Source organism: Suncus etruscus, chromosome 17 (assembly GCF_024139225.1).
Source record: "Suncus etruscus isolate mSunEtr1 chromosome 17, mSunEtr1.pri.cur, whole genome shotgun sequence".
In the NCBI taxonomy this organism is placed as follows: Eukaryota; Metazoa; Chordata; class Mammalia; order Eulipotyphla; family Soricidae; genus Suncus; species Suncus etruscus.
Window position 1 is genome coordinate 30,110,185 of NC_064864.1, and position 120,300 is coordinate 30,230,484.

The 120,300-nt window shown below is 43.6% G+C and overlaps 2 protein-coding genes and 3 non-coding genes across 5 annotated transcripts; 2 read left to right on the plus strand and 3 right to left on the minus strand.

The window, feature by feature from the left end:
• The first annotated feature begins 20,584 nt into the window (after positions 1 to 20,584).
• On the plus strand, positions 20,585 to 23,786 carry FAM25A (family with sequence similarity 25 member A). The gene is made up of 3 exons (XM_049790390.1): positions 20,585 to 20,657; positions 21,851 to 21,913; positions 23,650 to 23,786. The coding sequence occupies exons 1-3, from the start codon at positions 20,585 to 20,587 to the stop codon at positions 23,784 to 23,786; spliced, it is 273 nt and encodes a 90-aa protein (XP_049646347.1).
• A 4,596-nt stretch (positions 23,787 to 28,382) lies between these two features.
• Positions 28,383 to 73,432, minus strand: GLUD1 (glutamate dehydrogenase 1). Its single transcript, XM_049790391.1, has 13 exons — positions 72,997 to 73,432; positions 53,561 to 53,641; positions 52,634 to 52,689; positions 52,313 to 52,376; positions 48,485 to 48,579; positions 41,187 to 41,366; positions 39,932 to 40,069; positions 39,507 to 39,644; positions 38,749 to 38,829; positions 37,813 to 37,936; positions 34,769 to 34,860; positions 30,719 to 30,781; positions 28,383 to 29,738 (listed from the first exon to the last, which is right to left on the minus strand). Exons 1-13 carry the CDS (start codon positions 73,430 to 73,432, stop codon positions 29,619 to 29,621), a joined length of 1,668 nt encoding a protein of 555 aa, XP_049646348.1. The 3' UTR covers positions 28,383 to 29,618.
• On the minus strand, positions 59,909 to 60,012 carry LOC125995406 (U6 spliceosomal RNA). Its single transcript, XR_007490941.1, has one exon. It is a non-coding gene; the product is annotated as a U6 spliceosomal RNA (small nuclear RNA).
• LOC125995324 (U6 spliceosomal RNA) lies at positions 60,658 to 60,764 on the plus strand. The gene has a single exon (XR_007490867.1). It is a non-coding gene; the product is annotated as a U6 spliceosomal RNA (small nuclear RNA).
• Positions 73,433 to 83,760: 10,328 nt separating the features above from the next.
• On the minus strand, positions 83,761 to 83,867 carry LOC125995262 (U6 spliceosomal RNA). The gene has a single exon (XR_007490812.1). It is a non-coding gene; the product is annotated as a U6 spliceosomal RNA (small nuclear RNA).
• Positions 83,868 to 120,300: the final 36,433 nt, after the last annotated feature.

Genomic DNA, 120,300 nt, shown 5'->3' on the forward strand with positions numbered 1-120,300 from the left:
CTAGTTCCTGCCTTAAGCTCCAGAGACAGGGGAACCCCGGGTTCAGGAGTGAGACCCCCCAGGCTGCTGATCCCTGCCAGGATGTGCTGGGGTGGAGCGGGCGGAGCCTGGAGCCAGGCCGGTCACACCCCAGAGCCGGGCTGGACTGCTGGACCCGCCCCATGGCCCCCCTCGCACCCCCTCGCGCTGGGCGGGTCAGCCCTGGGGAGCCTTAAAAAACCAGGGACTGGCCCGGAGAATCTGTGAGCAGATTCGCACCACGCAGAGGCTCCCCTTGACGACTTGGTGGAACTCCGCAGATATGGCCAACACGGATTTGGGGAACCTGAAGAAGCAAGTGGAAGGGGCGGCCCAGGAAGCTGGTGAGGACAGATGGAGACCTGGGCGCCTTTGGGGGCCATCTGTGCGGGGGGTCCTGGAGTCCAGGACTTAGGGTACGGGGGCGGTGGTGTTGCCCAGCTTGGAAGGACCCTCCAGTAACATGCAGAAATTCCACAGGATGCATTCGCAGGCCAGAGGAACCTGGGATTGTTGTCTTGAGTGCAGGAGGGAAATGGATCTCCCTGGAGTCTCGGAGCCTTCTGGGCATTGGTCCAGTGAAGAGGCCTAGCTGGGGGGCGCGTCCCAACAGACCCCCAGTCTTGGGGTTTTTGCTAAACTCCAGAGGCAAATCCACTTCTGCCCCGCAGGGCCCTGCATAATACTGGTTGGGACTGGGACAGCCTAGCAGGGTGCAGCACCCTCTCACTGTAAATGCTTTCAGCCCTCCTTACGACAACATTTTCACCTTCATTTTGGGTCCTAGACCTTCCCTCACTATCAGGGCTCAGCCTGGCCTCTCTTCCTCCCCTCCAGTTCCCTCCCCCTAGAACTCCAATGGCACATGGGGCCCAGAGCGATAGCACAACAGGTGGGTGGGGCCTTTGTTTTGCGGGCAGCAGACCAGGGTTCGATTCCCAACACCCCATAATGTTCCTTAAGCCTGCCAGGAGCGATTTCTGAGCGCAGAGTAGGAGTAAGCCCCGAGTGCCACCGGTTGTGGTCCCGAAACAGAACAAACAAAAAACTCCTATTGCACTACATTGAGTGTGATGGGAGGATGGGTAAAGATCCCCGCTGGTCCACTCAGGGACTCTGCCTTCATCTGCAACTCCACCAAACCAGCCCCTCAATTCCCAAGGCTCAGGGAGGTGACAACAAGAAAGTTTGTGTGTTTCCTTTTTTTTTGATTTTTGAGTCACACCCGGCAGCACTCAGGGGTTACTCCTGGCTCTATGCTCAGAAATCGCTCCTGACAGGCTTGGGGGACCATATGGGATGCCGGGATTTGAACCACCATCCTTCTGCATGCAAGGCAAATGCCTTACCTCCACGCTATCTCTCTGGCCCAAAGTTTGTGTGTTTCTTTCTGCTCTCATTCACCCCATCTCTAAGATGGGTGCAGACTCTCTAGCTCTGCCAGACCAGGGCTCCAGGGGCTTGAGAGCAATAGCCATCACCCTCAGCCTCAGGATTTGGGGATGCTGGCCCTTTCCTGTTGGGCAGCGAAGATAAATCGGATCTCTGGAGGCCAGACACCTGCCTCCCCTGGAAACCTGTGCCTATAGTACATCTCCTGAGCAGATGGCCCCACCCACCTCCAGGGCTTCTCCATTTCCCTACTAGTTTCCTAGAAACCCAAACTGCATGCCACAGGGGCACTAGTACTGCTGTGTATGCCAGGTTGGGGGCAGAGAGTCTGTCAGAGGTCCTGCCCAGAGACCATAGCCTCTGTGCATGGAAGGTGGGAAGTAAGGCATCTGGGCCAAGTTCTAGAGAAATTCTGTTTTGGGATCACACCTAGTCTTACTTAAAAGCTTGTTTCTAGGAGCCAGGATGATAGCACAGTGGTAAGGCGTTTGCCTTGCATGTGGCCAACACAGGACAGACCCCAGTTCGAATCCTAGCATCCCATATGGTTCCCCCGAGCCTGCCAGGAGTGGCTTCTGAGTGCAGAGTCAGGAGTAACTTCTGAGCACCGCAATGAGTGACCCCCCCAAAAAAAACAAAAACAAAAACAAAAAGTGCTTGTTTCTAGCTCTGTGCTTGGGGTCACTCCTGGTAGACTCAGGGGATCATATGGGGTGCCAGGGATGAAACTAGGTCAGCATTGAGTAAAGCAAGTGCCCTTCCCTGTTATCATCTTTCTGCTACCAGTCCCCCTCACCCCCCTCCCTGCTTTTCAAAGTAAAATACTGTTTATTGTTCCATGATTGCTCAGGGGGTATTCCTGGTTTGGTATTCAGGGGTCACTCGGGGACCATGTGGTGTGGTGCTGGGATTGAATCTGCTCCAGCCCACTGAGCTTTCTAGGCTGGACAGGAAAGAGGGGGGACATGAATTCTAAGGAGGATGTGGGTTCTCCAGGGGTGAAAGAAGGTGAGAGTTCCAGAAAGGGAGAGAATGACTCACTGGGGCTGGGATGTGGGTAACTGTGGGATGGAGGATGCCCTCTGGGGGAACTTTTAATAATATCTTTAAGCACCATGGTTACAAACATGTTTGTAGTTGGGTTTCAGTCATAAAAAGTACACCTCCCCTTCTTCAAGTGGTCAGGGTTCCATGGAGTGCATGCTTTGCAGAAGGAGCCCTGGGGTTGAGTCATGGCACTCTCTGATGCCCCAAGCAGTCACAGGACCAATCAACAGAGCAACAGGCAGAAGAAAGTCCTGAACACAACCAGGTGTGGTTCTAAACCACAACAAATAAAGGGAATGAAGTTCTTTAGTTTTGTTTTTTTTTTTGGTGGAGGAAGGGGAGACTGGACCACACCTAGTGAGGCTTAGGGGCTACTCCTGGCTCTGCACTCAGAAATCACTCCTGGTGGACTCAGGGAACCATATGAAATATCAACGATAAAACCAATGTGGGCCACATAGGTAAGGCAAGGGCCTTACCTTCCTTCCTTCCTTCCTATCTCCCTTCCTTCCTTCCTGTCTTCTTCCCTCCCTCCCTCCTTCCTCCCTTCTTTCTTTCCTTCCTCCCTTCCTTCTTTCTTTCCTTCCTTCCTCCTTTCCTTCCTTCCTCCTTTCCTTCTTTCTTTCCTTCCTTCCTATTTCCCTCCCTCCTTATTTCTTCCTTCATTCTTTTTTTTTTCTTCTTCCCTCTCTCCCTCCCTCCCTTCTCTCTTTTTTCTTTCTCTTTTGCAACTTTCCACCTTTCTTTCTTTTTTCTTTTTCTCTTCTTTTCTTTCTTTCCCGCTCTGAGAAAAGAGCAAAAAAATACAGGAAAAAAAGAAAGAAAAAAAAAAAAAGAGAGAATTAGATCGTTTCTTCCCCGGTGCAGAAACAGCAGCCAGAGCCCAGCTGCCAGCTCCTGGCCCTGCCCTGTCCTCCTTCCTCCCTCCCTCCCTCCCAGGGATGTTTTCTCAGCAATCCTGGAGATGGGGCGGGAATTGCAAAGAGGAGGGAGGGGCCTGGTTATAAATAAACAAGAACACCCCAGAGGCATGGACCGGCTCTTGCTCTCACTGACTGACAGGATAACCTTGGATTTAGGGACCTCATCAGAATCGCTTCAGTCCCTTAGGCCTCCTAGGTGGGGGGGGGGGGGGTTAGCAGGTGGGCAGCAGATAGTGGGGGCCCCCAGCTGACCTAAGGTTCCTTTCTCTTCTAGTAAATGCCGCAGGAGCTGCGGGCAGGAGCAGCACTTCAGCAGGTGGTGGATCAGGGCCACAGAAGCGGGGCAGAAAGCTGGTGGGACTGGGGTGGGTGGTGGTGGGTGGGTGGATGGAGGGTGGCCTGCACCAATACACTCCCCAACCACCCAGTTTTGGCCCAGCTCACCCCTCTTCCTTCTCAGCTCTCTGCTGAGAGCTGGAGAGCCCCCCACTCCCAGGCGAGGCCAACTAGTGGTTCCCACTCTGCTCTGGCAGCTTTGGCCTCCTCCAGGCCCTGCCTACCATGTGTCCTTCTTCCATCCTCAGCCATGGACCCAGGTGGCCAAAACCACCCAGGAAACCATCGACAAGACAGCTAAACCAGGCCTACTGAGAGTTTCTCGGGCTTTGGAAAAAAACTTGGCCTTATGAAATGACAGAAGAGAGACCGGGGTGGGGTGGAGGGTGACATCCCTGCGGCCAAGGCCACTTGGGGGTGCAAGTATTCCCCAGGGCAAGGCCGCCTCATTAAAGCACTTATCTAACCTAGCCTTGTCCATTTCTTGCCTCTTTCTTCTTTTTTTTTTTGGGGGGGGGGGGGCAACACCCAGTGACACTCAGGGGTTACTCCTGACCCCCGTGCTCAGAAACCACTCTGGCTTGGGGGACCATATGGGATGCCAGGGAATGGAACCTAGATTCGGCGCGTGGCAAGGCAAATGCCCTACCGCTTGTACCACATGCTCCTGGCCCCCACTCTTGTTTTTCTTTCGACACTGAACCTCGTGCAGTGCTGCCCCCAATTTCATCCCTGGCCCTTTGAGGGTTCCTGGCCTTCCAAATTTAGGCATTCAAGGGGTTCAAAAATCCTCCCAGCTGTGCATCTAGCTGGCTTGATCACCCCCCAGACTAGATATGTGCCCTTTGCCCTTTCTAAACAGGAGTCAACTCCAACCCTGCATTGCAAAAAAAACCCGCTCCCCCATCACAAGACCCCTTTCTAGCGGGGTGCTCCCTCGATCCCCCAAAATCTCAAAGCACTGAGCTGAGGACAGATATGGGATGGACGCGAGGGTGTGAGCATCCAGCCCAGCACCATCTTGGGAGCTCAGCCTGGAGCTTGGGGCACCCTAAAGCAAGGGGTGGGGTGGGGGGGGCTGGAAGCCTGGACTCCGCTTTCCCACCCACCCCAGCCCCGGGGTGTTTTGTGTTGCCTGGCCGCACCCAGCGTGAGTCACCCAGCCGGCAGTGGACCAGTGCGCGGGCGTGGCCTCCGAGAAGCCACGCCCGCGACCACGCCCATGGGCGGGGCTAGAGATCGTCACGTGTCCGGCTTGCCGTCTGCTAGGGGTTGCGTGCAAGTGTCACCTCGCCCTGTGCCGCCACCTGCTGGCCCTGGATTCTATCAGTCAAGGCTCCCGGAAATTTTCCCCACTCCCTTACCCCAGCGGCTGCACGTGTCCGACCACGTTTTCCCCGGCCCTACCCCGGGTGACTCACAGTGGCCGCGGGACAAAGCCCCGCCCTGGCGCCGGGGCGCTGGCTGCTCCCGCCGCTCCCCCCTAGGCCCTCCTCGACTCCCCACCTCCAGGCCTTGGTCCCTGTTATTTATTGATTCCCTCAGCTCAACCCGTCCGGATTTTATTCTCCAGGGGGACTTGGAGATAAAAGTACAGGGGAAAAGGCCTTTAAACTCTTGATGTTTTTGTTTTTGGGGGGGGCCACACCCAGTGACTCTCAAGGGGTTACTCCCGGCCTCTGCGCTCAGAAATTGCCTCCTGGCTTGGGGGACCCTATGGGATGCCAGGGATCGAACCCAGGTCTGTCCTAGGATATGCGTGCAAGGCAGACGCCCTACCGCTTGCACCACCGCTCCGGCCCCCCTTCCTTGACCCTCTTGATGTTTTGATCCCAAAGGAAGGTTTTGACAAAGAGAAATCTGGACCAAGTGGCCGGCCCAGCATCCCATGTTTTCTCCTGAGTATCCCCAGTAGTAACCCTGAGCACTTCATCGCACTCACCTCTCCCCCCCCAAAAAAAAGATTTTGTTCTCCTATGGAGGAGTATATACAAAGATCAAAGATGCCACGCTATACCTATTACCCAGTGTTTGTTCCCAGATCTGGAGAGGAAAAAAGGAGATATTTGCAGATTCAAGGGTCTACCGAGCAGGGGTTAAGTGGGACTCCCTCCCAGCCCAGGTCTTCAAACTCAGAGCTCTCCAAACCAGGCCTTAGGTTCTCTCACTCTCAGCCCAAGACTAAACTCAAGTGTTGTTTCCTTGTTGCTGACTGTCCCCCAAACAAGTCCTCTCCCAGTCTGTTACATGGACATGGACTGAGGCTGCTGTTTCTGTTGTTGTTTTTGGTTTTGAGGCCACACCCGAGTTTGGTTTTTTTTGTGTGTGTGTGTCACACCCTTCGGCACTTCGGTTACTCCTGGCTTTGCTCTCAGGAATCCCTCCTGGAAGGCTCAGGGGACCATATGGGATGCCCAGGATTGAACCCAGATCTGTCGGGGTCAGCAGCATGCAAGGCAAACACCCTACCTGCTGTGCTAACTTTCTGCCCGGAAGTTGCTGTTTTTTGATCCCAAAGGGAATGCTGGCCAAGAGAAATCTGGATCATCTGGGTGAATTTCCCATCTCTTCAGAGTCCATGACCCCCCAGGAGCAAATAATAGGGTTGGGGGAGACCGCTAGAGGCTACACGCTGAGTCTGGTGAGTGGAGAAAAACAAATCAAAACATATTTGTTTTTCAGATTTACATCTATCCTTTCTGCAAGAGGCATGTAGTGACATTCCTCTTGGCCCAGTAACCCTCATCTCATTCTTAAGATTGCGTGAGAGTGAATATATAACTATGGCCAGCTCTGGCCAAGGGTGGGAGAGGTCAGTTTTGAGAGGAAGGGCTTTCCTTGAAAGGGAAGATGTTTCATCTTTAGAAGAAGAAACAAAAAGACAAAGTAGTCTCTTCCACTGGAAAATGTTTAAATAACGGGTTATTCCAGGTGATGCCCAGGAAGCTATACAAGGCCTATGATCACTGTCAGGGCTGCCCATTGGCTAGGCATAAACTCCAACTCAACGTTTGAGGGGTCAGAGAGATAGCATGGAGGTAAGGCGTTTGCCTTGCATACAGAAGTTGGTGGTTCGAATCCCGGCATTCCATTATGGTCCCCCCGAGCCTGCCAGGAGCGATTTCTGAGCATAGAGCCAGGAGTGACCCCTGAGCGCTGCCGGGTGTGACTCCCCCGAAAAAAACAAAAAAACAAAAACAAAGACCAAAAAAAAAAAAAAAAAAAAAAAACCACAACTCAACGTTTGAACTATCCCCTAGCTTCCCGAGTCCTTTCTTCACTTATTTCCCCTGCAGATGTTGCAAAAACCAGGAGTGCCACACATACTTACTTGTGGTGTTTGTACATATTTCTGTTGGTTTTGTTTTGTTTTTAGGCCAGACCTGACTGTGCTCAGGGCTTTCTTCTGGTTCTACACTCAGGGATCACTTCGAGAGGGCTCGAGGGACCATATGGGATGCCAGCAAGTGCCTTACCCACTGTACTGTCACTCTAGCCCCTATTTGCACATATATATATATATATATTTTTTTTTTTTGGTTTTTTTTTTGGGGGGGGGGCACACCCGGCGGTGCTCAGGGGTTACTCCTGGCTGTCTGCTCAGAAATAGCTCCTGGCAGGCACGGGGGACCATATGGGACACCGGGATTCGAACCAACCACCTTTGGTCCTGGATCGGGGGCTTGCAAGGCAAACGCCGCTGTGCTATCTCTCCGGGCCCTGCACATATTTTTTGTTTGTGATGTTCACAAGGGGTTTCGCATCAGATTTCAGTGCTCAAACACCTGGCCATATTCATGAGTTGTGGGACTCACATATGCTCTATGCAGGGGCCCTCAAACTTTTTAAACAGGGGGCCAGTTCACTGTCCCTCAGACCATTGGAAGGTCTGATTATAGTAAAAACAAAAACTTATAAACGAATTCTTCTGCACACTGCATATATCTTATTTTGCAATGAAGAAACAAAACAGATACAAATACAATCTGTGGCCCTCGGGCCATAGTTTGAGGACCACTGCATGGGGATGGTTATGTAGCTGGATGTGGTACTTGCACATTTTTATGGTTGTGGTGTTGTCCAACGGTCATGCCCTCAGTTGCAGTGCTTACATACGCCTGTCCGTAGTGCAGATAAAAATTTCTTGTGGGGGGGCCGGAGAGATAGCATGGAGGTAAGGCGTTTGTCTTATGTGCAGAAGGTCGGTGGTTCGAATCCCAGCATCCCGTATGGTCCCCCCGAGCCTGCCAGGAGTGATTTCTGAGCATAGAGCCAGGAGTAACCCCTGAGCGCTGCTGGGTGTGACCCAAAACCCCCCCGCCCGACAAAAAAAAAAAAAAAAGAAAGAAAGAACATTTCTTGAGGGGGCCCGAGCAAGTAGCACAGCGGTAGGGTGTTTGCCTTGCACATGGCCAGTCCAGGATGGACCTGGTTCAATCCCCTGTGTCCCATATGGTCCCCAAAGCCAGGAGCGAGTTCTGAGTGCATAGCCAGAAGTAATCCCTGAGCGCTGTTGGGGGTGGCCCAAACATCACCCCCCCCAAAAAAAAGAGAGAAATTTCTTATTAAGCTAGAAATCACATACAGCATAGCTGCCAGGACCACACTTGGATGGAGATGGCTGCCACTAGGGATTGGACTCAGTCTCACATTTGTAAGACTAGAACTTAAACCAATGAACAATCTCCCAGGCCCAGAACCTGGGTCTTTGATAGTTTTTTTGGGGACCCAAAATTAATCATTTGTCATGTTACAGAGCTAGGTAATAGGATGCCATTTTCTCATTATTTGAGACACTGAATTAGTTTTTATCTTGCAAACAGAAGGTTAAATTCTCCCTAATGTAACCTGGATGCCAGGATCCTGCACCTGTCAGGTTATTTTGTTTGTTTTGTTTTGATGCTCAGGGATTACTCCTGGCTATGTGCCCAGGAATTATGCCTGGTGGGCTCAGAGGACCAAATGGGTTGCCAGAGGTGGAACCTAGTTTATCTTTGTGCAAGGCAAATGCCCTTCTCATGGTTCCAGTCTCACCAGTTTTACTCACCTCCCAGCCTCCAAGCACAACAACCTTTCCCTTTTTCTTTGTTTTGCTTTGTTTTGTTTTTTGAGTCACACCGGGCAGCGCTCAGGGGTTACTCCTGGCTCTATGCTCAGAAATCACCCCTGGCAGGCACAGGAGACCATATGGGATGCCGGGATTTGAACCATGTCCTTCTGTGTGAAAGGCAAACACCTTACCTCCATGCTGTCTCTCCAGCCCCAACCTTCCCCTTTTTGTGTGCTACAGTGACTTTGGCTTTTTCTTATTTTTCTTTTTCTTTATTTATTTATTTATTTATTTATTTATTTATTTATTTATTTTGGTTTTGGAGCCACACCCAGTGGCACTCAAGGGTTATTCCTGGCAGGCTGGGGGACCATATGAGATGCCAAGGATCGAACCCAGGTCCATCCAGGGTCAGCAGAGTGCAAGGCAAATGCCCTACCACTGTGCTATCACTCTGGCCCTCTCATTTTCCTTAACACCTTAACACTTGCCTATCTCAGGTCTTGTTCTTGCATCTTTCTCTTGAGACCATCCTATGGTGGCTTTTACTATTTAATCCTTCAGGCCTCAGCTTACCCCCAAACACACAAATATGCATGTATGCGTGCATGTACAGTCACAGAAACACACACAAACATACACACAGAATGGATCCAGATTCCAGATGCTAATGCATTCTTTCACTGCCCTACACATCGTTTCCACAGTTTTAACAGATGAATCACTTTCCTGTATGCTTTGCTTTTCTGTGATGTTGATCATGGAACTGCAGCCAAATTCCTTGTACTGTTTTGTCTTGTTCACACCCAGTGCCTAGGGATGTGGTGCTCAGATATCTGCTCAGTTAAAGCACAAATCACTCTTTTCTGATTAAATAAAAATAGACATTCACTATAGTATAATCTCTATTGGACTGGAGAACTCCCCAGTGGTGCTGGGAGCCACCATGACTACATCAGCAGTGCAAGGGAGTGCAGGCAGAGAAAGGGGTCAAATCTGAAGCCCTGTGCCTTGAGCTATCTATCTATCTCCGAAGCCCCAGGTGCATTCTTTTCAAAGCAGAAGTGCAAATACTCCTTTCCTTCAACACAAAACGCTGCTAGCCTGCTCTTAGAAATAGGTTTTTCTGGGTGGGGTGGGGAGAAGGGAGATTTGGGACATTGGTGGTGGGAATGTTGCGCCGGTGAAGGGGGGTGTTCTTTACATGAATAAAACCCAACTACAATCATATTTGTAATCATGGTGTTTAAATAAAGATATTAATAAAAAGAAATAGGTTTATCTTTCTTATTTTCTTCCTTCCTTCCTTCCTTCCTTCCTTCCTTCCTTCCTTCCTTCCTTCCTTCCTTCCTTCCTTCCTTCCTTCCTTCTCTTTCTCCCTTCCTTCCTTTTCTTTCTTTCTTTCTCTCCCTTCCTTCCTTTCTCTCCCTTCCTTCCTTTCTCTCCCTTCCTTCCTTCCTTCCTTCCTTCCTTCCTTCCTTCCTTCCTTCCTTCCTTCCTTCCTTCCTTCCTTCCTTCCTTCCTTCTTTCTTTCTTTTCCTTTCCTTTCCTTTCTTTCTTTCTTTCTTTCTTTCTCTTTCTTCCTTTCTTTCTTTCTTTCTTTCTTTCTTTCTTTCTTTCTTTCTTTCTTTCTTCTTTCCTTTCTTTTCTTGGTTTTTGGGTCACACCCTCTTGACAGGCCCCAAGGGACCATATGGGATGCAGGGGATCAAACCCAGGTCATCCATGAACAAGGCAAAAGCCCTACTGACTTTGGTATCTCTCCCCTCCTGAAAATTATTTTTTGGTTTTTGGGTCACACCAGCAATGCTCAGGGGTTACTCCTGGCTCTGTGTTCAGAAATCGCTCCTGGAAGGCTCAGGGAATCATATGGGATGCCAGGATTTGAACCACCATCCTTCTGCATGCAAGGCAAATGCCTTACCTCCATGCTATCTCTCCAGCCCCTCTATCAACAACTTTTTTTTTTTTTTTTTGGTTTTGGGCCACAGTCTTCCTCTAGGGCCAGCAGCTCTGTCAACCCCACAGACATGGGGGCTTCTTCTTTTTTTTGGGGGGGGGTGGGTCACTCCTGGCTCTGCTCTCAGAAATCACCCCTGGCAGATTCAGGGGACCATATGGGATGCCGGGATTCAAACCACCGTCCTTCCACATGCAAGACAAATGCCCTACCTCCATGCTATCTCTCGGTCCCAGCTATTAACAACTTTTTTTTTTTTTTTTTTTTTTGGTTTTTGGGCCACACCCTGCGGTGCTCAGGGGTCACTCCTGGCTGTCTGCTCAGAAATAGCTCCTGGCAGGCACGGGGGACCATATGGGACACCGGGATTCGAACCAACCACCTTTGGTCCTGGATCTGCTGCTTGCAAGGCAAACGCCGCTGTGCTATCTCTCCGGGCCCTATTAACAACTTTTTAACTCTGCATCTTACTGTGATTCAAGAGAGACAGAGAGACACACACACAGATAGACACACTGACAGAGACAGACAGAGATGCAGAGAGAGACACACACATACAGAGACAGAGAGAGTGAGAGAGAGAGACAGACAGACAGACAAATAGACACAGAGAGAGACAGACACAGACACACATGGGGTCAATTGGCTCACAGCCTTGTGAACTGAGAATGTGGTCCTTCACCTACATTTATTGTTTAGAAAAACAGGGAGTAACTTAGGGAGACTAAGGGAGAGGAAGGGCAAACATGCACAGACATTTGTTTATCTATACTAGTCTGTCTAGGCTAGGCTTTTACTTTCCCCCTTTTATTTAAACACCCTGATTACAAATTGCCCATGATTGAGTTTCAGTCTTAAAATATACACCACCCTTCAGCCATGACATTTCCCATTACCAATATCTCCCACCCTTCCCCTGCCTGCCTTCTCTCTCTCTCTGTCTCTGTCTCTTCCTTTTTTTTTTTTTTTTTTTCCTCTTTTTAGACACTGTGGTTTGCACTATCGTTAATGAAGCCAGGAGTAACCCTTGGGCTTTGTCGGGTGTGACCACCCCCACCCAAAAAGAAGAATTTTTTTGTTTTGTTTTTTTTTTGGCCATGCCCGTTTGATGCTCAGGGGTTACTCCTGGCTAAGCGCTCAGAAATTGCCCCTGGCTTGGGGGGACCATATGGGACGCCAGGGGATCAAGCTGCGGTCTTTCCTTGGCTAGTGCTTGCAAGGCAAACACCTTACCTCTAGCGCCACCTCACCGGCCCCCCCCAAAAAAGAATTTAATCTTAGTTCAATACCCAGTTCAGAGCCCAGAGAGATAGCATGGAGGTAGGGCGTTTGCCTTGTATGCAGAAGGACGGTGGTTCAAATCCTGGTATCCCATATAGTCCCCCAAGCCTGCCAGGAGCGATTTCTGAGCGTTGAGCCAGGAGTAACCCCTGAGCACTGCCAGGTGTGGCTCAAAAACAAAAACAAAAAACCAAATACCCAGTTCAGAGTGATCAGTTCCAACAATCATTGTCATAGTGGTTCCTTATTTACTAAGATTTTACTTCTTAAAGGATTCTGGGGTGGCTAATACAGGAGTCTCTGGGATGTCTTCTCCGGGAGACGTAACAGAGATAGGAGTGAATAGAGGACCAGTGCATTGTGATCTCTTTTTTTTTTTTTTTTGTGGTTTTTGGGTCACACCCGGCAGTGCTCAGGGGTTATTTCTGGCTCCAGGCTCAGAAATTGCTCCTGGCAGGTACAGGGGACCATATGGGGCGCCGGGATTCGAACCGATGACCTCCTGCATGAAAGGCAAACGCCTTACCTCCATGCTATCTCTCCGGCCCCCCTTTTTTTTTTTTTTTTGTGTGTGTGTGTGGTTTTTGTGTCACACCCGGCAGTGCTCAGGGGTTATTCCTGGCTCAAGGCTCAGAAATTGCTCCTGGCTGGCACGGGGGACCATATGGGACGCTGGGATTTGAACTGATGACCTCCTGCATGAAAGGCAAATGCCTTACCTCCATGCTATCACTCGGGCCCCACATTGTGATCTCTTGAGCTTCACCAGAGTCCCCTGAGAATTGCTGTGAACCCCTGGCATAGCGGAGACCAAGGAGCTCTGCATCCTCAGACCCTCATTGAACCTCCAACCAGGTTCCTACCTGGCTAGTGGAGAAGTGCCAGCAGGGCCTCCTGAGTACTACTTGGGAATCCTTCACTAACTGCCTGCCCCCACTCCCTAAATTGTCTCAGTCATTAGAACAGGGAAAGACTGAGGCACTGTTATACATAGAACTGCAGGAGATTAAGGAAAAATAGTAACTAAATGGGACCCCTAGAGTAGAGCTGCCTGGGAGCAAGAGACTTTGAGCCTGACTCCTGGTACTGCCATTCTCATTCACATTACAGTCACTTGGGGTGGGGGAGCAGTACCAGGACTAAAGACTTAACACCCCCCCCCCCACACACACACCAAGTCCAATCATCACAATAGCATCAAATGAAAGGAGTGGAAAACCAAAACTAAACTAAGTCACCTTAGGAGCCGGAGCGGTGGCGCAAGCAGTAAGGTGTCTGCCTTGTCCACACTAGCTTAGGACGGACCACAGTTTGATTCCCTGGCGTCCCATATGGTCCCCCAAGCCGGAGTAATTTCTGAACACATAGTCAGGAATAACCCCTGAGCGTCACCGTGTGTGGCCCAAAAACCAAAACCCAAAATAAATAAATAAATAAATAAATAAATAAATAAATAAATAAACTAAGTCACCTTGTAGTCTTAGAATTCTGAAACAGAAAAAGGACATTAGCAGGAAAATTGGTAAAACCAAACCAAACCAAGATCTTTAGATAGTATGTTAAGTTTTTGTTCTGTTTTCCATCAGTGCCTGACAATGCTCAGGAGTCACTTTTAGTGATATTTGGGGACCATAGCACCATTGGGACCATTGCCCTTTAAATCTCTCACCATCTTTTTCATGTGTGGTACTGGGAACTGAACCCAGGGCCTCACACATATGCTTTACCACTGAGACACATACCCAGCCCTTGTTCATTTTTCCAGTATGAATAATTTTACTGTGGGATTAGGGATGGCTTAGTGATAGAGTGCTCAAATATTAGACATGAGAAGAAGTCATAGATATTTGGCACCACCCTCCATGCCTGGTGCCATACCAGTGCAATGCCATTTGGGATTTCTGTAATCACAAATGGTAATTACAAGTGTGGTAATCCAGGTAGCCTCAACATATCACATCAAAGTGCGACATCTCCAGTTATTGAAAGAATTAAAAAGAGAAGGGGAGGGGAAAAATAAAAATGATCTCAAGGGGCTGGAGAGATAGCATGGAGGTAAGGCATTTGTCTTTCATGCAGAAGGATGGTGGTTCAAGTCCCCGCTTCCCATATGGTCCCCCAAGTCTGCCAGGGGCGATTTCTGAGCATAGAGTCAGAAGGAACCCCTGAGTGATGTCGGGTGTGACCCAAAAACCAAACCAAAAAAAAATCCCAAAAATAATTTCAGGACTAAGATTGTTCAAAGGGCTAGAGTGTTTACCCTGCATATGGCGGCCCTAAGTTCAATTCTTGGGACCATATGGTCTTCCAAATTTAAATGCATTTAAATTCTTTCAATTAAGTACTCTTTTTTTTTTTTTTTGGGCCATACCTTGCGGTGCTCAGGGGTTACTCCTGGCTGTCTGCTCAGAAATAGCTCCTGGCAGGCACGGGGGACCATATGGGACACCAGGATTCGAACCAACCACCTTTGGTCCTGGATCAGCTGCTTGCAAGGCAAACGCTGCTGTGCTATCTCTCAGGGGCTCGCTCTTCCTTCCTTTCTTCCTTCCTCCTTCCTTCCTTCTTCCTTCCTTCCTTCCTTCCTTCCTTCCTTCCTTCCTTCCTTCCTTCCTTCCTTCCTTCCTTCCTTCCTTCCTTCCTTCCTTCCTTCCTTCCTTCCTTCCTTCCTACCTTCCTTCCTTCCTTCCTTCCTTCCTTCCTTCCTTCCTTCCTTCCTTCCTTCCTTCCTTCCTTCCTTTCTTTCTTGCATCAAACCTGGGTCCATCCTGGTTAGGCCGCATGTAAGGCAAATGCCCTATAGCTGTGCTATCTCTCTGTCTCCCCACCCCCCCTTTTCTTTTTCTACTTTCTACTGTGCTCCTTGTTGTCCTACAGAACTTTCTTTCTTTCTTTCTTTCTTTTTTTCTTTCTTTCTTTCTTTCTTTCTTTCTTTCTTTCTTTCTTTCTTTCTTTCTTTCTTTCTTTCTTTCTTTCTTTCTTTCTTTATTTCTTTCTTTCTTTCTTTCTTTCTTTCTTTCTTTCTTTCTTTCTCTCTCTCTCTCTCTCTCTCTCTTTCTTTCTTTCTTTCTTTCTTTCTTTCTTTCTTTCTTTCTTTCTTTCTTTCTTTCTTTCTTTCTTTCTTTCTTCTTTCTCTCTCTCTTTCCTTCCTTCCTTCCTTCCTTCCTTCCTTCTTTCTTTCTTTCTTTCTTTCTTTCTTTCTTTCTTTCTTTCTTTCTTTCTTTCTTTCTTTCTTTCTTTCTTTCTTTATTTCTTTCCTTCTTTCTTTCCTTCCTTCCTTCCTTCCTTCCTTCCTTCCTTCCTTCCTTCTTTCCTTCTTTCTTTCTTTCTTTCTTTCTTTCTTTCTTTCTTTCTTTCTTTCTTTCTTTCTTTCTTTCTTTCTTTCTTTCTTTCTTTCTTTCTTTCTTTCTTTCTTTCTTTCTTTCTTTCTTTCTTTCTTTCCCTCTCTCTTTTCTTTTCTTCCTTCTTTCTCTTCTTTTTCTTTCTTTTATTTCATCCTTTTCCTTATTCTCTCTTTTCTTTCTCTCTTCTTTCCTTTCCTTTCCTTTTTTCCCTATTTTTTCTTTCTTCCATTCCTTTTCTCTCTTCACTCTTCCTTCATTATTTCTTTGATTTTTGGATCTTTCCTGGTGGTGCACAGGGACCGTGCATTGATATTGATCAAACCCAGGCCTTCCACATGGGAAGGATCATATGGTACCTAATAGATTCTCCACTTTTTTCTTTTATTTATGTCCTAGAGTCTTCTTGTTGAACTAAATAAATATTGCTGAGACCCCCTCTCCTCTGCGCTCCCCACTCTTAGCTCTTCTGTATGTCCTTGTCTTCCCATATTGTTCCTAGTGGTCTTGCTTGTTTCTACTGGATTTACATGATTTCCCTAGCTCCTAATTTTTCTAATGTTAGACTTTAAAAACTTTTTTTTTTTTTTTGCAGTGCTATGGATCAAATCCATAGCCTCACTCATGTAAAGCAAATGTTCTATTGTTTTGTTTTGTTTTGTTTTGTTTTTTTGGGTCACTCCCGGCAGTGCTCAAGGGTTTTTCCTGGCTCCGTGCTCTGAAATTGCTCCTGGCAGGCTCGGGGACCATATGGGATCGAACCCATGTCTGTCCCAGGTTGGCTGCATGCAAGGCAAATGCCCTACTGCTGTGCTATCACTCCGGCCCCTCTTTTGTCGTTCTTGTCCCAAGAGCCTTTCCTATACCCACAGCCTTTGAGGGATCTGTATATATTCGCCATATGACTCTAGGTCCAGGAAGATCATAACTCCCACCTATGTTGTACCCTCGGCATCCATGAGTTCCCCAATTTTGCCTCACCTCTGTAAACAGTGTGGCAGGTAACCTTTGAATGAACTTCTGCTCTTCTCGACCATAGATGACACCCAGGGATTGCAAGTGTTGACTTGCAAATCAAGTCTCCAAGCATCTGGCCTTGGTTCTCCTTTGGCTGGGAGGAGTTGATGTGTGCAGGATGTCCATAGATTCTACATACTGTGAGCTCCAACCCAGGAAGTGGAAATTGGAGAAAGCACAGAAGGGACAATCATTAAATTCTTGTCATTCATGACATTTGCAGCTCAAATAATATAAGAAATTGCCATGCTTCAGACATGCTCATCAGTAAGGACATCAACGTTTTTTCACAAGTGCTAATTGGTAAGCTAGCAAATTGCTATTTGGAACATGTACTCTCCTTGACTAATGGATGGTCCTTGGGAAAATTCTACTGGGAAAATTAACTGGTTCCTGTCAAGTCTTGATTCTCTCTATCCAAAGGCTGCATGTACTTGGTTGTGTGGGTCAGAACAGCAGATGGGGGCTGGAGAGATAGCACAGTGGTAGGGTGTTTGCCTTGTACGCAGCCAATCCAGGACAGATGGTGGTTCAAATCCTGGCATCCCATATGGTCCCTTGAGCCTGCCAGGGGCGATTTCTGAGTGCAGAGCCAAGAGTAAGTCCTGAGTGATGCCAGGTGTGACCCAAAACAAAAACAAACAAACAAACAGATGGGGTACCTGTATTAGTGTTGCCATATCAGATTGTGACCAAAATGAACCAGGATGCTTCAAGACAGATCTGTTTTCATACTCAACCTAAGACATTTTGGGCTGTTCCAGATTCTTTGATTGGAAGAGAATGTAGCCCTCAGGGGTCCATGAGCTGGGCTGAGAACATAGGAAGCTGGTCAAAACTGGAGCTAGAGGGTCAAGTGGGACTGGACTTGGACCAAAGCACAAAGGTCTGGGCCCACAGCTAGCCTTTGGCAACTTGGCTTCCTTGGGCCTCTTGCCTTCTCCCTTTAGGGCATTAGGAATCTGCACCTGGACCTGGCACTAAAATGGCCTCACGAAGACTGTATCCTCATTTCGGGAAGTATGTAGGGTCTCATGGGCAGAGGTAGATGGTGAGGGCAACACTATCCTGACTGGAAGGTAGAGTGTAGCCAAAGGCTGTAGTGATCATACTAGAGTAGTCATACCATGTCATCTAGTCACACCTAGACTCATCATGACTAGGGCTTGGGCAGTTTCTGAGGATACTGTGACAAGAGCCCCAAGAAGTGGTTAGTGGGGTTTTGAAGCTACCTGGTAGGTCACAGACACAGATCTCACAAAATCACCCCCCCCCCTGTATATACACAATCTCAGATACCAGGAAAGGGGCTCTGATAGGCCAGAGAATGTTCCTGTTCCTGTGGATCCTCAACCTAACTTCCATCCACTGAATTACAGAAGTGACCTTCCTACTTGTAGAGTTTCCTATCACTCTGAGCAGAGAACACTCTGGGATTAGACGGGACTGCCAGAGTAGAGTCAATAGGCTGGAATGCAGGCTTGGCATATAGGGGACCCAGGTTATATCCCTGGCACTGTATAGAAATGTCTGGCCCCCTGACCACTGCCAAGAGTTGCCCCTGAGTAAAGAGTAGTTACTGACCACAGCCAGGTGTGACTCCAATAAAAACAAAAGCAGAAGGAAGGGCAGAGTCACCTTAACTTGCTTCAGCTCAAGGACTTCCCTCTTTCATAGCTCATTTGAGTATAAGGGTGGGAGGATAAATATATGTAAATCCTACAAGAGTATTATCTATATTTTTGGGGAGGGCCATACCTGGTGGTGCTCAGGAATTACTTCTGGTTCAGAGCTCAAGGACAATTCCTGTGAGGCTCAGAAGACTATACATGGAGCCGGGAAGGTGGCGCTAGAGATAAGGTGTCTGCCTTGCAAGTGCTAGTGTAGGACGGACTGCGGTTCAATCCCCCAGCGTCCCATATGGTCCCCCCAAGCCAGGGGCGATTTCTGAGCGCATAGCCAGGAGTAACCCCGGAGCATCTAACGGGTGTGGCCCAAAAACAAAAGAAACCAAAAAAAAAAAAAAAAAAAAGAAGGCTATACATGGTGTCCAGGTCAAACCCATGTATTAAGGCAAGTGGCTTACACACTATATTGTTGCTCTGGCCAACATATTTGTCTAATTTTGGGGAGGCCACACCCAGTGATGCTCAGGGGTTACTCCTGGTTATGCACTCAGAAATTGCTCCTGGCTTGGGGGACCATATGGGACGCCGGGGGATCGAACCACTGTCCTAGATTAGCGTGTGCAAGGCAAATGACCTACCTACTGCTTCTGCCACTGCTCTGGCCCCTTATATAGAAAATAATTTTTTTGGGGCTGGAGAGATAGCATGGAGGTAAGGCATTTGCCTTTCATGCAGGAGGTCATCGGTTCGAATCCCAGCGTCCCATATGGTCCCCCGTGCCAGCCAGGAGCAATTTCTGAGCGTGGAGCCAGGAATACCCCTGAGCACTGCCGGGTGTGACCCAAAAACCACAAAAAAAAAAAAAAAAGAAAATAATTTTTTTTTTAAAGAGAGTTCTTCTAGATTGGGGAGATTACCAAAAGAATCAAGCACATGTTTTGTCTGAGAGAGATCAGAATTCAGTCCTAGGCACTGCACATTTCTTTGAGTACCACCAGAAGTGATCCCCCAAGTCATAGAGCTTGGAGAAGCCTCTAAGTATCTCTGACGTGGCCTGCCCTTCCTCTCCCCAAAAGAGGAGTACTGTGAGTTAAGGCTCAATCCAGGCCTACCAAGGGAAATGACCTATGGGGTTGTGACCTTTTGATGCAGACTTCCTGTTCATTCCAGATGGGGTGGTTAAGCCAGGGCCACCCACAAAAGCTCAGAACTGGGGGAGGGCCACTAACTCCTGGGGCCAGGCTACGAGAGCCTGTGGTGAGTAAATAGTAATTAGGCCTTGCCACACCATGCCAGCAGTTCTGAGGCATGAGGGTGCACAGGAGGAAGTATTGACGATGCCCAGTCTTTCCTCCCTTATTCCTGGCCAGTGCTGATACCAACCCTGTAGATCTTGGGTGGACTTAAGAACTCTCAACTCTCTCCCCTTCTGGCTGGTCAGGGATCCTTGCCAAGAGCATTTTTCTAGGCTATTGGCGCTCAGGGTGGGACACAGTAGTTCTTTTTGCATGCCAGTATGACCCAGCTGACAATCAATGACACAGCCAGGGTGGTATGACTGGCCCCATTTCAAAGAGAAGGAAACAGAGGTTAGCCTAGTGATTAAGGGAAGCAGCATATGATGTGATGGAGCATGGGGCATGGCTCCATTCTGAGTAATTGAGGAGGCAGCTGATCCCGAGCCTACCTTGGTAGAGTTGCTTCCTAGGAATTCTTACTGGGACAAGAAATATTCTCCCATCTCAAGTGCAAACACTGCTGACCCCACAGGACCTCCCTGAGAAGTCCTGGGTCCCAAGTGTATACAGCTCAGATTCCCTCATGTGCGGCTCCTGTATAGGGCCACTCAGCATGCCTGTGAGTGAGTGATGGTCAGCCTGAGATGACTGGGCCACAGCTCATCTGCTCATGCCTGATTTCCTCCTGCTTGGGCAAGGCCCGATCCAGACCCTCACATATGGAGGTTGCCGAGTCCCACAATTGAGGCTAGACCTTGGAAATGGGGATGGCAGAAGCCACCACTCCACTTGCATCCCTGGCCTAAGGAGTAGCCCAAGTCCACAGAATCCCCAAACTTCTAACAAGACTACCCTGGAAATACTGGACATAAGACTGCAAGTGTGAGGCTGGTCTGGTGCCCCGCAGTGTCCATGCTGTGGGAGTTAGAACCCCCATGTCGAGGTAGGGCGTTTGCCTTGCATGCAGGACAGTGGTTCGAATCCCGGCATCCCATATGGTCCCCCATGTCTGCCAGGGGTGATTTCTGAGCGCAGAGCCATGAGTAACCCTTGAGCACTGCCGGGTGTGCCCCCCCCAAAAAAAGTCCCCATGTCTGTGGGGTTGACAGAGCTGCCGGCCCTAGAGAGACTGTAGCCTGGAACTGTCAGCCAGCCCATTCTTTGTTCCTGCCCTTCATGGGTTCCCAGGAGAAGAAATATAGGGGTATCAGTGCCACAGCCACATGTTGGTACCGCCCCACCCAGATTGTCATTCGTCTACACCTGTGCTGACTCACAGCCTGGCTGAAGGTGGCTATATAATCGCTCTGGTCCAGGCCTCAGCATCCTGCTTGACTGCCACCTATTGCCACCATGCTCGGAGGTCTGGGGAAGCTTGCTGCCGAAGGCCTGGCCCACCGCACCGAGAAGGCCACTGAGGAGGCTGGTGAGGATCCCATACGTCTCCACCTGGGAAGCTCCCCCAGGGCTTGGGGGACAGGGCAGATTTGATGGGTCTGTCTGAAGCTTGTCTGAGGAGGCTGGGCCATGTGCTGGGGTCAGGGGAGCCTGGTTTGAAGGTCTCACTTCTGACAGAATGGGGGTGGTATGTGGAGGCTGAGTGCCAACTGGGGGTACAGTAAGATTAATTTGCTACTCGGCTAACTCTGCCTCTCTGTGCCATCTGCTCTGCCACTCAGGATAAGTCTGGGCTGTTCTGGGGTCTGTGGCTGAGGGTGGCACCAGGGCCAGGAGTGGATGCTGGCAATTCTGAATCCTTGCTGGCAATCCAGGGAGCCTCTTCTGAATCTTCTAGATCAGAGAAGGAAGATAGATTTTCATAACTTTTATTTTGATTTTTTTAGAATGTTGAGTTTTATAACTTGAAAGTTTTAGAGGTGTACTCATTCAGAAAGTGCCAGGTCTTGCTTTCATTCAAAGTCGCTCCCAATATATGCACAAAGGATACTTTCCATTTGTTCAGAGTCCCCACAAACCCTTTTTCATCTGCAAGCTCAGCTGCATGCAGTTTGGACGTTTTGTGAGAAACGGCTGGTGCCCTTGCCTTCCTCTTTCATTCTAAGCGGCTTCAAACACATTAGTGATTAATTCACTGTACAGCTGGGGTTGACAACCCCATCTCTTTTGCTCTTTCATTGACCCTTTGGGTTTTCATGATTCTCCTTCGATGATTAGAGGGGAATAGAGCAGGGTGGATTTATAAATTAGTTCTTCCAACTCCCACATCTGCCAGTCTTCACCCACTCTCCCCCCCCAATAACAAAAAATCTCAGTGGGCAAAGAATTACCACTTGGAGGAATTTCTTTGGGAGATTTGGAAGCTTCAGGATTTAGTATGCTGCTACAGCTTCCACTGGCCCAAGGCAAGGCAGCAGAGCACTTGGGAAACAAGCCTAGCCTTGGATCTGGGAGTCCAGGTGGTGGGGCCCACTGGCTTTCAAGGGTGCATGCAAGGCCCTGCAATGTTATCTGATCTCCAACTGCCAGACCTTCAAGCTAGTCCTGGTAGGGGTATGTGTGTAGCTGTCCCAGAGCCCCGCCTGGTATCCCTACAACTGTCCCTATATGGAGAAAAGTGGGCTTGTGTTGTACTCACTCTGGACCATCTTTCCTTCACAGTTCACGCAGTGGAGGGAGTGGTGAAGGAGGTGATGGGACATGCCAAAGAAGCCGGTGAGAAAGGTATGACGGAGATCGGGACTGGGCTAGAGGGATGGTGTACAACCTGTTCTTTGCATGAAGTGTCAAAGAACTTGACCCGGATGTAGCTTCCTTTCAGCTGCTAGGGATTATCTAGGCTCCTGGAAGTCCATGCCAGGATTTATCTAGATATTCCTCTCTGTAGAATGTGAAGAGGATGATGTAAATAAAAAAAAAAGTGTGGTAGCAAGTTGGAACAAACGTTTAAGACAAAAGTATACATTTATAAGCATATGTATGCACATACAAGTTAAAATACAGTATGGCATACTTTCACTACAAAAAAGCTTATTACTTATAGCAAAATAGATTTCAGATATATCAATGACTTAAATAATAGAGAACTTAAAATGAATGGGCCTGATAGTACAGGAATTAAGGCACATGCATTTCATAAGGCCAATCTTGGTTCAGTTCCCAGCATCACATGGCCACCTGTGACCATTCATCAGTAGATGCAGCCCTGGAGGCCCCCAAGCACTGCTGAAGTGACCCAGATAATTGCTGGCACCACAGGTCTGGAGCAGTGCCAAACTTGGGCTCTCAGCTGCATATGAGAGCTGGCTGAGAACTGACAGGAGAGACCTCAGGCCTCCTAAACACCATTTATGTTATGGAGTGGGGCCATGCTTTGTTTTTATTTGAGCCTCACCTGGTAGTGTGTGTGTGTGTAATGAAGATGCAATGTGAGGGAACAATCTGGGACTTCTGCACGTAAAACATGTGTTCAGCCCTTTGAGCCATTTCCCCTGTCTCTAAAATTATTAGTATTGGGGAAAAAAATACATCCGAGACTTTGATGTAGTCTTAGAATAGGAAGAGTTTTCTTTTTCTTTTTTTGGCCATGCCTAATGATGTTGAGGGCTGCTTCCCATTTATTGCTTCTGTCAGTGTTGGGGTTAATGAACCAGGGGCTCCAGCGTGCAAAGCATGTATTCAATAACCCTATCAGATTCTCTCTCTCTGGCCTTCGGATAATCATTTTAAACTACAACAGAAAATATAACGGACCGGAGAGAGAGCATAGTGGTAGGGCATTTGCCTTGAACATAGGTGATCCAGGACAGATGACGGTTCAAATCCCGGCATCCCAGATAGTCCCTCGTGCCAGTCAGGAGCGATTTCTGGCACAGAGCCAGGAGTAACTCCTGAGCGCCACTGGGTGTAGCCCAAAAACAAAAAAACAAAACAAAAAAAAGAAAACGTAACAGGTATCTATGTATGCTTGATAGTATAATACTTCAAACTTTCATATTAGAAGCAAATCTATAAGTTAAGCCAAAAGAAAAACTACTGAGGAGACATTTGCAAAAGAAATAACCCAATATAAAAATGATCAAAAACTTAATAACAGGCATATCACAGAACTCATGAGCTCAGCCTCATTCAAAACTGAGGGATACAAATGAAAGTGTGGGATGTGGAATAAAGTCAAATTTAAATATATTCCTGGGGCACTAGTGGTAAGGCGTCTCTGCTTTGCCCAAGCTAGTCTAGGACAGACCAAGGTTCCATTCCCCTGGTCCCCGAAGCCAGGAGCCATTTCTGAGCACATAGTCAGAAGTAAACCCTGAGCGTCACCAGGTGTGTCCCAAAAAAAAAACCCAATATATATTCCTTCAGGGTCCAATTAGGGCTGCTCCAGGCATCCCAGAGGCCACACTGGGTAGAATGACAAAATGCTTTGCTCACCAGTGTGCTTCCTTTCTTCCTGATAGCCATTGCTGAAGCCCTCAAGAAGGCCAACGAGAAAGGGGATGAGGTGATGAAGAATGTCACTGACAAAGTCACCCACACCGTCTCAAATGCTGTCTACCATGCAGCAGAAAGCCTGGGAAATCTGGGGGGACAGTGAGCACTTATGCCCTATGGATTCTTCTTGAATCTCAATAAAAACATGTGACTTGTGCACCCCTTACCCTGGAATTATTCCTGTTTAGAATCAAAATACTCCCCATTTTGAGTGTCCCCTTGCCAGTCTAGGGCCAGCAGGTTTGCATCCTAGAAAGAGGGAGTAGTCAAGATCTATATAGAAAATATAAATTGGGGCTGGAGTGATAGCACAGCAGTGGAGCATTTGCCTTGCACCCGTTCAACTCTTGTTTGATTCCCGGCATCCCATACGATTCCTCCAGTCTGCTAGGAGCGACTTCTGATTGCAGAGCCAGGAGTGACCACTGAGGGCTGCTGGATGTGCCCCCCATTCCAAGGGAAAGGATTAAACTGATTGAGAGCTGTGCTGTATTGGTTCAGCCTGTTAGGGCTGCATTGTCTGCGGGATCCTTATGAGAAGTTTTTTTTTGTTTTTGGGCCACACCCAGCGGTGCTCAGGGGTTACTCCTAGCAGGAACGGGGGACCATATAGGACACTGGGATTCGAACCAACCACCTTAGGTCCTGGATCAGGTGCTTGCAAGGCAAACGCCACTGTGCTATCTCTCCGGGCCCGAGAAGTTTTTCTGTAGTTGGTCACACAATTGTAAAGTAGGAATTACCTCGTATTGACTGGGAAGCTCTTCTCATATCTGCACTTTGCAGGCTTCCATAAGGCTTAATCAGTGAGTGGTGGTGTGCAAGAAAGTCACAAATCAGGACCACAAAGGTAAAAGATACGGGGAAATAGGACCAGAGCAATAATAGTATAGCATGTAGGATATTGCCTTGCATGCAGCCAACCTGGGGTTTGATCCCTGACACTGAGCCAAATATGGTCACCCAGAGCACTGCCAGGAGTAATTCCTGAGTGCAGAGCCAGGAGTAACCTCTCAGTATTGTGGGGTGTGGCCCCAAAACAAAATTAACAAAAATAAAAGGGGAAATAAGCATCTGATTTTTTTATTTTGAAATTTCTTTGGTTTCTTCGGCCACACCCAGCTGTTTTCAGGGCCAGACTACACTCATGAACCACTCACTAACCCCTCATTAAAAAAAAAAAATTAAAAAAGGAAATACCACTTTTAGACGGAGCTTCCACTTTCTAGCAATTCACCAGAGTGACCAAACAAGTCAGAGGCCTCACTACGTTCCTGGTCTTCCGGAAATTCTAGACATTATCTCTAAGGGTCACACATGTGAAACCTGTAGGAAAAGTGATATTGCAAACCTGGAGTGGGTGTTGTTCAAAAGTAATAGCCTGCATAGAAACACATTAAAATAGTTGATTACATTACCTAAGTTCATTGTAAATAGGGAAAAGGCAACATTTTTGTCCTAAGAACCCCCATTTTCCCCACACTTGCTTAGAATTACTACTGGCAGTAATTCGGGAACCAGCCATATGGAATGCTGGGGGGGAATCTAACCCGAGTTGCTCATATGCAAGGCAAACGCCCTGTCTGCTGTGCTACTGCTCTGGCCCAAGAACTCATTTTTGTAATGACCTACTGAGCACCCTACAAATGGCTTCCTGGAACAGCTTCCTGGAAAGAATGAAGGAAAATAGTCTAATAAAGCACATAAGCTTTATGGAAGGTTGTTGCTCCACGTAGAGCTTTCTGTGGGTGAGAGCCTGAGCTGTTGGCGCCTGTGTTCTAGGAATTCAAGGCTTGTGAAACAAATGTGACTACGTTGGACTGTAAAGATGTTTCTCTTTGATTGCAAGTGTGTGGGGTCACAATCTCTAGAAACATAGTTAAAAAAGCAAATGATTTGTGGGGCCGGAGGGATAGCATGGAGGTAAGGCAGTTGCCTTTCATGCAGAAGGTCGGTGGTTCAAATCCTGGCATCCCATATGGTCCCCTGAGCCTGCCAGGAGCGATTTCTGAGTGTAGAGCCAGGAGTAGCCACTGAGCGCTGCTGGGTGTGACCCCAAAACCAAAACCAAAACCAAAACAGAAAAAAACCAAAAAAGTAAATGATTTGTAAAGCTAAGGAAGAGATACAAAACCCTGGCTTTGGAACATCTATTACTGACTGGATCTAGACTTTTTTTGTGTTTGTGGGCCACAGATGGTGGTGCTTAGGGGCTAGTCCTGGAGGACTTGGGGGACAATAGGGATGCTAGGGATCCAAGCTGACTTGGCCACGTGCAAGGCACTATTGCTCTGGCCTCTGATATTCTTCTAGCAATTGGTCATTATGTTGCCCTTTGGAAGAATGTGATTTGTGGACAGTTCTTGTTGGACAGGATCTAGACTCACTCAGGTTGTAGAACTTGACTGGCAAGTTGCCTGTGAACTAGTCACACAAAGTAGGGCCACAGGGTATGATGAATTAGATTAAAAGAACATTTCCCATGTTCTCTTTATTCTGCTATGCACTGTTGAGAGTAATATCATCTCTCATTTTTATGTTTACTCTATGTGTTGAACGATAAAGGACACTGACTCCAAACTAAAAAGCTATAGTGAAAATGATTTGGGGCCGAAGAGATAGCATGGAGGTAAGGTGTTTGCCTTTCATGCAGGTCATCGGTTCGAATACCGGCGTCCCATATGGTCCCCCGTGCCTGCCAAGAGCAATGCATCCCATATAGTTCCTTAAGCTAGGAGTGATTTCTGAGTACATAGCCAGGAGTAACACCTGAGCGTTCCCTTCCCACCCCTCAAAAAGAAATAAAACTCCTTTATAAAAACTGGCAAAAATAGAATGACCATCTTTTCAGAACTCTGGTAATTAACCAAAATACAGCAGTTCAGGAAACACTAACGTAAAAAAGTCATGACAAAATCTTGTTAAAAAAAAACAAGTTTTAGGGCTGGAGATCCTGAGCATCCCATATGGTCCCATGAGCTCTGCCAGGAGTGATTCCTGAGCTCAGAGCCAGGAGTAGCCCCTAAATATTACAATAAATTGTAATAAGTAAATCATAAAAATAACAAACCAAATATTCTGAAAATAGTTTTTCTATCACTCACATCCTACATACTTCAGTGCTTCCTTCACATCACTATGCTCAGAATGAATTCACTTTGTCCATGATGTCACTTTTCCTACTGTCTGTCAATGCTTTAGAATGATGTTGAATAATTGGGATAAAACAGACACAAAGCCCAGGTAAATGTTATATTTCTGAATGACAGGTCAATGGTAGAATCAGATTCACCATCTAGATCTGTAGCTTATGGCTAGTTTTCTATCTTGCAAAGAGCTAAGAGTAAGGCCTGAGTAGTAGCAAATGTGGCTCCAAACCCCAAGAAACAAATAAAAACCCCAAATTCAATGAAACCACCATCATTTAAAAAAAAAAAATGGGCTGGAGAGATAGCATGGAGGTAAGGCATGCCTTGCAAGCAGGATGGTGGCTCGAATCCCAGCATCCCACATGGTCCCCCCCCCCCCCAACTCCCTGGGCTTGCCAGGAGTGATTTCTGAGCGTAGAGCCAGGAGTAACCCCTGAGCGCTGCTGGGTGTGACCCAAAACCCAAACCAAAAAAAAAAAAAAAAAAGAATCACTAAAAAATTTAGGAATGGAAAGTTCTTTAAGAATAGCCATTGATGGGTCGGGCGGTGGCGCTAAAGGTAAGGTGCCTGCCTTGCCTGCGCTAGCCTTGGACGGACCACGGTTCGATCCCCTGGTGTCCCATATGGTCCCCCAAGCCAGGAGCAACTTCTGAGCACATAGCCAGGAGTAACCCCTGAGCGTTACCGGGTGTGGCCCAAAAACCAAAAACAAAACAAAACAAAACAAAACAAAACAAAAAAAAAAAAAAAAAAGAATAGCCATTGATGGGCCCGGAGAGATAGCACAGCGGTGTTTGCCTTGCAAGCATCCGATCCAGGACCAAAGGTGGTTGGTTCGAATCCCGGTGTCCCGTATGGTCCCCCGTGCCTGCCAGGAGCTATTTCTTTCTTTCCTTTTTTTTTTTTTGTGGTTTTTGGGTCACACCCGGCAGTGCTCAGGGGTTATTCCTGGCTCCATGCTCAGAAATCGCTCCTGGCAGGCACGGGAGACCATATGGGACGCCGGGATTCGAACTGATGACCTCCTGCATGAAAGGCAAATGCCTTACCTCCATGCTATCTCTCCGGCCCCCCAGGAGCTATTTCTGAGCAGACAGCCAGGAGTAACCCCTGAGCACCGCCAGGTGTGGCCCAAAAAAAACAAAAAAAAACAAAAACAAAAACAAAAGAATAGCCATTGATAATATGTAACAAAATGAAATGTCAAAGAATTCAAGAATAACTCTGGGCAGCTCATATGCGCATATATATATATATATATATATATAAACAAGTATATTTATTTGTTTGTTTTGCTTGTTTTGTTTTTGGGCCACACCTGGTGACGCTCAGAAATCGCTCCTGGCTTGGGATGCTGGGGGATCGAACTGTGGTCCATCCTAGGTCAGCACATGCAAGGCAAAAGCCCTACCGCTTGCGCAACCGCTCCGGTCCCTCACAATATATTTTTAATAAATATTATGTAGATGGCTGTAAACTGGGGACCCGTAGTTTTATCATCAACAAAAGAGCTACTATCCAACATAAAAACACAGCAAAGCAACATAAGTTTTGGAAAAGGTAGACTTTTAATAACTGCTTTCGTCACCAGGTTATCATGCAGTTACAAAGTAGTTAAAAATTTCTGAAAGGTTATTATTGTTAAAAAAAAAAAAGCTCATTCTTCCATAAATAATAATCTAGTATTTCATTGGGACATTACTATCCAGAAGACTCAAAAAACTCCCAAATGAAACAAACACTTAAAGACGGTTTTTAGCCCACTATTGATGACGTGGTGTGCAGAGTGACAGACTTTAAATGAAAGAAAACACAAAGTCAGGCAAGTGGAGCCCTTGGCAATGCTCAGAGCCACCAGTCAGACTCGGGGAGACGACATGTTTGTTTGTTTGTTTTTCCCCTGGAACACTCTACTTGAATTATTGTTCAATTAGTCAACACAATAGATCTCCAAAACAGAAAAGAAATTAACATGATAAGAAATTTACTGCATTCTTTGGACTATATGTCATAATTACTTAATAAATTCGAACAGTCTTAATAAAAATAATGTCTGTTATTTGCTTGTATGAAGATAATTCTCCACTGGGCTTTTTGTGAAGCTATAAATGATACTGTTTTGTATGTTATAAAAATACTAGCTTTTTCCATTATGTTTATAGGCTTTCACTGCTTAGTCAAAGTTAGGCTTGTTAAGTGATTAAAGGCCATTTTAGTACAGCAGCGTGTATTTATTTATTTTATTCTAAAAGAATAAAATGCATAAAAAGAAATAGCTTTTATTTTTATTTGCAACTTATAAAACTGAGTTATTATGCTGATGAGAAATATCAATAAACTTACTTGAGGACCATGCTACCTTCTAAAAATGCCATATCTGATTTTTACGCATGTTAAAGTCACAATACATCTCAGACTTGTCCAGAGATAAAGTAGCTAGCAACTGACTACTCTTAGACACGTGCTTTCCTGGGCCATAGCTCTAGGTTGGGTAAAAGCCACGGAGCAAGGCAGCACAGTTGGGTGAATGACTTTTTATTTAAAGGCAAATACCCAAAAGACTCTCCGGAATAGATGATTTCTACTTTCACACTCATCATCTTATACATGATCTGACTACCCTTAATTTCTTTGTTCTTAAGGGGTTGATATGGATTGGCTGAGAATGGTGTCCATTATTTAATAAGTCATGAGAGAAAGAGATTTTTGTGGTTACATGTAAACTCGTGATAGGTCTGCAGATGAAGACGTGAAAAAGAAAGTGAAGAAGTCAGCCAGTATCCATCTATGTGAAGGTCACACCAGCTTCATTATAGACCTTGAAGACTTTTTCAATGGCATTGACATACGCAGCTGTTCTGAGATCCAATCCCAAGTTATACTTCATGGCTGTACGCATGATTTGCTAAGAGAGAGAAGACAATGCAATGAATATTACCTTGATTCAAGCATCCACGAATCCTTTAGACCAGGGATCTCAAACTCATGGCCCGAGGGCCCCAAATGGCCCTCCGTACAACATTTTGTGGCCCTGTTCTAGAGGAATCTTTTTTGTTTTGTTTTAGTTGTTTGGGTCACACCCCCCAATGTTCAAGGCTTACTACTGACTTTGCACTCAAGGATCACCCCGACTGCCTCCTGCGGCCCACAGGAAAATTGATTTTGAGACCCCTGCTTTAGACTATATGTAAGGGCCTGGTACAAGTTATCCTGTCACCATTTCTGTGAAGAACTTGGCCATCAAGATAAAACTACTCAGGCAGTGAAACAATCTCTAGTTAGAAAGAAATAACTCTAGAATTATTTTACTATCTCAGTGACATTAAGAATTGCTCCACAGAATTTTATTGTGAACTATCTCTTTGCCTTTTAGAGCAAAGGTCACTGATTTGGAGCAAGTGCATTGATACACTGCAATTATTTATTTAAATCGGGCATTTGGGTTGCACCTGGCTTACTCAGGGCTTACTCTTGGTTCTTGTTAGGGGTCATTCCTGGTGGGGTTTTGGGGACCATGTGGGTCCTGCGAACTGAACCCATGTTAGCCGTGTGCAAGGCCAACCCTACTTCTGTGTTATCTTTCTGGCCTCCATGCTTTATAAATTTTTAAAAGAGCAAAATTACTGTATAGTAACATAATGAAAATGATGTACCATTCAAGTGCATACTGCTAAAGGATAAATTTATGACATGCTACTGTCATTAAGAAAACAACAGATATCTGACTATCTTAAAATACTGCTCATCACTTGAGACTAAAGGCAGGAGTTTTGCTATATACAATAAAGAACATATACAGTCTGGTATCTCCTGTCAACACATATAGACTGGCAGCTGAAAAATACATAACCATACAACTAGCAGAAACAGCAACTGTTCACGTACCCTTGCAGAACGCTCCATCGTGTATGCTAAGCCTGAGTGCACGATGTCCTTCTCAGATGCACCCTATAAAAGAACATTTAGAACATTTAAGTTTAACAACAAAGACACACACTTTATATCAGTAAGAAGACACAGAATCCTTAAATCAATATGCAGCCAAATAATTGCTTACAGTTACCAATACTTAATTTCTACATAGTATCCTGGTACTTATTAGACCACATTCATACAATCAACACATGAAAGTATGGCTCAAGGAGGATAAGGCAAGCAGCAACTTTCCCCCATCTGAGAGGCAGATACACCATAACACTGTTCTTTATGTTGGAGTGCAGTAACCACCTATGGCAGTTAATATAGGATCGTGCCTCTCTATCAGCAGCTCTTTAATTATTCCTTTAATTATGCTGATTAAAAAAACAATCAAAAGTTGACCAAAATTATTTAACCATTTAACATTAGATGTTTATGGCTTTGGTGTAGACAGTGACATCAGCTCATCATCACCAAAGTGCCCAAGACCATCCAACTCAGGACCCTGAGTCACATTCTGGGCACCCACTTCCCTCTACTCTGTAATTCTCAGTTGCTATTTTTAGAGTTAGACAGAGAATAGGGTCTTTGATCAGATGATCAAAAGGTCTATCTTTTTGCTATGCCAATTATCTGTCTCACTAAATTTCTGCTTCATCAGATTTCTCTAATTTTTTTAAGAATATTTTAGGATGCCTCAAAAATTGAGGGAAAAAAAGTGTACAGTATCAGGAGCAAACAATCGCATGAACATTGAGTGGAAATAAAAATTGATCAGACATAAGCACCAAACCCAACGTCAATGACATAGAATCAAGAGAACCCAATCTACAAGCTATAACAGAAGGGACCTGTTACACTGGCAGTCTGGGGTAGAAGGGGTGGTATGTGATGCATACTGGGAACAGTGGTGGAGGAAGAACAACACTGGCACTAATTCACTGTCACTATGTACCTTAAATATAACTGTGAGGGGCCAGAGAAATAGCATGGAGGTAAAGTGTTTGCCTTTCATGCAGGTCAGTGGTTCGAATCCCGCCATCCCATATGGTCCCCTGAGCCTGCCAGGAGCTATTTCTGAATGTAGAGCCAAGTAAAACTCCTGAGCGCTGCCAAACAACAAACAAACCAAAAAACTGCGAAAGGCTTGTAATTCACATTGGTCACAATAAAAAATATTAAAAAAATGAATATTTTAGGATGATTAAATATCCTATCTTAACACTTCTGATAACTAAAGTTACAAAAATAAACCTTTTGATACGCCAGATAAAAAAATAAAACTAGATTACCAACAAAAGGTATCTACAATGAACTTCGTTTAAAAGAGAGAAAACATTTACTGAGTACTTAACTATGAATCAGGCACTGGGAACATAGCAGAAAACAAAAATAAACCTTTTCCATTTAATGAAGTTCATATTCTAGCGGGAGCAGTAGAGTATATAAAGATACTTATAATACGAGGCTAAATGAGACTGTCACTTTCTTTTGACGTATCTAGCAGTACTCAGGAGTTACTCCTGGCTCTGGCTTAGAAATTATTCTTGGCAGGCTTGGGGTACCATATGGGATGCTGGGGATAAAACCTGGGTTGGCTGTGCGTAAGGCAAACATCCTACCTCCCACTGTGCTATTTATTGTTCTGGTCCAGACTGTCAAAATGTTTTAACTCAAAAGATAAGTGGTTCAGGGGCAGAGACCTTCCACTTAAAAAATAAAATAAAGATGGAGGGGGCGGAGAGATAGCATGGAATCCCAACATCCCATATAGTCCCTAGAGCCTGCCAGGAGTGACTTCTGAGTGTAGAGTCAGGAGTAAACCCTGAGCACCGCAGGGTGAGATCCAAAACACCAAAACACCAAAACAAAAAAAAAAAAAAGGGGGTGGGTGGGTAACCAATGCACCATTAAGGATTACTCAAGGATAAAAAAGTCATCAGGGCTCTGTCTTTCTGTCTTCTGGCATTCCAGGTTAAGGTTTAAATGGTAGTGACTGTTACGTACCAGGAATGTTCTGGGATATGGGGTATGGGGTGACCACAGGGAGGAGCAAGAAGCTCATCTAAGAGCATCAACAAGAGCAGGTTCTGCCAATGCATTCTAAGTTACTTTTAATCAAAGGATGTAGAAAGTTTCTGGCATGTAGAGGGGTTTTACAGAAAAAACCATGAAAATGTGATGATACTGCGTCAGCAACAAGTCAGGGAATTCTGGAGGACTAATATGGCTCTGGGAAGGAAGGTTTATTAGGGAATAGTACCCCCCAGAGGTAAGAGCATCTTTTCTTTTTTGCGCCACACTCGGTAGGGCTCAGGGGACCAAATGGGATGCCAATATGCAAGGCAAAATGCTATCTATTTGACCCCATCTTTTCATTTTCTAAAGAAAATTCTTTTCCATTAGGCAAAAGTCTAAAAAAAATTTTTTTTGGCCACACCTGCCAGCACTGAGAGATCATGTCATATGGTCCCCCAAACCAGGAGAGATTTCTGAGCGCATAGCCAAGAGTAATCCCTGAGCATCCTCAGGTCTGCCCCCCCCCAATTAATTAGATGAAGTATAACTTTTCCTTAACACAAATATATCATTATTACTGGTTTTTGGATCACACTCAGCAGTGCTCAGGGGTTACTCCTGGCTCTGTACCCAGAAATTCTCCTGGTAAGCTTGGGGACCATATGAGATGCCAGGGATAGAACCTGGGTTGACTGTGTGCGGGGCAACTCTACATTTTGTATAATAATAGTAATAATAATAAATGTAATATATAACATAAATTATATAAAATAACATATACATAATATTAATTTATTATAACAAATAATATAATATATATAATAATCCAATTATTAAACAAACCTAGTTAAAAACTACTTTTTAGCTTCTAAATCACACCCAGATATTCAGCACTATTCCAAGCTCAGCTCTGTTCTTGTGAGTTCTTCCAGGCAGTGCTGGGGCACCGCTTGATACTGGGGATTGAAATCACAAAGCAAAGAAGGTGCAGAGCCCTTTGAGCTCTGATCTAGTAATTATTTTATTTTATTCTGGTACCACTGGGGACATTATTATGTTATGTAAAGGGTAGCAACACTTTGGTAACTTCAAATTTTTCAAAGGCTGCATCTGTGCACATCAGAACAAAAGAAGAAAGCAGTGGCAGAGTAACCACTAAATAGAGCCAGGAGTGTCCCTTAGGCACAAACAGGTTGGCTCAACTAACTTCTCTTTATAACCTGTCAATAACTAATTAAAAAAAAATACCTTTCTAACATGTTTTAATTCTTACTCATACCTACATAGAAAATGCAATTTTTCATATTAGTATAATGTTTACTTTTCAATTATTTTTATTTCTTAGAAACTTAAAGGAGTTAAGAAACATTTCCTACAACCTTGACTCATCTATATTATGAAAGACCAAAAGCAGAAGAAAGCCATAATTATTTGTTTTAAACTAGAACTCCAACCCATTTAAAACATTTTTTGGTTTGTTTTTGGGCCACACCCTGTGACGCTCAGGGTTTATTCCTGGCTATGGCTCAGAAATTGCTCCTGGCTTGGGAGACCACAAGGGATGCCGAGGGATTGAACTGCGGTCTGTCAGAGGCTAGTGTGGGCAAGGCAGATAGATGCCCTATCGCTTTCGACACAGCTCGGCCCCAAATCCATTTAAATTTTCATTTTGTGCCATACCTGGTCATGCAGAGGGCTTGCTCCTAACTCTGTACTCAGGAATCACTCTGGCAGGTTCAGGGGACTATATGGGATGCCAGGGATCAAACCTGGGTTAGCTGTGTGCAAGGCAAATGCCCTACCCATGGTACCATCTCTCCTGCCCCAATAGTCCATTTTGAAACCATTACGAAAGGAGAATATATAAAAGCACACATGACTCATATAGTGTCTGTTATCTCAATTACTATTCCAGAATTCAAGTAAATACACTGGCTAGTCTAAAGAAGTGAACAGTAACATTTATAAATTTTATTATGAGCTCAGGAGTGCACTCACCGATATCCTGTCTTGGAATTCTGATGTGGGTACAACAGGAATGGTTCCACCATGCTTCCCAAATTTTCTTTCCAAACTCTCTTGAACAGACACTGTAATAAAATAGGAGATTAGGGGTAAAATATGGCTTGTAAAAAAAAAGTAAAAAAATAGGACCAAAAGTAACTCCAAACTATATTCATAGGCCCCAAACTAAGAGTTTTAGAGCTCTCCAAACATTTCTATGAGTTAATCATTGAAGACCAAGTTAGGGAATAAAGCACTGCCAACTTGCTCTATGAATGTGAATTTAGGTCACTGCTTTGTTTCCATAACACCCATCACCAGGGTTTTTCCTTGGCTGCTGAAAAACACTGAAGGAAAAAGAAATGAAAAGGACCACTTCACCCAGATTCTCAAGAGCAGGCTGAGCACTGAAGCTCAGTTGGAGGTCTTGGTCTTATTTCAGCTTTAAGAAAATTCTACTGTTGTTCTACTCTAGAGGCTACTCTAGTGAAATAAAAATAGTATTATCTTCAGATGATTCAAAATATTCTCTAGCTTGGTCTTTGCCTTTCTTTATTAAGAACAGAGGGGAAAAAAATGAATGAATAAATAGAAAACAGGAGTTCAAGGTTTAAAAAATAATAATATTTTTGGGCTGGAGCGATAGTGCAGCAGGTAGGGCATTTGCCTTGCATACAGCCAACCTGGGACAGACCCTGGTTTGATCACTGGCATCCCATATGGCCCCTCGGCCTGCAAGGAGTGACTTCTGAGTGCAGAGCCAGGTACAGTAAACCCTGTATGCCACCAGGTGTAGCCCAAAATCAAAAAAACCAACCGCTAACCAACAAAAAATATCTCAACCTTTTTTATATTACTAATTGTTTGCTACGTTCTGGAAACATCATATAAACAGATGTTACAAACAACATTTATATATATGTATATATATGAGATTAATATATAGTATAGCTATAAACTGTTTATTTTGGTCTAAGGCAGGGGTTTTCAAACTTTTTAAACAGGGGGCCAGCTCATTGTCCCTCAGGCGGTTGGAGGGATAAACTATAATTTAAAAAGATCTATGTTTTCTTATGTTATGTTTTCCGTATACAGAATGTTCATTTTGTATTCTTCCCTTTCCCGCACCCCTACAAAGCTCTTTCTTACTCCTTAACTCTCTAACCCCCTCTCAAACATCACTAACCTACTTTACTCTTTTTAAATTCAGTAGTGTACAATCCTAATCACAGTCCAAAGCTGTGCATTGTGTGACAACCCTAAACTGTTTCAAGATACATAAAATGGACACGTATTTCTTTAGAATATTTTTTTTCTCTGACAGCTATAGTTCTTACTAAATATTTTCTTATACAGTGATGGTTCTAACCACTTTTTATCTTCTCTTTTTGAGCTGTTTAACAAGGAATGTTTGTGGAAGAGTCCCCCAGTTTAATGCTTATGATTGAACCATGTCATGGGAATCATTGTAATTGTTCTTATGGCCCCCATATGCGCCAATAACACCAAGTGGCATTGTTTCTTATTTGCATAGGCACATTAAAATGGGAAAATACTATACATACAAATAAGATCCTATCTAATAGAGATTGGAACACACAAATCTTGTAGTGCAAAGGGACCTTACACCCTGAACATTGACATAACGACCTGGCACAGACTCAGAAGAAAGGGCATAACCCATTCTCTCCTGAACCAAGAAAGCCATCCATGAAACATCCAGGCTGGTCTATAACATCACCTGGAAGCAATCCTCTACCACAGAAGACCTACACTGCTCAGACTTTGACCTGATCAAAAGAGACTTCCCTTAACACTGAGAAGACTTAACAACAACAACGACCTGATTACAGGACAGGGCTCCCTGCATTGCCCTTTGATTGTGAGGTGAAAGGAGAGGATGCTCCACATCCTGACTTCAATGTAAGATATGCAGATTCCAGGATCTTTAATACAGAAACATGATACCAACAACAGAGACTGTGTGAAAAATAAAAGTGTGTTGGCACTACAGGCAATGTATTGTATTGGACGATCTAGCTTGCCTGGAGCCTAGACTTGGTCTTGTGCCAGGAAACCTCAGGGGTCTGGTCGCTTTGTACTTAGGCCAAGGTTATTTCTTTCCATGTCCCTCATATTTTGGTGGGCCTATGCAAACAACAATTGCCACTCTAACACCATCTTTACTGTGCTCCTTTGACTCTAATCCTTAAAAAGAACTCACTTAAAATTTGAGGTTAACTTAAGCTAATATGCATGTATATGAAAATGTAAGAAAATACTATGCCTGTAATGTTTAAGGAGTTACGTAAGTTTTATGGCTTTAGATTGCCTTGTGTACTGTTAAGAAATATTATAATGTGTTACAATCTGGGGACTTGAGGGACAAAGTAATTGTACATGGATTCTGTCTTATTTATCTTAATGTTCTTTGGCTGAAATTTCAAAGTTAAGATATCAGCAAGGGGACTTCTGAGAATTATGTTATGGGTGATTGTCCTTCCACTGTAACTTTACCTTGTCCTCTTTCTTTGCACCCTTGTTCTCATAATTAAAAATAAAAATTAAAAAAAAAAATACTAAAAAAAAAAATATATGAACAATAGTTTGAGGCCCCCTGCCTGAGACTGAGAGGAGGAGTCAAGAGACTGAAAGGAGGGGAGTTGGAGAGTGCAGAGCACATCCCACACACGCGCATTGCTCAGCAGGACAGGCAGCTGCAGCAAAAAACACCAGACGGGTTGATAAATGTGCTCAGCGGGCTGTAGTTTGAGGACCCCTGAAGCCTTGCAAGACAGAATGTAGTTTTCTATTCTGTGATTAAATTCTTTAGGATTACAAAATAGCAACTAACTAGACATCTAAGTATAATTTTCTTTCCCAGTCTTTTGCTGACTCAGTAATTATTATTATTATTTTTGCAGTGCTAGGTATTAGACCCAGGGGAGGCTCACCTAGCAAGTGATACATTCTACCATCGAGCCCACATCCCAGTCCTCCAGAGATTATTTCTGGAAAACAAAATCATTAGAACTTACTGAGTAAGTGGTAGTTAGAATCTCTTTCATATTTGAAGGTCAAACGGCCATAGCTGACATGATTTAGATTCTTTAGCCACTCAAAGTAAGATACTGTAACTCCTCCAGCATTCAAGTAGAGATCCTATACAGAAAAACATGACAGCAAGATATGTAAGAAATGAGACCACAGGTTTTTTTTTTTTTGAGACCACAGGTTTACTAATAGCTTACAATGAAAACAAGAACTCACTTTAAATCAAAGTAGAGCTTTAGACTGTGCAAACACTTTTTTTTTTGCTTTTTTGCTTTTTGGACCACATCCTATGATGCTCAGGGGCTACTCCTGTCTATGCGCTCAGAAATCGCTCCTGGCTCAGGGACCATATGGAAAGCTGGGGGAAATCGCACCATGGTCTGTCTTAGGCTAGCGTGCGCAAGGCAGACGCCTTACTGCTAGTGCCAATGTTCTGGTCTCTATTTATTTATTTATCTATTTTTTTGGTTTTTGGGCCACACCCGGCATTGCTCAGGGGTTATTCCTGGCTGTCTGCTCAGAAATAGCTCCTGGCAGGCATGGGGGACCATATGGGACACCGGGATTCGAACCAACCACCTTTGGATCGGCTGCTTGCAAGGCAAACGCCGCTGTGCTATCTCTCTGGGCCCTTATTTATATTTTAAAGGCCATTCCTGGCTGTGTGCTTAGGGGCCATTCCCAGCAGCTGCAGGAATTTGAACCTGGATTGTAGCTACTGAGGTCATATACAAGACGAGTGCCTTCCTTTCTGAGATCTTCTCTAGCCCCATAAGACAATGCTTCTACAACAATATAAAGATGAACAATTCATTATAGCTTTGGAGAACAGACTTACAATTCACATGTTACCTTAATTCTTTACAAAAGGTAATTATGGTGCCAAGTAAATATGAACCTGGCACACAGAGAAGACTTACAGGAATGACCATAATGTTCCTCTCCAGAAAAATCTTATCAGCTTCTGGAGTTGTCGGCCCATTGGCACCTTCAGCAATGATCTGCAAAAATGAGAAACAGAGAAATGCAGTAAAACTGTCAAATTTAAACTGGAAGGCTAACTTAATTCTGTATAGAATTTAAGAACTATCATCATTTTTCTGTTTACCTTACTACTTGCTATAAGTTTTAAGAGGTAAACCATAATGTCAGTTGTAGAATTCTGTGAATACTGTAAAAGACATTAAATTACATACCTGGGTGCATTATATAGCAGAAATACTAATAGAAAAAAAAATTTTTTTAAAGAAGAGGAAACTTAGTTACAGGCCTTTGTTTAAAAAATTTTCTGGGGGCCAGTGCGGTGGTGCTACAGGTAGGTGTCTACCTTGCCAGCGCTAGCCTAGGACTGACCGTGGTTCAATCCCCCGACGTCCCATATGGTCCCTCCAGTGCATAGCCAGGAGTAACCCAAGCATTACCGGGTGTGGCCCAACCCCCTCACCCCCCAATTTTTTTTCTGGCCACATCCAGCAATGCTGAAGGATTGATTATTCCTGACTCCATAATCAGTAGTCCGCCCTAGTGGAGTTTGGGAACCAAATGGGATGCCAGGGATAGAACAGGGGTCAGCGGCATGAAGGCAAAGCCACTATTTCTCCAGTCCCCAATTAAAACCCTCTCTACCCCTAGGTAACTCTTAACATGTTTACTGAACCTGTCTCTATTTTTCTCTCACCTTAGCTTTGACTTTGGGTGCATTAGACTTGGTCAGTTGCTTCTCACTGGCAGCAGGAATCAATATGTCACAGTCAGCCTCCAAGATGCTTCCTTCATAGGGTTTTGCCTTGGGGAAACCCAGGATTGATCCATGTTGCTGAAATTAATTAGACACGAGAATTAACAGCTGAATTAGTAAAATGTTTATATAAAGTATCTATAATATGAAGACTCATTTATTAAGAATTATTTGAATTGCATTTCTAAAAATAATCAATAAAAAATTTCAATAGAATTTTTGCCTTTTCTTGGTGTGCTGGGGGATTGAACCTATGTCTATTTGGAAAGCATAACTGCACCACTGATCTATGTCCTGTGTCCCTAAAACTTACCTCTTTATAATATTCAAGGTAGTCAAACTTTACAGATACTAGATTAACATACCAATTTGAAGTCTTCCAGTTCCTTTGGGTCGATACCATCTGGATTCCATATGCTTCCATCAGACTCGCCAACACCAACACATTTAGCACCAAAACGATGTAAATATCTCATAGAATGCAGGCCCACATTACCAAATCCCTGTGAACAATAATGCATGATATAAATATCAAAGTCTTAACAGAGTATGATAAGAGTCATATTCTGATCAATAAATATTCTGGAAGCATTATCAAAATACTCTCACAAAAAATACTTATCTCTAATGATACATTTCTAAATTTAAGAATATATAACCCAGGTCCGGGTGATATTACAGCAGGTAGTGCTTGCCCTGCACAGAGCTGACCTGGATTCCACCCCTGGCATGCCATTATTATCCCCCAAGCCCACCAGAACTAATTCCTTAGTGCAGAGCCAGGAGTAATAATGAGTACCACAAGGTGTGGTCCAAAACCAAAAAAAGCAAAAAGCAAAAAGAATGTGCTTAGATTCTTAGGTGCTGTGACCAAACAACCAAGGCTATAAAAAGGTTAAGACTGGAATGAATAACAATTTTATTTTAAAGGAACATTAAAATAATAGGATACCAGGTAAATTCTTATGGAAAATTGAAATCTGGATCATGCAAATCTATCTCCCTATAATAGACTTAGATTTTCTAATTTTCAAATTAGTATCTCAAAAATACTTCAAGTGGTTCTAGTCACAATAACGGTATTAAAGCAAAAAAAAAAATCATGTATTATCTTGGAACAAACCATTCTACAACTTGAGGTAAAAAGAATCAAATAAAAAAGTACAAATATAATAACATTAAAAAATGCTGTTATATCAAGCACTTTTTTTTGTTTCTTTGTTTTTGGGCCACATCCTGTGAGGTTCAGGGGTTACTCCTGGCTAAGCACTCAGAAATCACGCCTGGCTCGAGGGACCATATGGGACACAGGGGATTGAAATGAGGTCCATCCTGGGTCACCCACGTGAAAGGCAAATGCCCTACCGCTGTGCTTTCGCTCTGGCCCCACCATGTGTTATTTTTTTTTTTTTTGGTTTTTGGGCCACACCCTGTGACGCTCAGGGGTTACTCCTGGCTATGAGCTCAGAAGTTGCTCCTGGCTTCTTGGGGGACCATATGGGACGCCGGGGGATCGAACCGCGGTCCGTCCTAGGCTGGCGCAGGCAAGGCAGGCCCCTTACCTCCAGCGCCACCGCCCAGCCCCTCCATGTGTTATTTTTAAGCAAACAAAGATTTCACCTGAACAACAAATGTCTTATCTCCGAATCCTGGTGTCATTCCTAAAAGGCTCATATAAGAAGCTTCGTTGATGAAGTTTTCAATTCCATGAAAGACTCCCCGGCCAGTAGCAGAGATCCGTCCATGAATTCCACCCTGACTGATGGGCTTACCAGTCACACAGGCATGAGCGTTAATATCCTGTAATAAAAAGTAAACACTAAAGTTAAAATATCAAGGAGTATATCTGTAATAAATATTTACATAGAAATACATCTCCATGAAAATACTATGTTCAGTCCAAGTGTATGGTTAAGGTATATTTTTTTCTTTTGGTTTTTCGGGCCACACCCATTTGATGTTCAGGGGTTACTCCTGGCTAAACACTCAGAAATTGCCCCTGACTTGGGAGGACCATATGGGAAGCAGGGGGATGGAAACGAGGTCATTCCTTGGCTAGCGCTTGCAAGGCAGACACCTTATCTCTAGCGCCACCTCACCGGCCCCTGTTAAGGTATATTTTCATCAATTTTTTGAGACTTCTTTTTTTGTGTGTGTGTGTCACACCCGACATTGCTCAGGAGGCCATATGGGATGCCGGGATTCAAACCACCGTCCTCCTGCATGAAAGGCAAAAGCCCTACCTCCATGCTATCTCTCCGGCCCCTTCTATTTCTAAAAATGTAATAAAACTAAAAGAGATTTCTTCATGGAATAGGGGCTTTAAGAATTTAACTTTAGGGGCTGGAGAGATAGCACGGAGGTAAGGCATTTGCCTTTCATGCAGAAGGTCGGTGGTTCGAAGCCCGGCATCCCATATAGTCCCCTGAGCCTGCCAGGAGCAATTTCTGAGAATAGAGCCAGGAGTAACCCCCTGAGTACTGCCGGGTGTGACCCAAAAACCAAAACCAAAACAAAACAAAACAAAAAAAAGAATTTAACTTTAATATTCATGTGAGGAGGTACTTCAAAGCAAATCAAACGCCAAACCAGTACTAGTCTTCTCCCACTCTACACTGCTATGCATGGACCCCAAATAATTTAAGATTCAGTAAGTACAAATTATAATGCCATAAAAATAAAGCTAGTTCAACATAAAACTTCTGTCCCTTCTCTCTCTCTCTCTCTCTCTCTCTCTCTCTCTCTCTCTCTCTCTCTCTCTATATATATATATATTTATATTTGGTTTTGGGGTCATACCCGGCAGCACTTAGGAGTTACTCTTGGCTCTACGCTCAGAAACCATTCCTGGCAGGCATGGGGACCATATGGGATGCCGGGATTCGAACCACTGCCCTTCTGCATGCAAGGCAAATGCCTTACCTCCATGCTATCTCTCCGGCCCCTCCCTTCAATAAATTTTAAGCCCTACTAGTTTAATATATCTATATATTCTACCCACAAGTGTCTTAAAATCTTCCTTAAGGGATCAGGAAATGCCTCAAAGGGCTAGAACTCATGTTCTGAATGCAAGAGCCCTGGGTTCAACCCCTGGCACCCCATGATTTATTGAGCATGACATGAGGAAGGCAGGTATAGCTTCTTCTAAGCACCACTGGATATGTTCTAAATGTGAAAAAAAAATTCTATCCAAAGACATGAGCATGTGACCAAAATAGAGTATTGGTGCTCCAAGATAGAACATTTACTGTAAAGTTTAACTTTCACCAAACTAATCTACAAATTCAATTAAAAAATGGCAGCAAAGAATTAACTGTAGGGGACAGAATGATAGCACAGAGGTAAAGGCACTTGTCTCACATACAGTTAAATTACATTTTCTTATCTCAGGAGTGATCTCTGAGCATAGCAATAAACACTGAACACTGTCAGACGTGGCCGCAAAAATGGACAAGATGAAAAAGTCCAACCTATTAGAATGAACTCATAAAAATTCATGATACCAGGACCAAAGGTGGTTGGTTCGAATCCTGGTGTCCCATATAGGAGCTATTTCTGAGCAGACAGCCAGGAGTAACCCCTGAGCACTGCCGGGTGTGACCCCCGCCCCCCAAAAAATTCATGATAGTTCAGAACATTTTGCAACGCTTATTAAAATACCTTGTATTCGAAGGGGGGTGTTCTTTACATGACTGTAATCATACAACTATAATCATATTTGTAATCACGGTGTTTAAATAAAGATAATTATAAAAAACCAAAACAAAAAAAAATACCTTGTATTCAACAAGATTTGACATATTTCTAACAAGGTTAACCACAAAAATAATAATAAAAAAAAAGCCCCTGGGCCCGGAAAGATAGCACAGCGGTATTTGCCTTGCAAGCAGCTGATCCAGGACCAAAGGTGATTGGTTCGAATCCCGGTGTCCCATATGGTCCCCCGTACATGCCAGGAGCTATTTCTGAGCAGACAGCCAGGAGTAATCCCTGAGCACCGCCGAGTGTGGCCCAAAATCCAAAAACCAAAAAAAAAAAAGCCCCAATTAACCCAGAAATTGTACTTCAAGGAATTAAAACATTGATATATTTGGGTAGTATCACTTGGGTTTAAAAAATAAAGTTAATGTGGTGAGACAAGCAATACTTATAGTGTCAATGACGAGATTTGAGAAGTAGAGAATAATCTCGACTATCCCCTTTTGGTTTTTGATTTTTTTTGGGCAAGGTCATACCTGGATGTTCAGGGATCACTCCTGGTAGAATTTAGGGGACCAGGTAGGGGGCGGGGGATTGAAGCCAGTTTGGCCAAATGTCTCATCTGCTTTTCTTTTTTTTATTGTTCTGACACCATCTTTTGGTATTCTTGGAATTAATAAAATACAAGTATTGTTCAGAAACTAATAACTAGAAAAAAGGAGAAAGGGGCTTACGAAGGTCTTTCTATTAAGATATCAAATATACTGTAAATTGGAAGCCATAGCAGTATGGAGTAGACAAATCCATGAATAGCACAGGAAAAGGTCTAGATGGTCTTATTTGATGGCAGAGAGAAAAAATGAGTAGTTTTAGGGTCATTCCACCTTTTTGCTTGGGAGATCCTTTGGGTGCCCCCTGGCACAACTGGAGGTAAGGCAAGTACTTCAACTTTGTACTATCCCTTTAGCCCTAAACCCATCTTCTTATATAGGAAATCAATACAAATGAGGAAAGCAGTTTTATTTTCCGTTTTTTTTTGTGTGTGTGTGTGTGTGTGTGTGTGTGTGTGTGTGTGTGTGTGTGTGTGTGTGTGTGTGTGTATGTGTGTGGTTTTTGGGTCACATCCGGCAGTGCTCAGGGGTTATTCCTGGCTCCATGCTCAGAAATTGCTCCTGGCAGACACGGGGGACCATATGGGACGCCGGGATTCGAACCGATGACCTGCATGAAAGGCAAACGCCTTACCTCCATGCTATCTCTCTGGCCCCCTTATTTTCAGTTTTTTTTTTTTTTTGGTTTTTGGGCCACACCCAGTAATGCTCAGGGGTTACTCCTGGCTATGCGCTCAGAAGTTGCTCCTAGCTTGGGGGACCATATGGGACACCGGGGGATCGAACCGCGGTCCGTCCAAGGCTAGCGCAGGCAAGGCAGGCACCTTACCTTTAGCGCCACCGCCCGGCCCCTATTTTCAGTTTTGAGGCCATGTCCCAGTCTGAGCCTACTTCTACATGCTGAGTCTACTTCTTTCATTTGTTTCTTCGTTTTACTTATTTTTTTGGTTTTTGGGTCACACCCGGCAGTACTCAGGGGTTACTCCTGGCTCTACGCTCAGAAATCACTCCTGGCAGGCTCGGGGGACGATAAGGGATGCCGGGCTTCAAACCACCGTCCTTCCACATGCAAGGCAAATGCTCTACCTCCCTGCTATCTCTCCGCCCCTAGTTTTTTTTGTTTTGTTTTGTTTTTTGTTTTTTTGGGTCACACCCGGCGGTGCTCAGGGGTTACTCCTGGCTGTCTGCTCAGAAATAGCTCCTGGCAGGCACGGGGGACCAAATGGGATACTGGGATTCGAACCAACCACCTTTGGTCCTGGATCGGCTGCTTGCAAGGCAAACGCCGCTGTGCTATCTCTCCGGACCCTAGTTTGTTTTTATTTTTGGGCCACATCTGGTGGTGGTCAGGGGTTTCTCCTGGCCTATGCTCAGAAATTACTCCTGACAGGTTCAGGGGACCATATGGAATACTCGGGCTCAAACCCAGTTGGCCATGTGCAAGGAAAAAACCCTATCCACTGTGGTATCACTCTGGCCCCTCAGAGTTCACTTCTGGCTCTGTACACAGGGACTTTTGAAACTATATGCCAGGGGTCCTCAAACTGTTTATTTTATTTTGGTTTTTGGGCTATATCCAGCAGGGATCACTCCTGGCAAGCTTGGGGATTATACATCATGCCAGGGAATTCCTACCCTCTGTGCTATTGCTCCAGCCTCCCTCAAAATTTTTTTAAACAAGGGCCACTGTTCCTCAGATTATTGGGGGCCAGACTATAGCTTTAAAAAAATAAAACCCACGAACAAATTCTTATGCACACTTCACATATCTTATTTTGAGGTAAAAAAACAGCATTGGCAAAATCACTCAGTAGGCCAGAAAAGTCATTGGTGGGCTGCCGATGGGCCACAGTTTGAGGATGCCTACGATATGTAATGCTGAGAACCAAACCATTTCAACTGCATGCAACCTAAGTGTTTTACTTGTTGCACTAATTCTCTGGCACAAGGAAACATTAGTTATTTATTTCAATAATTAAAAAAAATCACCTATCCCTTCCCCAGTGCACATTACCAACCAATATTCTCACTTTCCCTCCTGGCCTCTCCCCTGTCTGCCTCTAGGCATTTTTCTCTTTCTCTCTTTCTTCCTTTTTTAAGATAGCACTTTAAAATCAGAGTCTTTGGGCTGGAGAGATAGCACAGCCGTAAGGCATTTTCCTTGCATGCAGAAGGATGGTGGTTCAAATCCCAGCATCCCTTATGGTCCCCCGAGCCTGCCGGGGGCGATTTCTGAGTCCCTGAGTGCTGCCGGGTGTGACCCATCCCCCCCAAATTAATAAAATAAAACCAGAGTCTTGTTGAGGCAATTTGCTACCTGAAATACTCAAAAAGTATCTTTTTTCCCCCTCGGTTTTGGGTCACAGGTCTGGCCTCTTCTTTAAATATTTTTATAGTGTGAACTTGGAATTGTATTACTTGTATAATTATCAACAAAGAGTTAAAGCAAAGAAAAAATTTAAAGTGATTTATGGAATTAGTAGTTTCCCAGAGGTTTTTTTTTAATGAATAATTAACAGTTATGAATACAACATTGCAAATTTAGGCCAAATGCTATTAAACAGTGAAAATGAAAATTCTGGAGCTGATAGCAATTCTGTTTGAGGTCAGGCAAGGTGCCAGCTGCTCAACTTCCCAGCATACTTAATTGTCCTGGCAGCCTAAGGAGAACACTTTCCCTCCAGCTCATCAGAATGAGGCTTCACAAAAGGACTTAAATGATTCATGTATGGGAATAAGTAACAAAAACTGTGGCTTCCTCCTTTTCTCTAAGGCTGCACATGCCAAACAACAAAACCCCTTTTCTCTGGACAACAGCCACCTTTTAAGAAGTTTCCCCTCAACTTCACTCTAGGGCAATTTTCTTTTAAGAATTTTATTTTTTAAATAAAAATATATGTATAAAGCTGCTCAGTTTCAAGCACACAATTTTCCAGCCTGTCTTCTTAATAGGCAGCTTTTAAGTTTGGTTATTGCAGTTTGTTCTCATACTTATGCTGTTGTTGGCTCCACAGTTTAGATATATACATACACACACCAATGTACTTAAGACAGGGTCATTTATTTTGTTTGTATGTTTTTGGGCCGCACCCGGCATCGCTCAGGAGGCTCAGGAGACCCCATGGGTATGCCAGAGATTGAACCTGGGTCAGCCACATGCAAGGCACATGCCCTGCCTGCTGTGCTATCACTTTGGGCCCCTCAAGGTCATTTTCTTTTTTCTTAATTTGAAGCTACTTTCCAGACCACTGTTCTATGGAATAATTTAGCAGCTAAATTTAGTTTCTCTTCAAAACCTCCATTACCCCTACTCCACCCTGGCTTTCAACACTATAACATATATAACAAATATAACAATATTTCTCATTCCTTTACAAAATTGTTTACTCCTGCTAAATCACTCTTTAATCTATCACCTTCCCTCATCTCAAAGGCAGACCAATATTATTTGAGTTCCTGTATAGTCTCCTCTCTCTCCCACTCATCCAATAAATACAAAAGCCCCCCAAAACGCTGCTCCAGAGAGAAACTTACTTAGCTGTTTAACACACCTGCTTATAGTTAGTGCTTTACTGGCTTCCATGTTTTCAGGACAAGTCCTCATTGTCATCAACAGAACAATAAAATGGCCAAGAGTTCCCTACTCATCTTACTTTCTACTCTATTCTACTTGTTGACGCTCTTCCCTCAGGTTTACCTCTTTTGCACTTGAGGACCTTTACCCAGATTCTTCTACTTTCAACACTTATCTTTTCAAAAATATAAACAAGGTTACATTCATTTAAGATCTTTCCTGATCTTATCCCCAAAGAATTGGTCAGGTCCCATTATTTTTTTTCCTCACATTGCTTATTCCTGGCTCTGCGCTTGGGGGACCATATGGGACACTGGGGGATTGAACTGTGGTCTGTCCTAGTACATGTAAGCCAAATGTCCTACCCTTTGCTTGTGCCACCGCTATGGCTCCTGCATTTACATTTTTTCCTCTTTTGTTTTGGTCACTCCTGGCAGTCCTCAGGGGACCATTTGGATGCTAGAGATAGAACCTGGGTCAGCTGCAGGCAAGGCAAGAGCCTTTTTTGTTTGTTTGTTTCTGGGTCATGCCCGGCGTCACTCAGGGGTTACTTCTGGCTCTGTGCTCAGAAATTGCTCCTGGCAGGCACGGGGATCATATGGGATGCCGGGAATCGAACCACTGTCTGGCCTGGATTGGCTGCATGCAAAGCAAATGCCGAGTTACTGCTGCGCTATCTCTGTCACCCATCATTTCTGTTCTTTTCCTTCTTATGTGCCTTAGTTTCTCATTAAGGCTCTGTAAGAGAATCAAATGCTTCTTTATTTCCCCCTTCTTGTGTCTCTTAGCAACGTTTCTTGTTCTGTGACAATCAATCCTCAAGGGTTCCATCTCAATATCTAGGATAGAGTGACATTAAAAGTTCAACCTCTGTTTACTGCATCTATAATTGAATAGAAAGAAGACAATATGCAAATCAAGATGACTTCAGTAGATGTGAAAAACCCAGTGAACTCTAGTTCTATATAATCAGTTTCATTATTATTTCTTGTAGATAGAAAACAAAGTTCTTGGGGCTTTTGTTGGGTACTTACATAGTGCCCTATGGTGCTAGCATAGGTGTCAGCAATCCAGGACATCTCCCGCTCGCCTGTACTCATGTCTGGGGCAGGCACATCAATGCCAGGACCTGAGGGCCAGAGGGAAAGGCAATATATCAGTTTTTAAGATAAACTCATCTCAGTGGAAAAACAAGGGGGAAAAAGAAATATTGCTGGAATTTTATAAAGTACTAAACCCAGGGACTGGGAGCAGTGGTGCAAGTAGGACATCTGCCTTGCATGTGTTAACCTAGGACAGGCATCCCATATGGTTCCCCAAACCAGGAGTGATTTCTGAGCGCAGAGCCAGGAGTAACCCTGAGTGTCACTGGGTGTGGCCCAAAAACAAAATCAGAAAAAAAAAAGTACTGAACCCTATAATACTTTTATGTATGGTAGAGCATACATATTATCTATTATTTTAAGTTTATTCGCTATACAGAAAGGTTTTTTTTGTTGTTGTTATTTTCGGTCACACCTGGCAGCCCATCTGGGGTTAGCCCTGTGCAAGGCAAATGCCCTACTGCTGTGTTATCTCTCTGGCCCCTATACAGAAAGTTTTAGGTCTTGATTTACACTTCTTTTTTTTTTTTTTTTAATGATTTTTTTTTGTTTTTTTTTTTTTTGTTGTTTTTGGGCCGCACCCGTTTGACGCTCAGGGGTTACTCCTGGCTATGAGCTCAGAAATCGCTCCTGGCTTGGGGAGACCATATGGGACACCGGGGGATCGAACCGTGGTCCGTCCAAGGCTAGCGCTTGTAAGGCAGACACCTTACCTCTAGCGCCACCTTCCCGGCCCTGATTTACACTTCTTAAAATCACAAAATTGAAAAAGTTTGAGGATAATAAGCTAGCTTATGGGTAGTAACAGTATTTAATGAAGTGTATTCAAATCTGTAAAGGTAGGACATGTAGAAATTCTTTTATCAAAAAAAAAAAAAAACTCAAATTACTGGGGACAGAGAGATAGTATTAAGGAGCTTGCCATGCACATAGCTGACCTAGTTTAATCCTTGGCACTGCATAAAGTCCCTGAGCACAAAAGCTATGACAAATCACCTCCACACAATAAAATCTTAAAAATAAAGTGAGTAGGCCGGGATGTTTGAGGGCCTTGAATGGTAGTGTAAGCCAGGAGTGATTTCTGAATGAATGCATAGCCAGGAGTAACCCCTGAACGTCACCAGGTGTAGCCCAAAACTAAACAAAAAGAATATGTTTGGGGGCCGGGCGGTGGCGCTGGAGGTAAGGTGCCTGCCTTGCCTGCGCTAGCCTAGGACGGACCCCCGGCGTCCCATATGGTCCCCCAAGAAGCCAGGAGCAACTTCTGAGCGCATAGCCAGGAGTAACCCCTGAGCGTCACAGGGTGTGGCCCAAAAACAAAACAAAACAAAACAAAAAAAAAAAAAAGAATATGTTTGAGATTAAATTAAGAGGAAATATCATATAAACATTATGTAAGTTATAAACAGGCTGAAATGATTCTTTTTTTTTTTGGTTTTTGGGTTACACCCGGCAGTGCTCAGGGGTTACTCCTGGCTCTATGCTCTATCGCTTTCTGGTAGGCACGGACACAGGGGACCATATAGGATGCCGAGATTCGAACCATTGTTTTCAGGCAAGGCAAGAGCCCTATCTCCATGTTATCTCTTCGGCCAAAATGATTCTCTTTTTGGGGCCGGGAAGGTGGCGCTAGAGGTAAGGTGTCTGCCTTACAAGCACTAGCCAAGGAACGGACCGTGGTTCGATCCCCCGGCGTCCCATATGGTCCCCCCAAGCCAGGGGCGATTTCTGAGCACATAGCCAGGAGTAACCCCTGAGTGTCAAACGGGTGTGGCCCAAAAACAAAAAACAAAAAACAAAAAACAAAAAAAAAAAAAAAATGATTCTCTTTTTGGTTTTGGGTCACACCTGGCAGTGCTCAGGGGTTCTTCTTGGCTCTACGCTCAGAAACCGCTCCTGGCAGGCTGGGGGACTATATGGGATGCTGGGATTCAAACCACCATCCTTCTGCGTGCAAGGCAAACACCCTGCCTCCATGCTATCTCTCCGAAATGATTATGAAGGAGGCCGTCAACTTGAATTCACAGGATTTTTGTTGTTGTTGTTTTGGGCCACACCCTGTGATGCTCAGGGTTTACTCCTGGCTATACTCTCAGAAATCACTCCTGGCTTGGGGGACATATGGAACTCCGGGGATTGAACCAAGGTCTGTCCTGGCAAGGCAAACGCTCTACTGCACCGGCCCTGAATTCACATGATTTTTAAGTTAGGAAAGACAAAGGCTGGAGCCATAGTAGCAATACCATGCAAGCAGCCAACCCTAGTCTGATCTATCCTCAGCATCCTGTATCATTCTGAATCCCCTAAGAATTATTCCTGAGTGCAGAGCCAGGAGTCAGTCCTGTAGCCCAAAATAAAATTATGAAAGATATACTAAATATATATATATATTTTTTTTTGGGGGGGGGGGTCACACCCGGCATTGCTCAGGGGTTACTCCTGGCTGTCTGCTCAGAAATAGCTCCTGGCAGGCACGGGGGACCATATGGGACACCGGGATTCGAACCAACCACCTTTGGTCCTAGATCAGCTGCTTGTAAGGCAAATGCCGCTGTGCTATCTCTCCGGGCCCTAAATATATTTTTTATCTTTGTTAATTTAAGTCTTTTTTCTTTTTGGTTTTTGGGCCACACCTGTTTGATGCTCAGGGATTACTCCTGGCTATGAACTCAGAAATTGCTCCTGGCTTGGGGGGACCATATGGGATGCTGGGGGGTCGAACCGAGGTCCGATCTACGCTAGCGCTTGCAAGGTAGACACCTTACCTCTAGCGCCACCTTCCCGGCCCCTTAAGTCTTCTTTCTTGTAAAACAAAAAAAGGCACAAACTTCAAAATTAGGAATTTGCTAACTGTGGGGAAGGAGTAGGGAGGAAAGAAAGGCCAGGTAAATACAGAGGTCAGATTTTCTTTTTCTCTTTCAACTGATCTTCTTTAAGTTTAACTAGGTCAAGAGTGACCACCCCTTGGGAAGGGTTCACTCGTATGAAGCGCCTGCCTTGCAAGCCTAAAAGCCAAGTTCAATCATACACACCAAGTCTGGTCCTGGTGGTTCTACTTTTTGGAACTTCTGCAATATACTACAGACAAAAAGTGGATGGATGATTGATCATATATGTGACATCAAGAGAGAAGACAGAGGAGAAAGAGAGAGGAGAGAGAAAAGGGAGGAGGGAGAGAAGAAGTGAGAAAGAGAGGGGGAGAGAGGGAGAGAGGAACAGAAAAAGAGAAGGGGAGAGAGAGGGAGAGGTAGAGAGAGACAGACCAACTAGGTCATTGTAACACCAATAAAAGGAGGGGAAATTTCATTAAAACAAATTTCACCTTACTGTGCCTACTGCTTTGAAGGGACAGGCCTGTTTAAACTTTTGATGATAAAAAAATAACACATTTTGGGGCTGGTGAGGTGGCGCTAGAGGTAAGGTGTCTGCCTTGCAAGCGCAAGCCAAGGAAGGACCGCAGTTCGATGATCCCCTGGCGTCCCATATGGGACCCCCAAGCCAGGGGCAATTTCTGAGTGCTTAGCCAGGAGTAACCCTTGAGCATCAAATGGGTGTGGTCTGAAAAACCAAAACCAAAACCAAACCAAACCAAACCAAACAAATAACACATTTCTCTATGATTTAAGAAAAACAAGGTAACTGAAACCCTTAAAACGAGCTACTTCATCTAAGTGTATAGATAAAAGCAGGAGCTTAAACTAAGATAATTACTTTTTGAAAGGCTACAACTAGATGCAGAAACTACACAGAGATACATACCAATAAAACCCTTCTTGGCAAGCTCCATGGTGAATCTCCTCGTGATCTTTTCCAATTCATTATCCTGTAAAAAAATTTACAGACATGTCAGCAGAAAGATAAGTTACATTATATTTTTATTTCTGAGACCATTTTAGTACCTTATGTAATCTCCAGCAGGTGACCTTTTATATGGCCAAACACTTAATGAGTTAATTATTTACTTGTTTTTCCATCCTTGTTAAAATACAATAGGGGTCATTAATCTCACTGATATGGGAGACAGAAGCTCTCAAATCCTTTATAAATGTATGTGTACTGAAATATTACTTTGTTACTTACAGTGTAGTTCTTAGGATTGATCTTGACACCAGCTTTGGCACCCCCAAATGGCACATCTAAAAGAAAAGGCTGAAAGTTGTTATCCCACATAAAGGACATTTTAAAAAAGTGTCATTATTTGAGCCTAATTTTCAGAAAATTCAAAAAGCCCACATATCTCTTCTAAAATGCTTTTAGTAAGTGTGCTTCATCGCTTCATCACTTCAGTAGCATTCTACTATTACTTTAGTTTCCTTTCACTTTAAATTTGGCTTTAGACTACGGAAGAGTATTTAAACAATGAACACTTAAAACCCAATTAGTGAATAAATATAAAAAATTCCTTATTTAAAAAGGATTTAGGGTCCATGATGGCTTGAAATGACGCAATTAGTGGGAGCCCGTGGTTCCTTTAGCATAGCAATGCTTCGTATATCCCTCAACAATGACAGCTGTGCAACAGCTCCCACGTTGGGGGAAAAAAATCACCCAAAAGCATCCAAAAGTGAAAGTCTCAACAGTGGCTAAGAAAATGAAGCTGACAGTAGTAGAGTTCATCTCTCTCAAACGCAAGACCCTGAATTCAATCTGGCACCCTTGATTAAGAAATGTTAGCCGGGCGGTAGCGCTAAAGGTAAGGTGCCTGCCTTGCCTGCGCTAGCCTTGGACGGACCGCGGTTCGATCCCCCGGTGTCCCATATGGTCCCCCAAGCCAGGAGCAACTTCTGAGCACATAGCCAGGAGTAACCCCTGAGCGTTACCGGGTGTGGCCCAAAAACCCAAACACCCCCCAAAAAAAAACCCAAAAAAAAGAGAAATGTTAGCTTTAAATTGTGCAACTTAAAATAGTTCTGATAAGGTATATTTTTCTATTAGTTAAAAATAACCCTGCATAATCAAATTTCTCCAAAGAGTTCGTAATAGGTAGGAGCAAAAGAGATTACTTACCAACTACTGCACACTTGTATGTCATCAGAGATGCCAAAGCTTTCACTTCATCTACGCTCACATCAGTGCTATATCGGATACCTAATGTTTTCAAAAACAAAAAATAAAAGGGTCAGAAAGGAAATTTAGAAAATCTTTTCAACATAGTGTCCACACTTTATACTTTCAGTATTTCCAAGACCAGTTGCAGTATAAAGAATCTAAAGAAAAAGCTATTAATTAAATATAGAATTACAGAATGAGCACTTTTTTGGGGGGTGAGGTGCGGTTTGCGTCACACCTGGCAGAGCTAAAGGGTTACTCCTGGCTCTGCACTCAGAAATTGCCCCTGGGCCCGGAGAGATAGCACAGCGGCGTTTGCCTTGCAAGCAGCCTATCCAGGACCAAAGGTGGTTGGTTCGAATCCCGGTGTCCCATATGGTCCCCCGTGCCTGCCAGGAGCTATTTCTGAGCAGACAGCCAGGAGTAACCCCTGAGCACCGCCGGGTGTGGCCCAAAAACCAAAAACCAAAAAAAAAAAAAAAAAAAAAAAAAAAGGTTATTTTTCGCTTTTCAGTTCTAAGATTGAAAACCTGAGTGAAGTTGATGTCTGCTGGCAAGCTGTGTGGGGCTTCCTGACACTGTGTGTTGGATCAACCTGAATACAGCTTCCATTGGGATCACAGGAATTGGTCTAAGGTACATCTTGTAAAGAGCTTTGGGAATTAAAACGTTTGTTCCCTAGATAGGAAAAATAACTCTCAGGGAGTTGGCACTCTGAAGAAAAATTCCTAGTCTTTTTTTTTTAAAACCCTGGCTTCTGAAAATTATAATATAAACATAAATTTTATTTTTTACTAATTTTTATTATAACACCATGGTTTACCAAGTTGTTCATAATGCAGTCATTTCAGGTATTAAATATTCAAACAACTAATGCCACCACTACTGCCCCTTCACCAGTGTCCTCAATCTCCTGTCCACCATAGCATGCAGGTAACAAACTCTCTTCATATTGCTTGTTACAACACCAAGGCAAAAGGAATTATCCAAACTTAGATCAACACAGGTCTAGTGGAAATGATTAGTCTTATAAGATTTATTGGGCTGTGGCTGGTGCTAGCTGAGTCTTCTATGTTACTGTTGAGATTCACTGAGCTTGGTAGATTACTATGTGATTTCCCATCAGATTTCCTGGGCTGACACTACTAAAATTTTTTTTTAATTTTTGGTTTTTGGGTCATACCTGGCAGCGCCCAGGGTTACTCCTGGCTCTGCACTCAGAAATTGCTCCTGGCAGGTATGGGGTCGGGGGTGCCATATGGGATGCTGGAATTCAAACCACCATCCTTTGGCTGGATTGGCTGCTTGCAAAGCAAACGCCCTACCGCTGTGCTATCTCTCCGGCCCTGCTACTATAATATTTTGAGATGGTACACGGCCGCCTGGATCTGTAGATTGAAAACAAATTTGGTGGCTTGGCAGTCTGAAATGTTAAGACACTTCTACCACAAGTTGTAGGGTGTGGTGCTGATTTTGTGAAAGTGCCACAGAGGTATCAGCCAGGAACTGACTATCTGGAAAGTATCAGAAGCCATTATTTTCCCTTGTAGCTTCTTGAAGAAGTTCACTGTTTATTTGCAGCAATGGCAGCGCTGCTATAAAATGTTTTAAAAGAATTATATTTATTGTATATTTGATCATAAAGAGAAAACTGTGATGCTGAACAACATTTCTGTGGTTCTCTAGAAATAATTTAAAATAAATGTAGGACCAGAGAGAGCATAGCGGTAGGGTGTTTGTCTTGTGAACGGCCGACCCAGGATGGACTCGGGTTCGATCCCCAGCATTCCATATGGCTCCCTGGATCGATTTCTTGAGAGCACCGCTGGGTGTGGCCCCAAATCCAAGAATAAATAGAAAAATATGTACATAGAAAAAATTTAACTCGCAGCTAACACTTCTGCATTCCTATTTTGTAGCTGTTTCTATCTTATTTAATGTTTTACCACAGGCTGTATATCATGTTTATAAATGATCTGAGTTTTCTACCTGTAAAGTTAGTCAGTTAAGACACATTGTTTGGGTCACTACTTTAATTCTTGGCATCTAGTGAGGACTTTTGCTTTGCATATGGCTGGATGACCTTGGTTGGATCCTTAGCACCACAAATGGTCTGTCTCATGAGCCACACCAGGGGTATCCTGAACGCAGAGCCACATGTAAGCCCCGAGCACTGTGGGTATGGCACCAAAACATTAATTCTTAGTGTCAAATACAGATGTGTTCAACACTCAAATCATATTTGTTCAATACTGAAATTATATTGTATATAAATATTTCTTTTTGGGTTAGACCTGGTGAAACATGGAATGTTGGGAATAGAACCTGGGTTGGCCGCATGCAAGGCAAACACCCTACCTGCTGTGCTACTGCTCTGGCCCCACGAATGTAAGTATTTTTTGTTTGTTTGTTTTCGGATCACACCTGGTGGTGTTCAGGGATTACTCCTGGCTCTGCACTCGAAGTCGCTCCTCACAGGCACAGGGGACCATATGAGATGCTGGGATTTAAACCACCTCTATTCGAATCAGCTGTGTGAAAGGCAGGCCCTATCACTGTGCTATCTCTCTGGCCTGATAATAAGTATTTCTTGACTCCTAAAAAAAAAAGGTGAAGGAGGTAGAGTTCCATAGTACAGTGGGTAGGTTATTTGCTGTGCATGCTGCTGACATGGGCTCCATCCTTGGCACCTCAAAGTAATTCCTGACAACAGAGCCAGAAGTAATCTCTGAGTATCACTGGATATGGCCCAGGACAAAGAAAAAATTAGGGTGGAAAATCAGAAAAGTGATGATTACTAAAAACTGGCATATATGTATATACCAAACAATAAGCCATAAATGTCTATATGTATTATGAAAAGTACTAAATACATCAAGTCCTTTTAGAAAGAACTCCAGAAAAATATTCTTTTACTTTTCTTTTTTTTTTTTTTTTGTTTTTTGTTTTTGGGCTACAACCAGAGGCACTCAGGGTTACTCCTGGCTCTGTGTTCAGAAATTGTTCCTGGCAGGCTTGAGGGACCATATGGAAGGTGGGGATTGAACTTGGGTCTGTCCCAGGTCAGCCCCCCAGAAAAATATTCTTGTGTTTATGAAATCAAACATTTATACCTAAAATGAAAATTCTGTTAAATCTTAACACAGGAGTTGTGATAATTATTACAAATTCCTATGCCGTTAAAAATTAAAACAAAAACTACTTTTGTGAAAGATATGTAAGCCAATATGATCAAAATAAAAATTAAAAAAAAATTAAAACAAAAACTAAGGGGCCAGAGAGAGAGAGAGCACAGCAATAGGGTGTTTGCCTTGCATGTGGCCAACTCATGATTCCTGGCATCCCATATGGTCCTTCTGAGCCCACCAGAGTGCAGAGCCAGGAGTAACCCCTGAGTGCTGGATGGGTGTGACCCCAAAACAAAACAAAACAACCTAACAAATATTAAGTGTGTTTTAAAAAATTTGGGGCTGTGAGGAAGAAATTTTAAGCTTCTTGCCTTGCTAAGTGTACTCAGGGGTTATATCAATGAACAGAGCCAGGAGTAAGCCCTGAGCATAGGTGTGGCTCAAAAAAATCAAAATTGGGGCCGGAGAGATAGCACAGCTGCGTTTGCCTTGCAAGCAGCAGATCCAGGACCTAAGGTGGTTGGTTCAAATCCCGGCGTCCCATATGGTCCCCCGTGCCTGCCAGGAGCTGTTTCTGAGCAGATAGCCAGGAGAACCCCTGAGCACCGCCAGGTGTGGGCCAAAAACAAAAAAAAAAATCAGAATTAAAATTTTAAATATTTTAACAATTATTTATTTTGTAACATATTTATTTATTTATTTATTTATTTTGGTTTTTGGGTCACATCTGGCAGCACTCAGGGGACCATATGGGATGCCGGAATTCAAACTATGGACCTTCTGCATGCAAGGCATGTACTTACTCACCTGGAAAGGGACAAACATTCTTTTTTTGTTGCTTTTTGGGTCACACCCGACAGCATGCACAGGTTACTCCTAGCTCTAAGCTCAGAAATCACTCCTGCAGGCTCGGGCGACCATATGGGATGCCGGGATTCGAACCACCGTCCTTCTGCATGCAAGGCAAATGCTCTACCTTCATGTTATCTCTTTGGCCCTGGGATAAACATTCTTAGGCTTCCTATCAGAACTGCATGGACAGTTGGCAAAAGGAGTACACTTTTTTTGTTTGTTTGTTTTTGGGCCACACTGGGTAACACTCAGGGGTTACTCCTGGCTATGCGCTCAGAAGTCACTCCTGGGGACCATATGGGACGCCGGGGGATCGAACCTCGGTCCCTCCTACGCTAGCGCTTGCAAAGCAGACACCTTACCTCTAGTGCCACCGCGCCGACCCCAGGAGTACACTTTAATAACACCTCAACTGGCATCAATTATTACTGCTATTACAAAATTGTGGCAAATATAAACCTTTTTTAAAAGTTTACAGCAATAATTTTAATAAATAGCTTAATAAAACTCAATGTCATTATTTCTCAAAATAACTTCATGAAGGGGCTAGAAAGATAATACCATAATAGTTAAGAGAATTAATTGCCTTGTACACAGCTGACTCTGATTTAATCCCCAACCCCAGAATCACTTCTGAGCCTGAGCATAGAATCAGAAATAGCCTGTAGACACACACTACAGGTGAGGGTGTTGATCCCTCACCCCCATGATAAAATAAATTCATGGGAATAGTAAAATAGCATACTTCAATAGCATTAAAAAATACTACTTTCAAAGCCCATGTAAGTAGTTAATGAATTATTTCAATTTACTTTCATCCTTCTCTCCCCATCCCAAAATATTTGGCTGGCTGAGTTGACAGGGCAGTTCCTTTTCCCCACCATTTTAGGGGCACACATTCAGCAGTGCTTATTCCTGGCTCTGTGCTCAGGAGACCATATGGGGTGCCAGGGATCAAACATGTCAGCTGTATGGAAGGCTGCTGTTGTCTTGCTCCCACAGTTATGGCAGGCTCGGGGAACCATATGGGATGCTGGGATTCGAACAACCAACCTTCTGCATGAAAGGCAAATGCCTTACCTCCATGCTATCTCTTCGGCCCCCCACAGTTCTTTTTTTAACTCCAGGAAAATGTTACTTTCTCTTCTCGGGGCAGGAGAGAGAGTACAGGTAAGTATACCATATGCCTTTCATATGGTGACCTGGATTGGATACTCAGCATCCCATATGTTTCTCCAGAGCCTTCCAGGAGTAATTCCTGGGTATTGAGCCAGGAGTAACCACTGCGCACGGCCAGGTGTGGACCTCAAACAAGATAAAACCAAAAAAGAAAAGTGATTTTCTCTAATGTAATATTTTAACGGGAAACTAAACAACATACATTAATAACCCAACAGGAAATCCCAATATTTTAGACAGAGGTAGAAATCAGAAACTAGACCATCCTTTTATAAAATAACATAAATAAAACCATCTATTTAATTACAACAGTCCTGGAGCCATGAGTCAGAAACTGTGCAGTTTAACCAAAACATGTTTCCACCAGATGGAACCAGGAATTTTTGCTTATGGAGTGGAATGTTCTAGCCACACTCATTTAGAGAGCTTCTCTGTTAAGACAAAGAATAAAAGCAGTTATATAAGTGACTTCTCACCACAAGCATGTTCTGCCAGTTATACACCAATGAATATCTACTAGTGCACTGAGACAATGGAAGATCTATTAAAAACAAAACAAAACAAAAAAAAAAAAACTAAGGTAGGGGCCGGAGAGATAGCATGGAGGTAGGGCGTTTGCCTGACATCCAGAAGGATGGTGGTTCGAATCCCTGCATCCCATATGGTCCCCGTGCCTGCCAGGGGCAATTTCTGGCAAGGGTCTCAAATTCGCTCTGTACAACATTTTGTGGCCCTGCCCTAGAGGAATCTTTTTTTGTTTTGTTTTGTTTTGTTTTTAGTTGTTTGGGTCACACCACCCAATGTTCAAGGCTTACTACTGACTTTGCACTCAAGATCACCCCAACTTTGTCTCCTGCGGCCCCCAGGTAAATTGAGTTTGAGACCTCAGGCATAGATCCAGGAGTAACTTCTGAGCACTGCCGGGTGTGACCCAAAAACCAAAACCCCCCCCCAAAAAAAACAAACAAAAAAAAAACTAAGGTAAGTAGCTGTCAAGGGAATATATCCTAGACCATGCGAGATGGGGAGAAATGTAAACACAGAAACAAGTGTAGGCTATAATGTTAGGACCCCAGAAGAAATGTTTCCATTTTGGAACCAAAGCGATAGCACAACTGGTAGGAAATTTGTCTTTTTTTTTTTTTTTTTAAATATGGAACGCTTCACGAATTTGTGTGTCATACTTGCACAGGGGCCATGCTAATCTCTGTATCGTTCCAATTTTAGTATATGTGCTGCTGAAGCGAGCACGACATTTGTCTTTTAAGTGGCTGACCCAAGCTCAATCCCTGGCATCCCACATGGTCCCTCTGAGCCTATTATGAGTAATTTCTGAGCAGAGCCAGAAGTAACTGTGTTGCCCAAAACAAAAAACTACAAAGCTTTCATTTTTATTTCCCCCCCTTTTTTTGGTTTTTGGGCCATACCCAGCGGTGCTTAGGGGACCATATGGGATGCCTGGAATTGAACCCGGTCTGTTCCTGGTCAGCTGTGTGCAAGGCAAACAACCTACTGCTGTGCTATTGCCCTGGCCCCTCATTTTGACTTTTTAATTCATCACTGATAAGTGAATGTTACTGTGGAGGCCGGTGCATACACTATACTATTAAAGGATCACTTGAACTGTTAATCTGAAAAACAAAAAAATATTCTGCAGCTATATCTGAGACAAACCATAGTATAGGAATTACGCACACCTAGTAAAAGCTATTGTTTACCTCCTCTGAGATGGAAAACAAAAAAGCATTATTAAAATTATCTAGCCACCACTTAATAACTATGTCTGCAGAAGAAAATGCAACTCCAGTGAGTGTAAAACCAGTGAGTTTAGGAGAATATGTCTAATTAAACACATGAAGGACACAATGATGTACATAATTCAAAATTCTCAAAGAGGTGCTCACTTCGACAGCACATATACTAAAAATGGAACGATACAGAGAAGAGTAGCATGGCCCCTGCGCAAGGATGACACGCAAATTCATGAAGCGTTCCATATTTAAAAAATAAATTCTCAAAGAGGGAAAACCTAGCATTTTTGAGCATCTAATTAAAAATTACTCAATTTGAAGACAAAAATCATTTAATAAAGGGTAAACAGTTTACCGACATAGACAAATGTCAGAAAATCTTAAAACATCTTACAATGAAAGCAAAAAGGAGCTTATTTGCAGTCTATTTTCTTTCCTTTATAAAAATAAAACCAGGCCCTCTCTCCTTTCCGGTGAGACAGGAAGTTTGTTACAGTAGCTTAAAGTAAGCAGGGCCAACAAGAATTAGACAGGGTGGAGAGAGAAACTTAGAAGCACTAAAACACTTACTCCAAAAATGGAGGAAAGTAAATCTCAGTTTTTTAGCTATCATAAAATCTTTGCATGCAGGATCTCTGGAGTTTGTACAGGTACTATACTGCATGGTCTCCTGAACGGTATGGGGAACAATCACCCTGACCCCAAGCTAGGAGTAGCCCAAAAATAAAAACCAAACCAAAAAAGCTGACTTGACAGTATTTTGGGACAAACTGGTATCCAGATGTCTCAATCAGAGTACTAATGAAATGAAGACATCAGCAACCTACATACAACACAAAAGTATTTCTCTGTCTTTGAATTACTAAATATAATCCTCACTATCCTCAAGAGTCTAATGATTGCCGTACACTGTTTTTCTAGGAGAAACTAAAAGCAGAAATAAAAACGAACTGAAGTTGCTATGGTGATAAAACACACTAGCAATTTATTACTTTGAAAATGATTTGGCAGAAACCACACTGAGTAGCTTGAATTTTTCTTTCTTCATCTAGTTAGCAAAGGCCTCTAGCAACTGATTCATTGTTATTTTTATGATTCATTTCTAAAATTCAAATAATTTCTTTTACCCTGTTATTTTTTTTGGGGGGGAATTCCTACAATAAATCACAGAGAGTTTATTCTTGGCTCTGCACTCAGGAATTACTCCTGGTAGTGCTCAGGGGACGATCGGTTGGTTACATGGGATGCTGTGGTTTGAACCCAGGTTCAAACCCAGGTAGGCAAAAGCCTACCTGCTATGCTTGTTGCTCCAGTCATTATCCCCATTCTTAAAATATTTAAACCTGGATTTTTTTAAAATAGGATTTGATTCATTCATCTGAAACCGAATTTTCAATTTTATCCTCTCACTCTTTTTCTTGACCATATGCAGTGGTGTTCTGGGTTTACTCCTGGCTTTGTGCTTAGCTATTATTTTTTGGGGGTGGGGGTGGGTTACACTTTGGAACCTGGACTCAAACCCTAGGTTTGCCACAAGTGGGTTAGAGGATAGTATATAGCATCTGACAATTGGAGATCACTCCTGGAGAGGATCCAGGGATCATATGTAGCACTGAAGATAAAACCAAGATTGTTTGCACACAGGCATACACACACCAACCTGCGATACTACTGTCCTGCTCAGATACTTTTCACACTAATAAATGTTGGTTTTTGATTTTCCACTCAAAGCAATTCTCCTATTCCCTATGAACTCCAAATAAGTATCTTTTATTGTTGTTTTTGTTTTTTTGGGTCACACCCGGCAGCGCTCAGGGGTTACTCCTGGCTCTATGCCCAGAAATTGCTCTTGGCAGGCTCGGGGGACCATATGGGATGCCGGGATTCGAACCACCGTCCTTCTGCATGCAAGGCAAACACCCTACCTGCATGCTATCTCTCTGGCTCCATTTTTTAAAAAAAATTTTAATAATTTTGTTTCCCCCACCACCAATGTTCCCCATACCCCTCCACCCACAACCCCTGTCTGTATTCAAGACAGGCATTCTACTTCTCTCACTCATGGTAGTTGTTAGTGTTCTAAATGCACTCTCCCCTCCGTGAGGTGAGCTTCATATCGAGAGCCAGTCCTTCTGGTCCTCATCTCTGGACATTATTACAATAATGTCTTTTGTTTTTCTTAAAACCCATAGATAAGTGAGACTATTATGTGTGTGTGTGTCTCTCTCTCTCCCTCTGATTTATTTCACACACTTCATCTCTCCTGATGGCTGCATACTATTCAATTGTGTATATGTACCACAGTTTCTTTAGCCATTCATCTGTTGAAGGACATCTTGGTTGTTTCCAGAGTCTGACTATTGTAAATAGTGCTGTGATGAATATAGGAGTGAGGACGGATTTTTTCTATTTCATTTTTGTGTTCCTTGGGTATATCCCTAGGAGTGGTATAGTTGGATTGTATGGGAGCTCCATTTCCAGTTTTTTTGAGGAATCTCCATACTGTTTTCTGTAAGGGCTGAAGTAGACAGCATTCCCACCAGCTGTGAATGAGAGTTCCTTTCTCCCCACATCCCTGCCAGCACTTACTGTTCTCATTCTTTGTCTCACCCCATTTCTATTGCACATGTTGGCCTCCCAGATTTCTATTCAACCTAGAGACTGGGGATTGTATAACTAATTGACTGGGGATTATACAACTCCTCCTCAGTCAAGTTTGATAATTTGCTTTAACTGCTCAAGAACTCAGGAAAAGGGGGCTGGAGCCATAGCACGGCAGGGAAGGCATTTGCCTACCTGGGTTCTATCCCTGGCATCCCATATGGTCCAACGAGCCTGCCAAGAATAATTTCTGAGCATAGTCAGGAGTAATCCCTGGGTGCCAGCTGGGTGTGGCCCCAAAACCTGGAAATACTTTACTTGTAACTGTGTACTTTGAGAATCCCTAGTGCAGGAACTTCTGTTCCTATGAAGCTGGGACCTGGCACCCATCCTGGCTCCCCGAATGCAACAGTATAGGGATTTTTTTTTTTTTGGGCCACACCCGGTAATGCTCAGGGGTTACTCCTGGCTATGTGCTCAGAAGTTGCTCCTGGCTTGGGGGACCATATGGGACACCGGGGGATCGAACCGCGGTCCGTCCAAGGCTAGCGCAGGCAAGGCAGGCACCTTACCTTTAGCGCCACCGCCCGGCCCCTACAGTATAGGGATTTTTATAAGAGCTTCTTCACACAGCCAAAAATGGGTTACTATCTCAATTGCTAGTCTCCTCTCCTTCTGGAGGATGGGGTAAGAAGCAGAAAGTCCCGAATTTCTAACCAGCCCCCATATCCTGAAGCCATCAAGGCAATCAGAAAAGAGAAGCATTGCCACATTGGAACAATCGTTTTTATTAGGTAATTCTAAGGGATTAAAGAGCTCAGAGTCTGTCTGTAGAGTAAAAATCCAGGTATTAGAACAAAAGATGTTTCTAGTATCCTATCATTTAGGAAATGACAAGGATTTTAGGAGTTCTGGGACAGAAACTTGTTATGATGTCACAAAATCTTATTTTTAACTAACAGAAACAGTCAACCCCTATAGTCCAATTCATTATACACAATCCTTCCTCATGTTTTGGCTGAGCCACATTCTCCACTGGAAATGACCTTTTCCCTGCCCAATTCCTATCCAGCCTTCCTTACTTCCAGGTCAAAGTCAGTTGCTCCCTCATATTGATTTGAATCCTAACTGTAGTAATATCCTATTCAATGTGTTTTCAATTGTGTCATATATTGACTAGAGTCAGGAAAAGAAAATAATAGAAATAGAATACTGATCAAAAAGAGAATGACAGTGTAGAAGAAAATTTCAGATGAAAGGATCGAGGGGAGAGGCCAGAGAGATAGCAGAGCGGTAGGTAGGGCTTTTGCCTTGCAAGCCGACAACCCAAGACAACCCGAGACCGACGTTGTTTCGAATTCTGACATCCCATATGGTCCTCTGTGCTTGCCAGAAACGATTTCTGAGCACAGAGCCAGGAGAGTAACCGGAGCGCAGACGGGTGTGCCCCCTCCCAAAAAAAGGATCGAGGAGAAGTCAATGTCAATGTAAAGTTTGCAAGTGATCCAAAACAAAACAACAAGACAAAAACCCTACATAGGAGACAATAAGAAAAAGATGAGAAAAGAAAAAGTTGACATAACCTTTACCTTAAAAATAATCCCTCATCAAGCAAGTAATGGAAAAGAGAAGATATTCTGGTGGAGGATGTGATATAAGAACATTGTGAATTACCAATGTTTCCCTCCACCTCAGCACATGATGGGTTGTGTCCCCCTCAAAAAAATAATTTTACTACTTAATAAAGGCCCCAAGTTTATGCTTCATGGAAAATCTAATGTTAGAGATCTTTTTTTGTTTTGTTTTGTGTTTGGACCACACCCGGTGTCCTGAAAATCGCTTCTGGCTCAAGAACATACGTCACTTATGGGACGCTGGGAATCAAACTCAGGTCCGTCTTGAGTCAGTCTCATGCAAGGCAAACGTCCTACTGCTGTGCTGTTACGCCAGCCCCGGTTAGAGATCTTTTAATTGTATTATAAAACTCAATATACAAAGTAAATAGTCTCAAGCCTGGGAATTTCCAAAAGTCAAAAGTTAGTATTTTAATCTTTAATGGTTTGTTTTTAGGCCACACCAGGAAGAGCTCAGGGATTACTCCTGGCTCTACGCTAAGAAATAGGGGGATCACATGGGATGCTGGGAATCAAACCTGAGTCAGCTGTGTACAAGGCATATGCCTTCCCTGCTGTGCCATGGCTCTGGCCCAATCTTTTCAAAGTAATTAGATAAAAGTAATTTTTCTATGCAATTTAAATTATTAACAGTTATACCATTTCTTTCGATGACATGCCAGAAAATTAACTTTATTTCTTATTAGTCTTAATGTTTAAGCACTGCCAGTTTTATTGGAGTTTAAGTCCATTTGTTACTTGTTCTCCAATTTTTGATGCTCTAATTCTTACAATGTCCTCTGCATAATGAGTGAGTAGTGTTTGTCTTCCTGAACATGGGGTTTTTACTGCCAAAGTAAATCATTCAGACACAAATGATGGAAGACTGAATGATATCCACATTGGGCCAGTACAAGACTGAATGATAATCTGATATAAGCTATTATCATATATTGGGGGTAGGGCATAATTGTATTTTGTTTTCCTAAAATTAAAAAAGCATAACAAATGCAAATGAAATTTTAGTTATATTTCAAATTTAACTAGAAAGCATTAACAGCAACACAAATCCCCAAAACTAAAGTATGAGGACATAAAAGATATATTATCTTTTCTTTTTCTAATTCAGGTTTCTGATTGAGTCAAATCTCAAATTTAACATATAAAGATACCTTCAAAAGTGACATTTTCTCAATGTATTAGATGCAGACACACATACTTATAAAACTATTAGAAATACTGTCTAGGTGAGGCCGGATAGATAGCATAGCAGTAGGGTGTTTGTTTGCCTTGCATGCAAATGCAAATTCAGGAAGAATGGTGGTAGGATCCTGGCATCCCATATGGCTCCCCATGCCTGGCAGGAGCAATTTCTGAGCAGAGCAAGGAGTTGCCACTGGGTATAACACCAAAACTCAAAACAAACAAACAAATACTGTCTAGGGATGTGACTTAGTGCTAGAGTACTTGTCTTAAATTGCAGCATGAGATCCTGGGTTTGATTGCAAACAGTTCAGACCTCCAAGCATCACTGGGGTGACCCACAAGCATAAGCTAGCTTGGTGTGGTTATAAAACAACTAACAAAAAATAAACTGTAAATTTATTTAGTATATTTAAAACCTACATTTTGATGGTTGTCAATTCAACAAGATAGAAGTAATTCAGAGATGATGTTTTTGTTTTTTTTTTTGGTTTTTGGGCCACACCCGGCGTTGCTCAGGGGTTACTCCTGGCTGTCTGCTCAGAAATAGCTCCTGGCAGGCACGGGGACCATATGGGACACTGGGATTCGAACCAACCACTTTTGGTCCTGGATCGGCTGCTTGCAAGGCAAATGCCGCTGTGCTATCTCTCAGGGCCCGGAGATGATGTTTTTAATGATAGGCAGTGACGTTTCTTTTTATTTTGGCCCTGTCAGGTAGGGTCCTCTCAGGAGACTTTATGGTGGTTCAGGGATGGAAAGGGGTTAACTGTGCTAGAAAAGCACTATAACTCCTGTACTGGCCCCACATGTGGATATCTCATTGTAAAGCACTATCTACTAATGGTCTTCTCTGTAGTCTTACCCAAGTTCTACCATTCAACACAAAATTACACCATTATACCTCAGAGGTGGACTTCAGTGTTTAGCTGCCTCTTTGCCCAGCACCCCTACATTCTATGCCAGAAAGATCAAAAACCATCTAATACTTCCCTGCTTATTTCTTTTTTTTCAAGGGGGGGTCAAACCCGGCAGTGCTCAGGGGTTACTCCTGGCTCTATACTCTTGGCAGGCTTGGGGGAACCATTTGGGATGCCGGGATTCCAATCACCATCCTTTTGCATGCAAGGCAAATAAATGCCTTACCTCCATGCTATCTCTCCAGCATATTTCTAAGTTTTTCTTTTTTGGTTTTTGGGTCACACCCAGCAGCACTCAGGGGTTACTCCTGGCTCTCTGCTCAGAAATCGCTCCTGACAACCACATGGGATGCCAGTATTCGAACCACCGTCCTTCTGCTTGCAAGTTAAACACACTACCTCCATTCTATCTCTCCAGTCCTAAGTTTTTCTTCTGGGGCAGGGTGGATGTCATACTTAGTTGTGCTTAGAGGCTAGCTATCCTCGCTCAGTACTTAGGAGACAATATAGACTGAGAATTGAAACTAGGGTTCCTGCAAGCAAAGTATGAGCTTTAGCTCCTTAAAGCAACTCTGTTGAGCCTTACTTAGCTATAGTTATATGAAATATGTCACTTTCAGAAGATTGCACTCAAAGGCTCGTCTAGACTATACCATGATGTTCATTTTTTTTTTAACTTGGTTTTTGGGTCACACTTGACGATGCTCAGGAGTTACTCCTGGCTATGTGCTCAGAAATCGTCCTGGATTGGGGGACCATAAGGGACGCCGGAGGATAGAATCGTGTTCTGTCCTAGGCTAGCGTGGGCAAGGCAGATGCCTTACCGTTTGAGCCACCGGCTCCAGCCCCCATGTTTATTTTTAAAGCTCTATAATATAAGGAAGAATAAGATACATAAGTTTCAATCTAAAAACAATGTGAATGGGAGAAGAGGCTGGAAGGAAAGAATTAAGAGTCCTATTATTATAAGAAGCTATTACCAATCCTGTTTTTTAAAAATTCACTTAAAATTAAAACTTACTTTTTTTTTTTGGTTTTTGGGCCACACCCGGTAACGCTCAGGGGTTACTCCTGGCTATGCGCTCAGAAGTCGCTCCTGGCTTGGGGGACCATATGGGACGCCGGGGAATCGAACCGCGGTCCGTCTCCTAGGCTAGCGCAGGTAAGGCAGGCACCTTACCTCCAGCGCCACCGCCCGGCCCCCAAAACTTACTTTTCAATATTTTGTTTGTGAGGCCTACTAGGCAGGGATCAGAGGCCATATCTGGTTTGCTGTTTAGCAGACAATGTGGCGCTAGGGACAGAATCCAGGCCTCCTGCATGCATGCAGATCTTTTTGAACTATTTCTCTGGTTCCCAAACTGATTTCTAAATGTCAAACATCCTTCTTCCTAAAATGAAGTGACAGTACAGCAGGAAGGGCATTTGCCTTGCATGTGACTGACCTGAGTTCAATAACCGGCATTCCATATGGAGGACCCAGAGCCTGCCGGGAGAGATCGCTGAGCATCATATGACCCAGGAGTAATCTCTAACCACCAATGTGTGTTGCCCCCAAACCAAAAATAAATAAATAAAATGGTAGACAAGTTATAGGTAAAGCCAAGGGAACACAGACAAGTTTATCCTAAGGAAGTTAATTAATAGGAACATCAATTGCTGCTTTATAATGTTTTGGTTTTGGGCTACCCTGGTGGTACTTAGTGATGAATCATATAAAGTGTCAAAGATAGAACCTAGGTTGGTCTCCTGCAAGGCAAACTCCTAACCCTCTGTCCTATCGCTTCAACTTCAATTACTTTCAATAATAATTTTCAACTGCTATTATTTTTAATTACATTTATGTCTCTGAGAGACAGGACAAAAATTAAGACTTGCGTACACCATACTGATTTGGTCCATGGTATTGTCACAAATGGAACATTGAGCACTGCCAGGAGTTACTCTAGCTGGGTACGGATCAAAACTTCCTTTTCCAAAAGAACCTTTTGAAGACATTTCTAAAAGTATAAGGTCTGGGGCCCGGAGAGATAGCCTAGCGGTTTTTGCCTTGCAAGCAGCCGATCCAGGACCTAAGGTGGTTGGTTCGAATCCCGGTGTCCCATATGGTCCCCCGTGCCTGCCAGGAGATATTTCTGAGCAGACAGCCAGGAGTAACCCCAGAGCACCGCTGGGTGTGGCCCCTCCTCAACAAAAAAAAAAAGTATAAGGTCTGGCAAATATTCATCTGTTAAATGTGTTTGCCAGGCTTTTGCATGTAAGACCTGTGCTGTAGCACTGAACTATCTCCTTAGCACTGTTGAGGGAGGGGGAAAATGTGTGTGTGTGTGTGTGTACGTACGTACGTACAGTATTTGAGGGCAGAGGAGTACCACACATGGTAGCATTCAGGTTTATTCCTAGCTGTCTGCATTCAGGAATGACTCCTGACAAGGTCAGGGAATCAAATGTAGTACTGGGATCAAAGTAAGTTAACTACATGCCAGGCAAGCAATACACCTTATCCACTGTACTATTACTCTGGCCACTTATTGAAAATTATTTATTTTCTGCTTCCCCAGCCCTCCATGACTGGTAGTGCTCAGAAATCACTCCTGGCTCTGCTCTCAGGTATCACTCCTGGTGGTGCTCAGGGTGCATATGGGGTGCAAGGGATCTAATCTGGGGTAGTCCAAGTGTAAGGCAAGCTTCCTTCCCACTGCACTGCTCTCTGCTCCCAGATCCTCTTTAAAACACTCTGCAAATAGCCAACAGATAAAATGGATAGGAAGTTCCTGGAGCAACACTTTGAAATCTCTAGTACCCAAATTTTGCTTATCACCTATTTAAAACATCTAAAACATACAAAAATGTTTTTAGGGACTGGAGAAATAGAATACATATAGCACTTGACTTGATGTGGATAATCCTATTCAATACTTGGCCAACATTATGGTTCCCTAGCAAAGTTGTAAGTATCCCCTGAGCACTGTTGGGTGCGGCACAAATACTCCCTCCAAGGTCTTTTTTTGGGGGGTAGAAGGGGTGGAAGCTACTCCCAGCTGTGCTCAGTGCTTATTCCTGGCTTTGTACTCAGGGATCACTCCAAGTAGACTCGAAGGTTCATATGGGGTGCCTGAGACAAAAATCAGGTCAGCCATGTGCAAGGTAAGTGCTCTATTTGATATGCTCTGGCCAGTTTTTGTGAGTAATACATTCCTCCCCGAGTCTATTGTCTTCATAGTCTTTCCAATTCCTTTAAATAAGGAATTTCACATTATATTATCTTACAATGCTTGAAATGAATTCACCGTTTATTGAAATAGTTTCTATTTATTTGTATGTTTTCGAAGTTGTGCTTTACAGTTGTACCTTATAAACGGGAAACAAATCTAACAGAATTGTATCATTTTCACTGAAGTGCTACAATAAATGTTTAAGTATAGTTGATGCATCGATGCAGTTTGTTGCTAGACTAACATTTTGGTATTAAAACTACTGTGTTAACAGTCAGAAGAGACTAGAGCCTGAGCGGTGGCACAAGCGGTAGGACGTTTGCCTTGCATGCAGCCGTTTCGAACAGATGGTGGTTCGAATCCTGGCAACCCATATGGGCCCCCGTGCCTGCCAGGAATAATTTCTAAACACAGAGCCAGGAGTAATCCCTGAGCACTGCCAGGTGTGACCCCCGCCCTCCCAAAAGTTTGTGGAGCTGTAATTTATAAAAATAGAAGGCCTTATTTTAAAACAGAATAGGGGCTGGAGTGATAGCACAGTGGTAAGACATTGCTTTGCACAAGGCTGACCTGGGATGGATGCGGGTTTGATCCCTAGCATCCCAAATGGCCGCAAAACCAAACCAAACCAATTCAAACACCCAACAAATCAGAATAATATAAAGAACTGCAAGGAAAGTAAGCCAGAACCTACTAAAAAATAAAAACACTGGTTTATTTGTATATTTTAAAGATTAAGTCTGAAACTGCTGCCAATAAAATTTAACATTAATAAAGTCCATGTTAAAAGACAAAACCTGTAACTGCTAACATTACCCACTACTCCAACGCTTTTGTTCCGTTTTTTTTTTTGGGGGGGGGAGTCTGAACATATATTCCTGATTTAGAGAATAAAGGAGTGGTAGAAGGAAGGCAGATATAACAGACTCACAGCATGCACCTTTTATATAATTCTGGAGTCAGAAAGGAAAATTAGAGGTCAAGTCATTCCAATGTTGGCTTTTAAAAGGGGAAACTAGTGAGCTAGAGGATAATTTAAACTCCAAGGGTGAAGTTCTCAAAGTAGGTGATGGTGAATGCAAATCTAACAAATAAAAGTAAATCATTAATTAGTGTGAAGCAACCTTTGTTCCCAGGCTGGAAATGCCAGCAGAGCTCAAATTTTTCTGGTAGAGATATTCCTAAAAATTATCCTAGAAGCCAGCTGGTAGAATAAAACTCTCCTCTAGGATTAGACACACACATAAAGAGTATAGTAACATCCTCTGTATTAGTCAAGCCACCTCCATTGAGACTCTTCACCTACTTGGGATCTCATTCCACCTTTTTTTTTTTTGATTTCTGGGTCACACCCGGCAGTGCTCAGGGGTTACTCCTGGCTCAGCGCTCAGAAATCACTCCTGGCAGGCTTGGGGCACCATATGGGATGTCGGGATTCGAACCACCGTCCTTCTGCAAGGCAAACGCTTTATCTCCACGCTATCTCTCTGGTCCCTCATTCCACTTTTTTAAATAGAAAAAGTGGCTTTGCCCTTTCTCTTATAGGTTACTTTTAAGCACCTTTAAAGATAATATTATGCAACTTACTGGCGAAAGAAACATTGATTGAAAAGGCAAAGCTCGTATTTATTCAAAGAGAAAGCATCTGACTACATAAATCATATTTATATGCATTTCAAAAATGTAAACTCCTGGTTAAGACTTGGAGAAGAGTAAATCAGATACCAACTCCTATTTTCCTATACTTCAATCTTTTCCCCCCAGCTGGGCTCCGGTGCTAGCCAGGGCTGGTACACACCCCCAGGGCTATTTCATTCCATTGGCTGGCAAGCCGTCCCGCAGTTTACACCCTTTTAGATTTACTGTCAGGACGCCCGGTGTTTGTCAAAGATGTCACACCACTCGGGCATTACTTTTTTTGGTTAAGAAACGGAAGTGATCGGGATAGACAATAACCTACGTGAAGCGATCAAAGTCTACATGAGTAAATCCGTCATAAGACTGTCACGTAAGTTCTGCTAGGGTGTCTCTGTGGTAAACAGGGAACCCCAACCCGCCCTGCATCGGGAAAAAAAAAATCATTTCCTAGCCTGCCTTTCAGAATCTGAGTCACAGCAAATGGACCAAAAAAAAAAAAAAAAAGTGCACAGATCCAAATCAAGAAGGGGAGAGATGTTCCCTTTTTTTTTCTTTCTAGAAGTACATTTCATGGGGACCCACCCTTGGTGAGTCATTCGCAGCGGAATCAAAAGAATAGAGCGGTGCAGCAGCAGCATCAACCTCTGCAGGAATTGGGGAGGGAGGGAGGGAGGGAGGGTGGCTCTCGGGGTGGAAAGGAGATGGGTTGGGGGCTGTGCTTAGTTTCAGGGTTGCAGCAATGACTCGAGGCGGAGTGGGGTGGTGTGGTGTGCGAGCAAGCAAAAAGAACCCGCCTGGGCCCAGCGGTGCAGTGGAATCCCGGGCCTGCATGCATGCACGCAGCGGGACTGAGCTACCCCGGGCATACATGTAGCGGGACTGGGCGACCCCGGGCATATATGTAGCGGGACTGGGCGACCCCGGGCATACATGTAGCAGGACTAGGCGATCCCGGGCATGAATGCATCGGGACCGGGCGACCCCGGGCATGCATGTAGCGGGGTTGGGCGACCCCGGGCATACGTGCATCGGGACTGGGCGACCCCGGGCATGCATGTAGCGGGACCGGACGACCCCGGGCATGCGTGCAGCGGGGTTGGGCGACCCCGGGCATACATGCAACGGGACTGGGCGACCCCGGGCATACATGTAGCGGGGCTAGGCGACCCCGGGCATGCATGCAGCGGGGCTGGGCGACCCCGGGCACGCATGCACCGGGACTGGGCGATCCCGGGCACGCATGCACCGGGACTGGGCGATCCCAGGCACGCACGCACCGGGGCCGGGCGCTCACCTCCTTTGCAGGGCGTGCGGTGCTGGCTGTGCTGCGCCCGGTAGCCCTCGATGACCTCCCAGGAGCCGTCGTCGCGGCGGATGGGGAAGGACAGGCTGAGCACATGGTTGCAGGGCTTGATGATGCGCAGGATGCCGCGCACCCGGTTGCGCTTCTGCTCGGCGCTCTCGCGCGTCCGGAGGTCCTCCACCAGCTTGTCCTCCACGATGCTGGCGCCGCGGTCGAAGAAGCCCTCCACCATCTTGAAGAAGTTGGGGTCGTCCTCGCGGTCGGCGGCCGCCTCGCTGTAGTGGCGCCGGGGGGGCCGCGGCGGCGCGAGGCCGGGCGGGGAGGCGGCGGCGGAGACGGCGGCGGCGGGCACGGAGCCGGGCTGCGCGCGGGCGCGGCCGAGCAGAGCGGCCGAGTCGGCGAGCGCTTCGCCCAGGCGGCGGTACATGGCGGCGACGGAGCTGAGACGCGCGGGCGGAGGACACCGGCGAGCGAGCGAGCCGAGCCGAGCCGGACGAGGAGGCCGGGCGCGGCGCGGGTGCCCTTTTCAAGCCGCGGCTTCCTGCCTCCCGCTGTCCCCACCCTCAAGTGGGAGGCGGCCCGGGGCAGCCGGCTGCGGGCCGACGTCGCCTGTGAATGGCCCGGCCCGGGGCGCGCGCGCCGCCCAGAGAACGGCGGCGGCGGCCGCGGCGCCCCCGCCTCCGCCTCCGCCTCCGCACCCCGCCCGCGGCGGCGCGTGCCGGCGAGGGGCCGCGCAGGCGCGAAAAAGCCGGGCGCGCACGCGCGTGGGGCGAGTGGGCGGAGCCAGGGCGCCCCAGAGGCGGTCCGGGACTTCGGGGAGGCGACGTCTCTCCGCTCCGTGAGTGAGCGGGAAGCGCGCGAGTGGGCGGGGCCAGGGCGCCCTGAGGCGGTCCTGAACTTCCGGGAGGCGAAGCCTCTCCGCTCTGAGTGGGCGTGGCCAGGGTGGGCGGGCGTGGCCAGTGCGTCCTGACGAAGTTCTGGACTTCCGCTTGGCCGCGTCTCTCCACTCTTTGAGTGGGCGGAGCGAGTGGTGGTGGGCGGGGTCATGTCGTGTGGGCGGGGCCAGAGCTCCCTGAGGCAATTCCCGACTTCGGTGAGGCGACGTCTCTGCACTCAGGTGAGTTGGCGGGGGGGGGGGGGCGAGCGAGTGGGCGTGGCCAGGGCTGGGCGTGGCCAAAGCGCCTTAGGCTGTCCTAGACTTCCGTGAGGCGGTTTCTCTCCGCTCTGTGAGAGAGCTGGTCGCGCGCGAGTGGGCGTGGCTAGCGCGAATGGGCGGATCCAGGACTGGTAGGCGGGGCCAGAGCGCCCTGAAGCGGACGGTCCGGGACTTCGGTGAGGCGACGTTTCTCCGCACTGTTTTAGAGCGTGTTGCGCGCGAGTGGGCGTGGCTATAGCGGTTAGACGGAGCCAGAGCGCCCTGAGGCAGTCCTGAACTTGGGTAAGGCGACGTCTCTCCGCACTGAGTGGGCGGGGGTGCGCGCGAGTGGGCGTGGCCTAAAGTGTTCCGAGGCGTTCCTGAACTTCCTCGAGGCGGTTTCTCGGGGCTCTGTGAGTGGGCGGGGACGAGCGCGATGGGCGTAGCAAGGGCAGGTGGGTGGGGCCAGAACGCCCTAAGGCTCTCCCGGACTTCGGTGAGGCCCAGTCTCTCCGCTCTGTGAGTGGGCGGGGACGCGCGCGAGTGGGCGGGGCAAGCGAGAGCAGGCGGGGCCTAAAGCGCCCGAAGGCGATCCTGGACTTCCGCTTGGCGGCGTCTCTTTGCCCTGTGAGTGAGCGCGGGGAGGCGCGCGCGGGTGGGTGGGTGCGGGGGCTCCTGTGGCCGGCCGGGCTGTAGGGGGGCGGGAGCCAGTCTGGGACCCCTTCCTCCTTCTGGGACCCGCTGTGGGGCGCCCCGCTGAGAGGCCGCATCCGGGAGGCCCCGCGGTCTGGCGGCGGGCCCGGGATGTGTGAGTCACGGGGTGTCCCCCCTCTTCACCCACGCGGCTCCGAAGCACCCCGTTTTGTTTTTTTACTGCACACCCACATCCCCTGAGGCGGCTGGGCGAGCGGGCAAACGACCCGAGGCCCAGGGCCCAGCGCCGAGCTCGTCTTCGTGATGTCGCTGTGGGCCCGGAGCTGAGTCGGTGTAAAATGCATCCTGCGGGGCCCCCGTGCCATATGGTCCCCCAAGCCAAGCCAAGCCAAGAGCGATTTCTGAGCGGAGCCTGGACGAACCCCTGAGCTTCTCCGGGTGTGGCCCCCCTAAAACAAAACAAAAAACAAAAAAGTTGAATGCATTGTCCTTTCTTCCTCTCTCCCTCCCCCGCCTTTCAGGAAAAATGGGTCTCGAAAGGGCTTTTGCAAAACTACCAATGCCACGGACTCCTGCTTGCAAAGTCTTTCTTGGCCCCTAGGAAAGCGCTTCCAAAATGGTTGGGTGTTTAGGGTGTTTGTTGCTAAAGATGTCAAGGTTGAAAGGTGATTTTTGCAAACTGCACAAGAGGTGCTGCCCTTGCATTCACTCTCCTAGACCTGGCTGCAAGAAATATGGCTTCTCCTCTTTGCCCTTCGAAACCTTCGGGTGCTCAGTCCCCCGGGAGGGGACATTTCTCGAGCCTATGCATTCTGCAGACCGCTGCTTCTTCAATCAATGAAAAGGATCCTCTGTCCCACACCCTCTTTTTTTGCAAAATGGGCCCGCAGGGAGTTGAAACCTGTCTGCCTGGGGCTGGCTAGGATAGACTTTATGCGATCTCTGTTTGTGAAATCTGTTCTGACCTGGAACCTGGTGTCTTGTGGGTCAAAGAATCCAAATACTCGGTTTCCTTTTTTTATTTTATTATCCGAACTGGCTCCCTCCCTCCCTCCCACCCACCCTTAGCCTGGAAGTTTCAGAATACCGAGATTAACGTCGGTAAACACATGGGATATATATATTTTTTCTCTTCGGGTTAAAATTTTCAGTATGTTTTGAGAAAACGGGTTAAAAATGAACTTTTTATGGCCCTTGTTTATCTCTTTCTGGATAACCATAGCCTTCAGAAAAATGTCTAGCGTCTTCCATATTTTATTCTGAAATTAAGAAGGTAAAAAAAAAACTTTGGAAGGCGGGAGTAAGTCATTTTTTGAGAGTCTCCTTTGTGTGCATGTCTTTTAAAATGGTCTCAGAAGAACCCTCTAGATTGAAAAAACACCGAAAACTTCATTGGTGGAGCTGGAATGATAGTATGCTCCAAGATAAGATGCTTAGCTTGCATCTTAAGGTGCACCCGATTCAGGTTTGGTTCCCCCAATCTCATTTATTCCTGTGAACCGGGCCAGAGTAAGTCCTGAACATCGCCTTAGGTGACCCCAGAACCAAGCCAAAGCAAACCAACCAACAAACCAACCAACAAAAAAAACCCCACGTAATTGTTTTTCATTATATACAATATGCTGTAAAATAAATTCCAATAGTATTTATGGATTTAGAAAAAGAATGAAATTAATCCAGACACTATGTCCCCCTCTCTGTTTAGTGAAATACCTGGAGTTGTTCCTTTCTCAGTAAAATTAGGTATAATTGGGGCCGGGCGGTGGCGCTGGAGGTAAGGTGCCTGCCTTACCTGCGCTAGCCTAGGAGACGGACCGCGGTTCGATCCCCCGGCGTCCCATATGGTCCCCCAAGCCAGGAGCGACTTCTGAGCGCATAGCCAGGAGTAACCCCTGAGCGTTACCGGGTGTGGCCCAAAAACCAAAAAAAAAAAAAAAAATTAGGTATAATTTATATTTAGTGAGAATGAGCCTTACAAAACCAAGTTAATTGTTGATTATAACCTAGTTATAGTAGACCTAAGTTTAACTAAAGTTAGCAGCCGAAGACTCAAATCTGTGCATCTGGCTCCATTCTATTCCAAGAGTATATGTTACATTTAGTTCAAAATTATATATGTGTCTTAAGGTCTACTGAGTTTTAGCTTTACATTAATGAATGCCTTTAAAAAATATACAGAGAAAGGAGTAAACCCTGAGCGCCGCCGGGTGTGACCCCCCAAAAAAAACCCAGAATATACAGATGTCTTTGCAAAAAATGGTTTAATATTTCATAATAATTTTCAACTCAAGATGAGACTAGAATTTAAATAAAAGGGAATTTTGGACGTTTGATTGCATTCATAAATATGAACTTGGTTTTCTGTCTTTGAGATTTATGAATTTTCATTAGCTCTTTAAAATTTTCAGGACTTTTCTCCTTGAAAAAGAATGTTTTAGCGTTTTCAAGCTGAAAAGGTAAAACATTTAACTTTCTGTCTTTAGATATGCCTATGCTGAGATCATACAATACATGCACCTTTGTTTCACTTCATATCATTTTAAGATTAATTTATTTATGTTGTAGTGTGTATCTATATTCATTTTTAAAAATTGCTGGATAGTATTCATTTATCATTTTATCGTTAAACATTTGGGTACTAAATAAATGCTTGGGATTTTGACTTTAGTGAATGACTGTTATGAACCGATTTGAACACGTTTTTGTTTGAATATGTATTCAGTTTTCTTGTAAGTATATGCAGTGGAATTACTGAGCCATATGGTGATCCTATGCTTTACCTTTTAAGGAACTCTCAAACTGTTTTGGGTCACACTCGGAGGCGCTCAGGGGTTACTCAGGATGCCAGGATTTGAACTATGTTGTCCTGTGTCGGGGCCACATGCAAGGCAAACACCTTACCGCTGTGCCCCATTTAAATTTACTATTGGGGTTTCCAACTTTACATCTCCATCAACACTAGTATAAAATTCCCCAAAAATTTTCTAGTATAAAATGGTAGCTCTTTGTTTTGTTTTGTTTTTTTTTTTTGGGCCACACCCGGTGACGCTCAGGGGTTACTCCTGGCCATGCGCTCAGAGTCGCTCCTGGCTTGGGGGACCATATGGGACGCCGGGGGATCAAACCGCGGTCCATCCTAGGCTAGCACTGGCAAGGCAGACACCTTACCTCTAGCCGCCACGCTGGCCCCCGTAGCTCATTTTTATTTGCATTTACTTGATGGTGATCAATACTGCCTTGTCACATGCTTATTGACCATTTATAACTTTTGTTGTTAGTTTTTATGGTTTTGTTTTGTTTTGATTTGTTTTTATGGAGGGGTTGGCGGTATATTGTGCTCAGGGCTCACCTTTGACTCTGCATTCAGGGATCTCTTCTGATGATGCTCAGAGGACCATGTTGGATGTCAGGTATTGAACCTGGGTTGCTGGTATTAGTCAAGTTCCTTACCTACTTGTACAATTTTTTGGAGAAATCTCTTTTCAGATTTATTTCTGTTTTTTTTTTTTTTTTTTTTTTGTTTTTGGGCCACACCCGGTAACGCTCAGGGGTTACTCCTGGCTATGCGCTCAGAAGTCGCTCCTGGCTTGGGGGACCATATGGGACACCGGGGGATCGAACCGCGGTCCGTCCTAGGCTAACGCTGGCAAGGCAGACACCTTACCTTTAGCGCCACCGCCCGGCCCCTATTTCTGTTTTAAGAATGGATTATTGCCTTGGACTCAGCTGACCCAGGTCTGATCTTTAGCACCATCCATACTTGGTCCCCTGAGCACTGAACCTTCCCCTCCCACTCCGCTTCCCTTACTGCTCAGAAATCATTCCTTGTAGTGCTTCAGAAACCATACTTGGTTCCAGGGATCAAATCTGGGTTTGCAGCCTGAAAGTCAAGTACTTTAATCTTTGTACTGTCTCTCTTTTTCTCTTTCTACCCCCACCTTTTTTATTTTTCTTTTTTTACTGTTACATAGTAACATTCATTATATGGTTATGATTGATATTTTGTGTGGTGATTGGCCACAATTGGATTTGCACCTTCTATTTATGTCAAGCAAAATCAAGTTGCAAAGAAAGAGACAGATTCTGTGTCTTATCCACGTTGTTACTGAACAGGGGATAGCCTGATCATTTATTGAGTACAATTTCTGCTACCCCATCTGGCTCTAGACTAGTGAGCCATTGTTTACTTTAATAGGTCCATTAAAAACAAAGTCTAGGATATTTACTTTAGTTTATTAAAAATTTTATATTTTTAAGACTAGGATATATACAGAGATATGATCATAGGGTGATAAACAACCAGCAAGTACCTTTAAAATATATCTTTGAGGTCTTGGTGATCTCCTATTCTGTTCCTACCTTGGCTCACATCTGCAACTGTCATTATTTATATTTTGGTTTTGGGCCATACCAGGTGTGCTCAGGACTTACTCCTGGCTCTGTGAACAGAGATTACACCGGGCAGGTTGGAGGAATCATAGGATATTAGGGATTGAACCCTGGTGCAAGATCTGTCTTCTGTACCATTGTTTTAGCCCAGCCCTCTTGTTTAAACTAAGCTAAATTTGTTTTACCCAGGGGACTATCCTAACCTTGAGTTTTTTATTAAGAGGACAATTACTGGGGCTGGAGAGATAGCATGGAGGTAAGGCATTTACCTTGCATGCAGAAGGACAGTGGTTCAAATCCCAGCATTCCATATGGTCCCCCTGAGCCTGCCAGGAGGGATTTCTGAATGTAGAGCCAGGAGTAACCCCTGAGCGCCACCGGGTATGACCCCAAAACCAAAATAAATAAATAAAAATAAGAGGACAATTACTCACATTTTTTTTTCTAGTTTAATTTTTTTTTGTTTTTGTTTTTTCTCTTAGGGCCACACCCATTTGATGCTCAGGGGTTACTCCTGGCTAAGTGCTCAGAAATTGCCCCTGGCTTGGGGGGACCATATGGGACGTCTGGGGATCGAACCACGGTCCTTCCTTGGCTAGTGCTTGCAAGGCAGACACCTTACCTCTAGCACCACATCACCGGCCCCTTGTTTTTGTTTTTTTAGGGTCATACTTGGCGGTACTCAGGAGTTACTCCTGGTTCTGTCCTCAGAAATGACTCCTGGTAGGCTCTGGGGACCACATGGGTTGCTGGGGATTGAACATGGGTTGACCTCATGCAAGGCAAACACCCCTGTTGTGCTATTACTCTGACTGCTGTTTTTTTTTTTTATTAGAGTCTTATTGATGTGCATAGTTTGTTACCATTATCTTGAAGTTACAACAGTTTGTTGTGAAAAATTTACTATGTACAACATCTGTTTTCAAGACCTTTCATCTCTGACTATTTTACCTTCATAAGTAAGAATCGTGAATTTTAATTTAGGAAGAATTTAGTCTGAGTCATTAGAATGTGCTTTTTCTATAAAGTTGCTAATTTGACAAATTATTATTCCATTTAGATATTAAAATTGTGTAAAATCAACTGAGAGCCACAGATCAAATACTTAGTTTTAGAAAATGACTGACTCATTTGGTTCTTGTTTTTATTTAGGGGAAGGGTTCATATTTGGCAGTTTCAGAGATTAAACCTGCAACTTTTATATGCAAAGCTTATGCTCCAGACCTTTGAGCCAATTCCCTGGTTCCCTTAAACAGAACTTTTAAAATAAAGAACTAAAGGGCCCGGAGAGATAGCACAGCGGTGTTTGCCTTGCAAACAGCTGATCCAGGACCTAAGGTGGTTGGTTCGAATCCCGGTGTCCCATATGGGCCCCTGTGCCTGCCAGGAGTTATTTCTGAGCAGACAGCCAGGAGTAACCCCTGAGCGCCGCCGGGTGTGACCCAAAAACCAAAAAAAAAAAAAAAAAAAAAAAAAAAAAAGAACTAAAATCTTGGATTTATCATCAGGTTCCCATATGTTTAAAAGGCTTAGTTTTTATTTTTTATTTATTTTATTTTATTTTTTTGGTTTTTGGGCCACACCCGGCGGTGCTCAGGGGTTACTCCTGGCTGTCTGCTCAGAAATAGCTCCTGGCAGGCTCGGGGGACCATATGGGACACCAGGATTCGAACCAACCACCTTAGGTCCTGGATCGGCTGTTTGCAAGGAAAATGCCTCTGTGCTATCTCTCCGGGCCCTTAGTTTTTATTTTAATAGGCTTTATTGTTTTAAATTTTAGATTTTTTGTTTTTAGATTTTAGTTTACAAGTGTTTATCAGTATGTTTTTAATTGGTAATATTAATGAGGTAAATGTTGGAGAGTACACTCAGTACTAAGGGAACAATGTGCAAATGCCTAAAGAGAAAAGAGAGACCATGGTTTCAAAATGTAGGGTAAAATATACTTTAGTAAAACAATTTTATCACAAAAAATTAGCTTAGACTTTATTTTGATTGAAAATGGATATTGTTAAAAAAAAAAGACAAAAAAGAAAGAAAATGGATATTGTTAGTTATGTTTTATCAAGTATTGGTAATTTGGTGCATCAAGAATTGCTATTTTTGGTGCTGAAGCGATAGCACAGTGGATAGAGTAATTGCCTTGCATGGCACTGACCTGAGTTCAATCCCCAGCATCCTATATGGTCCTCTGAGTCTGCCAGGAGTAATTTATGAGTACCTCCAAGTTTGGCCCCTTCAATTGTTAATTTAAGGTTTGTGTCATAGTTTAAAATTTTTTTTCTAATATTTGAAATAAAAGCAAACAAAGTTTCTAGTTTCAGCATAGTTTGTAATTTTGATTTTCTCTTCCTTTCCTCTTCAAAACTATCATTCCTTTTATTTGTTTATTTATTGGTTTTTGGTTCATATCTGGTGGTGCTCAGGGGTTACTCCTATCTCTGCACTTAGGAATCACCCCTAGAAGGCTTTGGGGATACTGGGGCTCAAACCCAGGTCTGCTGTGTGCAAGGCAAACTCCGTAGCTGCTGTACTATCACTCTAGAACCAAACCTGCCCTTTCTTAGTAAATTAAATGTTAATTGTATGTGCTTGGCTAGTTTGGTTGAGTTTTCATTTTGGTACATTGCTGAATAATATTTAACAAACATTTTATGACTCTTGCTCCATGTTGAAAGTAAACATGAAATATCATAATGGAATCTTTATCCTTTTAAGTATAGTGTTCAAAGAACAAATAAGGTCTTTTAAAAATTAACTGCACTGGGACCAGAGTGATTGTACAGTGGATAGGGCACTTGTCTTCACAAGGCCAGCCCAGGTGTGATCCCTGACATTCCATATGGTAGCCCTCCAGGAGTGATTCCTGAGCGCAAAGCCAGGAGTAACCCCTGAATGATGCTGGGTGTGGCCTTCCCAAAATATTAAGCTCACTGATATATGATTCTGAACTCATTTATGTGTTTTATTATGTGAGTTTTTAATTTTCACATGTTTCATTGTTGTATTTTTAAACACAATTCATAGCTTTATAAATTGAAATTAATTTTTCTTATGTATTAGGATAGCATACATTATCATTCAAAATACTTCAACATTCAGCTCACTTTATTTTTATTTTTTATTTATTTTTTTTTGGGGGGGTCACACCTGGCAGTGCTCAGGGGTCACTCCTGGTTCTATGCTCAGAAATCGCTCCTGGCAGGCTTGGGGGACCATATGGGATGCCGGGATTCAAATCACCAACCTTCTTCTGCATGCAGGGCAAACACCTTACCTCCATGCTCTCTCTCTCTGGCCCCTCCCTTTATTTTTATATGCAGATTTTCCTCTATAAAAGCAAAATTTTGGGGGCCAGAGCGATACCACAGCGGGTATGGTGTTTTCCTTGCATGTGGCTGACCCAGGTTCATTTTCTGGCATCCCATATGGTCCTCCAAGCTTGCCAGGAGTGATTTCTGACTGCAGAGCCAGGAGTAACCCCTGAGTACCACTGGGTATGTTCCAAAACAAACAAAAGCAAATTTTTATGGGGGTACATTGTCCACTTTGTAGATTTAGCAGGTTCAGTCTGAGATGTGTATACTTGACTTTTCCCCTTTCTGATGAAAGTTTGTTCCTGGGGCTGGAGAGATAGCACAATAGTAGGGTGTTTGCCTTGCACACAGCCAACTCGGGATGGACCTAGGTTCAATTCCCAATCTCATATGGTTCCTTGAGCTTGCAAGGAGCCATTTCTGAGCTCAGAGGCAGAAGTAACCCCTGAGTGCTGTCAGGTGAGGTCCAACAACCCCAAAATTTGTTCTTTATCTCTTTTTTCTCTCTCACTCCATCTGACTTTATTCTAAGTTTCTCTAAATAGAACTGTTAACACACACACACACACACACACACACACACACACACACACAAGTACCACCTTTTATTCTATCACTTGCATTTTTCTTTTTTGAAAATTTTAGGTCCATTTTGATTCCAATATGGAATTGATATTTGAAGAGTTGGGGAAAAATAGGCTAAGAATTAGAACATATATCTGATGAATGATCTTCAGACTTATACCAAAGGTTTATTTGTGAAACAAAAAGTCTCTTTCCATTAACCAATATAGAGGATTTCAGAAGAAACAGACTTTACTGTGAAGTGTAGATATAAGTATAATTTAGTTTGTTCCTTAGTGAAAAATAGGAAAGGAAAACACGATTGAATTAGTGGGGATGAAAATAGATACACCGGTAATGACTGGAGTCAGTTAAGTAGCAGGAGGTCTAAATTCTAATCTAGAGAACATGGAACTAAAGTATTTGCTAGTTGAAATAATTTGACTTTTAAGAAACAACCGCCAAAGAAAAAATGGTTTAATTAAAGCCATATATATTATAGTAACTTACCTGTTAAGAACCATTGTTGGCACAAATCTCAGTAAACCATTAAGAATTTATGTCTGTTAGATTCATCAAGTCTTCTCATGTTTGTACCAGTGCTATAGAAATCATATAGAGACATAACTAAGTACTCTGTAGAAGAATGGCCATTTATTCTGTACATAATTTTTGTTGGTGAAGACACAATTTTTTTAAAATATGGAACATTTCACGAATTTGCGTGTCATCCTTGCGCAGGGGCCATGCTAATCTTCTCTGTATCGTTTTAATTTTAGTATATGTGCTGCTGAAGCGAGCACGTGAAGAAACATTTTAAGCTCAGCCATCCCAGGGTCAATCTCTTGCATCCTGTATGGTCTCACAGGCCTGACAGGAGTAATCCCTTGATCAGAGAGCCAGGAGTAAGCCCTGAGTACCATTGGGTATAACCTAAAACAAAAAATTAAAAGGTCTGTCAGTCAGCTTTAGCCCTCTTAGGTTCTAGTACTTAGGATTGGGTTATATTGCTTATACTCTTGTCATAAAGGGAAGTTAGATGGAGGACTTCCTGGAAATTTTTGCTCCTGAAGTACACATGGGCTCTACTTAGCAAGGAATAAAAGATGGAAGAGTAATCGTTAAGTTATAGTTAATGTCTTTGCCACATTTGCCACAGGAAAAAAACTGACCTTGGGTCCTGAGAATTATTACAGTAGGTAGGGCAATTGCATTGAACATGGCCAATTGTCAGCAGTACAACACAAGGTTCCCTGAGCCGACTGAGTGATCCCTGAGTGCAGAGTAAGGGAGTGCAGAGCAGGAGTAAACCCTGAACACTACAGGTTGTGCAGTGTTGTGCCCCCTCAAAAAATAAAAATAAAAACATAAGCAACAAAAACCCTTAAAACCACCTAAACAAATATTTAATCTCTTTATTATTTTATTGTAATAATACATTTTCTTTGAATACAAGCAATTTGAAGTGTGAAATACTCTTAAATATTACACTGGGAATAATGTTACTTAGTTGTCACATTCTTTGTTGAAAAGTCTGCAGATTTTAGATCTCTTTGAGAGTTGTGGGGCTGGAGAGATGGCATAGCAGTATGGCGTTTGCCTTGCACACAGTTGATCCAGGACAGACGGTGGTTTGAATCTCAGCATCCCAGGTGATCCCCTGCGTCTGTGAGGAGCGATTTCTGAGTAGAGCCAGGTGTAATCCCTGAGCATCACTGGGTGTGACCCGACCCCCCCCCCCCAAAGAAAGTTATAATCATCACACTTTCATGTTCTCTGCATTGAGCAATATGCCATGTTATTTCCCCTTGAGATTTCATATAATATTTCTCACATATCCATGGTTTCACTTCCATGGTTTCAGTTACCTGTGGTCAACCATGGTCAAAGACATTGTTTTCAATAAGATATGTAAAGAAAGGTTTAGAGCAGGGGTCTCAAACTCAATTTACCTATGGGCCGCAGGAGGCAAAGTCGGGGTGAGGCAGGGCCACATAAGGGATTTCACACACACAAAAAAAGACAGCGGGCAGGAGCAGCGGAAATGACGTCTGCGCTAGGCGCAAAGTATTCGCGATTATTCGCTTACCGAATATTCGCAATAAAAAATCGCATTAGTAAGAAAAATAAATTGCAAAATATTGCATTAAACATTTGCATACCGTGCCCGGAGAGATAGCACAGTGGCGGCGTTTGCCTTGCAAGCAGCCAATCCAGGACCAAAGGTGGTTGGTTCGAATCCAGGTGTCCCATATGGTTCCCCGTGCCTACCAGGAGCTATTTCTGTGCAGACAGCCAGGAGTAACCCCTGAGCAACGCTGGGTGTGACCCAAAAACCAAAAACCAAAAACCAAAAACCAAAAAAAAAAAAAATTTGCATACCCCAAACGGAACTGCTCAGGGTATGCGAATGTTTAATGCGATTCTTTTCTTATTAATGTGATTTTTTTTTTTTTGGGTCACACCCGGCAGTGCTCAGGGGTTACTCCTGGCTCCATGCTCAGAAATTGCTCCTGGCAGGCACAGGGGACCATATGGGACGCCGGGATTCGAACCGATGACCTTCTGCATGAAAGGCAAACACCTTACCTCCATGCTATCTCTCCGGCCCCGCGATTCTTTTCTTATTAATGTGATTTTTTTTTTTTTTTGGGTCACACCCGGCAGTGCTCAGGGGTTACTCCTGGCTCCATGCTCAGAAATTGCTCCTGGCAGGCACGGGGGACCATATGGGACGCTGGGATTCGAACCGATGACCTCTTGCATGAAAGGCAAACGCCTTACCTCCATGCTATCTCTCCAGCCCCTATTAATGTGATTTTTATTGCGATTGTTCGGTAAGCGAATAATCGCGAATACTGCATATTTGAAGGCCAGCCGCGGGCCACAAAATGTTGTATGGAGGGCCGCAGCGAGTTTGAGACCCCTGGTTTAGAGGAAGCATGAGAGGAAGAAACAGTCATAAGTTTTATTGGGCCCGGAGAGATAGCACAGTGGCATTTGCCTTGCAAGCAGCCAATCCAGGACCAAAGGTGGTTGGTTCAATCCCGGTGTCCCATATGGTCCCCCATGCCTGCCAGGAGCTATTTCTGAGCAGACAGCCAGGAGTAACCTCTGAGCACCGCCGGGTGTGACCCAAAAACCAAAAAAAAAAAAGTTTTATTATAGTATATTATACTTGTTATATTAATCTCTTACCTGTGCTTAATTTGTACATTAAAGTTTACCATAGGTGGGGCTGGAGCCATGGCGCAGCAGTAGGGCATTTATTTGCCTTGCAAGCGGTTGACCCAGGAAAGACCGCGGTTCGATCCCCTGGCATCCCATCTGGTCCCCCAAGCCAGGAGTGATTTCTGAGCTCATAGCCAGGAGTAACCCCTGAGCGCCACCGGGTGTGGACCCCCCCACCTCAAAAAAAAACTTTACCATAGATATAAGAAAACAGAATATATGGGTTTTAGTATGCTTCACGATTTGAAGCATCTCTTATTGGGGATAGGTGTTTTGGCACAGATTCTGCACAGATAGTAGGGGACTCCATACTTTGGTGTTACTCTATGATGTAAATTAATGGGAAGATTAAACTGATTTGTGGAAATTAGAAGCACTTCTTGTCTTAATGGTCTTTAAGGGTTCAGTATCACTGGAATCTTTATGTTATGTACTCTCAGAAACACAATTTGGATAAGACGTTTTGGGAAACTTGGGTCACCCAAGTAATGCAGGAGGGCCCCTGAGACATTTGGACACTCTGTGGAGCTTGGGTTCAAATAGGGCCACAATTTTGATGGTGGTGAGAGGGGAGGTCTTGTGATGTTTCAGATCAAACCTAGCCTGAGTATGCATGGCATGCATGCCTAGTTCCTGTGTTATTTCCTTTGTTCAAGGAATGTTATGGAATGGATATTCAAAGTGCTCTTTACAGAGTTATTGTGATTCACAAAATTTTCTCTCAAATGTAGAATCTATATTGCATTCTTGGAAGGCCATCTAAAACCTATAAAGGATGGGGCTGGAGTAGTGGTGCAGGTTGTAAGGCGTCTTCCTTGCACATGTTAGCCTAGAACGGGATGGACCGAGGTTCAAACCCCCCCCCCCCCGGCATCCCATATGGTCCCCTAAGCCAGGAGCAATTTCTTTTTTTTTTTGGGGGGGGGGTTCAGTCACACCCAGCAGCGCTCAGGGGTTCCTCCTGGCTCTATGCTCAGAAATCGCTCCTGGCTCAGGGGACCATATGGGATGCCGGGATTCGAACTACTGACCTTCTGCATGCAAAGCAAACAAACACCTTACCTCCATGCTATCTCTCCAGCCCCCAGGAGCGATTTCTGAGTGCATAGCCAGGAGTAACCACACACCAGGTGTGGCCCAAAAAAACAAAAAAACAAACAAACAAAAAAAGAGTTTTTGTTGTTACCGGGTTGTTGATACTGCTCAGCCATCATCACTTCTGATGGTTCTGGGGACCATAAGATCTTATCTACAATACTCTCTGGCCTTAATTATTTATCTATTTGCCAGCCACACCTGGAGGTACTTGGGACTTACTCCTGGATCTGTGCACAGGTTCATTCCTGGTGGCACTCAGGAACCCTATGTGGTGCTGGGGATTGAATCTGCATGCAAGATGCAACACAAGCGACTTACTTCTACTATTTCTCTGGGTCCTAGAATGAAGGGTTTCTTTGCTTAATAGTTTGAGATTAATGATTACATTAGTAACAGAGTATATGGTATTATATAAATTTCTGCTCTAAATCCCTTCCAAAGTCCTCATGATCTATCACATTGGGTCATTATTCACTCTCATTCCTCCTCCCCCAGGGTTTGGATATCAATAATGTAAAATAATGTAATCTAAGGTCATAGGTTTGATACTGTCTTCTATCTTGTTTTGTATCACTATATTCTGCAGCAAAATGACATTATCTGGTATTTGTCCTTTGACTTACTTCATTCTGCATGATACCCTCCAGTCTGTCCTTTCTAGCAGCAAATTGTATGATTTAATCTTTATTTTTTCCAGTTTTTGGGCCACACCCGGCGGTGCTCAGGGGTTACTCCTGGCTGTCTACTCAGAAATAGCTCCTGGCAGGCACGGGGGACCATATGGGACACCGGGAATCGAACCAACCACCTTTGGTCCTGGATCGGCTGCTTGCAAGGCAAATGCCGCTGTGCTATCTCTCCGGGCCCGTATGATTTAATCTTATAGCTGTATAGTATCATGTATTTCTTTTGGGGGAGTGCCACACCTGACAGTACTCTGAACTTAATCCTGGCTTTGAGCTCATTGATCACTCCTAGCAGGAGACTATTTGGATGCCAAGGAACCTAGGTTGACTGCATGCAAGGTAAGCATCCTACCTACTGTTTTATCTCTCTAGCCCAGTATTCAAATTTTATTTATTTACTTACTTAAGACATTACCCAGCCATGCATGGGGGCCCCTCCCAGGAGATCTTGTGGTTTCAGGGATTGAATCTCAGGGATTGAATCCAGTAGTCCTGCATGCAAACATATGCTCCAGTCCTTTTAAGTCATTTCCATGACAGATATATGCAGTTTTATATACTACCTTCTTTAAAAAATTGCATTTTCTTAAAGCACATTGAAATTTATTTATGGTTATTATTTGTGTGTGAGTGTGTGTGTGGGGGGGATCTATATCCTGTAATACTCAGGGATTGCTCTTGGCTCACTCAGAAATCACTCTTGGGAGGACCATATGGGATGCCAGTAATTGAACCTGGTCAGCTACTTGTAAAAAAAGCACTTTACCTATTGTACTGTCTCTCTGGCCCCTTAAGGTCTTTATTTGACTTATCTAAAATATGGTGGTTATCTACTTTTATTTATTTTAGCACTTAAATATTTGTTTGTTTGTTTTTGTTTTTGTTTTTTGGGCCACACCCGGCGTTGCTCAGGGGTTACTCCTGGTTGTCTGCTCAGAAATAGCTCCTGGCAGGCACAGGGGACCATATGGGACACCGGGATTCGAACCAACCTCCTTTGGTCCTGGATCGGCTGCTTGCAAGGCAAACACCGCCGTGCTATCTCTCCGCACTTTAATATTTGAACTTAAAGTTAAAAAAATTTTTTTTAAATAGCTTGCTGCCCCCGTCCCCCCGCCCCTCTCATACTTCAGTGAGAGCAGCTGGTGAAAGTTTAAAATTTTGTTAGTTTGTTTGTTTTTTTGGGTCACACCCAGCAGCGCTCAGGGGTTACTCCTGGCTCTATGCTCAGAAATCGCCCCTGGCAGGCACAGGGGACCATATGGGATGCTGAGATTCGAACCACCATCCTTCTGCATGAAAGGCAAATGCTTTACCTCCATGCTATCTCTCTGGCCCCAAGTTTAAAATTTTTTTATTTTATTCAGTCACATTTATTTAGGAATTGTTTTTCACTGGACAGTGGGAAAGTTTGTGAACTAGTCAGAGAAGAATAACCCTGTGCTTTTTATTTATTTTATTTATTAACCATGTGTTTTCATTTATTTTATTTTTATGTTTTTGCTCAAGGGTTACTCCTGGCTCTGTGCTCAGAAATTTCCCCTGGCAGGCTCTGGGGACCATATGGGATGCCAGGATTAGAACCCCACTGTTTGTCCGGGGTTAGCCAGGTGCAAGGCTGTGTTATCTCTCTGGCCCAAGAATAGAATTTTTTTTTTTTTTTTTGTTTTCGGGTCACACCCGGCAGTGCTCAGGGGTTCCTCCTAGCTTTATGCTCAGAAATCGCACCTGGCAGACTCGGGGGACCATATGGGATGCCGGGATTCAAACCACCATCCTTCTGCATGCAAGGAAAACGCCCTACCTCTATGCTATCTCTTCTGTCCCAAGAATAGAGTTTTTAATCTAGTTGGGGAGATTAATTTGAGAAGTGCTAGTTTGGAAATAATACTAATGCTAAAGGATAATGTGATGCTCCATATACCTTAATCTAACTCTGGGAAAACTGGCCTAAAGCAGGGGTCCCTGCAGGAAATAAACCTGGCCCTGTTTGAGAGGGTGAAAGACCTGTGGTCTGGAGCTTTCAACTCCTTGGAGGAGACTGCCAAAACCACTTCAATCCACTCCTAGCCTGGGGGATGGTCCAATAGCAGACAAAAGTACCTAAATGGTGCTAATGCTGTCTAGGTGGACTTTCAACATTTCAAAAGCCTTGGGTGAAGGGCAGTGGGAGTGGTGCTGAAGTCTTTGCATTGGAATAAAATAAATAAAGTAACAGGATAACAAGGAATCCCTACCTTTTGTAGGATAACCAGAGAAGCCTGCTCAAGAAATTCTTATTTCCTTCATGAGCCAAACTCAGGTCTTGCTTATTCCTGACCCTGTGCTCAGGGATCACTCTTGAAGGGAGTCCTGGGGACCATATGTGGTATTGAGGATTTAGCCCAGGTCATCTGTGTGCACGGTAAGTTCACTGCTCAGGGAACTATCTGACCTCAGAGGAGAAGAAACATTTAAATTAAAACTAATTGTTGATTTGGAACAAACTATAAAGAACTATGGTAACAAATGAAGGAAAGGATATGTGAAAAAGCCATGATATAGAAAAGACAACAAAAAATTTTTTTTGGGAACCATACCTAGCAGTTCTCAGGACTCATTCCATGATCTGGGTTCAGGGGTCACTCCTGGTAATGCTTGAGTGACCATATTTAGTGCCAAGTATTGAAGCAAAACTGGCTGGTGTGCAAGACAAGCACTTTAACTTCTGTGCTATTTTTTTGGCCCAAAACTTCAATATGTTTTAAGATGGACAGAGGTGAGTATCACTAAGTTTGTCCAGATGGCTAACAGATTATGGCTTTAGAGAGTTAGACAATGGTGGCAGTGGATTTATGTCTTACTTTCTGTGCAACAAAAATTCAGTGAGGGATTGGAGTGATAGTACTCCAGGTCCAGGTAGAGAGCGCTTACCTTCCATGTGGCTGACTTGGGTTCTATCTGTGGCATCCCAAATGGTGGTCCTGGTCACTGCCAGGAGTGATTCAACCCCTGAATACCACAGGGTGTGATTCAAAAAATAAGTTAAAGAAAAAAAAATCTAAACCTAGAAAGTATAGCAGAGATACATTTTTAAAAGATACATTATAAACTAGAAATCTGAAAGTACAATAACTGAATTTTTCTTAGCTCTGGAGCTTCATAGGCAGCTTTTATTTTTTTCTTGTTATTGACAATAGGCTATCTCAACTTTGTGACCTCTTCTGCCATTTTCCATTGCGAAATTGTGCCTTCCTGATAATCTTGAATGTCTGCTGTTTAACTTCTGTGGTTGATGTTCTTTTCATGTCAGCCTCTGGTCATTTTACACACACAAACACACACACACACATGCATGCCTGCGCCAATTTCTCTTTAATCACAGTCTTTTTGGGCCCACAACCCCAAAGCAAATACCACCCATAATTGTTTCTATGTCAGGCTGGCATGCTTGCAACTTAAAGGCAGCTTGGTAGTTGTGTGATCCGAGAATATTATTAGCTTTTCTGCTAGATGTTAAGATAGTATACAGTGAATTTTTTTTTTTTTTTTTTGCAAAAAAGCTGTGATTTCTTGGATTATAATTTGGTTAAGGGAAATGTAGTTATCTTCTATTCTCACAAATATACTGGGGATTATTATTATTATTTTGTTTCTTTGGTTTTTGGGTCACACCCGGCAACGCTCAGGGGTTACTCCTGGCTCCATGATCAGAAATCACTCCTGGCAGGCTCGGGGGACCATAGGGGATGCCGGGATTCGAACCAGTGACCTTCTGCATGAAAGGCAAATGCCTTATCTCCATGCTATCTCTCCAACCCCAAGATTATTATTATTTTTTACCTTTCTTTACCCCAAGATTTAGCCTCAGATAGGACAGGAAATAAGAATTTCAAACATATATCTAAGCTATGTATATATTTTTTGTTGTTGTTGTTTTTGTTTTTGGGTCACACCCAGCAGTGCTCAGGGGTCACTCCTGGCTCTACGCTCAGAAATCGCTCTGGCAGGCTCAGGGGACCATATGGGATGCCGGGATTAGAACCACCATCCTTCTGCAAATGACTTACCTCCATGCTATCTCTCAGGCCCCTAAGCTATATATATATTTTTTTTGTTTGTTTGTTTGTTTTTTTGCGCCACACCTGTTTGATGCTCAGGGGTTACTCCTGGCTAAGCGCTCAGAAATTGCCCCTGGCTTGGGGGGACCAATGGGATGCCAGGGGATCGAACCATGGTCCTTTCTTGGCTAGCACTTGCAAGGCAGACACCTTACCTCTAGCGCCACCTCACCGGCCCCTAAGCTATATATTTTTATTTTTTGTTTTTGGGTCACACCTGGCTCTGCACTCAGAAATTGCTCCTGGCAGGTTCAGGGAACCATTTGGGATACTGGGAATCGAACCTGGTCCATCAAGGTTTAGCCACATGCAAGTCAAACACTACTGTGCTATAGCTCTGGCTCTCTTAGCTATATTTTTTTTTTTTTTTTTTTTGGTTTTTGGGCCACACCCGTTTGACGCTCAGGGGTTACTCCTGGCTATGTGCTCAGAAATTGCCCCTGGCTTGGGGGGACCATATGGGACGCCGGGGGATAGAACCGCGGTCCTTCCTTGGCTAGCGCTTGCAAGGCAGACACCTTACCTCCAGCGCCACCTACCCGGCCCCTAAGCTATATATTTTTATTTTTTGTTTTTGGGTCACACCTGGCTCTGCACTCAGAAATTGCTCCTGGCAGGTTCAGGGAACCATTTGGGATACTGGGAATCGAACCTGGTCCATCAAGGTTTAGCCACATGCAAGTCAAACACTACTGTGCTATAGCTCTGGCTCTCTTAGCTATATTTTAACATTTTTTGTCTCTCTTCACTCCTCTCCCAGATTTTTTTTTCTTTTTTTTTTTTTTTTTTTTGTTTCTTTGGGTCATACCCTGCAGCACTCAGGTTTTATAACCTGGCTCTGCACTCATTTCCTATCAATTGTTGTGGGAAAATTACACTTAGGTCATCACTTGCCACTTTCTCTGTGCTATAATCAATAATATAAACCCTGCCAACATAGTTTTGCTTTGCTCTGTGATATTTAAAGTCATGATCTAAGAAGTTTTAAAGTTCTTTATTTTTCTAAGCTCTTAGATATTACTACTGAAATAGAAGCATTCAGAATTACAATTTTAATGATTTGAGGACTCGAGAAACAAACTATAAGACTTAGAAAAAAACAGGTATAATAGAGTTTAATTTCTTTTTTGTTTTTTATTTTTGCAGGGGTGGGCCACACCCGTTTTTGATGCTCAGGGGTTACTCCTGGCTAAGCGCTCAGAAATTGCCCCTGGCTTGGGGGGACCAATGGGACGCCAGGGGATCGAACCATGGTCCTTTCTTGGCTAGCGCTTGCAAGGCAGACACCTTACCTCTAGCGTCACCTCACCAGCCCCGAGTTTAATTTCTTAAATATAACACAGATGAGCAATCAAAGAAAAATAAGTTAAGCTTCATTGAAATAAAATACTTGTGTATCCTGGGCAGGAGAGATAGCACGGAGTTAAGGCATTTGCCTTGCATGCAGCCAATCCAGAACAGAAGGTGGTTCAAATCCTGGCATCCAATATGGTCCCCCTTGCCTTCCAGGGGCAATTTCTGAGTGTAGAGCCAGGAGTAACCCCTGAGTGTAGCCAGGTCTAAACCAAAACAAACAAACAAAAAATATTTGTGTATCCAAAGGCACTATTAAGAAAGTGAGAGGGGGAGAGATAGCACAGCCATAGGGCGTTTACTTTGCATGTAGATGACCCAGGTCAGATCTGGATTTGATTCCTGCCATCCCATATGGTCCCCCGAGACTGCCAGGAATGATTTATTTTTATTTTTTTTTATTTTTGGGCCACACCCAGCATTGCTCAGGGGTTACTCCTGGCTGTCTGCTCAGAAATAGCTCCTGGCAGGCACGGGGGACCATATGGGACACCGGGATTCGAACCAACCACCTTTGGTCCTGGATTGGCTGCTTGCAAGACAAACGCCACTGCTATCTCTCTGGGCCCCAGGAATGATTTCTGAGCACAGAGCAAGGAGTAAGCTCTGAGCGCCACCGAGTGTGGCCCAAAAACCAAAATCGAAAAAAAAAAAAAAGATAGACAAGTACCATATCTTTTTTTTGTTTTGTTTTTTGGGCCACACCCAGCGTTGCTTAGGGGTTACTCCTGGCTGCCTGCTCAGAAATAGCTCCTGGCAGGCACGGGGGACCATATGGGACACCGGGATTTGAACCAACCACCTTTGGTCCTGGATCGGCTGCTTACAAGGCAAACACTGCTGTGCTATCTCTCCGGGCCCACAAGTACCATATCTTATTTGTTCTTTGGTAGTGTGAGAATTGAACCCAGGGACTCACATGGTACAAGATAAGTACTTTACCACTGAGCCACATACTTAGCCCTCCAGTTTCATAGAGACTAAATGGGTGAAATAGTTTTACACACTATATGCATTTGGTCATTATCAATAAATAGGTAATAAAGTATAATAATTCTGGGTTGGATATGAGAAGAATGAAAAAGGTAGCCCAAGTAGGATGTCAATATTAGGGGGCTGAGTGATAGCGTAGTGATAGGGTATTTGCCTTGCACGCGGCTGGCCTAGGACAGACCGAGGGCATCCCATATCCTGAGCGCGTAGCCAGGAATAACTCCTGAGTGCCTGTCACCTGGTGTATCCCCAAAACCAAAACCGAAAAAAAAAAGTAAATAAAAGCGGGGCGGAGAGATAATATGGAGGTAAGGTGTTTGCCTTTCATGCAGAAGGATGGTGGTTCGAATCCCGGCATCCCATATGGTCCCCTGTGCTTGCCGGGGCGATTTCTGAGCATAGAGCCAGGAGTAACCCTTGAGCACTGCCTGGTGTGAACCAAAAAAAAAAAAAAAAAAAAAAAGCATCTAAGGACTGAAGAAAGAAAAGTATTGTGAGAAATTCAATAGAATGCTAATTATTATTGAAATTTTAATTTTATTTATTTAATTTAATTTTAAGCTCCAAGCGGGCTTTGGTTCCGCATATTCATCATTTTATCTTCATTTCTTGCCATAAAATAAATATTTTAGTTAATATTGACAAATGACTGAAATTTTTCATTTAAAATTTATTTAAAAAATGCATCACATAGTGATTATAATACCTTTGTTTCTTTTTTTTGGTTTGGTTTTTGGGCCACACCTGTTTGATGCTCAGGGGTTACTCCTGGCTATGCGCTCAGAAGTCACTCCTGGCTTGGGGGGACCATATGGGACGCCGGGAGATCGAACCTCGGTCCGTCCTACGCTAGCACTTGCAAGGCAGACACCTTACCTCTAGTGCCACCTTCCTGGCTCCAATACCTTTGTTTCTAAAAGCAAAGTTATTGAAAAAAGGTAAGAAAAAATAAAAGGAAGAAAGTTTACAGAAATTGTTTCTGGCAGGCTCAGGGACCATATGGGATCGTGGGGATCAAACCTGGGTCTAGCCCAGGCTGGTTGTGTGCAAGGCAAACACCCTACTGTACAGCTGTGCTATCACTCTGGCCCCAAAAGACTGAATTTCATTTCTTTTTATATACATATATATTTTTTTGGGTCACACCCAGCGGCGCTTAGGGGCCACTCTTGGTTCTGAGCTCAGAAATCGCTCCTGGCAGGCTTGGGGACCATATGGAATGCTGGGATCCGAACCACCATGGACATCCTGGATAGACTACGGTGCAAGGCAAACACCTTACTGTTGTGCTATCTCTCCGGCCCTAAAAGACTGAATTTTAAGAGTAGTTAGCAATGTTAAAAGTAGCAAACATGCAAATTGATAAAAAGACAGAGCAAATATGTAATTAATTCATCAATTGCAGAGGTTTCCAATCTTGAATGTACACTGAAATCACTAGAGCACACTTGAAAAAACTGAAGCTTGTCTCCTTTAGAGTTTTTGTTTTTTTTGGGGGGAGGGGTCACACCCAGAGGTGCTCAGGGGTTACTCTTTGCTCAGAAATTGCTCCTGGCAGGCTCGGGGGACCTTATAGGATGCCGGATTCGAACCACTGTCCTTCTGCATGAAAGGCAAATGCCTTACCTCCATGCTATCTCTTTAGCCCCTAGAGAGCGTTTTGATGTAATTGTTATGGTTGTAGTCTGACCCCCCCAGCCATATTATTAGTGATATTGAAAAAACTGCTTAAAAAGCTAAAAAGAAATTTCCATAAGACAATGACTCCACTCTTTGGCATCTATTCCAAGAACATAAAAATATTAATTAAAAATATACACACATAGGTTCACTGCAGTGCTATTTACAATATTTACAGTAGACAGATAGCATGGAGGTAGGGCATTTGCCTTGCATGCAGAAGGACAGTGGTTCGAATCCCGGCATCCCATATGGTCCCCTGAGCCTGCCAGGAGCGACTTCTGAGCATAGAGCCAGGAGTAACTCCTGAGTACTGTCGGGTGTGACCCCAAAACAAAACAAAACAAAACAAAAAACAAAACAGTATTTACTGTAGCCAAGATCTGGAAGCAGCCCAAGTGCCCAACTATAATTGAGTGGGTAATTTGTAGTATAGGTACACAATAAAATATTCATCAATGGAAAAAAGAAATCTTGCACTTTGTGCAACTTAAATTGTAGTGGGTGCAACTATAGGGTGTCATGCTAAATGAAGTGAGTCAACAGAGCAAAAAAGGAAATTGTGTGTGTAGCTGATAAATAGGAGACTATGTATTTTGTGGTTACAGAGATAGTACAGGGGTTTAGACACTTATCTTGTATCCTTCTGGCCTTTGGATACACAGTGCCAGTTCAAATCTCTGGCACAGTGTGTGGTCCTCTGAGTAGCAGGAGTGACCCCTGAGTTCAGTCAGGAGTACTCCCTAAACTACTGCTTGTGGCTTTATTGTGAAATAAAATGAGAAGAAAAAATGCCAGATGATTTCATTCATATATGAAGTAAAAAGAGAAGTAAGTAAATAATGACCACTGAGAAAAATATTCAAAGATTCTGCCTGTGGAATGAGTTTGCAAAGGATGAAGGAGGGCCAGGAGAAAGACAGGACCTAGGAAGGATTTTGACTTTAAGGTGGTGTGTGTAGTACAATAACACTGTATCCCAAGCCATTAATAATAGTACTATTTAAAATAATAGTATTTCAGAAAAACAAAGAAAAAAAATGATCTCAGTAAAGAAAAATAAAGAATGATCATGGGGGCCGGAGAGATAGCATGGAGGTAAGGCGTTTGCCTTTCATGCAGAAGGTCATCGGTTCGAATCCCGGCGTCCCATATGGTCCCCCGTGCCTGCCAGGAGCAATTTCTGAGCATGGAGCCAGGAATAACCCCTGAGCACTGCCGGGTGTGACCCAAAAAAAAAAAAAAAAAAAGAATGATCATGAAAAAAACTAAAAATAGTATATTACAATAGATCTGATCTGTGTCATGAGAAAAATTTCAGTAACATGTTTCTATGTCAAATAGGAAAAGTCAATAAAAATTGAGAAAGTGAAGCTAGAACAAAAGGAGATGGAGGAAATAGAATGAGGATACTGTGTCTTAAAAGGAAGATAGTTTCCATTGAAGGAATAAAAGAAGAAGGGATTATGCAGATGGGGAAAAGCTTTTGGGTGATAGGTAAGGAATTTGGAGCATCAACAAATGTGAAAGAATATTTTTGAAAGAATTTGGATATAATATTAGCTGAGATAGGATAAAGGGATGGTAATTTAGGAGAGTGAGGAGGAAAGAAAAATTTGAGAGAGTGGCAGTGTGAAAAATCAGAGGCTAACTAAATAGGAGGGAATACTTGGAAGTAGCATTAATACATTTTTTCATTACTCTGCTCTCACATAAAAAAATTTTTTTTCTCACTCAAGGGAAAAACTTGCGTTTTCAGAAACTTGAGTATTTGGGCAGACATGTTAATTAATTTGAATTAATTTGGTATGAGTTTTGTAGTGTGGCAGAAAAGATAGGGTGTAAATTCAAGTAGTGAGAGTTTTTAAAACTGTGGGCCTTTGAATCTAGACTGAAAGTGCTGAGACACTCAGTGGTTGAGATTGGATATTGGAATTTAAGATTAAATGGGAGATAGCTCACAGGCTGGAGCACATCTTTTGCATAGAAGATATCTAGGTTAGTTCCCAGGCACCTTGTGAGGGCTATACTCAGAGCCAGGAGTAGCCCCTAAGCACTGATAGGTTTGGTTCCCTAACATCCTGCCCCCTTAAAAATAGGAGAAGTAATTCGGACTGAATCAAAGATATTAATGTGGAATGGATTTGGAGGCGGGGGTTGGGTCACACCCAGTGGCACTCAAGGGTTACTCCTGGTTCTGTGCTCAGAAATGGCTCCTGGCAGGCTCTGGGAACCATATGGGATGCCAGAAATTAAACCGGGTTCCATCCTGGGTTGGCTGCGTGTAAGGCAAAAGCCCTACCGCTGTGCTATTGCTCTGGCCCTATGGAATGTTTTATTGTATTTGGTGGGGAATAGGGGGCACACCTGACAGTGTTCAAGGGTTACTCCTGGCTCTGCACTCAGAAATCACTCCTGGAAGTCTCACTGGACCATATGGGATGACTAGAATTGAACCAGAGTTCATCCCATGTCGGTTTGCATGCAAAGCAAACGCCCTGCCGCTGTGCTATCACTCTGGCCATGGAATGGATTTTTGAAGGGTAGAAAAATGTGAAGTTATTGGTGTACAGATAAGGGAAATAAAAGACTAGTGAGTCTGTAGTATAGGAAGTGAGTTATTCAGTTTCAAAGTCTTCAGTGAATGTGGGACAGTGATCAAGAGATCAATAGAAGACAGAAAAAAGAGCATTGATAGATAACACCAACTTCAAAACAAGAGGTACTTTTATATGAGAATATAGGACTATAATGAATGGTAAACAAAAAATGGCTCCCATTTTTTACATTTTTAATGTAAGAGAAAGAATAATTTGCCCTCATTTTTACTTTAGAAAAGATGGAGTGTTAAATTGTTAAGATTTTAAGACATTTGTTTACAATAGAACAGCTTAAAGGACTTAAAGGGGGCCGGGAAGGTGGCGCTAGAGGTAAGGTGTCTGCCTTGCAAGCGCTAGCATAGGACGGACAGTGGTTCGATCCCCCGTTCCATATGGTCCCCCCAAGCCAGGGGCTATTTCTGAACACATAGCCAGGAGTAACCCCTGAGCATCAAACGGGTGTGGCCCAAACCCCCCCAACCCCCCCCCCCAAAAAAAAAGGACTTAAAGGACAGGAAGTATAGTTGTTGTAAAAAGTGTTATGATGGTGGTGGTGGAGAGTTTAGAGAACACTTTGGGAATTCTCTAAAAAAAAGTCAGTGCAGTAAGAAAAGGGGGTTTAATTTGTAGGGTTTACTTATTTGAAAGAGCTTACATTTTGGATGACTGAGTAATGGTACTACAAATTTAGCTGATCTTAAAATTATAATTTTATGAAAAAATGTGGAACAATTTCTGAGCCTGGAGCCAGGAATAATCCCTGAGCACTGCCGGGTGTGACCCAAAAACCACAAAAAAAAAAAAAAAAAAAATGGTGTTTTATTGGGCCTGGAGAGATGCAAGCAGCCGATCCAGGACCAAAGGTGGTTGGTTCGAATCCCAGTGTCCCATATGGTCCCCCGTGCCTGCCAGGAGCTATTTCTGAGCAGACAGCCAGGAGTAACCCCTGAGCACCGCTGGGTGTGGCCCAAAAACCAAAAAAAACAAAACAAAACAAAAATGTGTTTTATTTTGACAGACTAATATGATAGGTTATTAACAAAGCTTGATAATTTAATTTCTTTCAGCTCTACTATTCAGTGTGTAGTTATCTGGGTCTTTGCTTAGCATGCCGTAAGAGCCTTAGCTAGTATGGAGCTTTTTTATTTCCTATGGCAAGATTTATCTCCGGGTGAGAAGGAAACAGTTGGTGGTCTCTTTATCTTTTAACCTTGACAAACTTGCTTCTAAGAGGTGAGCCCAAATTGGTATGGGAAATCGATTATTGGATCCTCAGGCATTTGCAAAATTTGATACCAGGCTAAAGGGGAATATAAAAAGTTCTGAATCCTAAAAGAAAGGAATAGCAATAGTTAGACTTCATGATCTCTCTCGAGACATGTAAATTTAATATCACAATAATATTTTAGTAATAAATTATAGCCCCTAAATCCTAGGTTTAAAATGGTCAAACAATATGTTTAAAGTTTAATTCTCCCAAAATAAATTTCTTAAAACTAACTTTATATATTACATTAATGTTTCACATATTTAAAATATATTCCCTGATGGAAAAATATTTTCTCTGGGTCCAGAGAAATAGTAAATAGAAAAAGTGTTTGCCTTGCATGCCTCATATGGTCCCCTGTGACCTGCCAGGAGTTATCCCTGAGTGCAAAGTCAGGATTAAGTTTTGAGAACATTCAGTTGTGTCCCCCAAACCAAAAATAATAAAATAAAATATACTCAGATTTCCTCCAGTTTTGGAATACTTAGAATTGTGGTATTTTATAGAAATATTGATATGTATAATTTCTTTATACTGTCTGTCTTTTTGTTTTGTTTTGTTTTTGTTTTTTGAGTCACACCCATAGCGCTCAGGGGTTACTCCTGGCTCTATGCTCAGAAATCACTCCTGGCAGGCTCAGGGGACCATATGGGATGCCGGGATTTGAACCACTGACCTTCTGCATGAAAGGCAAACATCTTACCTCCATACTATCTCTCCGGCCCCTATACTGTCTGTCTTAATATCTTATTAAAAAATAGATGTGGGGTAGAGCGATAGTACAGCTGGTAGGGTATTTGCCTTGCATGGGGCTGACTGGGTTTTATCTCTGGCATGCCATACAGTCCCCAAGCCTGCCAGGAGCAATTTCGGAGCACAGTCAGGAATAACCCCTGAGCACCACCGGGTGTGGTCCACCCCCCGCCCCCCAATCTCCCATAAAAAGGATATGTTAAATTTCATAAGATTCAGACACTGAAGCCATATACTGGGTTCTATAAAGTAATATTTCCAGTTTGTTCATTTATTTACTTATTTACTTAGGTTTTGGCCATACTGAGCAATACACAGGGTTTACTCTGCACTCAGGAATCACTCCTGGTGGCGTAGGAGACCATATGGGATGCTAGGGAGCAAACTGGGATTGGCCATGTACTTTACCTGATCATTTCAGTCCCACTGGTTGATTATTAAGGAGAAAACTTGGGAGTTAAAGAGATAGCTCAATGGATTTGAAGAAGGCCTGGCACCACACTTGGGCGGTAGGTAAGGTCATTCTATGCAGTGCTCAATCTTGTGAGGGCTGCTAATGCCCAGTGGTCACAGGAGTCACTGGTACCTCACCTGGAGCTGCTGGGGAGTAGGCACCATGAGGTACTTGTGAGCCTTGCTGTGCCCAGGATTAAACTCAGAGCCTTCGTATGTTAGGCGTGTGTTCTAACTTGAGCTATCTTCCAGAGTCCTATTATATTTTTCCAGATGAGAAAACTGAGACTCATAGTGGTAGATTATAATGGCCAAAGTTACATGACTATAATAGGTTTTAGAGCCAGGATTCAAAGTCAAATACACTGACTCCAGAGGACTTTTAAGTACTACAATATGTTACTTGTAACTGTTAAGGAAACTGGTTTAACATTAAGTCCAGCATTTCTCAAACTTGTTTGACTATCGAAATTTAAGATCTTTCAATATTTTTATAGGGATTAGTTTTCTGTGGATTAGTTTTCCTTACTCTAAGTAAGGAATGTTGCTTTGAGTCAACTTACCCTAGTATAATCTTTTAATATTTCTAAATAGGTTCGTTTTCAAGTAGAGTTAGTTGTGTATTTTGTTGTTGTTTTTGTCTCCTTGTTTATAACAGTAAAAGTTAGATTTATGTTACTTTCTTTCTACTTGACAGCATAATACTTTGACTTCAAGGTGTTTTAGAATATTCTTCATGATGACCTTTCCAGAGAATTTTAGAGGGTAATAATTTTGAAGTACTAAAATAGTTTATAATCAAATCATATTTTCCTCAGCTTTTTCAGCTCTTAGAATCTATTGTTATAGGACTCCTCCATCCCAAGTTTCTCTACAAGAAATAGCTGTTTGTGCTTTGGAACATTATAATAATTGACATAAGTTTGAACCTTGCCTCTGCCTCCTTTACTAGCTATGTGACCTTAGAAAAGTTACTTCATTTCTCAAAACTAGTGTTTCTTGTCCCTTTTTTCTTTCTTCTGTTGTTGTTGTTGGTGGTGGTGGGGCACACCTGGCTTTAAGGCTTTAAGGGTTACTGACTGCACTCTAGAATCAATCCTGGCAATGTTCAGGGGACCAGATGAGGTGCTGAGACTCAAACCCAGGTTAGCTATGTTCGAGGCAAGTGTCCTCCCTATTGTACTATCCCTTCGGCCCATATCTTTCTTTCTTTAAAAGACAAGATTAGTATTTTGATGATTAGATGTAAAAATCCAAGTAATATCTTGTATATAGAAGACTCCATAAATATAAATTTCTTTTTTTTCTCTAAGGAGGTTATTTCAGTTTTGTACCAGAACATATTTTGAAAATAGTTAGGAAAGAAAGGTCAGATTTAAACGGAAACTATCTTAGTGTTATGCTGACATCAGCCACATTTCTGATAAAGAGGTGTTGTCATGATACAGGTTGAATGGGAGTTAAAACCAGTTCCCTTCCTGCTTCCCAACTGACATAATAAGCAAAACCTGACTGGGCAAACATAGACCTATTTATTAGATCACTTATTATTAATGTTAAACTAGCTTTGGTGCTGACTTCTCCTGTTCTTTTTGAAATTTCACAGTTGTCATTTAAAATCTGACAGCCCTTCAAAAGCTTCCTAAATGCTTAATGGTTTAAAACCATTCTCCAGAACATTGGAAGTATATTTTCCAAAGTGGTTTGTTGAAAATCATTTGAGCACAGAATTGCTTATATTGTCACATTGAGTTCTTGAGGTCTATTCAGTTTTTATTGAACAATCAACATTTGGGATTTATGGATAATACTTACCATGTATTACCAGAGTATAATTACTTAAAACTTTTTTTTTTTTGGTTTTTGGGCCATACCCGGCAGTGCTCAGGGGATACTCCTGTCTGTCTGCTCAGAAATAGCTCCTGGCAGGCACGGGGGACCATATGGGACACCGGGATTCGAACCAACCACCTTTAGTCCTGGATCGGCTGCTTGTAAGGCAAACACCACTGTGCTATCTCTCCGGGCCCAATTACTTAAAACTATTAAAGAGAAAATCTGTGATTTTTTTCAGTTTCACAACAAGTTACTCTCTAGCCAAAAAGCAAATTAATTTGATTTAAGTTGCATAAAGATATCTTTACTATTGTGTCCCAAATGCTTATTATCTAACTGATATGTCATACTTATTGATAGACTGAATTTTACTTTTTATCTCAATTTTGTTCCTTGATACTTTTGTAATCCTAGACCTTTTAAGCTTAAAATTTCTCTGTTAAAAAGGAAATACCAGGGGGCCGGAGAGATAGCATGGAGGTAAGGCGTTTGCCTCTCATGCAAAAGGTCATCGGTTCGAATCCCGGCATCCCATATGGTCCCCCGTGCTCGCCAGGAGCGACTTCTGAGCATGGAGCCAGGAGTAACTCCTGAGCACTGCCGGGTGAGACCCAAAAACCAAAAAAAAAAAAAAAAAAAAAAAAAAAAAGGAAATACCAGGGGCCAGAGCGGTGGCGTGGAGCTGTAAGGCATTTGCCTTGCCGGCGCTAGTCTGGGACGGATTGCGGTTTGGTCCCCTGGCATCCTATATGGTCCCCCAAGCCAGGAGCGATTTCTGAGCACATAGCCAGAAGTAACCCGAGTGTCACCGGATGTGGCCAAAACAAACAAACAAACAAAAAAAGAAACAAAAAAAGGAAATATCAATATTTATTGATTTTCCAGGATTTTTTGTAATGATGTGTTCATGAATTTTCAATAAGTAGCATATCTGTGGCACACAGAAGACACAGTACATTGCATGTTTCCCTAGACATTTTCACTTTATTTTTTAATACTTTTGAAACTCCTTTTTCTTTTTATGTACTCTTTTTTTTTTTTTTTTTTTTTGGTTTTTGGGCCACACCCAGCAGTGCTCAGGGGTTACTCCTGGCTGTCTGCTCAGAAATAGCTCCTGGCAGGCACAGGGGACCATATGGGACACCGGGATTTGAACCAACCACCTTTGGTCCTGGATTGGCTGCTTGCAAGGCAAACACCGCTGTGCTATCTCTCCGGGCCCTCCTTTTTCTTTTTAATTCTTATAATGTTTAAAAACTATTTAAGAGGGGCCAGAGAGATAGTGCAGCGATAAGGTGTTTGCCTTGCATGTAGAAGGACAGTGATTCGAATCCTGGAGTCCCATATGGTCCCCCAACCCTGCCGGGGGTGATTTCTGAGCATAGAGCCAGGAGTAGCCCCTGAGCGCTGCCGGGTATGACCCCAAAACAAAACAAAACAAAACAAAACAACAACAACAACAACAACAAAAAGCTAAGAGAGAATATGATTGACCAAATATGATCCTTGTAGCCCACACTTGAAATGTTTTAGCCAAAAAAAGACTTCTGACAGACCTTGTTTTGAATCATGACTTTGCAGTTTATCAGTATTGTGACTGTAGGCAAGTTACTGTCTATAAAATATCATGAGTCTACAATGAGTATAGTGTTTTAAATATATATATGTATATAATGCATCTATTTAATTGGCTGGGTATATAGCTCCAAATACATATTATTTCATGATGAAACTTTTTTTGGGGGGAACAGTTTTGGAGCTATATTTGATGTTGTTCAAGGCTTACTCCTGTGTTCAGAGATCATACTGGCAGGATATAAGGGATCATATCGGGTGCTTGGAATCAAACTCAAGTCATCCAGATGTAAGCCAAGTACCTGATCTGTGGTACTATTGCTCTGGCCCTGTTAAATGAAAATTTCATTTGATTGTTCATATAATTTATTATGTCAAGAGTCTACCTCAAAAGAGACCACTATAACAATAACCACTCATTGGGAAATATTCAGTCTGCAGAAGAACTGGGTGCTGAAAGGAAGTAAAGTGATACCCTTTTAGTAATAGTATAATAAACAACAGTGCTTTAAAGGAAAAAGAGAGAAAAAGTGTCTGCCATAGGATCAGGCTATGGGAGGCAGGAGGGAAACTGATGAGATTGTTGGTGGAAAGAGTGCAGTGGTGAAGGGATGGGTACTCGAACATTGTACCACTGAAACTCAGTAATTGTAACTGTATTTTGCAGTGATTCAATAATAATTTTTTGGGGGGACCATACGCTGCGGTGCTCGGGTTATTCCTGGCTCTGCACTTCATATCATTCTTGGCTGGATCAAGCCCTGATCAGTCATGTGCAAAACAAATACCCTATCTGTTGTTCTATCATTCCAAATTTTTATTTGGAATGCCACACCCGGCAGCATTCAGGGGTTACTCCTGGCTCTCTGCTCAGAAATCGCTCCTGGCAGGCAGAGGGGACCATATGGGATGCCAGGATTCGAACCAACATAGGTCCTGGTCAGCTGCTTGCAAGGCAAACGCCCTACTGCTGTGCTGTCTCTCTGGCCCCTGCCCCCAACTTTTTTTTTTTTTTTTTTTTTAAAAAAAAAGAGTCTACTAAACTCAGGAGCAGATAGGAAGATCAAAAATGTTAATTAGGTATGTGACTGAATCTATTCCTGTTTAAAATCAGGTTCAGCAAAAATGATACTTATTTTTGTAAAAGAAGTAACGTGGCTCTTTGGTCTAAATTTTCCCCTGAGTTTTGCCTTTTTTTTCCCTTGAATATTAAAAATAAAAAAAAAGATTTTCAGAGGTTGATTCATAAATGTTAGAGCAGACCAGGTAAATTTTACTATTTTAAAAATTATTTGAGGGCTGGGGAGTCAAAACTCTGAAGTCCATGTTTTGCATGTGAAAACCCTAGTTTGATTTTTAGCACCATTGAGAAAAACTTCTCATCTTTTACCACACTTAATTTGTGTATAATATTGGTTATAGCACTTTCTATTTATCTTATTTCAGTGAATTATTTAATATTATGAGGGCCAGGACCTACTCCCAACATTTGGGCTGATGGTTTAGTGCTCAAGTTCAGAATTGTAGGCCACCAGGGTCACTCTGGCAGTGCCTGGGGTCACCAGGTTTATATTGGCAGGTCTTTGTTCATTTAAAGTATGTGTCCCTGACCCCTGAGGCCTTGACCCTTGACTTCTTGTTCCTTTTGTCCATTTAAAAATTCACTTGAGGGATAGAAAGATTGTACAAGGATTAAGGCATTTGCCTCGTCTTTAGTCTGTGGCAGACTGGTTTGATTCCTGTCACTACATATAGTTCCCTAAGCACCACTGGGAATGACCCCTGAGCTTAGATTCATGAATTAGTCCTGAATGTAGCTGGTGCATCCCCAAACAAAACACCAAACCATATAAAAGCCAACAAATAAAACTTTACTTGAGGGCCACAGAGATAGTGCAACAGCTCTGTGCATGCTTTATATTCTGGAGGCCCAGGGTCTATCCCCTGACTGCATAGTCAGTCCCTTTCTGTATACAAGCTCCACATACTGCTGGGTTTGGGCTAAGCTCCCTCAAATTAATTACTTGAAATGTTTATATGTTACTTAAAATTGATTCTACATTGGTAGATTAACAGTGGCAAAACTGGTACTTAGAGTTTTTGAGAATTTTTAATGAAACAGAAAGCGAGACCAAGCCAGAGCAATAGCACAGCAGTAGGGTATTTGTCTTGCAATCGGCCAACCCTAGGACCAATCGGGTTTAATTCCTGGCATTCCATATCGTGCCCCGAACCTGCCAGGTGTGGTTTCTGAGCACAGAGTCAGGAATAACCCCTGAGCACTGTTGGGTGTGTCCCAAATCCTTTCTTCCCCTCCGAAAGAAAAGAACAGAAAAGCTTAAGAATTGTATTGAATAGGAACCGGCGAGGTAGCGCTAGAGGTAAGATGTCTGCCTTGCAAGCACTAGCCAAGGAAGGACCATGGTTCCATCCCCCGGCGTCCCATATGGTCCCCCTAAACCAGGGTCAATTTCTGAGCGCTTAGCCAGGAGTAACCCCTGAACATCAAATGGGTGTGGCCCGAAAAACCAAAAAAAAAAAAAAAAAAAAAAAAGAATTGTATTGAATAATATAGAAAAAGGTTAATTTGGGGAATTTTTATTATAATGTTCTTGTCAAACTGACTGTATTTTTGTGGTGCTAGGAATCTAACTCAGATCATTAGTTACTCACGCTCACTGAGTTACAAACTAGTCCATCACATTTATTTTGAAAATTAACCTTAAAAAAATAAAAATAAAAATACGGGGCCGAGAGATAGCATGGAGGTAGGGCATTTGCCTTGCATGCAGAAGCTCGGTGGTTCAAATCCTGGCATCCCATATGGTCCCCCGAGCCTGCCAGGAGCGATTTCTTTTCTTTTCTTTTTGTTCTTTTTTTCTTTTCTTTTCTTTTTTTTTTTTTTTTTTTTGGTTTTTGAGTCACACCGGGAGTGGTTACTCCTGGCTCTATGCTCAGAAATTGCTCCTTAGGACTGGAGAGATAGCACAGCACCATTTGTCTTGCAAGCAGCGGACCCAGGACCTAAGGTGGTTGGTTTGAATCCCCGAATCCCGGTGTCCCATATGGTCCTGGTGTCCCATAGAAAGGAACGAAAAGAAATCACTCCTGGCAGGCTCAGGTGACCATATGGGATGCCGGGATTTGAACCACTGTCCTTCTGCATGCAAGGCAAATGCCTTACCTTTTTGCTGTCTCTCCAGCCCCGCCAGGAGCAATTTCTGAGCATAGAACCAGGAATAACCCCTGAGCACCTCGAGGTGTGACCCAAACAAACAAACAAACAAAAACAAAAGAAACCTTAATACACTTTTGTTTTGTTTTGTTTTTTGGGGGCCATACCTGGTGATGCTCAGGGCTTACTCGTGGCTAGGCACTCAGAAATCTCTCCTGGCTTTGGGGACCATCTGGGATGCTAGGGGATCGCACCGAGGTGTGTCCTAGGCTAGCGCAGGCAAGGCAGATGCCTTACCCCTTGTGCCACCGCACCAGGCCCCCCCTTAATACACTTTTGACAAGTTTTTCGTTATTGTAGAATTTCTTCCTTCTTTTTCTGTTTTGTTTTTGTTTTGTTTTGTTTTGTTTTGGTCAGCCTGGTGGCGCTCAGGGGCCACCTGAACTCTACTCACAAATCACTCCTGGCAGTCTTGGGAACCATATGAGATCTGGAGATTGAACCCTGGCTGGCCATGTGCAAGGCAAAAGCCCTATCCTCTGTTGAACTATTGTTCAGGTCCTAGATTTTTTTTTATTGATTAGATAATTTACTTAACAAAAGTTTCAGCAGTTTGTCTATCTATCAATCTGTATCTTAGAACTTCCAAGGTTGTATAGCAAGGAAGCAAAGTTCTGCTATCTCCTAAACATGTCTTTGACAAAAGGTTAATTTCATGGAAGGGATCCTTAAGGCAGAGTGAACATTAACTTTGAAGAAATACTTACATATAAACAAGTCTCTTAAAGTCTTTTCCCTTGAAGATCTAAACCTAGAGGTTCTCAAACTTATTTGGCTTACCATGCCCTTTCCAGAAAAAAAAGAAATTAACAGCTCAACTCCTAAATCTGTCTTTAAGGTAACCAAGAGAAAGCACCCTTCAGTTGCACACCAAGCTTCTGACCCTCTAAATTTTTCCTTTGCTCTGGAAATGGGGGGGCATGAGGGGAGAATAGTATAGTGAACTTTAGGAAGCACTGACAATGGAGAATCCAGAATTTAATCATTTCAAGGTGACTTTTATTTTAAATTTATTTTTTGGGATTAATTTTGGGCCATACTTACTGATGCTTGGGGTTACCTTTGGCCTAGTACTTTAGTATTGCTGCTGGTGGTGTTTGGGAGGCCATGCAGTGCTAGGGATTAAATTTGAGTCTTCTGAATGGAAAGTATGCACATTAACCTGTGAACTATTTCCTTGACCCTAAGATAACCTTTTGTACCCTTCATTGCTAACTGACCTTCCTTTTTTTGACAAATTTTTTTTGTTTTAAATAAGCTATTTAAAGGTGAGTCTAAATCTGTGTAATGAGTTACTGAACTTTGCTGGATTTCTTCTACGTGTACAGTATATACATGCTTATATACATATAAGCTTCTCTTTCTGTTAAAAGTGTATGTATATAACATTTTCAGTCTTTTTTTGGGGGGGTGTTGGGCAATACCCGACCGTGCTCAGGGGTTACTCTGGGCTGTGTGTTCAGAAATTGCTCCTGGCAGGCTTGGGGGGACTATATGGGATGCCAGGAATCGAACCCAAGTTCTTCCTGGGTCAGCTGCATGCAAGGCAAATGCCCCACCACTGTGCTGTCTCTCTGGGCCCACATTTTCAGTCTTTTTAAAAATATTTTCCCAGCCTCTAGAAAATCTTGAGGGTGGGGCCCATGAGGTGGTGCTAGAGGTAAGGTGTATGCCTTGCAAGCGCTGGCTAAGGAAGGACCACGGTTAGATCTCCCGGCATCCCATACGGTCTCCCCAAGCCAGGGGCGATTTCTTTCTTTCTTTTTTTTTTTATATAAATTATCTTTATTTAAACACCGGGATTACAAATATAATTGTAGTTGTATGATTACAGTCCAGTGCAGGATTCCCACCACCAATTTCCCAGATCTATCTACTCCCCACCCCACCCACACCTGTACTCGAGACAGGCTTTCTTTTTCTCTCATTCATTCACATTGTTATGATAGTTTTCAGTGTAGTTATTTCTCTAACTGCACTTATCACTCTATGTGGTGAGCTTCATGTCATGAGCTGCACCTACATGGGAAGATGGAGGGAAATAAGAGTTGGGACTGAGGCAGTAAAATATTAGAAATGAGATTTGTAGGGTGGTATCAAGGTCACAATACAAGATGAATGTTATGGATATATAAAATATATGCATACAATACTATCAATAGGAAAACAAGGAGAAAAATATTCCAGTGACTGTCCCAACATAAACCAGTACTAAAACGGCCCGCCCTCCTCCCAAAGCGCATTTCCATTAGTGTAGGGAGAGGTATGGGGGAAGCCTGAGGACCACTAAGAGTCCACCTGAACCCACTTCTGGCCATCTGAGCTGGCACCCAGGGAAGGCCTGGAGTCAGGGGAAAAAGACAAGGATGGCTGGGGGCCTGCCAAGCCTCCCAGCACTCCCCAGGCCAGGGAGAAGGGCTCCGGTATGGGGCCTCCCCAAACCCCATACCTGGCAAGAGCTGGTCTGAGCGCTTAGCCAGGAGTAACCCCTGAGCAACAAATGGGTGTGGCCCCCCCCAAAAAAAAAGAAAAAAGAAAATCCTGAGGGTATAGGGTGGTTTCTTTTATATCTTAACAATCTATCCAACTTTCTTTTATTTGTTTTTATTTTTGTTTTTGGGCCACACCCGATCTGCATGGAAGGCAACTGCCCTACCTGCTGTGCTATATCATTCTGGCCCCATCCAATTTTTTTTTAATTAATATCTTTATTTAAACCCCATCCAACTTTTTTCTAGATATAAAAGCCTTCTGTTTTGTACAAATTCTTTTTTTGTTTTTGTTTTTGTTTTTGGATCACACCCAGCAGCGCTCAGGGTTACTCCTAGCTCTACATTCAGAAATCGATCCTGGTAGGCTCGGGGACCATATGGGATGCCGGGATCTGAACCAATGTCGTTCTGCATGCAAGACAAACGCCCTACCTCCATGCTATCTCTCCGGCCCCTGTTTTGTACAAATTTTTTTTTATTTTTATTTTGATCATATTGGCTTATATATCTTTCACAGGTACATATTAACATTGAATCAGGGAATACCCATCACCAAATTTGTTTTCCCCCATCCCTGTTCCCTTCCTGCAACCCATATCCCCCAACATCACCCCCCGGGCTGCTAGAGTAGGTGGTCCCCTCTTTTTTTAGCTGACTATTAGTGATCATATATCTGTTTGGTCCTGGTACTCTCCCTTGTTTCCCCCTCTATTTGAGAGGCGGAGCTAGATAATTCGAGTTATATGGTTTTGTTTGAAAGAAAGAAAAGCAATAGAATGGGGTAAAAAAAAATAAGAAAAAATAGGGCCGGAGAGATAGCACGGAGGTAAGGCGTTTACCTTTCATGCAGAAGGTCGTCAGTTCGAATCCCGGTGTCCCATATGGTCCTCCGTGCCTGCCAGGAGCAATTTCTGAGCACGGAGCCAGGAAAAAACCCTGAGCACTGCCGGGTGTGACCCAAAAACCACAAAAAAAAAAAAAAAAAAAAAAAAGAAAAAGAAATTAAAAAAATCAAATAAGCTGAAAATGGGTGGTGTCCTTCTAGAGCAATTTACTTGGGGGCCACAGGAGGCAAAGTCGGGGTGATCCTTGAGTGCAAAGTCAGTAATAAGCCTTGAACATTGTGGGGTGTGACCCAAACAACAAAACAAAAAAAGATTCCTCTAGGGCAGGGCCACAAAATGTTGTATAGAGGGCCGTTTGCGGCCTACGGGCCTCAAGTTTGAGACCCCTGTGAGGCTTTCAACCTCAGTTAGAGAGAGGACATGAAAAAGGTAATTGAAACACCACAACAGTACTGAAAGAAATATCAAAATAAATATTCAGTGAGCACTGTAGCAATAAAGACAAGCACCACACAATAGTATCTCAGTCTGAAATCAAACCATGCCAAAGTGCAAAAAGAAAGAGAAAGAGAAAATAAAATTGGAGACATCAACTTCAATATCTACACCAAAATAAAGACGTCAAAAAAATCGATCAATCAATAAATATATACGTGGAAAAATGATTATTTTGTGCTTATTCCCCCCCCCCCCCCGCATAGGCACAGTAACTATTGGGGATATTATAGAGGGAATTCCCTTGGCCTAGGAGATACAGGGTTTCTCCACCCCTGAAGTATACTGTCATGGGATTAATGATAGACTCCTTGCATGATCATTTACTCTCCCCTTGGTGCTTTTGTGGTGTATGGAAGACTTCTTCATCTTGGATGGTAAAATCAGACCTCTGTATCTAGAGATCTTGGTGTCTGTGTTTTGTACAAGTTCTTGCAGTGCCTGATGCTACCTAATTCATAAATGATTTAATAAAATCATTTAGATCTTTAAAATTAACTAAATTGGATTTTTTTTGTTATTTAACAGCATGAATATATGTAGATACTATTTAAATAAGATAAGGCAGCTAGAGAGTGCCAACACATGCAAACTGTGGGCTTCAACATGCCTAACGTCTTCAGCTAGATGCTGGTTTTTTTTTAGTGGAATAGAAGGAAGTACTTCTTACAAATTATAAAAAGATTTAAGGGAAGTACACCTGGGTTTCTCTATGAATGTACTATCTTGTTGGTCTTCTCTTCTATGGTTTGCTTTAGAATGAACCCTTTTAGTGGTTGGAATAACTGACTGCTTTTGTTTAAGATCAATAATGCTGGGGCCAGAGAGATAACATGAGGCCGGAGAGATAGCATGGAGGTAAAGCATTTACCTTGTATGCAGAATGTCAGTGGTTCGAATCCCGGCATCCCATATGGTCCCCCGAGCCTGCCAGAAGCGATTTCTGAGCATAGAGCCAGGAGTAACTCCTGAGTGCTGCCGGGTGTGACCCCCACCAAAAAATAGGTCAATAATATTAAAGATACATTTCTGGGTGTTCATTGGTGCTCTCTTTCAAAGCCAATAAACCAAAACAGATTGACAGCTTTATTGAGCTCTTTGAAATACACTTAAAAATGTTTCTCCTAGGGGCCGGCGAGGTGGCGCTAGAGGTAAGGTGTCTACCTTGCAAGTGCTAGCCAAGGAAAGAACGGGACCGTGGTTCGATTATCCCCCAGTGTCCCATATGGTCCCCCCCCAGCCAGGGGCAATTTCTGAGTGCTTAGCCAGGAGTAACCCCTGAGCATCAAACGGGTGTGGCCCAAAAACAAACAAACAAATGAACAAACAAAAAAATGTTTCTCCTAGATAGCACAGTGGTAGGGCATCTGCCTTGCAAGCAGCTGATACAGGATGGATGGTGGTTCAAATCCCAGCAACCCATATGGTCCCCTGTGCCTGCTAGAGTGATTTCTGCTTTTTTTGTTTGTTTGTTTGTTTGTTTTTGGGCCACACCCGGCATTGCTCAGGGGCTACTCCTGGCTGTCTGCTCGGAAATAGCTCCTGGCAGGCTCGGGGGACCATATGGGACACCGGGATTTGAACCACTTTGGTCCTGGATCGGCTGCTTGCAAGGCAAACACCGCTACGCTATCTCTCTGGGCCCTAGAGTGATTTCTGAGTGCAGAGCAGGAGTAACCCTGAGCACTACTGGGTGTGACCAAAAAAAGTTTCTCCTCTTTTTCCCTTTTTTTTGGTTTCTGGGTTGACTGCGGGCAAGGCAAATGCCCTACCTGCTGTACTATTGCTCCGGCCCCTGAAAATGCTTCTTAAAATAATTTATGGTCTGGAACCGGAGGATAGTACAGCTTGTAGGACATTTGCCTTGTGTGTGGCCAACCCAGGTTCAATTCCTGGCATCCCATATGGTCACCTGAGCTCTTGAGTAGTGATTCCTGAGAGCAGAAACAAGAATAACCCCTGAGCACCACTGGGTGTGGCTCCAAAAAAACAACAGAAGCTGATCTTGAGGCCAGAGAGATAGCACAGTGGGTCAGAGGGTTGGGCATTTGCCTTGGACATGGCTGACTGGCCATGACATGGCCTGACATGGCCTGACATGGCCTGACATCCTATATAGTCCTGAGCCTGTCAGAATTGATTTCTTGAGTGCAAAGCCAGGTGTGGTTTAAAAATAAAGAAAACTACCCTCGCAAAACTATGATCTTCTATCTATAGAAAATGTGAAAAATCTCAGACATAGAATAACTTGTTGGATGCTAGAAGCATGGAAGAAGTAAGGGGAAGGGCCCGGAGAGATAGCACAGCAGCGTTTGCCTTGCAAGCAGCCGATACAGGACCAAAGGTGGTTGGTTCGAATCCCGGTGTCCCATATGGTCCCCCGTGCCTGCCAGGAGCTATTTCTGAGCAGACAGCCAGGAGTAGCCCCTGAGCACTGCTGGGTGTGGCCCAAAAAACAAAAAACAAAAAACAAACAAACAAAAAAAGAAGTAAGGGAAAGATGGATAAAATTGGGACTGTAGAGATAGCATGGAGATAGGGCATTTGCCTTGCATGCAGAAAGATGATGGTTTGAATCCCAGTATCCCATATGATCCCCTGAACCTGCCAGGAGCAATTTCTGAGCGTAGAGCCAGGAGTCATTCCTGAGCACTGCTGAGTGTGACCCAAAAAATAAACAAGATGGATAAAAGTAGTCAAAAGGCACAACTCCAACTCCAGTGAGTTCTGGGGGATATAATGTGCAGCATGATTGACTATAGTTAACTTCACTATAATGTGTATTTTTTGCTCAGAGAGTAGTTTTTTTTTTCTTCTTTGTTGTAAGGGCCATGCCAATGACATTCCTGGTAGTATCTAGGGGCCAGTAAATTAACCCAGGGCCTCACATATGCCAGACAGGTGTCTAACTCTTTTCACCACATTTCAGCCTATGAGAATAGATGTCAAAAGTTCTGGTGTCAAAATAAAACGTTGTAAGTATATTAGGTGATAGCTGCTAACTAAACTTATTGTCATAATTTTCATATGTCTATCAAGGCACTGTATATCAACCTGGATACTTAATACATTTTTTCTGAAGTGGGTATATTGGACCAAATAAGATTAGAAGTATCAGAATGATAGTACAGTAGGTAGGGCACTTGACTTGCATGCGGCTGATCCAGGTTCAATCCCTGACATCCCATATGGTTCCTTGAGTATCTCTAAGTAATTTCTGAGTGCAAAGTCAGGAGTAACCCCTGACCATCACTGAATGCATCTTATCCCATGTACTATCTCTCCATCCTAAACTAATACAATTTTATGTGTCAATTTTATCTCGATAAACTCAAAGAAAATGGTTATGCTGCTATTTATTTAAGGTACAATTAAAGTAATGGGGAAATTTTGGAGGTTATTTTGTGTTATGAAAACCCAGTTAGTGCTTTATACACATATAAACTGTGGGGGAGGAATCTATGATCAAAACACAGTTGCTAAAGATCAGAGCAGTAATCCAGGGGTTAAGACATTTGCCTTGGATGTTGCAGTATGATCTCCAGCATTGCATATACATATATATATATATCCCTGAGAGGCCGGGAGATAGCACAGCAGTAGGGCGATTGCCTTGCAAATGGCTGACCAGGAAGGAACCCGATTCAAGTCCCGGCATCCCATATGGTTCCCCAGCCTACCAGGGGCGATTTCTGAGTGCAGAACCAGGAATGACCCCTGAGCTCTGCTTAGTGTGGCCCAGAAACCAATCAATCAATCAAGTTTAAAAAATATGGTTCCATGAGCCTGTTAGAGCAATCTAATTACAGAGCTAGGAGAAGCCCTTGAGCACCTTTTAGTTCTAACCTAAAATATAATGTCACCTGTCAAAACACACATCTCTCTCTCTCAACACACACACACACACACACACACACACACACACACACACACACACACACACACGAGAATTACAGAGCTAGAAGAAGCTCTTGAGCACCTTTCAGTTCTAACCAAACTGTCCTGCTGCCAAGATAAGCTATTTATCCGATACAGAGAACTGTATGATTTAAGGGTGGGAGAGATACTACAATGGGTTAGTGTTTGGCCTTGCATCCAAGCAGTCCAAGTTTGATTCTGGGCATCATATATGGTCACCTCAGCACTACTAGGGGTGATCCCTGAGTGCTGGGCTAGGAGAAAGTCCTGAGCACCAGATTGTTTGTTTCCAAACAAAACGAAACATGTTTGCTGCAAATAATATTTTTATCTCTAGTTATTTATTCTTAGATTATTATTTTTGTTTGTTTGGTTTTGTTTTGGAGCCACACCCAGCGGCATTCAGGTTACTCCTGGCTCTTTTCTCAGAAATCATTCCTGGCAGGTTTGGGGGACCACCTGGGATGCCAGGGATTGAACCTGGATCTGCCACATGCAAGGTAAACGCTCTCTCTACCCACTGTGCTATCTATCGCTCTGGCTCTGCATTCTCAAAAAAATTTTTTGTTTGTTCGTTTTTGGGCCACACCCGGCGGTGCTCAGGAGTTACTACTGGCTCTCTGCTCAGAAATAGCTCCTGGCAGGCACGGGGGACCATATGGGATGCCGGGATTTGAATCAACCACCTTAGGTCCTGGGTCGGCTGCTTGTAAGGCAAACATCGCTGTGCTATCTCTCCAGCCCCAATTCTCAAAATATTTTTAAACTTATATATGACATATTCTTTCCTTTGTTTTTGGGCCGCCACACCCTAAGATGCTCAGGAGTTACTACTGTCTTTGTGCTCAGAAATTACTTCTGGCAGGCCCTGTGGACCAAATGGGATTCTGGGATTGAATTTAGGTTAATCGCATGCAAGGCAAATGCCCTCCCTGCTGTAATCCTTAATTATTTCTTTCTTAGCTACTCCTTTCTTAGGTAAATTTCCAGTTATTAGGTAGTCATGGATTACATTGCCACTTAATGTCCAAGATCTGAACTTTATTTTATAATTTTGTTTCTTTGAGATGTTTCTCAGATTTAATACACTGAAGTATACCTGAATACACACAATCCAAAATGTTTGTAATTTGACTTTACTCTGTTTAAAGGACCAGTGCTTTAGGACTTTTCTTGGCTTTGTGCTCAGGGATCAATCCTGCAATGGTGCCACTGTGGCATTCAATACGGGCACCTTAAGCACCCTGTTCTATCTCTCTAGCTCAGATGCTTAACCTAATTTTGAAATGATAACATCGCCTGAGCACTATTGAGTTGGTACAAAGAGTGAGTGATTTATTAGAATAAAATAAAAAATGCAAGATAAGGGCCGGGCGGTGGCGCTAAAGGTAAGGTGCCTGCCTTGCCTGCGCTAGCCTTGGACGGACCGCGGTTCGATCCCCCCGGTGTCCCATATGGTCCCCCAAGCCAGGAGCAACTTCTGAGCACATAGCCAGGAGTAACCCCTGAGCGTTACCGGGTGTGGCCCAAAAACCAAAAAAAAAAAAAGCAAGATAAAGAGTATGGTGACGTAAGGGTTGGTGAAATAATACAGCACGTAGGAGCGTGCTATGCACACGACCAACCCAGGTTCAATTCCATGTACCCTTGAGCACCACCAGATGTGTCCACTAAACAAAATAACAAAAATATCAAGTATGATGGCCTGAGTAGTTTTCAGGTACAATTCTTATTTATGATAAACTTATTTAGAAACTATGTTTATTTTAGTTTTAGTTTTAGGGTTGCACCCAGCTGTATTTAGGACACAATTCTTGGTTCTGCACTCTATGAGCACTCCTGGCAGAGCTCAAAAAATCAGATGCAATGTTTGGGTCAAATCAGGTTGGCCACAAGCAAGGTTCTTATTAACAACTTTAATTTTTTAATTTTTTGGATAATCAGAATTTTTCTCTGCCTCTTTAACTTTTTTGAAAAATTGAAGTTTCTGGGGCCTGAGTCATGGTGCAAGTGGTAAGGTGTCTGCCTTGTGCGTGCTAGCTTAGGACAGACTGCGGTTTGATCCCCCTGGCGTCCCATATGGTCTCCCAAGCCAGGAGTGATTTCTGAGCTCATAGCCAGGAGTAATCCCTGAGTGTCGCCGGGTATGGCCCAAAAACCAAATATATATATATATATATATATATATATATATATATATATATATATATATATATATATATATATATATGTATGTATGTATGTATTTTTTTCACTAAGTTGATATATGAAATACTAGCACCTAACACTTCTGGTAATATTTGCTACTGTATTATTTATTTTACTTTTTATAAAAATTTTTTTTTGGGTTGGGGGAGTCACACTGGCAGTGCTCAGGGGGTTACTCCTGGCTCTCTGCTCAGAAATCGCTCCTGGCAGGCTCGGGGGACCATATGGGATGCCAGGATTTGAACCACGTTCCTTCTGCATGCAAGGCAAATGCCTTACCTCCATGCTATCTCTCTGGCCCATTTTTTATACATTTTTTAAATGTAAGCACCATGGTTACAAACATGTTTGTAATTGGGTTTCAGCCATAAAATGCACACCCCTTTCACCAGTGCAACTTTCCCACCACCATTGTTCCCCTACTTCCCTCCTCCCCCATCCCCTGCCTATCTTAAAGAAAGGGAGTGTATTTCTCTCTGCATCATTGTCATGGTAGCTGTTAGTCTATTTTTTTTTCTAATTGCACTTAACACTCTTTTAGAGGCGGTTACACCTGGCAGCGCTTAGGGGTTCATCCTGGCACTGTGCTCAGAAATTACTCCTGGAAGGGCTGGAGTGGTGGCACAAGCAGTAAGGCATCTGCCTTGCCCGCACTAGCCTAGGACGGGCCGCAGTTCGATCCCCTGGCGTTCCATATGGTTCCCAAGCCAGGAGCGATTTCTGAGTGCCTAGCCAGGAGTAAGCCCTGAGCATCACCGGGTGTGGCCCAAAAACCAAAAAAAGAAAAAGGAAAAGAAATCACTCCTAGCAGGCTTAAGGGACCATATGGTATGCCAGGATTCAAACCAATGTCAGTCCTGGGTTGGCCGCTTGCCTAAGGCAAGCGCCCTACTGCTGTGCTATCTCTCTGGCCCCTTTTATTTTTCTTAAATCCCACATATATGTGAGACTATTCTGTGCTTATCTCTCCCTCTGACATATGTCACTCAACATAATAGTCTTCAAATATATCCATCATAAGCAAATTTCCTGACTTCATTTTCTCTAACAGTTGCATAGGATTCCATTGTATATATAGATGTACCACAGTTTCTTTAACCACTCCTCTGTTGTTGAGCAATTGGATTGTTTCCAGATTCTGACTATTGTATATAGTGCTGCTATGAACATAGGAGTGCAGAAGGCATTATTGTATTGTGTTTTTGTGGTCCTAAGGTATATCTCTAGGAGTGGTATTACTGGGTCATATGGGAGCTCAACGCTTAGTTTTTTAAGGAATATTCATATTGTTTTCCATAAAGGCTGGATGGACTAGACAGCATTCCCACCAGCAGTGAATGAGAGTTCCTTTCTCCCCACATCAGTGCTAGAAGTGGTTTTCTTTTTTTCTTTTTTCTTTTTTTTTTTTTGGTTTTTGGGCCACACCCGTTTGATGCTCAGGGCTTACTCCTGGCTATGCGCTCAGAAGTCCCTCCTGGCTTGGGGGACCATATGGGACGCCGGGGGATTGAACCGCGGTCCGTCCTATGCTAGAGCTTGCAAGGCAGACACCTTACCTCTAGCGCCACCTTCCCGGCCCCAGAAGTGGTTTTCTTGTTCTTTGTGATGTGTACCAGTCTCTGGCATAAGATGATATCTCATTGTTGTTTTGATTTGCATCCCCCTGATGATTAGTGATGTGGAGCATTTATTCATGTGCTTTTTGGTCATTTGTATTTCTTCTTTGAGAAAGTGTTCATTTATTCTCTCCATTTTTGATGGGACACTACTGTATTAGAGCTCTTGTTTGTTATCAGATAATAATAATAATAATAAAATGTATTTGTGTGTGTGTGTGTGTGTGTGTGTGTGTGTGTGTGTGTGTGTGGTTTTTGGGTCACACCCGGCAGTGCTCAGGGGTTATTCCTGGCTCCAGGCTCAGAAATTGCTCCTGGCAGGCACGGGGGACCATATGAGACTCGGGGATTCAAACCAATGACCTTCTGCATGAAAGGCAAATGCCTTACTTCCATGCTATCTCTCGGCCTCATAAAATGTATTTTTTAGGGGACTGGAGCAATAATACTGTGGATAGGGTACTGGCTTGCATGTGGCTAACCTGGGTTCCATCCCCAGTGTCCCATATTGTCTTCCAAGCACTGCCAGGAGTAATTCTTGAGTGCAAAGCCAGGAGTAACCAGTGAATATTGATGAGTGTGGCCCCAAAATGAACCAAATAAACAAATGAGAATTTTTTTCGTTTTATTATCTTCATTAATGTTGTCATTGCTCTATCCTGAAAAATGTTTTGAAGTACCCTTTGAAGTAGATGCTTTTGTGGGAGAAGTTAATTTGCCTACCACAGTATAGCTGTAAATGGTAGAAATGAGAGTAGCACAGAGTTCTGACTCTAGGGTTATTTTTCTTTCTTCTTCTTCT

What these genes read in the sequence shown, in the direction of transcription:
- GLUD1 (XM_049790391.1), bottom strand. Translation starts at nt 73,432, where the DNA reads ATGTACCGCCGCCTGGGCGAAGCGCTCGCCGACTCGGCCGCTCTGCTC. An exon ending in GGAACATTATGGTCATTCCT is followed by an intron (nt 37,937 to 38,748) that starts GTAAGTCTTCTC and finishes TTTTCTGTATAG; the next exon opens with GATCTCTACTTGAATGCTGG. An exon ending in AATTCCAAGACAGGATATCG is followed by an intron (nt 30,782 to 34,768) that starts GTGAGTGCACTC and finishes GTTCTTTTATAG; the next exon opens with GGTGCATCTGAGAAGGACAT.
- FAM25A (XM_049790390.1), top strand. Translation starts at nt 20,585, where the DNA reads ATGCTCGGAGGTCTGGGGAAGCTTGCTGCCGAAGGCCTGGCCCACCGC. An exon ending in GAAGGCCACTGAGGAGGCTG is followed by an intron (nt 20,658 to 21,850) that starts GTGAGGATCCCA and finishes TTTCCTTCACAG; the next exon opens with TTCACGCAGTGGAGGGAGTG. An exon ending in CAAAGAAGCCGGTGAGAAAG is followed by an intron (nt 21,914 to 23,649) that starts GTATGACGGAGA and finishes TCTTCCTGATAG; the next exon opens with CCATTGCTGAAGCCCTCAAG.